The sequence below is a fragment of the Esox lucius genome, chromosome 14 (assembly GCF_011004845.1).
Source record: "Esox lucius isolate fEsoLuc1 chromosome 14, fEsoLuc1.pri, whole genome shotgun sequence".
Classification (NCBI taxonomy): Eukaryota; Metazoa; Chordata; class Actinopteri; order Esociformes; family Esocidae; genus Esox; species Esox lucius.
The window spans coordinates 26290998-26431111 of record NC_047582.1 but is presented as its reverse complement, the minus strand read 5'-3'; the positions used below and the strand labels follow the sequence as shown (position 1 = coordinate 26431111).

Sequence of the window (140114 nt, the reverse complement as noted above, 5' to 3'; positions counted from 1 at the left end):
AGAGTATTGAAATGCTGGGGTACTGGTATGCGGGTATGTTAGAGTACTGGTGTACTAGAGTATTGAAATGCTGGGGTACTGGTATGCGGGTATGTTAGAGTACTGGTGTACTAGAGTATTGAAATGCTGGGGTACTGGTATGCGGGTATGTTAGAGTACTGGTTTACTAGAGTATTGAAATGCTGAAGTAATTGTGCACTACTTCAGTTTACCAAAGTGCTCTGGAATTACAACAGGACAACAAATAACCAGTTTACCACAGGAAAGATTCATAGGGCACAACCTCAAGTCCTTACCCTATAACACCAGTGGAGGGAGTTCAGATCTCTTCTGCAGGCATGTCATACAGATAACCCTAACCCACATATTTTCCACAAATACACACACACAAACACACCCATATCCTTGTATTTATAGCCATAACCCTAAATCTAACCCATTATGCCTGAACCTGAATGCAACCCCCATTCTAGCACCAAACCCAATTGTAAGTTTGATCCCAAAACCAATCTCTAAGCCAAAGAAATGTCTCCCTGGGGGACCAGCAAAAGGTCCTAATAAGGAAAGATGTTTTATGTTTTACTGAAATCCTAATTTGATCTGTAAAACGAAACACACAGACGTTTGCCAAAGCTATGGAGTAAACTGAGCCATTTGGTTGTTTAGCAGCCCATCCAAATATAAATTTCATCAAATTCTTTGTCTTTCAGGCTTGTTCTCCCTCACATCCTCTCATGCCCCTCTCTCTAGATTTCCCTTGAGAACACAGACACACAGACAGGAATCTTTTTGGGGAAAAAGTACAAGGCCAAAAAGTAAATAAATTTGGCTTACTGCATCTGTCCTTCTCTCCTCTTCCAGTCATTCTCTGTTGAACTCAAAAGGTTATTAAAAATAAAGAATTCTGTTTCACCCTATCTCATGGCTGTCTGTTCTTTCCTTTCATTAATCTGTATGGACAGAGGACACGTCTCAGATTCATTGGTCAGAGACATGGTTCAGACACTGGTCAGAGACATGGCTTAAAGTAACTGGTCACAGACACGTTGCGGAGTCATGGTCAGAGACCCTGGTCAGAGTCCCTGGTCAGAGTCACTGGTCAGAGTCCTTGATCAGAGTCACTGGTCATAGTCACTGGTCGGATGATCGTTTGTAGAAAAACTCCTACTTATAAACAGCAAATAATTGACTGATTGACACATTACCACCCACACCTTTGTGCCATTTGAAGGTCAACAGCAGTAATAATGATGTCGTCAGCAATGATAATGATCTATTTTTCTGTTGCCTCTGTCCACAGTCATAAGTCAGTGGATTCCTAGCCTCGGATTTAACATCCCAAAAGTGATAATTGCCTCCTTTATCTTTACACGGTTTCCAGTGACACCACATGCGATTCGCTAACGCTCACAATAGGAACAAAAACATCCCAGCGTGTGACAGGAAAGGGGAAAAAAGCAGTGTGGGGGCGGGGCTTGGACAGGAAGTCAAGAGGACCTTCAGAAGTAGTAGCAGGAAAGTACTTCAGATGAGAGAGTGGAGAGGGAAGAAGACAGGAAGGAGCTGCAACACCAGACTTGGGCTTTAAAGACAAATATTAAGTTTTTTGTGGGCCGATATTTGCACAGCCCTGAGGGAGTGAGAGTAAAAAGAGATAATCAGAGAGCAAATGCAGTAATATGTTAATATCAATATATAAAAGTGAGGGCGAAAGGAGAAAAATATGGAACTGTTTTCCATTGCATTGGGAGTAACTCAGTGTTACAAGTCAGAATGTAAACATCCACGAATTCCCCTATTCTATATTTATACTCATCAGGAAGTGACTTCATACCCAACATCCTCTTTCTGCCCAGGCTTGCGCTCTCAGGCGGGTAAGAATTCCCCAGAAAAATAATTCACATTGTGAACAGGGAATCGGTTGAGATTGGGGTTTACATTTTTATTCTGGGGGTTTACTTTTCTTTGTTGATCGAATGTTAGGTAATGTTTCCTCCTGAGTCATAATGGTGTTCATAAAAACATGGTTCAATCTATCTACTTGTTGTACAAAGAGAGAAGCCAAGAGAGAGTTCTGGGCTTGAAAATTGTTATTCAAACGCTGGAACTTCATTGGTCACATCTCGGGGTCTAGACGTCTTTACTCACATACGTTATATAAAGTAGCCTATATTTAGCTACTGGGGGTGTCCAGAGAAACTCACCCAGCTCCCAGTGGAACGAACAGGCCTCTGCCACGGTCCCATCCCGGAGTGGCAGGCCTGCCATGTAGTTGAGATCCAACTCTGCCTCATCTACAGCACAGACACTTGTTCTTTGTTATGGCCTCTCGCCTGTGTTCCTGATCACTTCTGACTTCTGTTGTATTTTCATTGTTTATTCAAGGTCCCTGTCCTCCCTGCACTGGTGTCCTGCCTAATACCTGCAACCTTACAGCCACTCCCACTCAGTCCATAAATTCAACATTAACATCAGGAAGAATGTTAAGGTTGGGTGACAACCAAAGCAGCTTTAAACTCGCACTCCTATGTAGGCACGTGTAACGCATCCCGGGACTGGAGAATGACTCCAATCAGTGTTTTTTGTGTACAAGTTTGCAGTAGTAAGAACAACTTTGCCACTTCCCAAATATTGACATTGTGACTTGATCATTCTGCTGACCTCACAACCTGTTCATATTGTTAATAATTGATTTAGAAATGTAGTTCTTTTGTAACATCACAATTTGGCACTAGGTTTTAGAACATCATGTCAACAAAGCTGAAACTGAGACAGAGGGAGGGAAATAACTGAGAGTGAACGGCAAGGAGACCAAAACTAGAACGTTCATGGATAATTTGCTGGTAGTAGTGAAAAATAACAAAAAAAACACCCGTAGTTTTTTTGATGGTATATTATATTACATTATACTAACCATGTTACTGTTTTTCTGTAAAATGCCTAATCAACTTTCAACTACAGTATAAATGTTTTAAAAGAGTAACTAGCCAATTCCAGCTAATCATCTCATTGGTTTATAAATTGGATAGAATATGAATAATTATTTCATGTAAACTTGTTTTTTTGTGTGGATAAGTGCTTGACCTGACGTCCCAGCGACCTTAAGAGGAAACCCCATGTTGACTATCGTCCATTTCAAGGTGGCAGCTGAGACAAATAAAGGATATTTTTCCAGATCAACACACAGACAGAGCGCACACACACGCACCTGTTCCAACACTCACAAGGATGTTTCCCTTTCAAAGAGCGAGAGCCAGTCACAGAGGAGCAAAAACAAACATAAGTATTTTAGGTACCCGTCGGGTATCCCAAAGTCCTGCCTGGGGTGCATTTTGGGACACTGAGCGAAACAGCCGACTGTGCACAGACACAAAGAAGATACTGTGAATGATAACAGAGATTGTCCAGTTGCGAGACTATTTTGATAGTGTGTGTGCATGTGACTGAGTGTTACTGTGAGAGAACAAGATCACCTGGGGGGTCTGTTCAGGAGTCAGGGCCATCTGGGAAACCCCACGGTGACAGGGGTCTTGGGAGCAACCTGCTTGGGTTGGGAAGAGGAAGGATAAGGGAGGACGCCCAAAATAAATGAATGAGCCGAAACGGCAGGAGTTGGAGAGAAACCAATAAACACAGGACTGGCCTTCTATCCACCTGCTCCACAGCCCACTGACCCTTCACTCTAAACCCCAAGCAGACTGCAGACTTACCCTAATCATTAAAACACATCTAAACTGTTAAAATCCACCGGAAACAGGTTTGGATTCATTTCAATGGAGTCTCTTACCGAAGGCATTTATTAAAACCACATGCCGTGTCAACTGCTACACTAGCATTCTCACTCTTCTAGACGCAGAGCAGACTGTAAAGAACGGCAAGCAAACCTTCATGCGTTTGAGTCTCCACATTATACACACCGAGGCAGGAACCCAGAGGCATGTGTCCACTGGCGTACTGAAGGGTACTCATGAAGACTGAGGAAGAGGTCGCCGACACCATCAGTTATCAGGGCACCAAGCTGCAGCAAAGACAGTTTCAGCAGTCTCCTCTGAGTGCATTGTCCGGGGGCGGCCACTCACTCATTCACACAAACACTAGTCATTGATTAGGCTGTAATCCGAGCGCAAGACTACAAAGTGAGCAGGGATAACGCACACACACACGCACAGACACACACTGGATTGATTGAGCAGTGAATGAGACCCAGCACATTGGAGTCTTCTCTGTTAACACCCCCCCCCCCTCACCGATGTTATCAGTGGGGAGACGCCCCCCCTTCCTTCAACTCCCCCATCTTTCCTCAGGATCTGCTCCCAGAAGGACCGCTGGGACACTTGGGTCATTTTAAACAGTAACATTTTTACAAAAACCTGGAGGACATCCATGAACGGCTCTGTGCCAGGACGGTGACTAAACCCAGGCCCTAAACCGTAGAGGCCGCCAGTGTCCAACTGGAGAGTGTCCCGGTGCAGCGGCCCAGCAGGCTACGGTAAAGGCAGGAGTTGATCCTAGCTAACCCCGCTGTGTCCTGTGGAGCAGCTCTGCATGAGACCTGGTGCATTTCTGAGTCTCATGATAAATCCCTACGCTCAAACCACTGACAGCCTCTCATACATGACAAATGGGTCTGCAGAGGCCTGTGAAAAGAGGTTGGGGGTTGATCCCGCTATACTCAACTGGCCTGCGCCTAGACAGCAGCACCGGGGAAGGGGGGGGGCTGGGGTCACTAACCTCCCGACATTAGCACTCTTTAAGTCCTGCCCTCTCTGTCAGGGAGTGAGCGCGACATGCCTTTACATACACTCAGCCGACTGGGGAGCCAATGTCTGGGGTGAGACGGACTGCCCCAGGGCACGTTCTGGAAGGAGAGAAAGAACAAGAAAAAGAAAGGGAATGGGCTGTCAGCACTCCAGCATTCTCCTTCAACGTGTGAGGTGTGTTTGGACCATATAGATTACAGCCCCCCCAACGCTAGAGATGACAAAGGAGAGAAGAAGCAGGCGAGAGGATGAAACATGGCTGATGAACAGCATGAAGCCTATATCTTTGGGTATAAGAAAGGAAACCCAATCAGCAGGCTTGTTTTGCAGCCCTGAAATCAACCCAAACCAGGCCCAGGTTTGTGGAGAATGAAGAACGGCTTTTGTTTGACCAAAGTCCTTTCAGAAAATAAACAACCTGTAGTTTTGATAGGGATGTTCGCAGGACTCCTGCAGTCTGTACTGTCTGTCTCACCATCTTGTTCCTCTCCCTTTTTCTGCTCTCTCTCCGGTTCCTCCATGTTCTGTTGTGTTCCCTGCAGAACCTCCACACCAGTGGACCGCAGACAGGTCACAGTACATGTTCTCGGTCTATTAAGTGTCCCTTTACGTCTCCAGTCCAAATGTATCGCTCCTAATCCCTCTCTTTCCCCCTCTCTCCCTCCATTTCTGTCCCCCCCCCACCCCTATCGCTCTCTGCCGCCCTCCCCCTCCATCGGTCAATCTCTCCTACATGTGAATAATGTATTATTGTAGCGTTAGCGCTGGGAAGCAGTAATAACCACGAGCCGGAAGATCTGCTTCTGGAGATCCAGTCAGTGCAGTCTAAATAACCTTTCCTGTATCCCACCCTTTATATCTACCGCTCTAATATAGCCCAATAAGTCATCAGAGCCACACCCGAGTCAGACAGTACCATTCCAAACCTCCCAGCAAATGATTACCGCTCTATGTTGTTTACAGGGTCAACATTCCGGTTGGGGAAAGAGAGACATTGTTCAACAGTACAATCTAAAGCGTGTAATCCACATTAACTGTATATTAACCACACAGAGGCCAACTGACTGACACAGTCACTGCCACACAAAAAAACTGTTCAGGTGCATCATTGCAGCCAGGTGTTTGAATCCTGGTCATGGCATACCGACAACACCCAGGGGTCTAGCAGAGTAGCAAAAACTGAGTGAATGCTTGATGAGTATCAGAACGGATTTGTGAGAAGTGCTACGCACTAAACATCTTTCAGTGTGGTCACAAGAAGACATGGACCTAATGGAAATGAGAGGGGAGAAATGTGGGTGAAATATGAAGAGAAAAATGGATATTAGCTATACGGTCATTATTTGTAAGCAGAACATTGCAGCTTACATCATGTTGAACATGAGCTCCTTCTGTCCAGGGACTTTCATTATTGGGAGTTCGGATGGAAGAAATAACAGCATTTACTACATATTTTCTCCTCAGGAGAATTTCAGTGACAATGATTTTGAATGAGTTGGAACATTCTTCAGGTGTAAATGAGTGTGACAACATCAACAGTGAAATGGAACAGCCAGTCTTATTTAAGGCCTACGTCACATTAGTGTGTAGCTGAAGCTGAAAGAGCCTCATTGACCCGTTGTTGTGTTGCAGACATTACATCCTTTACCTGTTGCTGCCTATGCCATTCCTGCCTGTAGATCCTTCAGCAACATGTCAAATTATCTACAGGTCACAGGTCACAGCAGTTTCAAATTGGTTCAAACCCAAAGCAGAACACATTTTCTCCATGTATCCATATTCTTCTCATCAGGAGTACATGAACCTTAACTTGAATCTACTGCAGCAGGAAACATACATAAGTCAGTTGGGGTTAGACAGACAGACAGGGTCGACAATTACAACCAGTCTGTCTTGAGTTACTGGTTGAAGATGGGTTGAGGGATGGTAGAGAGCTTGCATGAGGATAACTTCCATCTTCTGACTGGCAAGGGGTGTGACCTGATCTGTGAACAGAAAAACGGGCACTCTTCTTTTTATTCTACTCTTAGATCTGGTCGTGTCAGATCCTCCTAAATTTGGGAGCCGTTGTTACTGCTGTAATAGCATCGCCACACTTTCTGTCTGTTTATACAGTTGTTACCAAGGTATTACTGATCAAACATGCACGCAAATTTGGTAACCAAATATATCTTCTAGATTAGGCAGAAGCGGCAATTTCAGCAGCAATTTAGCATTAGAGTTCCTTTGCTTCTTTCTGGGGGCTAACCAGGGACTCTGGGGTCCTAACCTGGACCTGGCTACAGAAAACAGCCTGATCCGTTCAATGTCAGGGTTTGCCTGGTCTGATGCAGTCAGTTTTAATAGGGTGCAGAGTCTGATGTTTGAGAATTATGTATGTTTCCATGCTTGTTTTACATGGTTATATTTGAGTCATAGAAGTCCTGCGTAGCTCAGCCGGTGAAGCTTGGCATTTGCAAACAACAAGGCTCTGCTAATGTTTCTTTTGTGGCATTACAGGGGGTAGGGATGTGCTCATTGTTAACTGGCCATAATGACTTGATGGCGTGATTTGAAATGTGGCCAGTACAAACTACGCTCAGTGTCAAGGGATGTTTTGTGACCGCAGTGATTCAGTACAGCAGGCTAACACCCTACTATCTGGTTGGTCCGTCTGAGTCTGGCTCTGTGTCGGTCAGTGTGTTTGGTTTGGTTGCTGGGTGGGTGTTAGGGTGTGGTGGCCGGCTGCAGGGAGTCCCGTCTGCAGGGTCACGATAAATGCGGAGGCTAGGAGGGGGGAGGATAGGAAGTCCTCTAACATCACTTCCTGTCTTTGTTGCAACGGCTATATTTTCAAGGCTTGGAATGTAAATCCTGTCACGAGGTGAAGGAATTCAAAACAAGCTCATTAACCCCTACATCGGGGGGTGGGTGTGTGGGGCTGGAAGTGAGAGTATATGTGTGTTTTTCTGTCTGCGTTGTGTGAAAGCGTGTGTTTGTGGTGTTTGTGCTCATCTGTGTGCACGGGCAAGTGTGTGTGTGTGTGTGTGTGTGGGTGGGGGGGTGTGTATGCGCTTATGTATGTGTGTGTGTGTGTGTGTGAGTGTGTGTGCGTGAGGGAGGGAGGGAGAAAGAATGGGAATTGGAATGGTCTGGTACCACACCCACTCCGCATCCTGTACCAGGGCCTTCTGTCCTAGTGTCTCAGGCCAGTAGGGCACTGAAGCACGCCTAGGCCCACAGTCCCACAGCACACCAATATAAACACTCACTGCCCCTAGAAGGAAGCGTGTGAGTGTGTGTGTAAACAGAAGACATAACCAGATTTACACCATCACTAGGGCCGACACACACACTAACACTGGCCTACTGTTTATTATGTTTTGAAAGCACACAAAGACAGACCAACGTTTACTTACAGTGTTTTACTGAGACAACAACCACATTTTTTCTCTCTAAGAGATTTAACTTTTAAACTACATTGCATTATAATTAAACCATCTTACATTTCATGGCGTTGTGCTGATACTGGTGAGCAGTATGGACCACACACACTACTCTCCTACTGTATGATTAGGGGTTCTGAGGAAGGGTTTGTCTCCCTTGGGCGACCAGGGAGATACCAGGCCAAGGCTTGATGGAGGACAGATTCCAGATAGACCTCAAACCAAAACCCTAATGACTCCAGGAAACTACTGTCTGTCAGCTGCTTTAAAGTTTGGGATTTGAGGTGGGATATTTGGAAAGACCTTTTCCAAGTTCTGTTCACACGGTGTTGGAATGTGCCTGTAAAGTATGTGAATTTACACAGCTTCTACTGAATTGTACTTGAAATTTGTGGTTTAGATGTATTTTCAAAGTGCATTTGATTGGGTGTGCGTGTGCGTGTGTGTGTGTGTGCGTGTGTGCGTGTGTGTGTGTGTGTGTGTGTGTGCGTGCGTGTGCGTGTGTGTGTGTGTGTGTGTGTGTGCGTGTGTGTGTGTGGGGGGGGGCTGATATAGTAGGTGCTTAGACCCATGTTTTCTATGGGATTAATTGTCCCTCAGGTGGAAGGCCCCATATGGAAAAGCATGTTGAATTTAACAACTGCTTGGCTGGCGGCTTGTTGTTTGTACCTGTAGGGGTTAATCAGCCTAACTTAGTTTTATTAGCCAGTGTCTGGTTGTTCAGGTGTCTGTTAACAGCCTGTCAGTCACACACTGTGGCTGCAGAAGGACCAGGCTGCTAATGTCTTTGACATGTTTAAGAGAGAGCCTCTGACCATAAACAGACAGACTAGCTCCAGGACAAGTCAGGGACAAGGTCACTACAAAGGCTATTTGTCAGGCTTGTTTTCCAATACTTTCTGCTACTGGGTACACAGGCAGGTCCTCAACTTTAACAGCCCTCAGTAACTGACTCTGGGTTCTAAGGGCCTGTGTCAGATAAGTGTTTTCCACTCCACAAATTGCAGCGTGGCAGTCTGAAATGGGTCGCAATTTACTACCGTTTAACCCTATACAATATTTTTAAACAAGGCCTGCAGCGTGTGGCTCAGACGTGTGTACAGGGAAACAGATGACCAGGGATCGCATCGCTCTGGTTGAAACGTGTGCACTAGGTAGTGTTCCGTTTCTTATGCACCCCGTGACCTGCATCCACAGTCCTCCCTGCAGAACCCCTGACATGGAGATGGGAGAAAGTCGGTCAAAGTAGAAATAATGTCTTTTTTTAAACGGCTCCAGACGTCTGAGACATCCAACGCGTCTGAGGCCCCTTTGCGCGTCGCCTGTCAGCTAAGTCGTTCGGTTTATTGAATTCCAGTGCAAACTGTCAAGTTGAATTTTCCTGAAGATTTGTTTCACATTTAGAGTAAACGGTGGACTGGGTCCTGTAGATTTAAAGTAAGTCTCCTAGATTTAAACTGTTGCCCAGGAGTCGGTTAGTTTCTGACTGTGGTTTGAAGTTAATCTCCACCAGTCTTCTGAGGATGTGTATGAACACTGAACAAAAATATAAATGCAACAAGCAAAGATTTGACTAAGTTACAGTTCATAATGTCAGTTGAAATGCAGTCATTAGGGACAAAGGTCTGCACAAAAGCATATGAGTCTTTTATTTCAGCTTATGAAACATGGTACCAATACTACCTGTTGGTTTATTCTTTTTTTGTACGAATGTACAGGAGGACATGCTGGATCAGAGCATTTCTGAAATGGCCAAGCTTGTGTGGTGCTCCTGGTCAGAAATTGTCCGTGAGGGCAATGAAGGCTATCCCATCTGGTCCAAACCGACAGAATTTATGGGTTAATGGTGATCACAGGAGGAATGTGTCCCAACACACAGTACATCTTACACTGTTACGTATGGGGCTGCGTAGCCATAAACCGGTCAGAGTGCCCATGATGACCCCTGTCCACCATCAAAAGCACCTACAATGGGCATACGAGTGCGGAGCTGGACCTTGGAGCAGTGGAAGAAGGTCACCTGGTCCAGTGAGTGCCGTTTTCTTTTACATCATGTGGACAGCCTTGAATGTATGCACCGTTACCTGGGAAATAATGGCACCAAGATGCATTGTGGGAAGGTGAAAATGAGTTCAATGTGCTGCCCTGGCCTCCAAATTCCCCAGGTGGAGCCGCTGTGGATCAGATTTGTTGGTCCAGAACATCCCTCAGATGGATGTGGGATGTTCTATACCAACAAGTCCTTGCAGCTTACAGGACATGAAGGATCTGCTGCTAATGTCTTGGTGCCAGATTCCACAGGACACCTTCAGGAGTCTTGCAGAGTCAATGCCTCAGCGGGTCCGCGCTGTTTTGGTGGCACGCGGAGGACCAACAGCATATTAGGCAGGTAGTCATAATGTTTTGGCTCATCAGTGTACATGTCACCTTTAAAAGAGGTCTAATAGTTAGCACTTTGAAGTTAGAGTTTTCAAACATGAGGCAACTAACAGAGTTCCAAAGAGGCCAGATAAAAAAAGCTAAATGATTCAATGTGTCAGGGGGAACAGTCTCATAAATCATGACAGCACATGCCAAACATGGACAAATGGCAGAGAAACGCATGTCAAAGCTGAATGACAGGGTTCGACGGACTCTAAACTGGATAGTTGCTCAATGCCCCCAAAGCACAGCCACGAAAATTACCACACAACTGAATGAGCACCTCTGTGACCCAGTCTCCACAAAAACAGTATATTATAAACTTCACAAAGGTGGAATTTATGTTAGGTCTCCCATTCAGAAAACATTTGTATCCAAGACCAATGCACCAAGATGCATAACTTGGTGTAAGGAGCACAAAACCTGGACCCCTAATCAATGGGAAAAAGTGCTATGGTCTGATGAGCTATCAATCACGCCATTACCTATATCCAGACTGGTTTAGGGCTGGTGAAAGCCAAAGGATGACATCAGCCTACGATGTCTGCTGCATACTGTTAAACATGGTGGGGGACCATAACTGTATGGGCAGCCGTCTGGTGGGAGTCATTGGGTCCGATGATTGCTCAACATTGTCGTATAATGGAAGAGGAATATTTTACCGGCCTAGGGGCACCTTATGGTGTAAACACTTTTGCCTAATGATGTTCCACTATTCCACCATGAAAATGCCATACAAACTGCTAGACTTATTCAAAAGTGGTATGGAAGGGTCACTGCAAATCATCACTAAGTTATTCTGAGGGATCACCTTAATCCTATGGTGAAACACTCCTATCCTGATGGGAGTGGTCTCCTCCAGGTTGACAATGTCCCAATCCACCGTGTACAAGGGGTCACTGAATGGTTTGGTGAGTATGGAAATGATGTGAATCATATGCTATGTCCTTCACAGTAAACGGACCTCAGGTCAATTGAACGCCTATATGGGAGATTTTGGAAAGATGCATTAGACAGCGATCTCCACCACCATCAACAAAAATACAACTGGGGTAATAACTGTTGGAAGAATGGTGTTTCGTCCCTCCAGTAGAGTGGGGGCCCAACACTTTACTGAGACACTTTATGTTGTTTTTTTCCTTGAATTTTTCACAAGTCTGTATGTATGTATGCCCAACTGAGTGTGTGGGGGTGGAAATATTAATGTATATCATTAGCATCATGCTGCCAAATAGCTAATTATATGTTTGTGTGATTACAAGCTGATCACAGACCTGTGCATAACGATAACTGCATCCAGAGCATGTTACCGGCCCAATCAGAAGCTGCCCCGGAAGCCTAACAAAAAAGCCGATCCCAGGCCAGCGCAGAGAAGCTGGAAATAAAATAGCCCCCATCTGCAACTGGCAGATTCCATTCCTCAGCGAGTCCCGTCGTCTCCTCAGTCAGAAGAGACGCAGCACTGCAAGGCACGTGGCTGAAGTCTAATAAACCTCTCATCACGAGCAGCAACCCCACTGCTTCTCTGACAGCCAGTCCTGAGTTTACAACACACTCCCCTGACGGCTCCATTAAATACAGTTCAGTTAAGCCTCTGGCTTCAATGCTAACATTAGTCTGAGTGGAGTGGAGTGTAGTGTCCCTTCAGTCAATCGGAAACCTCTGGGGTGTGTCGATGGGCACTTTCATACATGCAACATTAATGGCACGGAAAGATTGTTTTAAAAAATCTGTATGAAATAAATAAGTTGGGTATTGTGATATTTCAACATGTTATGTCTATTATTTTGCTTATGATTCAAGGCAACAAAACCAAAGTCACACATTTCTCAAATGACACATTTATTTCTCAAAGAATAAAGTGTAAAAATGATTTTATTTGTCCAAACTCCCTTTGTAAGGAAAACACACACACACACAACATCAACAGTGTGCAAGATAATACTGATGACAAGCCTCTCCTGAAGTTGGACCTGCCACTGGATAGCCGACAAAAATGTTGTACATCTCTATGCAACTTTATACCCTGCTGAGATGCATCAGTGTCCTGTAAGAAATGTATGTATGTATGTGCAAAAACTGTACAAGAAATCACAGTTGATCTGAACTAGAGAGATAATGTATAACTATTGTGGTGTAAATGTTCACACTCACACAGCTTGCTTCATGAAACAAATCTAGGAAAAGTTCTGGCTCAAATTCAAGATGACCGCCCCCGTTCCTCTAGCCTTCTGAGCAGAGAATTTGATTACCATTATAAATAAGCTGACCTATAAATCCGTCCAACCATTTCAAGCCAATGAATTAGCAATTGCATAAAAGTCATGACCAGGCAGATGGAAACAGAATATTTTGGTACGATTAAAGAAATGTGGACAGACACTTTGTACATCGAACATTTTGGGATCTGTAAAATTAATTACACAAATAAATGTGATGGAAGCACCTTTACACACAAATGTTTATACAACAGCCATAGTAATAAAGTAAACTTGTCATGCAATGATTTACAGAGTCCTCCATAAGCACTGGAACATTAAAGAATTAAAAATTGCTATTTTTGATATACACTCAAGGCATATGAAAATACAATAAAAAGATGGATATGATGCAAAAGTACAGATTGTCAACCTTTATTTCTGTTGGTTTTAACACATATACACCAATCAGCCATAACATCATGACCACAGACAGGTGAAGTAAATAACACTGATAATCTCGTTATCATGGCACCTGTCAGTGGGTGGGATATATTAGGCAGCAAGTGAACATTCTGTCCTCAAAGTTGATGTGTCAGAAGCAGAAAAAATAGGCAAGTATAAGGATCTGAGCGACTTTGACAAAAAGCCAAACTGTGATGGCTACACACCTGGGTCAGATAATCTCCAAAACCGCAGCCTTATGGGGTGTTCCCGGTCTGCAGTGGTCAGTACCTATCAAAAGTGGTCCAAGGAAGGAAAAGGAAGGAAACGGCGACAGGGTCATGGGCAGCAAATGGGGGACCTACACAATATTAGGCAGGTGGTCATAATGTTATGGTTGATCGGTGTATGTTACAACTAAATCTCTACTAAAAATCTATTAAAAATAACAACACTGTCAGAGTTCCATCCCTCCATTTTGTGTGACATTAAATCAGGACATTGATGTGACGTTCCTTTTTTTAGCCCTGATGAACTCCTAGGATGCTTTGGCAGTGTGTTTTAGGTCATTGTCTTGTGGCACTGCGAAGCAGTGCCTTTCCTTGTACATTGGTAGCCAAGATGCTTCTGTACACTTTGGAATGAATTATTCTGCTCTCATAATTTGTTACATCATCAATAAAGATGAGTGAGCCTGTTCCAGAGTCAGCCGTGCATGCCCTTGCCATGACACTGTCTTTCTGGGTTTTTTTTGGGGTTCTGATCAGAGGTTTGCCTGAAGTGTGGCCTTGGTAATTCTACTGCTGAAGTGAAATGGGTATTTTATGTGTTCATTGAAAAAGGCATCATCACACACAGCTTTAAATCTACAACAACCTCTGGCAGGAAAATGACAATTTTAAAATATTTGCATGAAAAACTGTCAAAAACATAGCTTCTGTCACAGGTTTTTGATGGAACAGTTTAAGTGGAATTTAATCTTTCCCTGGCCTTCAATAATAACTTGTGACATGGACAGTTGTCCATGGCAACAAGGGGAAGAAATCTGAAGATGATGGGAGACCATAAAAAGGCATGTTTCAAACAAGTTGCTCACAATCTAAATATGCAGAGAGCCATAGTCTAAATTTGGCAAGGCTATTTTCAAGTACTAATTTTGTAGGGGACCTAAGCACGGAGGGTAAAACCAACATGATAATGCTGATCCACAGTGACCAACTATATCCTACTTCTGAACAAGTTAACTAGTTTCCCTCACCCTTCCTAGAAGACCAGAGAGAGGAAGTGAGGTGGATAAAAGACAATACATCTACAAGGGCAATTCAGAATTGAAAGATGTTACGTACGCTCCAAAACGCTGTTATCATTCACAGCATCCACAAAGTGACATGGGTTGATGACTGCATGATGTAATTGGAAAGGGTTGTTGGTAAAAAGCGAGGTTTGAGGCCTTGGACACAGGATGTCCTGTTTGGCATGACTGAATGGAAATCATGTCATTGCTGTGGTAGTGGTGGAGAGGTATGTAGCACAGGGCGAGGGGGTGAAGTGTGTGTGTGTTTGTGTGCAGTATGTGTGTAGTGTCCCAGAGATACATTTCCAACCATCTTTCTTTCTTCTTTCTCATCCTCTCCTCTGTCTTATCTCAGCAGCACAGGGTCATGGATTAGTATGCAGGATGTGTGGTCGTGTTACGTGTGTCAGCATAAGTGTACAGGGACAATATGGGAATCTCTCAGGGCCTCCCTTACACGTTCTACAAACCGTCCACAGCACCCAGTCCAGCCAGATATTGACAGACAAACACAGACAAAAGGACAGACAGAATGACATCTTCACATTAAAGTGGCAGCTTTTTGAAAGCATTAGTTCTGTAAAATTGAGCTCATTCTGCTAACTTCGCGTGTGTCCCCAAATTCTTGCATTACGGCTGAGGACAGTCCAACTGTCTTAGCATTGGCCAGAGACTGCAAACACAGCATAGATCAGCAACTGAGATAAGGATAGGCTGCCTGTGTTTTTATTTAAGAGACGGAGAGAGATGCAGAGAGGGAGGGGGAGTTGGTAGAAAGACACTTGGGTTTGTTATTTTCTATTAATGCTCTATTTATCCATTGATGTTTTGAAGGGCAAATATCAGAGTGAAAGCCTGCAGACACAGACGTGACAAAGACAGACTGGGGCCAAATTCTGTAAACATGCTGGTGATGTCATCCATACTCGGGGACGGAGAGGGAGGAGTTGGCTGTCGCAGAGTCGTCAGGAAGAAATACCTGACATCTCCCATGAGAGTAAACACACACTAGTGACACACACGCCCAGATACACACACACTCTAAGTAAACACACTCATACACACTCAACACACGCAGACAACAAACATGAGGCAGCATTGTGATGGGAACCAAGGTGACCTGTAAAGTAAAATAAATTATTGAACTGAAATTATTAAGAACAGCATTTGAACTAAAGATCTTAAATTATAAAACAAAAATGGAATAAAAAAAGGTTGGTACTATAGCTTCAACATTCTCTGACAGTATTAGCTGCACTGGTTGGTCACAAGAAGCAAATGCCCATATGGGATAGTGTTGATTATATTGCAGAAAAGAAAAAGAAATATATCGACCTGCCTGACACTAACAACCCTGCTGAACACTTGACCAGTCTGACCTCATACACCAACACTGCTGATCACTTGACCAGTCTGACCTCATACACCAACCCTGCTGAACACTTGACCAGTCTGACCTCATACACCAACCCTGCTGATCACTAGACCAGTCTGACCTCATACACCAACCCTGCTGAACACTTGACCAGTCTGACCTCATACACCAACTCTGCTGATCACTAGACCAGTCTGACCTCATACACCAACCCTGCTGAACACTAGACCAGTCTGACCCCATACACCAACCCTGCTGAACACTTGACCAGTCTGACCTCATACACTAACACTGCTGAACACTTGACCAGTCTGACCTCATACACCAACCCTGCTGATCACTTGACCAGTCTGACCTTATACACCAACCCTGCTGAACACTTGACCAGTCTGACCCCATACACCAACCCTGCTGATCACTTGACCAGTCTGACCTTATACACCAACCCTGCTGAACACTTGACCAGTCTGACCCCATACACCAACACTGCTGAACACTAGACCAGTCTGACCCCATACACCAACCCTGCTGAACACTTGACCAGTCTGACCTCATACACCAACCCTGCTGATCACTAGACCAGTCTGACCTCATACACCAACCCTGCTGATCACTTGACCAGTCTGACCTTATACACCAAACATGCTGAACACTTGACCAGTCTGACCTCATACACCAACTCTGCTGATCACTAGACCAGTCTGACCTCATACACCAACCCTGCTGAACACTAGACCAGTCTGACCCCATACACCAAACATGCTGAACACTTGACCAGTCTGACCTAATACACCAACTCTGCTGATCACTAGACCAGTCTGACCTCATAAACCAACCCTGCTGAACACTAGACCAGTCTGACCCCATACACCAACCCTGCTGAACACTTGACCAGTCTGACCTCATACACCAACCCTGCTGAACACTTGACCAGTCTGACCTCATACACCAACCCTGCTGATCACTTGACCAGTCTGACCTCATACACCAACCCTGCTGAACACTTGACCAGTCTGACCTCATACACCAACCCTGCTGAACACTTGACCAGTCTGACCTCATACACCAATCCTGCTGATCACTAGACCAGTCTGACCCCATACACCAACCCTGCTGAACACTTGACCAGTCTGACCTCATACACCAACCCTGCTGAACACTTGACCAGTCTGACCTCATACACCAACCCTGCTGATCACTTGACCAGTCTGACCTTATACACCAACCCTGCTGAACACTTGACCAGTCTGACCTCATACACCAACCCTCCTGAACACTTGACCAGTCTGACCTCATACACCAACCCTGCTGATCACTTGACCAGTCTGACCTTATACACCAACCCTGCTGAACACTTGACCAGTCTGACCTCATACACCAACCCTGCTGAACACTTGACCAGTCTGACCTTATACACCAACCCTGCTGAACACTTGACCAGTCTGACCCCAATTTCCCTCCCCGGTGTCATGTGACACTGTCTTTGGGAAATAGACGTATGAGTGCGGCCAGCATTGCTGCTGAGGTTGAAGGGGTGGGGGGTCAGTCTGTCAGTTCTCAGACCATACGCTGCACACTGCATCCAATTGGTCTGCATGGCTGTCATCCCAGATGGAAGCCTCTTCTAAAGACGATGCACAAGAAATCCCGCAAACAGTTTGCTGAAGACAAGCAGACTAAGGACATGGATTACTGGAACAATGTCCTGTGGTCTGATGAGACCAAGATAAACTTATTTGGTTCAGATGGTGTCAAGCGTGTGTGGTGGCAACCAGGTGAGGAGTGGAAGAGGACTCCAGTGGCAACCCGTGAAGCTCTGGTGAACTCCATGCCCAAGAGGGTTAAAGCAGTGCTGGAAAATAATGGTGGCCACACAAAATATTGACACTTTGGGCCCAATTTAGACATTGTCGCTCAGGGGTGTACTCACTGTTGTCGCCAGCGGTTTAGACATTAATGGCTGTGTTGTGTTATTTTGAGGGGACAACAAATTTACACTGTTATACAAGCTGTACACTCACTACTTTACATTGTAGCAAAGTGTCATTTTTTCAGTGTTAAGATATAATCAAATATTTACAAAAATGTGAGGGGTGAACTCACTTTTGTGAGATTCTGTATGTGCACACTCTGTGAAATTATATTATAGAATATGATTTTACTAGTGGTCCAGCTGCTGGTCCAGAACTACTGATCATGTGTTCTCCTTGTCCAGAACTACCGATATTGTGTTCTCCTTGTCCAGAACTACTGTAATTGTGTTCTCCTTGTCCAGAACTACTGGTATTATGTTCTCCTTGACCAGTACTACTGATATTGTTTTCTGCTCGTTGAGAACTACTGAACATGTCTTCTGCTGGTCCAGAACTACTGATACTGCATTCTGCTGGTCCAAAACTACTGATATAGTGTTCTGCTCGTCCAGAACTACTGATATTCTGTTCTCCTGGTCCATAACTAGTGATCCTGTGTTCTGTTTGTCCAGAACTAGTGATTCTGTGTTCTGTTGGTTCAGAACTGCTGAAACTGAAACTACTGAGACAACCAAATTTAGCAGCTTGCAAGAAAACCGCAGAAACATGGCAACCTCTTAAAAATATATTTTTCATCGAATTTGGAAAATTAGGAATCTAGAAATAGCGTGAGAAGTAAGCCAGCTGAAAATTGGAAAGGAAATTGTAGCAATTCAGAAAGTTAGGGGGGTGTGGAGTTAAATCTGGGAACAGAAACACATACACACCCTGGATCAATGCACACTGATTTATGATCAAGAGGTCAAAAGAACTTCAGGGAAATCAATTAGACAAATAAAGTATATTCAGTAGTTATTTTCATTAAATAAACTAAGTCCACCCTTTACAACCAGCCAATACACATTTTAAAATACTGTGTGTAGTGGGCTGTTGAACTACTTCACTCAATTTTGGTGCAATGATCAAAATATACCTAGCTGTTATCCAATAATGTGTTTTTCTGTTTAGAAATTCTAAATAAACTTAAAATATATTATGATATCAATGTACAATCAAGAACTATAACCTTGTTGAGAACGATCCAGACCTATTGACTGTTATACAATGTCTTAATCGCTTTCTCTCTCCTACTCCCTCTCCCCTCCCTTTCTCCTCCTCCAACTTCCTCTCTCCCCCACTCTTTCCGTCTCCCTCCTTGCTATATCATCGACCCTCTCTATACTGTATGTCCATCCCAGCCCCACTATACTTTCTATATTGACTGAACTAAAGGACTGGTCAGGAGGAGGACTGATCACCCCTCCAAGCCTGGTTCCTCTCTAGGTTTCTTCCTAAACTTTGGCCCATTTTAGGGAGTTTTTCCTAGCCACTGTGCTTTAACACTGTTGTTGCTTGCTCCTTGGGGTTTCAGGCTGGGTGTTTTGTAAAAGCACTTTGTGACAACTGCTGATGTACAAAGGGCTTTACAAATACATTTGATTGATTTGATTGACTGACTAAAGTATCACTCTTCTGTTGGGACAATTAGTTAATGTTGTGTGGAACACTTTAGACCATAGCATGGGCACAATGACCCTTCTCTCAAACCCTCTGCTGGGTCAGTGATTCTGCCCTTCAGCCAAATCTGTCAGGACCCCTTTGACGCATGTCCGCTTCCTGCACAAGTGAGATTTTTATTGTTCCAAGGGACCTGACACTGGAATCTCACTGCTACAGCCATTTCCTTCTTCCTCTTTAGCAGGAAGTACTGCTTTGCTTCAGCTTTTTTTTTGTCTCAGCAATCAGCATCTTTTTCTGGGCCAGATCTTCAACAAGGCATTGACTGGGCTATACAAAACGTGCCTAGTTTCAAAGGAAGAAAATAATTCCTTGAACTTTTCCTTGACAGAATGTTCTGAGTGTGTGTTGGTGTGTATGGTACGACTGTGACCCTTGGCCGTGGTTGGTTTCTTTGTAATCACAGAAAAAACTGTGTGTTAATGGAGCGTCACACCGCTAGTCCACAACCTCCAAATCACCAAGCAGTCAAACTTACAGCCGGAATAAACACATGCCTAACTCAGAAAGTTGGGTCTTTTCACTTAGCCACTATTTTACTCTATAACTATTTTCTATTATATGTATATACTTTCAACTCAAGAGGTATTGGAACACTTCATGAAATTTAAGTATGTAAACATACAAAAGTATGTAAACTAAATAAATAAAATAAAAAAGTGTCATAGTCTGGGCTCAAATATAAGGGGCATCTGTACACTTTTATTTCAGTAATAAACAATCATTTCACAAACACATTTTTTGAGTAGTAAAATGTTTTATGCAAAACATAGGTTTAAAAAATATTGGCACCCTTAAAGAATTGTATTTAATAATCTAAAAGTTTCAGAAGTCACAATTGCAAATTTGCCAAGATGCATGTGCATATTGGCCCCAGGCATGGTGAGGAAGATGGCGATGGAATGTCTTGCCAACTTACAATCACTCCTAGTTGAAGATCCTTCTAAAAGTGTGCGCCAGCCTTGTCAGATTTTACAGGAATGGGCTCAGTGCTGTTATCCACTCCAAGAGAGACTTCACAAAATATTGACTGTAGGGTGCCAATAATTTTGAAACCTATATTTTTTATAAAAATATCAAACCATTTATTTAAATGTTTTGTGTTTGAGAAATTGTGTTGGAATAAAAGTATGCAGCACCCCCCCATGTTTGAGCCCAAGATATGATTCAGTTTTTGTGTTGTGTTCATTTTCTCCATTCACTTTTGCTCCATTTCACTAAGGGTGTCAATGCGTCTTGAGTTGACTGCATGTGTATGGATATAGATAGCATGGAGGGGAGAGTTTTGCTGAAAGAGCAGTGGCCGGTATTGGCACCTATGCTGTAGTACATGTGCCCTGGAGACAATGGCTTGGACTGCTGGACCACTCTTTGGTGGTTCTGTAATGTGTATGTACACCAATATGTAATTATTACCAAAGATAAACATTACAACCGAATGTTAACTTCTCAACAATTTTTTTTTTTTTTTAAACCTTTGATGTAAAGAATAAAAAAGCATGCAACTATAGAATTCCGCATACAGGATTTCTGAAAGAGTCATTCAAATGCATGGTTTTTACTTTCTCCTCAATGGCGAGGTATGTAGCTGGGGTGTAGCCACGGTCTCTGTTCAGTTCTCCTACTGTAGTTAGTGTACGACTCGACAAGGTGACTGATGAAGAACGTGTTGGACACTGTTCTGGTCAAACCTATTCTCAAAAGCTTTAGCCACTTTTGAATATGCATTTCATAAACAGTGAGTAATTGTTTAGAGTACTTCAGTGCCACCAATTGTGTGTTTATGAGAGAGAGATAGAAAGATAAAAAGAGAGAGAAAGAGAGAGACAGAGAGAGAGAGATGTGTTTGCAGTCATTTGGCCCACTAACCATGACAAATGAAGGCTGCATGTCAACCTGACTAATCATAAATCAAAGAGACATGTGTGCCCTGTCTTTTAACATGAGCTGACAAATGTCTTAGTTCTACTTCTGAACAAAATTAAACCAACAACAAATCATTATACTGCTTAGGTACACATTCACTTAAACGATCAACTGAACAAAAGGTTAGGGTTTAGGCTCTGGCTTCGAGGTCCAGAGTTTAGTTAGATTACTTTAGAGTTTCAATGTTAGACAAAACTAAAGGAAACATTGAGAACAGGCATATGCATTGGTTGCCATAACATGTTTACTACGACTGTGTTTAAAGGAATAGGTTAATGTTAAAGCAGCCTACACATTTTTTTAATTTTTGCATGTTAAATTATGATTCAATCTTTTTCAATTGAAAATGTATTTCCCTTCCAAACTCCTTACTGTAGGCAATAATGTGGACAGAACAAAGTTTCAAAAAGTGATTCACAAAGCGGTTTGAGCAGGATGGAGAGTGTTTGTGTAGTAGAAAGGTTTTATCAGCGCGAAACACTCACAGGAATTCCGGTTTGGGGATTGTCCATCCAATTCCTGCTTTCCACAGGAAGCTCTGCATAAAAAGCAACTGAATAACGCCCAAAGGCATTTCATTTCTCGCCAGTCGATTCACGGGAGCGTCTACAAATTAACGTCGAGATTTTATTTTAATAAAAACAGTGGGGATAAGCTTATAAGAAATGTTAACAATGGACGACTCTTCCAAACCGGCTGCTAAGAGGTACGGGTTGGTTCCCATGGGAGCCTCCGCTCAACGCGCGTGCAGAGACGCACCACCAAATGACCTTATACTGAGGGGGTAAGAAAGGTTAATTATTTCGTTTATCCTAAAAATGATTTTTTTTTACGTTTACCAGTAGGCTATAGGCCTACCTATGTTCTATATTTCGAATGTGTTGAAAAGTTGACCCATGAGCCATTTTCTAGGTCTACTGCCACCAGTCCAAGAAAATCAAGGCCGAATTAGATTCAATATTGCACATGCACAGCTAAACATAAACCTCTTGCAAAGACGCCACATCAATTGGATCGGTTCAGCGCAATCCGGCCACCGCCAACCATGACCATGGGCGCGAAACAGAATAGGCCCTGCACCGGCCTTCTCTATTGATTCTAGTAATAACACGTGGCTACTCGTTACAATTCCGAAGCTGCCATCCATTCACATGATCCACATGGGCAAAATTACTTTTTTGCATTCCTCACGGTTGTTTGTCTTATTATTATCGGACTGCCTCCATAAAGCCTATATTTTCTATCGACCTTGGCTTTATACAATCTCCACAGTGAAGCATTTTGGGAATATTTTATTCCTCATAAATACTAATCTGTTATGCTCATTTAAATAGAAATAGACCAAATACGTCGCGGGTGTGTCACAGTGGCAGTATTTGAGGGATGGATAACTTTGGGAAAATACCTTGATGCTTTAGGTGATATGCCTACGTGATTCATTCAATGCACTCTTTAAGTATTATGCGAATATTTTTTACGGTAAATATATATATATTTGTTTTCTAGCTGACATCTGAGAATGACATAGGCTTTAGCAACTATTACATTCCACATTATATTTGATCCCACCTTTCAACAAAATATATTTTGTCAGAAAGTATTACTAATTTCCCCAGGTAAGCTGGCCATATGAGCTGACAATAGACTCATGCATGTTTTCATGGGGATTTTGCCATAAGGAGCTATAGCCTTCAGCGTTTTCAAGAGTCCTTTCTTATTGTAACGAAACTATAGTTTACTCGCTATTGTCCGTGTTAGCGCGCAATAGCCTACAATGAATTCTGATGACGTAACGTGGAGGGTACCCCTTCGTCTCCAACAACATTCCCTGGACACCCATGGCTAGAGCTGTAGGAGCTTCAGCCGCGGGTACCCCATCCGCACTCTGACAGTTGGTAGGCTAGGCTTGTAGGCAACTCACCGAAACAAAACCTGCATGTGGACTGATAGAGAATTATTAGGCTATAGCCTATGCAAAACAACTCACATGGGATGTTTAATACAGGAAGTGGAACATAAAAGGCATCATTTTCTTTTTTACAAAAAGGTATGATAATTTCACATTTTGGACTCGGAGAGTATGTTTTGGCTACTTGGCTGTATATGAAACATCTCTAAATTAAACTGTGAAGGATATCGCCACAGTACAACAAGGAGCATAGAGGAATTACTGTCCTACTTTCATTCAGTTTCAGCGTATATTGCGCAAATGTATTCTATGTATGCCGCTTGCAGTCTTATCACTTTTAGATTTTCTTTGTGACTTATTAACATATTCAGTAACGTTTACACATGGTTTATACTGAGAATAACTGGATATTTCGTTAATTCCCTAACGTTGTTCAATATGTGTGTGTGTTTGTGTGCGTGTGCGTGCGTGTTTTGCCTGTTTTTTAGAAAGAGAGATGGAAAGATAATATTTGCCTCAGAAGCGTGTTTGTGTTGTGATTAATTGTAAAATACTGCCGTCTGTTGGTCACTGGAAGAAATGTGAACGTGTGTCTGGTGACAACTTTATTACCACGACGATGCATTGACTAGGCCAGAGTAATGAGGGACATGTCCCATGATCCGGACTGTCTTGGCACATATGCAATGGCATGGATATACCAGTCTCATTACCAGCAATGTAAATATTATAATTTCTCAGCTAGCTCAATATTTAGCCAAGTTAAGAGAACTTGATTAAGCCATTCATCAGCCCAGGTGTAGCTGTTCTGTTTATTTGGCTTGGCAGGATCTGATTTGAGTAGTGTGTTTGCATTTGGCGAGAGTTCTGATTGAATACCAGTGTGCCCTGAGGATCATTCTTCTATAGGATCTTTTTTAAATTTTTCAATGAATCTGTAATTGGCCGTGGCTGCCTTCCCCTCTCTATCTTCCCCTGGGGAGGAACCCTCAGACAGAAGCCGCCTGTCCTTCCACATACCCAACCCTCAATAACCCATCCATCGTCACAACCCTGTGATCTTGGCCTGTTTTGTTGAATGCTGATTTCACTGAAGCCATTAGAGAGGTCTTCCACTATACCCAGGGCTTCACAGACACAATGGACAGACACGCTCCCAAGGTCTCCGCAACCACCATAATCACCAGCCTCTCTCTCTGTCAGCATAGACCTCTGTGCCTGGATGGGGTGACCGGTAAACCTTAAAGAACACATATTGGAGCCTGGGGTAAAGCGAGAGCTGCTGCCTGTAGGGCCATATTGTGCTTTGTCTCCTGTGTATGTATGGTCAGTATCGTGTTGTGCCTAGTGTGTCGGGAGGGTGGACCAAGACATCGGCTGCCTTCTTGTCTCAAGCTGTTTCTCTAAACCCGGATCACGTCTGTAGAAAAATATTGTATGGAAGCAACAGTGAGGTAGGTTCAATTATGTGTTGATGTCAGCTGTATCTCACCCAATAATCTGTATCTCACCCAATAACATTTTATTTCCTGTTGGAGAATTTGGCTGTTGGCTGCGGAGGTCAGTCTCATAGCCCTACATTCAACTAGAATCTAATCCTCAGTGCCATCAGTACTTCACAGCTGCCTGTGACGTTCTCAGATCACATTAGATACTTAGACAGCGATGCAGCAGTTCACAATAAGGGCTTCATGGCTACTTCAGAGGTGCACTCCATCTACTCTAAAGTTAACAAAGATCCAAAGTCCGGCACTAAGTTTGGATGCAGGCTAATTCTGTTTCCTGTCAAGCTGGCTGCTTGTCCAGTAAGCCCCAGGCTAAGTGCATCTCTTCTGGGTCACATTTGTGTAATGCCAGAGGCTACATGAGAACAGGCAGGAGTTACCTCCTGCTATAGCTCCACATGGAGGGTGTTGATTATGTGCTAGTCCTTCATTCTCGTAAGAGGCAGGTCACTGTGAGGTCACCCTGGCCTCGCGCACTATCTGTGTGTGTTTCCCAGATTAGAGTGTTTGTGGGTTAATAGATATAGAGATGTACTGGGTGGTCAGGTGTTTAAAATAGAAACCCCTGAAGCAGAACACTCTTGGGACTTTTTGGCTCCATTCTGCATGCCGAGTAGCATCCTATTCCGTACATAGCACACTACCTTTGACCACCAGGGCTCTGACTGGCTGACGTGGCTGGCAGCTCACCCGGCCCATGCATACTGGCCAAGGATCAGGTGGCACCCTTAGCATGGATTTCCTTGGCTCCTTAGAGGAAGACATGTCACAATCTTCAACTCTCCCTACAGTGTTGGGAGTTGCTGCAATGAGAATGGGGTTGTAGGTATTGGGGAGGGGACAAAGTAGGAGTGGTTACAGTAACTAACTGTGTTCTCAGTAGAGAGGGTACAGTAACTAACTGTGTTCTCAGTAGAGGGGGTACAGTAACTAACTGTGTTCTCAGTAGAAGGGGTACAGTAACTAACTGTGTTCTCAGTAGAGGGGGTACAGTAACTAACTGTTCTGAGTAGAGGGGGTACAGTAACTAACTGTGTTCTCAGTAGAGGGGGTACAGTAACTAACTGTTCTGAGTAGAAGGGGTACAGTAACTAACTGTGTTCTCAGTAGAGGGGGTACAGTAACTAACTGTTCTGAGTAGAGGGGGTACAGTAACTAACTGTGTTCTCAGTAGAGGGGGTACAGTAACTAACTGTGTTCTCAGTAGAAGGGGTACAGTAACTAACTGTGTTCTCAGTAGAGGGGGTACAGTAACTAACTGTGTTCTCAGTAGAAGGGGTACAGTAACTAACTGTGTTCTCAGTAGAAGGGGTACAGTAACTAACTGTGTTCTCAGTAGAGGAGGTACAGTAACTAACTGTGTTCTCAGTAGAGGGGGTACAGTAACTAACTGTGTTCTCAGTAGAGGGGGTACAGTAACTAACTCTTCTGAGTAGAAGGGGTACAGTAACTAACTGTGTTCTCAGTAGAGAGGGTACAGTAACTAACTGTGTTCTCAGTAGAAGGGGTACAGTAACTAACTGTGTTCTCAGTAGAAGGGGTACAGTAACTAACTGTGTTCTCAGTAGAAGGGGTACAGTAACTAACTGTGTTCTCAGTAGAAGGGGTACAGTAACTAACTGTGTTCTCAGTAGAGGGGGTACAGTAACTAACTGTGTTCTCAGTAGAGGGGGTACAGTAACTAACTGTGTTCTCAGTAGAGGTGGTACAGTAACTAACTGTGTTCTCAGTAGAAGGGGTACAGTAACTAACTGTGTTCTCAGTAGAGGGGGTACAGTAACTAACTGTGTTCTCAGTAGAGGTGGTACAGTAACTAACTGTGTTCTCAGTAGAGGGGGTACAGTAACTAACTGTGTTCTCAGTAGAGGTGGTACAGTAACTAACTGTTCTCAGTAGAAGGGGTACTCCAACCAGGGAGGCACACTGTAGCACTTTGATGTAACATTATACATCAAAAAATAGGTTGGCTATGGTAAGCTTTTCAAGGTGAGGGGCTCTGTTGTTCATTCAAAGAGCAGTGGTGGAAGGAGACTGGAGGCAACAAAAAAACGGCAGAGAGGGTTACCTAGCTGTGTATCATGACTTTTTCGAATCCAGTAAACCTTAGGAGTTATTTGCCGTCAAGTGAAATAAGCGTCAGTACTGGTATGTTAATCACTGCCACATTTTTTATAGTACAGTTTAAAACGTCGTACTGTTCCTCGAAGGCTCTGATTCTACCACTCTTTCTCTCTCTCTTCCTGCATGGGTACCTCCCACGGTGCTCCACTCCAGATCTAAACCCATTCCATTACCATGTTCTAATGTTGTAACCAAGCCAGCTCCTCACTACCATATTAAACCTCAGAGTATTATAGAAGTATGCGTATCAGCTGTTTTAACTTAGACGTTTTATGCATGTTGCTCTCTGCTCTATTTCACACCACCACCCCACAACTCGATTTGAGGTTTTAAGTCAAGCCGCGAGTCTGCCAGTTATCAATGTGCTCAACCTGTCCCGTGAAAACGAATGGTTTAGGGTTTATGGGTTGAGGCCGGTCGAAACGCTGTGTCGAACGCTGTCTAAATGTTCTCCGTCCAGACCCTTCCACTGCAGCGTGATGGTCTTTTCTGCTTTCTAACCCTGGTCGACTCGGGGGGGAAACTGTTGAGGAAGGGAGGAGGAGACGGTGTGGGAGGTTTTCACTGACACAACACAGCTGACGCTATCACAGCCTTCAAGTTCTCACCGAGAGTCTTCAAGTGCCCCCTACGCTCCCAGGACGAGATGTCCGACAGAACGGTGTGGGGAGTGAAACCTATAACATCAGATCTGACAGTGGACTAAGATAGTGCGGTCTCTGATGGGAGAACTTATTTTATGGTTTACATGGTTTCTCTATGTTACTGGGTGGGGTTCAAAGCCCGGTTTTGTGCATCACATGTGGAGTGGGAATGTCAGACGGAAATGCGTGAAATGAGCGAAAAAGAAGTCTCCACTTTCTGACACCTGACCTTTGTGTTCTGTCTCCGTGTGTCCTTACAGGTAGCTGGCATCTTTGTCCTGGAGGAACAAAGCAAGGGGCTCTAACGTCATAGGGAGCCACAGCCTTTATCCCGCCTTTCCTCCTCGTTTTCCTTTCTGACTGAAACTTACCGACAGAGAGAGAGAGAGAGGGTAAGGGAAAGAGCGAGGCGACGTGTGAAAGAAGGGGGAGACATGTACCAAACACTTCTCCTCTCCTCATCTCTCCTCATCCTCCATGTGACGGCCAGTCCACAGTTCCACGGTCACCACGGGTAACCGCTCTCTATTCCACTTCCTGTGTTTGTCGTTGGCTGTTACCTATTGGTTAGGTCTTTGGGGCAGCTCAGCTACATGGCCCTGAGTAAATGCGTACTGACCGGTCAAAGGACCATTTAGCGTTTGCGTCTGTGACTCGTATGGACCACTGAGGTTCAAACCGCATGTCTGGGAATATTACAGCTATGTCAACACTAAGGAGACGCAGGTTCTAGCTTTGAGATTTGAGCAAAGACCAAAACAAACTAGAACCCTCATGAGAGGTCAAAGGGCAATATAAGGTTAGGGGTGACTCAACTCTGACATGCTCAGTGGCCAATGCTCAGTTGGCCAATCAGCATCAATTACATGCCTGTTAACTACCACTTGCACATATTGAGACCTGAAGGTCATGTCTTGACAAGTCAGGGTTAAGACACTTAATGGACTGTTTCATTTCTTGACTGGTAAAGAGATGCCATACCCAGGTTGAAACTCGGTCTCAACCTGTTCCCAGACACAGCACATTGTATAGGTCAATGCTTTGCAGGCAATAGACAGTGAGTGTTGTAATTTCATGTTCTAAACCACAAAGAGCCCTACCAGCTACTTCACTTCACAGAGTTAATTATAGAAAATAAGAATGAAATTGATTTTAACGACTTGCTGAGCAAGCTGTTAAACCTAACACCTATTTAACAACAAAGACTGCCATAATTGAATAATATATGCCGTTTAGTTGATACTTCAACTGTCATTCATAAACAAAATGCTCACAAGAGTGATCCCAGGATTTGAAACCACAGTTCACATATGAGTACCCCTCTTGTCTCTTTCTGTGTGTGTGTGTGGGTTCTCACCTGTGTCCCCTACTTGTTTGTCTGTTGCAGAAGGAGGGTGTGTGGCAGAGAGGTCCGTCACAGCAGTGTTGCCGTGACGACAGAGTCATTTGTCCAGCCTGTTCATAAACCCTACATCACCCTGTGTCAGGGACACCGCCTCTGTAGCACCTACAAGTAAGAGAATCATCTATTGGCTGTCACTGCAAATGCCCCCCCCCCCCCCCTCATCGAACCATGTCAATCACATCACACAGACCTTATCAATCCCCATTTAACTCTTCCCAAACGACCAAACTGCTCAACTGGTACTTTATTTATTAACAAAGGTCCCCAGCTGGACCATATTAAGCACATTCTCTGCAGATCGGCCTCAGCCAACTTCATTCGTTGCATTCATCTGAGACAGAAAACCTTATGGTGTGTTTATGTATTGTTTCTTTGTAATTTGGGCTACGGTTTGGAGGAGAACCCTTTCTGATATGTTTTGACTCAGAGTTGATGAGGAGACGCACTGGCCCTGTCCTCTATCTGATTCTCTCTGTCTCTTTTTCTCACTTTAAACGCAGAAGTGGGTCATGTCAGAATGTACATATTTTGGTGAAATCTAAATATCAAGCATTTTGTGTAACTACGGGAAATGAACAGCCAGCCCACAGAGACCACTGCTGTGTTTATCTTGGACAACCTCTCCCCCTGTGCTTACGCACTCTCGCTATCATTCATTCCCTCCTTCATCTCTATCCTCAATTTCCATTTCCCCTTGTTCTCTCTCTCTCTCGCTTTTTCAAATGTTCTCTCGTTTTCTGTCTTTCAGCAGTTATGTGGGCATGGCAGTAGACTCCTCTTAGCCAAAAACTGGAACGATAAACTTTCTTTCCCACCATGAGACTAATATGATTGATTAATTCATTTGAGGTCATAAGGCTATTTTTCTCCTTTTCTCTCATTCTGCCCTCCCCTTAAATCTCTCTCTCTCTAATGTCTGCCTGGCTGGCTGAGGACAATGCCAGGAAACATTTTCAGTGGATTTCAGTAAGACAGCAGAATCCAGAAATGGTTTGGTGTCAACCACGGCATCCTCCGTCCCTGTCACGCGTGCTTGGTACCCAGTGTTCCACGGTTTATCCAAATATTCCTGTGAATTCAAATGACTTCTTCTACATTCTTCTTTGCTTGCATGGAGAAGAGCTCAGCAGTCAGACGATTTCAACTGAATTTGACCAAATGCTACTTTACAGCGTAACAGACAGTAGACACCATCCCAACCTACAGTAGCTAGCTTGTCCTCAGTACTGACCCTATCCAATCCCTCCTCTCTGTTTTGTCCTCAGTACAGACCCTGTCCAATCCCTCCTCTCTGTTTTGTCCTCAGTACAAACCCTGTCCAATCCCTCCTCTCTGTTTTGTCCTCAGTACAGACCCTGTCCAATCCCTCCTCTCTGTTTTGTCCTCAGTACAGACCCTGTCCAATCCCTCCTCTCTGTTTTGTCCTCAGTACAAACCCTGTCCAATCCCTCCTCTCTGTTTTGTCCTCAGTACAGACCCGGTCCAATCCCTCCTCTCTGATCTGTCCTCAGTACAGACCCTGTCCAATCCCTCCTCTCTGATCTGTCCTCAGTACAGACCCTGTCCAATCCCTCCTCTCTGTTTTGTCCTCAGTACAGACCCTGTCCAATCCCTCCTCTCTGTTTTGTCCTCAGTACAGACCCTGTCCAATCCCTCCTCTCTGTTTTGTCCTCAGTACAGACCCTGTCCAATCCCTCCTCTCTGTTTTGTCCTCAGTACAGACCCTGTCCAATCCCTCCTCTCTGTTGTGTCCTCAGAACAGTATACAGGGTTGCGTACCGTCAGGTGACCAGAGCGTCACCAGTCTCTCACACTTACCCAGAATGCTGCCCAGGCTGGCAAAGACTCCACTCCCACAACTGTAACCATGGTAATTTAGACTTACATCACATTCTTAGCATGTGTGTTTGGCATGTGCAGTAACAGAAAATGTTTTGTACATATAAGGTGTGTGTTTGTGTTAGGGTGGCTGTGTGTGTGAGTGTGTGTTTCTCATTCTCATGTTCCTCGGTCCTCCCCAGCAGTGTGTGGCCAGTCCTGTGTGAACGGAGGCACATGTTTAACACCTAACCACTGTGCCTGTCCTCTGGGCTGGATGGGACGCCACTGCGAAACGGGTACATACACACACGCACGCGCACATACACACATGCGCACACACTTATACGCGTGCGCACACACAAACACGTGCACACCCACACAGTAAATTGTAAGTTTTAATTGTAAGTTTGACCCTAAAACTAAACCCTGAGCCAGAAAATGACTTTTGAAATGTGGGGACATGAAAAATGTCCCCACAAGTCACATTGTTCAGGTTTTAGTATAGTTATGGGGACAAAATGTCCTGACAAGTCACAAAAACAAACACACACACCCGCACACACCCGCACACACACACACACACTTAAGCTTGTACACTCAAGTAGGGCTGCCCAATTTGGATAAAATATGGAATCAAAATATCTTTGGAACCGAAAATTCTAAGTTTGGGATTAAAATATTGCACGTCGCACATCAATCATAATCTGACTAACCCTGCCGCCCTACACTCATAACCATTATCTTTAAAGCCATTATCTCTGTCCCCCTGTGTCATTCTCTCAGATATGGACGAGTGCAGCGAGCGGCAGCCCTGCGGCCATCGGTGTGTGAACGTGCCAGGAAGCTACCGCTGTGCGTGTCGGGAGGGCTACCGGCTCACCGGAGACAGACACTCCTGTGAAAACCTGCCTCCTCCAGCTCCTCCTGCACCTCCTACCCGCACCAGCCAGGCGGAAGCAAAAGATAACCGAACCTCCTCCACCTTTCCAGGTACACCTGTCTCCTTGAGAGTGTCGTTGTGTCAGCATGGTCCAGCCAGGCCTTCTGTGGGATTGACGAAGAGGTCCGACCGGGCCGTGTCCAGCCTCGCGGTCCATTATTACTTTTGGTACGCGCTATGCCAAACTCAACTCGTACCGTGAGTAATAATGCACTGCGACTGGTACAGACTGCAAAATGGTCCGCACGCGGTCAGAAACCATCAACGCGTGGTTTGTCTGTCACATGACCCTGAAGCACCACACTGATAACCAGGATGAAAACCGAGACAACTAGACGGAACAGGAAAGGATCCGTATGCGTTGAGAAGACGGCAGTGACCTGAACCAGGCTGATATTTAATGTTTAATTATAGGTGGATATTTAATTCATAGTTTTCGTCCTTACCTTTAAACTGAAGGAAAACGTCCCACAATAACAAATGTTGTTCCTTCAGTACCGAACTTTCACACGTTATATTTTTTCTAACCGGCTGCGTGTCACCTGAGGAAAATAAAAGTTCACATAGATGTGCTGTTTATGGCGTAACTTAGCAACAGGCTAAAACTCCCCCTTGTGTGGAATCTGGACAGAGCCCAAGGAAATTCCCATTCATCTCTCTTTAGTAGGATAGTTAAGTGCAGTTTGGTGAACATTCCTTCTCTAAAGATTATGTTAACTACACCTCTTCTGTCTGTCTACTCTAGATAGATCAGGGATTAAATCGATAGATTGCAGTATTCATTTTGGATGATATTATATTGATATTGGACTCAATCTGTTAAATAAAAAAAACATTTCTGCACCACTACCAAAACCTTATTATTTTCCTCTGATCGTTTGTTCTCCGTTCTTCTTAAAACGTTTTTTCCAGATGTAGTGAAGTGTACATGATAAATTGACACTCATTGGTGAAACACAAAGACATAAAAACATGCAGTACTGCACAAATAGTATGAGAGGTGGCGTCGCCAAAACCAATGGTCTCCTCTGTAACCTCCCTGTGTTGCCGTCTGTCTATCCAGAGGAAAGGGTTATGACCAAATTCACACAATATGGATCTCCTCAGCCAAATTGAGACACACTACCCCCCCCCCCCCCCAGGGAGAAGGTTGTGAGGAGGTTGTGAACAGGGAGAAGGTTGTGAGGATGGAGGAATGAGGGTTAGAGGGATCTCTTGCCTAATCAGCAGAAAGAGAAAAACAGCCGGGGAAAAACACATGGCAGATATGTGCGCTCAGTGAAAGTGACGCGGGGGTTGCACGGGGTTGGGGGGGGGGGGCGGTTATGTGCAAGCTCACCGCACGGTTTTGTTCTCATGGCCAGGAAAGTGTATGGCCAGCAGCCACGGGATCAGCGTAAGCGACAGAATCGTCTTGATTAAATTTCTTATTATATCCATGGCGTCGCATCTTGATGAAGATCAGCGAGACAAACGTAAATAAATGCTCTGATCAGACAGTAACAACTGCTCCCCCCCTCCCATTTCTTGAGGCTTTTGTTCTTTCGACTTCGCTCTCATTCCAACTCTATCAACCTCATCTGCTGGGGGTCATCGCTCTGCTTCAGCTCTCCTCCACTCCCCCTCTCCCTCTCTTGTCTAAATAATCCACATCTGGGAGGGATTGAGCTGTTCTCAGTCTGGCTTTAGATTCAGGAATAGTTGCAGGGTTCATACCCCAGCGCTCAACCCTTAGCTCTGGGGACCTGTCGTGGGGGACTTAGGGACGCTTGGTGGCTGGTCTTTCTCAGGCCGACCCAACTTACCACTCCTGGTGCTGTAATTGATACAGAACCACACAAGTTTAGAGAAGGCATGATGGACTGTGTGTCTATTCGTAGTGGCCTCTCTGTCAGTTATTTTGTGTCTGTCGCCATATCCCCAAGCCCTTCTGTAGGCTGGTTTAGAGTTTTCCCACCATCTTCAACCCCAATTCCCCAGCCAGTTTGTATTTCATTGGTTTTCTTCCTGGTTATTTCATAGCTATTAAACTGAGATCCCCAGTCTGGTTATGAATCACTCACAGATGTTGGAGCCATTATCTATATCAAAGAGGGAGTCTGTCTTTAGAAGAACTCTTAATGTGTCATACTCACTAAGGTTAACCACCTCTGCACATCCTTCAGCAGAATAATACCTGCCTTTTAATAATAAATGCACTTTCAACTCTGTGTTCAGTTGCAGTGTGTCTTAGATACGTGTGGTCGACAATATGTGTGTATTTGTCTACAGGTGGAGGGTTTGGGCTGGCTGAGAACATCACAGAGGAGGTACAGAGCCTGAAGAACCGAGTTGAGCTGCTAGAGCAGGTAGGACTGTACGCCAATCCTTTACTATTACCCACACACACACAGACAGAAATACACACACACACACACACACATACACACTCCAGCATATGTTCCCCTCTCTTTTCTAAACCTCTTTACCTAACCCTGTCACGTCTCCAGAAGCTCCAGTTGGTCCTGGCCCCCGTCAACAGTCTGTTCCCCATGTCGCTGGACGAGGGCGTGTCTGAGAAGACAAGCTTTCTGTCTCACTCCTTCCAGCAGCTGGACCGCATAGACTCTCTCAGTGAACAGATTGGCTTCCTCGAGGAACGTCTTGGGACCTGTGAGTGGACACACCCCTCTGGTTGAACAGACCAAATATACTGGTTTGTTTGAAATGTTTTTCATAAACACAAACACCGATCAGCCATAACTTTATGACTGCTGACAGGTGAAGTAAATAACACTGATAATCTTGTTATCATGGCACCTGTCAGTGGGTGGGATATATTATGCAGCAAGTGAACATTATGCCCTCAAAGTTGATGTGTTTATAAGCAGGAAAATGGGCAAGCGTAAGGATCTGAGCAACCAAATTGTGATGGCTAGACAACTGCAGCCTTGTGGAGTGTTCCTGGTCTGCAGTGGTCAAAACTGGTCCAAGGAAGGAAAAGCGGTGAACCGGCGACAGGGTCATGGGTGTTCAAAGCATATTGATGCATGCAGGGAGCGGAGGCTGGCCCATGTGGTCCGATCCAACAGATGAGCTACAAAAGGTTAATGCTGGTACTGATAGAAAGGTGTCAGAACACAGAGTGCATCGCAGTTTGTTGTGTATTGCGCAGCATAGCCGCAGACCTGTCAGGGTGCCCATGCTGACACCTGTCCACTGCCGAAAGCACCAACAATGGGCACGTGAGCATCAGAACTGGACCACAGAGCAATGGAAGGAGGTGGTTTGGTCTGATGAATCACGTTTTCTTTTACATCATGTGGATGGCCCGGGTGTGTGTGCATCGCTTATCTGGAGAACACATGGCACCAGGATGCACTATGGGAAGGAGGCAAGCCGGCAGAGGCAGTGTGATGCTTTGGGCAACGTCCTGCTGGGAAACCTTGGGTCCTGCCATTCATGTGGATGTTACTTTGACACATACCACCTACCTCAGCATTGTTGCACACCATGTGCACCCTTTCATAGCAACGGTACTCCCTGATGGCATTGGCCTCTTTCAGCAGGATAATGCGCCATGACACAAAGCAAAAATGGTTCAGGAATGGTTTGAGGAACACAACAATGAGTTCAAGGTGTTGACTTGGCCTCCAAATTCCTCAGATCTCAATCCAGTCGAGCATCTGTGGGATGTGCTGGACAAAAAAATCTGATCCGTGGAGGCCCTACCTCACAACTGACAGGACTTGAAGGATCTGCTGCTAACGTCTTGGTGCCAGATACCACAGCACAGCTTCAGAGGTCTAGTGGAGTCCATGCCTCGATGGGTCAGGGCTGTTTTGGCGGCAAAAGGGGGACCTACACAATATTAGGCAGGTGGTCATAAAGTTATGGCTGATCGGTGTAAATCAGACAGAGAATGATCCAGAAATCAGGTGTTTTACTGTTTTTTTTATGTTTAATGATTATACCCGAAGACAGAAAGGACCTTAAAAAGGAGGGATTTGGTTGACTATAGATAGTAACATTGATTTGTCTTCTGCTCTGTCTTTTTTGTCATTGCAATAGGTTCCTGCCAGGAGAATTAGACACAGAACAGGACTCGGTGACCCTCTTCACACAAGTCTGAATCCATAAAATAATGACAGTAGAAATGGAATGGAGGTCCTGGCACAACAATAAGAGAAAAGGAAGTACAGTTGCAGAACTGAGGCCTATTCAGGGTATTTCTGTTTTTTTTGTTGATCCAGAGTTTCCCATCCATTAACTCTGGCTCAACAATGGGCAACCTGTTGTGTTGTACCTATTACTAATCCATACAACCAAGCCAAGTAGGTTTCCCATAGATACCTGACAGGACCACAGAGAGCAGTAGTAAGGCTTCTGCACATGACAAGGTTACAGGGGCCTCATTCTCCCATTACCGTATTAATGGAACATCTACCTGAGAGTCATAGGTCAAAAAGCCATTAAGACACTAAAATGTCTGGCTTCTGTGTTTTACATTCAAATCAGTGCAACTGGGTCTACTGTTGTAAGGCACGTATGGCCGTCTGTATTTATCTATTTAAGTTATAATTCCATGTACTTATTTTATAGAGCAATTAGATAGTTGGCTTTTAATTGTTTACTTAATTTTGTAACTTTTTCTAATAAAATGGTATCATAAAAAATGTCAAGTGGATTTAGTGTGTTCTATACAGTGCTCCATGTGCTGTCTAATACATACCGATGTTTCTGTGCAATCAAAGAATTCTGCATCATCGATATTAAGTGGGTCCTACAAAGGGCTTCAACGTTGTTGTCGAACACAACACTGACAGGACAAAATGCAAATGGAAGCTCACACAAATTGCTTTGTTGAAATGTATACAATGTTTCTATGAGTTATTTTTCTTGATAAATATACCACACAAAGTCAACATGAAAAGTGCTTTATTAATATTTTGTATACTTAAAAGACACTATTGAATCTGTATCTCTAAAGCGTTACAGATATGAAATGTAAAGGTAATTTCAGACTGAGCCCACCTATGGAGCATTTACCATGAATTCAGATTCCACTAAGCCTTGCGTACAGTGCCTTTAAATCCCAATCATTCTTTAACGCTGAACTACCACAATACAGATTGAACAAAGCCCTCAATCTTTCTCCAATATCATATCATTTTGTAAACAGCCAGATCAATAAACCAGGCCCTGCCAACAAGTGTCAAAGCCTGTTTACTTAAGTTATTGTGGTCATCATTTGCCTTGTTTGTATCTGGCGCTAACAGGCATATTTTGTCCAGATCTTATGCACATTCTGATTGTGTCCATATTGTAGTTGTTGCATCTATTTATGGTAACATTTGTTCCTGCATTTGTTTCTCCCTAAATGCATATGATTTGACAGATATTTCTGAAATAATATTTAAGACTAATATTGATTCTATAACTTAAAGATTTTTTTTAAAGGATATCTGTCTTCACTTTTAGGAGCAAAGCACGAAGCATGTGATCAACATTAGATCACAATGAGTCATTGAATAGTCCACCTTTCAGAAATATGGACATAATCAAAATGTGGACAACATCACCTTAGAATCTGTTATGAACAAGACTACTGATGCTTTTAGCTGACACAAGAAAGTTCAGCTACAAAGCGTCTATGAAAATATAATAATAAAACAATGAATAAAAGGCTAACTATTGACCATTGTCTAATACCAATAACAGTTAATATTTGGTTGAAACAATTTTGGTAGAATGTTTAATTAACCATCAATCCTCTTTGTTGTAACATAAAAAAAACAACAACAACACCATGGCATTTGAAGATAAGCAACAAACAAAAAAACAAGGGCTAATTTTAAAGAAACACTTCTATGAACAAAATCTAAAGTCACAGATTCATTTAATAAATTTTGACTGATTTCGCGCATGTATTTTCATTACATTGCGGTACTGACCTTCAAGAACTAAAGGATGAGTAAAGCCCAAACCTGAAGTCAATTTACTCCAGTGACCAAATAAGCCTCGAGTCCAGCAGATGCCCCCAAAGCTACTTCAGCTACTTGACTAAGAAGCAGTTTTGTATTAAGGTTTATCACCAGACAAAACATTTACGTTTTCCCTACTACATGAGCTATTCAGCAAGGTTAGAGTCATAAATTCCATTTAAACTTAGTCAAATCAGGAAATGAACAGCAAACAATTATCTGTGAATTGAGGATAGTTAAAGAGTTAAAAAATACCTCTATTTTCTGAATTTACAGAATTATAAAGGAATTGATTGATCCAACCCTACTTCTCAAAAAGACTGGGCGCACAATACATTTAATTTTATTCAGTAGATAAGCTAATTCAACATTTATTTCCACCTTTATCTTAAATAAATAAATGTAATCTCTGTCAGAAAACAACTGTATGCAAGACAACATCCAATTGTTTGCACTAAATTTTGAGAAAGAAATAGCTAAATGCAGTTAGTGGTACACAAATAATTCTGAACGCTGAAATACATTCTGAGAATGAAGATTCTAACGGGCAAAGAGCTGCAAACAGTAAAGTCAGTGAATATCAAACATTTCAACATCTGGATACAAATACGAATAAGCAGTGTTGCCTTAAATAAAAAGTATTTTTACAGTAATCCATGCCATCAGTCTATTAATGACAAAATATAAAACCTCTCAAATCACCACCATCCTACTTTGAACATCAGGCTAATATTTCTCACAATGCAAAACCTTTCAGACAGTTCCTCAATAGTCAGAGGCCTAAAATGAACACCATCTATAAAAACTACCTTTTATTTCTGTTTTGTGTATCACAATTGGTCAGAAAACCATCATGCCATACTTCTAGACAGTATTCAAACCTGATCGCTTTCTCCACATTTTGTGGTGTTATAGACGGAATTCATAACAGATGAATTTTTTTGACATCCATGTACCCCATAATGAACAAGAGACGATTTAGAAATGTGTGCCAATTTATTCAAATAAAAGTATCTCATGTACCCAAGTATTCAGACCCTTTGCCATGACATAAGAAATTGAGCTCCAGTGCATGCTGGGTCCTTTGATAATCCTTGATGAGTCCTAAAGCTTGAATAAAGCCCATTTGTAGGAAATTCAAATGACTGGAAATTATTTAGAAAGGCACACATCTGTCTATATAAAGTCCCACACTTCAGAGTGCATGTCAGAGCAAAAACCAAGCCAAGAAGTCCAAAGAACTCTTCATAGACCTCTAAGTTGAATTGTGCCAAGTGATAGAGCTGGGGAAGACAAAAAAATTATAATTTTAAAGCAATGAACACTCCCAGGAACACAGTAGGCATCATCATTGTGAACGAAAAAAGATTCCCTGGTTAGATGAGATCAAATTCTAACTATTATTCCTGACTGCCAAGCGCAATATCTGGTGAAAACAAGGTACAGCTCATCACCAGGCCAATACCATTCTTATTGTGAAACATGATGGTGGGAGCATCATGCTATGAGGACGCTTCTCAGCGACTGGGAGACTAGTCAGGGTTGTAGTGAAGGATGAATAGAGCAACATATAGAAAGACACTTTAAGAAAATCTATCCCAGAGCAAACAGGACCTCAGACTGGGACAAAGATATATCTTTCAGCATAACACCAAGAACCCAAAACACACAGCCAAGACAATGTTAGTGGCTTTGGGACAAGTCTGTGAATGTTCTTGTTTGGCCCAGCGAAAGCCTAGACTTGAACTCGATTGAACATCTTTGTGGAAACCTGAAGATTGCAGTTCACCGATGCCCCATATGCAATCAGACAAAGCAGACAATCTGCAGGGAACAGTTGGAGAGAAATCCCAAACTCAGGTGTGCAAAGCTGGTAGAGGCATTACCAAGAACACTAAAAGCTGTGACCTCTGCCAAAAGACGCTTCTAAAAAGTACTAAAGAATGGGTCTGAATCCTTATGTACATGAGAAATCATTTATTTTATTTTCAACAAAACAGAACATATCTCCAAAAATTTGTATTCACTTTCTCATTAGGTGAAACTGAATGTAGACTGCCAAACCTTTTTTAATTATAAATTCAGTCTAACAAAATGAAATGTGGAGAAAGTGAAGGGGTATGAATATTTTCCGAAGCCACTTGTATTTCCATCTTATGTATATACAGTACCCGTCAAAATTTTTTACACACCTACCCTAAACATTTGATAGGTACTGTATGTATAAATATTCCTTTCCTCCTACCCATTTAGCTACAGTGTGAAGCACCTGGTTCTCCGGTATTAAATTAAGAACCACACTGACAGCAGCATTCCTAGTTACCAGGTAACAATAAGAAACATTTGGCCTAACAGAAGATGCCTTAAACTTAGCAAAGACATACATTTTTACTGTTTTGTTAAGACGGAACATGTTTCTACAGCAATTTCTCATTTCCTGTAAAAGCTACGGGACAAACGTTCAGGCTATATGTTACTCCTTAACAACAGGCTATAATCATCAGGGTTACCAAAACAAAGGTTTTTGGGTTTCAGTTGATATAGACTTTCAACCCTATTTCACCTTATTGTGATTTTTGGTGTAGGCTGGAACCAGGAGGGTTTGTTAGATTTTTTTTTTAAATAAGTGAAGACAGACTTGGAAAAAATAGAACTTAATCACATCAAATTAGGTTAGAGATGTCAAGCCTGCTCGCTACTATCCTGATGCCATCTGTCCTGGAGTGTAGCGAGGACCAGTAAAAAAACTATTTCATTGGAAACCGTAAAACCGCTCAATCACAAAAAAATCACTTGTGGTCACCCTTTAACCATTTTCACTGTTCCATTTAAAACACTTCCGTCATTACAACACTTTGTAACGTAACAGTTACATCACGGTCACTCTCCCCCGTGTCATGATTTAAACAGTAGCACACTTTGACATGGTACAACAAGAATCCTGCACTTTGGAACAGTTATGCATGAACAGTTGGACAATGCACTTCATGAAATCACCTTTGACACTTTTTAAATAGGTTCATGCACAGATCTTTGAGAAGACAGAAAAGTACAATTTCTCAATTTTTAAACAACCAAAACAAACAAGACCATATGATGAAGGAAATATAATGCAAAATATAGAACACAGCTGAACAAAAACAACACTTCTCTTTGCAATGTTACATGCAGGTTATTTCTTAGGCCGTTGGATAACGAAGAAAGAACAAAAACAAATCTGTCTAGTAACGCGACAATGCACAAAGTCCACTTAAGTCCAAGAATTCTTTGATGGTGATTCTCGTCTTTGTGGTTATTTGTTTCTTTGTATATTTGTTGTATCCCTCATCATTTGGAGTGGCACAGACTATTGTGATCACATGGTTGTGTATGTTATGTATGTAAAGATGTGTTATATTCCACCCTCTAGCTCCCCTTAAGAGCACCTGATCCACACCCATTGTTCCTCCTTTCCTTCAGAGACAAAAGTCTGGAATGCACAACAGAACTGGGAGGAAACACTGGGGTAGGGTAGGGGATACTGTTGTGCATGTTTAAGCAGTGTGGTTGGATTGTGAGGTTTTGGATAAGGGATTGTGTGTATGTGGGTGTGTGTGTGTGCGCGTGCTTGAGTGTTCATGTATTTTAAGCAGGGTGGTTGTGTGTTTCTTTGAGTGCATTACGAAAAAAGGTAAGGCAACACCAGAGGAACGTATAAAAATATAAATATAGGCAACGTTTATGAAAAATTAAAACAGAATTTCCTGGAAGGGGTAAAATGCGAAAGCCCAATGACTGACGGACAAATACAGAATCAAAAGCAATGATAAAGATACAGCCTCTTATAAAAACAGACTTAAAAAAAAAAACTCAAAAGAAAAGGTGGACAACAGAGCTATCCCAAAGGCATGCATGACGAACGCACATCCATACTGTTCAGTTTGGTTTGGCTTGATGTCCGTCACTCCACTCATAACCTGCAGAACCAACCGGGTCGCTGCAATGAGAGGTCAGGACCGCAGGCCACTATCCTAGACTGGGACCAGGAACCAACCAGAACCAACAGACAACAGAGACAAGTTTATGTAAGAGCTGCTCTGTCCTGGTAGGCAGGTGGGAGAGAACTGGGACGATGCGGAGGAGAGCAGACAGGGAAAGGGTTTGAGGTCTGAAGACAGAGGGTAGTGGACGAGTAGGAGGCGCTGATGTTCAGTGGTGCGATAAGGGGCTGTTGCTCTGGCTATGGGGGGCGGAGCCCGAGATGTCAAGGAAGACGGAGCGCATGAGGTCATAGGACATGTCGGAGAGGTAGGCGATGTCATCAGAGGTCATGCCCTTCGTCTCGATCTTTGGAAGGATCTTTAGCGTGATGGTCCCTAGTTTGGAGTACAGAGTCGTCAGCATAAAGCCGTTGCGTTCACATGACAGCCAAATCATTTTTGTAAACAACATCGTGTACAATTAATGTCAGAAGTACAAATTAGAAACATCAGTGATCTGTACCCGAGTTGAACTGCTTTTCTTTCCGTAGGTAGAAGTTACTGTAGGAGGAGAACACAATGGGAATGATGGGAGCCTGGAAAAGAGAGAGGGGTGAGAGAAAGAAAGAGGACAGAGAAGGAGGGAGGGTGGATGAAGAAAGGGAACAGAGAGATGGTAAAGGAGAGAGGAAACAGAACGGGAGTTACCATGACAGTTGGTTCCACATCCGATTCAAGCCCTAGGTACCAAAATACCAAAATACCAGTCCATTTTTTTCCAAGATAAGAAAACAACAAATATCTTCTACATTTCAAAGATTTTTTTTTTCTCCTTCAGGCAAGTGAAAATTGAAACAAGATGAACAGAGCACTCAGACAGGCATGGCTGACTCAGTTACACACATCCATGGGTCTCACACACTCACACACTGTTTAGAGTGGACCCCCCTGCAGGCCCGACAGAGGCCTGAGAGATGTGCTAGATAACATGAAGCAGTGTGACTGTTACCCGGGCACCTGCCTCTCTCTCTGAAGCCTACTCACTCTACACACTGATACACCTCTAAAAACACAACCTTCCAACACGGAGGGCTGAGACATACAAACATACTGTACCAAAAAATAAAATAATCACACACACTAAGACACCTTATTACCTGGAGTGAAACAGTTGCGCTCTGCAAAGCTGGATTTATCTGGCCCGGTTTTATGTAACCTTGTTATTTAATTCATCCCAGCTCTCTCCTTCTCTCTCTCTCGGTCTCTACTTCCCCTCCTCTTACTGACTGGAGCTGAGAGATGAGCTCAAAACCTCAGTACAGACATACAGCAGTCTTTGGACTAGCAGAGAAAGAGAGGCTATAGCTGTTACTTCAGGGCCAGGCTTTCAAACCACTAAACTCCCTTACCTCTGTGTTTGTCTGTTACATCAGAAACCCTGTCTGTTTAACTCTCTCTCTGTTACACCAGAAACCCTGTCTGTTTAACTCTCTCTCTGTTACATCAGAAACCCTGTCGGTTTAACTCTCTCTGTTACATCAGAAACCCTGTCTGTTTAACTCTCTCTGTTACATCAGAAACCCAGTCTGTTTAACTCTCTCTGTTACATCAGAAACCCTGTCTGTTTAACTCTCTCTGTTACATCAGAAACCCAGTCTGTTTAACTCTCTCTGTTACATCAGAAACCCTGTCTGTTTAACTCTCTCTCTGTTACATCAGAAACCCTGTCTGTTTAACTGTCTCTCTGTTACATCAGAAACCCAGTCTGTTTAACTCTCTCTGTTACATCAGAAACCCAGTCTGTTTAACTCTCTCTGTTACATCAGAAACCCTTTCTGTTTAATTCTCTGTTACATCAGAAAACTTCTCTGTCTGTCGGTCTCTCTCTCTCTCTCTCTGTTACCTCAGAAACCCTGTCTATATGTTTGTCCGATCCTCTCTGGGTCTCTCACAAAATTGCTCCCCCTTGTGACCACTATAAAAATCGAGGAGACACACAAACACTCAGCTCACTTGTGCCTGCACTGCCAGGTGAAAGGCACCCTTTTTGAAGGGCAGTAGATCGCCACTCTGGTTCCGCGTTCCCTCAGGGAACACCCACAGACGGATCTACAGGGACAAAGGTCAAAAGTAAGAGGTGAGGCCCATGTGGAAGTAAGGACACATGTCAATATCAGTGGTGCAAATTGAAAACAGGTATTAAAACTATTAACGGGTTAAAGACGCTCACAAGGACGTTAAGCACAACACGGTTGAAATAATCACTATGAATTGGAGGCTGTTACAAATGAAATGGATAGAAATGGATACAATTGGATGATGTACATAAACCATGTGGACCCATTAAGGCTTGTGAACACCAATTTTTTAACTATTGGCTAAAAAACTCTTAAGGACACATTCACATTACATGACATTTTGGCTCAGGAACGGAATAAATTGGTTGTTCAAATCCTGACATAATTATTAACAGACTGGCTTCAGCTAGGAACGAATCAGGCCACAGAGAGCAACAACAGGTGTACCATCGTCTTATTGAATCACCTGGTCATCCAGCATGGTCTTTGCAGCGTCGGCCATGACACTCTTGGCGTCGCTGGTCTTCTTGCGGTTGATGAAGACGATGCCGCCCAGCCAGCTCACAATGCCCACGGTGCCAGCGTACACCAGCTCCTTCTTGGCCACCATGGAGCAGCGATCTGGGAGGACCTCCATTACACCTGGGGGTTGTAGAGGCCTCGTTGGTACATGGGTTACAGGCCCATGGGAGAGGACCAGCAGATGTCTGTTGAACGCAACACTGTGGCTGTCCCTGTTTTACAGTTTTAACAGAGGCCTAGCAGACTAACGTGGCTCTTTCTTACAGTTCTCCTGTACCGCGCCAGCTGATAGGAGGAAAAGGCATCCCAAAACAGTTAACATGGGGGGGGGGGGGGGGGGGGCACTGAAATAGCCCAAAACATTGTAATGGTCTGTAACCGTGTGATGTCATTTTAACGTTGTTTGAATACATCTGAAAACCTATGACAATATAAAACCTAAACTGTCAGTTAAGCTGATTTAAAATATATTGTTTCCTTCTTTGGGTTTTTGAGTGCCCCTAGGTTTTCTGCTTTTTTCTCAGTACAAGCAAACAATGACAGTATAAACCACAGCTAAACATGGAGGGCAGTTCAACTGCATGTATCTGCTCGCAGCGTGGGGGTTTGTGTGTCATATTGGCTCATATCCTGGGGAAACATATCATGGAGTATATTAGAGATACTGTTCTGTTGTTTTTAAATTACATCTAAATATCACTGACAAGAAGGAACATTTCACACATTATCATATTTATCTGGATTAAAGGTTTAGACAAACTAGGCGCGGTGTTCTCCCATGAACTTTCACCTGTAGGCTATCTAATCTCACACTGGCCACGTGAAGGCCCGGCTAGTAAAACACATTATGTCATCTCTCTGTTTGAGGTAGATTAAGCTATCCAGTGTTTCACATTGGACTGGTCTAGTATTTGGTACTGGGTCAGGTCACAATGACCTGTGTTGAGTGGTCTGAGGCCAATATAATCAGTAGGGTGCTGATCATTTCAACTTCTCTGATCGGCAACATCAACATGTGCCTGACTGGATGTTTGTTTCGGTGAGCAGGGGCCCAGCCAACTGGCGTGGTGTGTGATGCACCCTGGGATACAGTAGACTAACGTGGCTTTTGATTCATGTTCACCTACTGTAACAAAGAGGAAGTTGGGCAACACACCTGGCATCAAGCAAACACAGCAGAAACAAGATGTCACGATCCACTTATCCCTCCCTCCAGACAGTGGCTGGTCTAGTTTCATGCATAGTGATTGCTATGGTGTCAGGAGTGTGTGATATGGTGTACTACAATGAATTGTTTCATGAGATGTATAAAAACCCAACATCGCAGACTAATATATTTTTTACACTGAGGTTAAGGGATTCTCCTCATTCCAATCAAATAGAAATATTATATTTACAGTTACAGAATGGATCCGGAATTCCTGTGTGATTGATAAGCTAATGCGTCCCACGTAGACCTAACTAATCAATAATGTCATTCATTGCATGCTATTGATGTTGTCGATAGTTTTAGCAGCCCTAGTTAGTCCTATAGATTAACCTGATGAATGATCACCAAAATCTAGGCTACGCTTGGGTCAAAAAGTCCCATTCTAGTTGAACAGGGATTGTGGGAACCTGCAAGCTCAATCGTGTTTGTTGGCCAATTAATTGCACTCTTCTCCAAACATGTAGGTGTTTGTGAATAATTCCTGGTTGAGAGAACTGTGCGATAAAAGGCCAAATGGCTTGGTGAGGTGTGCTTCAGAGGAAACGTTTTGATTTGACTCTCTGAAGACTGCTGGGATTTGCGGCAAAGTGGGAACTTTATCAGTGCCCTTGTGTCATTATACCAAGAATAAACTTGATTCACAAGAAATGTTATGGCACCCATCAAGAATCAAACACCATACACTCATCTACATGAAAACATGCTTTTCCATTTCACTTTAATTAAATTAATTTGATTTGAACTTAACATGTATATAGGAATGATTGTGGGTGATCAAGGTGCTATCATGATGGAATCTTTGGGCTATATATAAAATTGGATTGAGCTTTCCATTAATGATAACAGACTGTATATCAGCAGCAATTAGACTCCTGTTGTGTGTTCTCATCTTTAATGAATCACCCTTCTCTTTCTCTACAGTCACTCTCATTCTCTAGATCTCTTTCTCTGTCTTTCTCTTCATTGTCTATCACAATATCCTAGCTCACTTTTTGACTCCCTCCCTCCCACCCTCCCTCTCTTTGCTATCCCTCTCTCTCTCTCTCTCTCTCTCTCTCTCGCCTGCTGCCTGTTTCCTGGCATACAGCCTGCTCACATCACTTCCTGACCACCTAGAAACAAACACAAAGACCTTGTCATCCGTGAAAACACAATGAGACCAAATTGGCAACCTCACAACAGAGATTAAGCTGACTGACACACACACACACACACACACACAGCTTAAATTCATGAAAGACACAGCAATGCCTCTCCTTGTTGGTTCTGCATTGATGAGCCAGGTAAAACCAGCCAACCACCACATGGACACTTTAAGGCTGGTGCTGTATGTTTTTGAGGACATATGCATGCATGTAACAAGAGAGCAACCACTATCAACTGACATTGGCCTGGGGCAAAAACGTATTGCTTGTTATTTATCTGTCTGTTTACATACCAGTCGTATTTATGGCATCAAACCAAGTGAGGCTAATTAAGCTAGCTAGCTAACATCCCAGAAGCTAATGAAGAATAACCTACATGACTTCTAATATTATTAGCTAATAAGCAAGCCTGACAGTCTTCCTTTGGTACTGTAGCCTCTCCTAATTTCATCAGTTCTGTCATGAATCTTCAACTGGTTAATCAGATTTCTCCTATTAATAACCTGCCACACAGAGGCCCTGTCATGATTGTAGACAGGTCATGTGATACAAAACAATTTCCTGACTTGCAATTGGACAACACCTAGCAACATACGTGGCCATCGTGAAAAGCAAGAGTGACAGATGTATAGATTATACAACTAAAAGAGGAAGCGCGACATTTACAATCTGCATTGAAATTTTTTTTCGCTATTTTATTTTAGACCTTTAGGTCCTTAACAGGGAAGAAAAACTGACATTTCTCTTTGCACTTTTGTCCCATCTCTAGTGTACGGACATGGCCTCACCCAGTACATCCAGGGAGCTCTGGTGGTTGGATATGATGACGTACGGTCCCTCAGTCTGCAGGTGTTCCAAGCCAATCACAGCGAACCTCAGACCCAGAAAGTACTTCACGTGGCGAACCAGAGCACGGATCACCCTGGTGACGCGGGAAGGAAGGAATACAACAAAATGTTTCATTTAACAGAAATCGTATTTGAAAAGCAATTTTCGGTGTCAAACAGTGTCAGCTTATAACCAGAACATCATGGAGCCTCAGGTTGTGACCCAGAACACAAATTCTGCAGGGTTGGTGGAATCCAGCGCAGCCCACTGCCTACCAACTAACAGTAATGAGTAGGGCTAGATACATACAATCAATTAAAACTATTGGTAGGTAGTGTACTCAGTCTGTGCAAACTGTATGCTTTCAAACATGGCTAATATCCCAATCAAAAGAGGTTGGGAGAAATACACCATGTAGGCCAAACGTTGGAACCAACCAGCTGTACTCAAACAGTAAACTAAAACCTTCGGCAAAGTCCATAAGGCAGACATGGGTTTTAAAAAGGTCCAGTCGGGTCACACGACCGGCCCATTGAAATTGCCAAGCTCCTCCAAAGAAATTGTTCTAGATATGGGTGATTATGGGTAGAAACTGAGATTTAGGTTCGGGTGTGTTCAGACTATTTGGGGAGGGTTGTGCACTAGCCAAGACATATCAAAGAAGACGATAGATTGTGTTGTGTAAACTTGCAGATATCGATAACTCGAGAAGCCACTTTCCATGGGAGTGTGTGCCACATTTGACAAAGGCCCCCCAGAGTTTTGCAAGCATGAAGACAATTATGCCGGAACTGTATCAAGTCTCTGTGCACGCACATATCACTAGATTTCTCCAGCCACAATCCTGTGTGGTGCGTCTGGAACACGTCGCGTAAATGATTATGAAAACCAAGGTGAGACTATCTAGCATTTTATTCTGTCTCTCAATGTAAACAGGTGTCAATGAGCTCCAATATGCTGCACTCTTATTTTATCTTCTGAACCAAAGATTTGCGGGCAAGGTGGGACGTTTCGGGTAGACGATCATGTGATCGGTGTACCTTACACAAAACAAACAATACAAGAGAAGTGTGTTTTATTTTACTCTGAACTCGATAGTAGGCCTGGCCTAACTCACTAGACCAGAAGCCTACTGACAGATCACACCCTTACTATTTGGTTATGATTATTTGCCCCGTGTTGGCACGGAGCACAATGCTTCACTGACATTTGAGGAAGACAGACCATCTGCCGTGAATACTGGTTTCTGGTTGGACAATTTGCATCACATGCCATGCAGACAACAGCAACAGCTACAACACCGCGTCCTGCTGGTGTCATCCACCAGTATATACAATGACACGGTCATACTGTCGCTGCAGACAGTGGTTTGGTTCTGTCAGTTCGGTCTCTTTCGGGTGGTTGGAAACACCACAGCCATTATTGTAGCTCAACTCCACATACATTTCATTGCATTCCCATTAGGTACTCAAAGTATTGCCAGCCATTCAGGACTTGACGGCTGTCTTAGATTTCGGAACAGAGGTAACCGATAAGTTACGTCATGAACAGTAAGCTGGGGGAAGGGGGGGGGTAGTGCAGACAGATAAGCCACCAGGCAGAGCGAGTCAGACTCTGCATTCAAAAGCTGTATCACTTACAATTTATTGGCTTGCAATGTCTTGCTACCGCATGAAAACAGGGCCTACCGTCAATTAGCCGAATATTCCATGGCTGACGAGTCAGTGCGGACAGGCTGAACCATAAGCATGTTTTGGGAATCTGTATCTTACAAAGACCTCTCCAAAACTAAAGCTGGCCTCTTTCTCTCGGCTATTGAACAGGACTATATAACCTATTGTCTTGTTAAGCTACAACAAATAACGTTGTGTGATTACAGCAATGACCCAAACATTAAGAAAAAAAATGTGAGGATTATTTCTGAATGTCAATTAATGCATTTGAAGTTTGTATTCCGGGTTGCTTTGCCTATTATTGCGTTATTGGGTTATGTTGCGCTATTGAGCAAAACGTATCCAAATAACAACACCCAAATACTGCAAATACACCCAACAAGTTTGTGGTTACAAGGTTAATGTTCCCAAGACATGAAAATTATTTGGACCTAAATGTCAATATTTTCCATGCTATAATACACAGGACCATGACATTAACATTTTCGTGTCTAGTGCATTGTCACAATATAAACCGCATGCATTGAAATACTGCATGTTATGACACAATGCGGCCCTGCTTATTTGGAGCTATTGGTCATAGATAAAGCGCACAAGGGACGAACAGTATAGCTGAGTACAGAAGAGGAAATAACATCACCCGTTATCAACACTTGGCCTGTCTTACTACATCACCATCATTATGTTCTCCTTTAGCAGGAACAATTGACACATAGAACATGCACCACAAACACCAGGAGAAACCGGAGTCGTTTTAAATTGTATTGCTAATGCTTTATCGGTTTTGTCACGGGGTTTACCGTGTTAATAGTATGTCAATTTAGTACTTCACACAATAAAAACCTTTATCAGCACTTAGTGCTGCCCATTATGAAATGTTAGATGGGAAAACGTCTGCCAATGACTCCATTTAGGCAGTGAGACAGAAACTGGTTTACAGAACAGTGAGATGGTTTTGATAATAGCAGTGAGCCAATTAAAACATAACATTTGGCACACTTGAGGTGTGTGCTTCAGAATGCATCGACAAACATCAAGCACAACATGGTGGACAGAGGGCTGGTCATGGCAGATGCAGCAGATGCAGATGCAACTCCCTAACAGTGACTGCTCTCTGACAGACCGTCTTCATAACGAGAACACAATCAAGTCTCTGCATCAATATGATGTTAGCAAGCAAGCCAGTTCATTCATATAGCACAAGTCATGCATTTAAGCAACTCAATGTGCTTTCCAAAGAAAAAGAAAAATGGAAAAATGCAATAGGAAAAAAAACAGCATTTACACAGAGGTAATTCCTCTGAAAGCACCAGAACATGCATTATAGAAAGATAATTTGGGGTAAAACGTTAGGATGAAAGAGGGCCAAGGACAAGTCCTCCTGTCTACCGTTACCCTGTCCTTCCTCTATGTGCTGGCCATCACTATGTGGGATTGTAAGATGCCATCAACACTACGTAAAGCCTGCGAAGAGGCGTAGAGAAACATGGAAAAACTAGTAGCAGTAATAGTAGCGCCCGCCTGTTAAAAGCACAATCTTTAAATGGCAATAAAAGATAAGCCCTGACTATCTTCTGACTGCATCACGGTGATAAAAGGACACTCTGTGCAAAGGTATTGGATTGTGCAAGGCCTCCGTGGAAGGACGAACCCTTTTGACTGCTGTGCAGCACTGATGTAAAGACAGAAACAATCTCAATATAAACAATTCTAACATATTTCAACAGTTGTCAACCTATAGCGGTGATCAGCGTGTCAGTTTCAAGCTGAACGTCGCTGTATTACTGTTTCCATAAAAGCCTAATGGGAACACTTGACAAACAATAAGGCCAAAACCAGCAATGCTGACCGTGTCTTTTACTAGCAATACTGACAAAGCCTTCACAAAGTATTTAAACAAGCAGACTGTTTATTCACTATGAGGTATTTGGAAGAGATAAAGATGATGAAGAAATCCAGTTAGTGGGATGAAAGCTCAGAATTGGCCTTTGTGCAAAATGTTCATTGAGTAAAACAAGGACGACCACAAATCCATCCCAAAGCATTATTTCAGCTCACGCAGAAAAAAGGTCCCTAAGTTCCAGTCCATCTGACTCATCCGAGGTTTGTTTGGACAAGGCCAAAGTTGGCATGGATACAGGGGCAGGCTGACTAGAGAGGGGGATCTGACTCCATTCAGGAGGAGAGGAGCACATGAGACTAGAGGAGGTTGACATAACCCAGACAGAAGGGTTGACAGCTCATTACAATACACTACAGAGCACATGTCAAAGGTCAATCACACACAGACAGGTTCGTTTACATCATACGACATTCCCACTGACCAACATAAGAGATGGTAAACACATCTGCCTGTGTCCAAATAGCTAGTAGCCTGTTTTCAGGGTTCATAGACATGACAATCAAATTCAAGGACTCTCAAGTACTTTTAGCAAGCAAGCAAGTTTATGTATATAGCACAATTTGAAGCAATTCAATGTGCTTTACAAAGAAAAATATATGAAAACAATAACATAAAAACAAATACTCAAATGAAAATATCAAAGCAAATGAATACATCATAATAATAAAAAACTACAATAAGAAAACATTTAAAGATGAAAAGTGGGAAGCTATAAGGCTAACGATTAAAAGAGGGATGCTATAAGGCTAAACAGTGTGGTTAAGTTTAAGTGCTCAGTCATAGGTATGTGATAAGTGTTTAAGATAAGTGTTTTTAACCTAGATATAAAAATGGGTATGTTTTAGTAAGATTTTCTTTTTTTTCAAGGACATCCCCTGAACTAAGTAATGTCACTGTAGCCTATAATTTTGATTAATTTTAAACAATTCATATCAGCAGAATAAAGTGTTCTATCTAAAATATCATATCACTGCGGGCCGAGCACAGATATTCACACTGGTATTGAACTTCTTAATTGTTTTTTTGTATCCGCCAACAAAAACAATCCATTAATTCAGTTAAAAAGGACAGTCCAATTAAAAAGAGAACTGCATCAGAAAAACAACAGTCTGACCCATGTCTCTACCATAAGCTGGAGACAAATTACTATAATTTTGAAGTTACAGAGTTAAAAGAATGTCATTGTCATCACCGCTTCCATCAAAGTGGTAACCGCTTAGTGGAATTCCGCATGCGCTCACGCTGGAGCAAAAATGCACTGACTGAATGACACCGAAGTAAATCAAAACTGTTTCGCGCAAAGGTCTGCTTCAATGAGTTGACACATTAACATATAATATTGGTTTCGTGCTCTGTTACCTCTGAAATTGTGTAATATATTTAGGTAAAAAGTGGATTCAATCTACAGTTTCCTATGTGTCAGACCGTGTCTTTAACCACTACTCTAATCAGCAGGTGTTGTTGCATGTGATGTAAAGGCCTGTGTAGAGATGCAGCGTCTGTTTACTTCTGCATTGTCAAATCAATTAGTTGAAACTCCAGGGTTCTCAAAACTAGTTCCCCGCATTACCTAAAATCCAAACCAACAACAAGTATGACAGGGTTGCCACAATACATTAAATGTGTTAAATAAAAATGAGATTACTGCAGATGGCTAGCTAATAACTATACAGTAATGAAAACAATAACTCCAAACCTTCCATGAGCTATGTGAACTACGCTATGTAATTAATTAGAAATCAAGAGGAAACGTGTTCGTTGTCAGTGCAGTTCGTCCATCGCAATATAACAGTTTTACTTTGGGCCTAGAGTTTAATCTCCATTTTGTCTGTACAGCAGTGTTTCTCAACCCTGCTCTTGGATGCCCAATCTCTGTTTTAGATCTCTCCCTGCCCTAACATACCTGATGTAGCTCATGAACGACTTGATAATAAGCTCATCATTTGAATCAGGTCTGACAGAGCAGGGAGATAGCTAAAACATGGAGGACAGGGGGGCGCCCAGGAGCAGGGTTGAGAAACACTGCTCAACAGTCTTTCAGAGACTGCTAAACAATCACTAACAAAATCCTAGAAATGCTATTAGCCATGTGATTGTGATCAACACACCAGTGCTGCTTTCACCAGGTCCTGTCCAAGACAACCAGGACAGGACATGGAACCTAACCTATACGCCTGCAAAGACAGTTTAGCAAGTGAGTGATATGGGACTGTAGACCAGGGCAGGGAGGGGCAGTCACATATAGAGAGCCTGCCATTTCAAGGCATTCCTAGTTCCCATTTTTTACCAGTTTGGGAGCAGGCAGAGGACTGTGACAGGCTGTGCCGTCTTTCCATGTTACATTGGTGAAGTCTTTCTAATACAGCCCCCACCCACTCTGTTTCTCACTGGGTCTGTGTGGACCTCTACATGTCTGCCTCAGTATGCCGTGCATTGTGACTGCTGTTAGCATTACTATTTAACTAACAAGGCAGCACACGGTTGGTGGAGGAGATGGATTTCTAGAGGACCTTTCAGAATGGATAATAACCTGTCAGTAAGACAATCAGTGGGGACATTCTATCAGACCCACACTCCTGTCTATTATTACGGGATACAGTCACTTACTGTGTGTCCAACCAGCCATGTCTCTCTTACCACAGTCCAATGCACACTGGCACAGGTGTAGATTAATACCACCAAGAGGGATGGAAGTTGACCCAGTATTACAACACAAAAAAGCATTCCTGCATTGCCTCCCTAAGGGAGACGGACATTTACAAATCACTGAAAACATATTGTCCATGTTCTAAATTCAGTACATGTTGATTCATTCCTTCATAATAAAACATTTAATTACATTTTAGTGACAGGATTGTGTGATTACAACATCACAAGTGTTATAAGTTCTTACTAAGGGTTTCAGGACATCAACCTAAACTTTTGAAATCAGGCAAGGAAGGTATAAGAGCAAGACTACTTTTAACTAGCCATTTCCAATTATATTAATCCAAATGATGAAAGGAAACATCTTCATGCCTGGTTCTTATTTTAACTTGAAACCGTGACCCAGTTTATCATTGGTTTACAAATATAAATAGGGAGAGGGGCAGATACACATATCAGCATGTACATCAGATAATTTTTTCTATATAACAATGTCAATATAATTGTACTTTGTATGTCACCTGATAAAAGCAAGTGGTGTTTGCGTAATTATGTTCTAGTATTTTTATATAGCTAGTTCTACTTTTTTATTTTATTAGTCTGAATATGGGTTTGTGTTCAGCACTTGTCCATCACTGACCAAATGTCTGTATTTTCCCTTTGTAACATGTTGATTGCAAACTTGTTTAGTTCAAAATCACACAATTTAAATCTCACATTTTTTTGCCATCATCTAGAGAATCACAAAGCATATCGAAACCCGAGTAACATTATAGTGGAAATATCGTATCTTCAATTATCTGCTAATTCCAATGCTTATTAACATCTCCGTGCAAAAATCGGAAACGCCTGTTGGGTACATGCTTTCAAAATATGTTTTCCGGCTATGAAAATGTCGGGCCCCTGCCCGAGGCCATGTCTAGATGCGAGATAGGGTTAACGTTAGCAAGCTAACACAACATTAGCCGCCTGGTACAGTAAAGAACGTTACTAACATCTGGCAACGCATTGCGCTAACTTGCTAGCTAAACGTTAGCGTTCTTACAAACCGCTGGATTGATATCTGTCACATGTCGTTACAAAATGCACCTAACAGGTGAACAAATATCAAAATGCTTTTTGATGAAGTACCTAGGTTACAGACATATACTTTAGGCTAGATTGATGTTAGCTATACAGTAGTTGCATTCGTTCAGAAGCCAGCTAGCAATATTCCATTCATATAAACAAACGTTAGTTAGCAAGGCACGGCTCGCGCTGTAGTGAATCCTAGAACTCACCTCATGTTTTCAATGTCTCTGCCACCGCTTTTGAGAATACTAACTGGAATCGCGAATGCAGCCAAAAGCATCATATATGCCACGTAGAAATACTTTTTGAAATAAAAAACAAAGGTACTGCTGGTCCATAGCAAAGGTGGAACCAACAGCAGTAGAAACACCCAGAACGCATCCATACTGACTGCTCCACGGATAGGCTAGTGCCAGCAAAAGGGTCTCTGATGATGTTGGCTAACGACAGCTAACGCTAGTGTGAAAGCGTGAGCGGCACTATGGTATTGACATTACAACACCCTCAAACAACATCTGTGCATCTTCGATGAATCACACTTTTTTCTCTAAATAACAATTTCAAATGTGCACAAAAAATAAACGACAGTTTACAGTCGATGATGATGATGATGAAAGTTAACAAAATGTACTGGTTCCGAATGTACACTTACATGCCGATGGCATGAACTTCGATATGTTCTTCTATTTCCGGTTTCGCTCACATAATAGTTCCTAGTATCTATTTGATACTGTCAAGTAATATGATGATCGCAGGTTATGACAGCTCTGCCCAAAACAAAGAGTAACAGTTGCCTGAAGTGAGGGTGAAGTAGAAGAGGAAGCTTAATTGTACTGGAAGCTTAATTACCTACAAATATATATATATATATATATATATATATATATATATATATATATATATATATATATATATATATATATATATATATATTTGTATTCCTTTTTTAATACTCATTACAGGTTTAGTGCAGGTACCCTGCCATTCAGCTAATATAGCTAATGTCATACATTTTCTGGAATAAAGAAATTTGGTTAATGTTGTTTTGATATGCATCTAGGTGATTTTCTAAACAACCATCATTCATTTCAATACCTACACATACAAGTAGATATTCCAAAGCAAAAAACAAACAGGACACCTTAAAGGGGCACTATGTAGAATTCTGCCTCTAAACAATAACCTTTACCAAACATGGTCAGCAGTAGGATTACCTAGTCCAGGACTGTTTCGGTTGGGAAGGATAGTACTGTGAAACTAGCCATGACTATTTATTAATCCAGCAAGGTGTGACTTAATGGTTTGAAGTATTCAAAAGAAAACGCAGCAGCAAGATGAACGGAAAATACCTGCATTTTTAGATGTGATGTTTGCTATGCAGATATCTGTCAAACACAACAAAAGCCTTTTAAATTTTGTGCCAAAGCTTAACTAGATTTCTGCATTTTTGACCCAGAAGAGATTGCTTATCAGGTTCATAAATCAAGATGTAGAGGAGACACTGTGGTGGATTAAGACTACAGATATAACATGATTAGTTGTGATAATCCGGGAGTGTAATCTAGCCCTGCTCAGCCCCTCAGGTTTCAAACTGTGTATCTGCTGTATAGACACGTTGTTATACCACAGCTATATAACTAATCCTTGAGTGACTGCAGTGATCCTACTAAAATAAAGGGATTTATTCATTCAACATCATTATGTTGTAGCTTCAGGATTGATCTCACTTTATCACTACAGGATCTAGAAAAACCCAGGCACCTCCAAATGTTCTCTGTCATTTTGTAATTTTCAGGTATTCATGAATACATGGTGCTTTGTCTCTCTCTACTGGTGATCAGATCCTGTAACCATTTGAAGTTGTTTGAAGTCACTTCAGCTGTTTACAATAACAAGTGAGTAAGTCACTGGACTTCTGCCACTCAAATAGCCTACTTAGTCCCACTGTTTACGTCTACACATAGCCATCATGTCGATTTCCTTGATGTGTGTACAGGTATCTTTGGGTCAAATTTAACCAGTCACATGACCATAACCAGCTGTGTCATTTAATAGGGGGCAACAGCATTAAATAGTCTAACCAAGGGTTTCCCCAGAGATCCGTATTACTATTACCAGTAGCAAAGACCAGTATGAAACTATACTGTACTGTCACTTCAAATGTATATCTAGCTATCGCTTAACTATAGTACATTGCCATGAAAGAAGTTACACCCCCTAGCCATAATTTCCTCCCTGACAGGAGGGAATTTTGACTCCACTGTGCTAGTCAGACGATGATCACATTCCAACTTAAATCCAATTAAATAGAATTCTACTCAACATTAATATAGGCATCTTCAGGTTATTGGGTTTCAGAACCAAATACACTATATGAACTAGTACTCATAACTTTGATTGTAACCAGGTTTTTTTTAATATACGGTATATATGTTCACTGGAGACAATAGCTTAGAACGCTGGACCACCAGTCATCACAGTGTCCATTCATTTTCACTAAGTTTTGATTATTGATTCAGTGAATTACACTCAGAGGGGTAGGAGTTAAATAACAAGGCACAAGAGGGTGTATTATAGATCCAAATACCATGACTGGGAGCTGTTCTTAAACATGACACAACCCAGTGTACCTGGCTACAGCAGTTAGTCGTGATACATTAGCAATTAGCATGGCCCCACCCCCCCATCCTTGGGAAAACTATGATTTGTCCCCCCCAATATATAAATATAAATAGAACTATGTAATTTTAATTATAGTAATAAGACGCAATGAAATAACAGGTGCGGATTATAGACACTTAATTGCAAAACCCTGCCCTTTGCCTCACAGTGGTTTGATTCACTGCCCCCCAGCCCTCAGCAGTGGCACATAATGCAGGTACAGTGTGCATGTGGGAATCTGACAGTCTGTCGTTGGTGGTTGACTTACAGTAAGTACAGTATCTCAAAAAGTGAGTACACCCCTCACATTTTTGTAAATATTTGATTATATCCGTTCATGTGACAACACTGAAGAAATTACACTTTGCTACAATGTAAAGTAGTGAGTGTACATCTTGTATAACAGTGTAAATTTGCTGTCCCCTCAAAATAACACAACACACAGCCATTAATGTCTAAACCGCTTGCAACAAAAGTGAGTACACCCCTAAGTGAAAATTTCCAAATCGGGCCCAAATTGTCAATATTTTGTGTGGCCACCATCATTTTCCAGCACTGCCTTAACCCTCTTGGTCATAGAATTCACCAGAGCTTCACAGCTTCACAGTCCTCTTCCACTCCTCCATGACGAAATCACAGAGCTGGTGGATGTTAGAGACCACCTTCTGTTTGAGGATACCCCACAGATGCTCAATAGAGTTTAGGTCTGGAGACATGCTTGGCCAGTCCATCAACTTTACCCTCAGCTTCTTCCCAGTGCCGGCAGCACTCATGCAGCCCCAGACCATGACACTTCCACCACTATGCTTGACTGTAGGCAAGACACACTTGTCTTTGTACACCTCACCTGGTTCCCGCCACACACGCTTGATACCATCTGAACCAAGTAAGTTTATCTGGATCTCATCAGACCACAGGACATGGTTCCAGTAATCCATGTCCTTAGTCTGCTTGTCTTCAGCAAACTGTTTGCGGGCTTTCTTGTGCATCATCTTTAGAAGAAGCTTCCTTGTGGGACAAAAGCCATGCAGACCAATTTGATGCAGTATGCGGCGTATGGTCTGAGCACTGACAAGCTGACCCCCCACCCCATCAACCTCTGCAGCAATGCTGGCTGCACTCATCTATTTCCCAAAGGCACTCATCTATTTTCCAAAGACAACCTCTGGATATGATGCTGAGCATGTGCACTCAACTTCTTTGGTCGACCATGGCGAGGCCTGTTCTGAGTGGAGCCTGTCCTGTTAAATAGCTGTATGGTCTTGGCCACTGTGCTGCAGCTCAGTTTCAGGGTCTTGGTAATCTTCTTATAGCCTAGGCCATCTTTATGTAGGGCAACAATTCTTTTTTTCAGATCCTCAGAGAGTTCTTTGCCATGAGGTGCCATGTTGAACTTCCAGTGACCAGTATGAGGGAGTGTGTGAGCAATGACACCAAATTTAACACACCTGCTCTCCATTCACACCTGAGACCTTGGAAAACTAACGAGTCAAATCATACCAGGGAGGGAAAATGGCTAATAGGGCCCAATTTGGACTTTTCCACTTAGGGGTGTACTCACTTTTGATGTATGTTGGTAGGGTTCACACACTATCTGAATTTGTAGAGCTACAGTAGCAAGCAAACCGATGGTGCAAACTAAAGTAGTATTACAGCACTACTTTTGGTTTCCCCCTTAAAAATTGCTCTTGAGAAAACTTAATATAATTGTCCCCTCCAAACTTGATATCAGATTTTCACCCCTGTGACTAGGCCAATTGCAACATTTATCTCCCTGAATTGTCATTGTCAAATATTGGTCTCATACAAAAACCAAGTGAGAGCCACTGCTTTAAAATGAGTCTTAACTTAACAAAACTTTCAGAAATATTAGCTGCTATAGGTGTCTTCGTTGAGGTGAAGGGGTACTTTCGGTGAATATATCAATGCTTTTAGATTAACTTAATTGATTAATTTATATACATTTTAAGCCACCTAAGGAACAATGCTTCTATGCGCGCTGTCTAATTATAGATATGTACTATATGTACTCTGTCTAATTATAAATGAAAATCTAACTGGCCATAAAAAAGGTAAAGGTAAGACTGAGTGATACACACTCTTGCCCAATCTCACTGTCTTTCTCTCTCCTCATGTCATATGGGCATCAAAGATGAGAGAAAGATGAGATAAAGATGAGATAAAGATGAGAGAAAGATGAGAGAAAGATGAAAGAAAGATGAAAGAAAGAAAAAGCCCATTGTTGTCAATGGAGAGTGACTTGTTCACTGTGAACTTCATGCAACCCTCCTCTGATGTGCGACAGACAGTGAGCACTTTCTATACCAGCAATCTTATTTAGCACTCATGTTTATTTACAGAAAGCATTATCAGGAGCCATTAGGACACATCTCTAATATAGTCACTGAGAGGACTCAACATTTGACCAAATAAATATGCACATGAATAATACTGAGGGAGACTGAAAGGTGGACAAATGAATATAAAACTGGTTATTAAGAATGTTATTCAGTGAAACAGATCAACCGTGTGTGTGTGTGTGTGTGTGCGTTAAACTTAAAGGAGCAAGGGTATCGATTTATGTCGGAGGTCTAAAAGATGAGCTGAGACCGTACCCTTTTAATATAGAGTTCTCTGAATCGCTGCGGCCATCAGGGTTTGTTCGGGTTTCGTTGGTGGAGTCAGACCGAGTAACACATCCTATTCATCAAGGCTATTCTGTAGCCTACGTTATGTATTAGCCTGTTTGTTGAACCCGAGGAGGATTTTTCAGTCGACATCGCTGTCACAATTAATGGCGACAAGGCAACAGGAAACGTGTCCTCAAAATGTCAATCTGCGTGATCTAATCGGAGTTCCTTCAGTTCTTATTTTTCGTCATGGACGATCTTGGTTCTTTTCTGCAAAACGAATCGCTTTTTGGGTGAACTACGATTATGCCCGGTGTCGCTGACCTGACTCAGCGATGCTTTGGACTCTTGGATTTTGTCTTTCATTTTCACATGAGCTTCTGCATATGCACATTTTAAACGTTAAAAAGCACTATACGCAATGCTATGGAGTTTAATGGGGTAATGATGTCAGATTATTGAGCTCAGATGGTAGATGCTGTCCCATGGATGTGACTCGACTGGAATACGTTTCAGGGATTTATTACAGGCCGTGCTCGTCTTCCCAACGGAATCATTCGTGATGCCCCGAGGTTTACGGAGACTCGTGCACCTAGTGCTTTTTTGCCCATTATCGAAGGGCCTGCAGGTGGGACTGAGATGTTACTGTTTCTTTTTCATTTTATTTCGAATTATTTGACTGACTGTAGACATTTCACAGTAAATGGCGTTAATTAGAAACAACACCTTAAACCCGTTTATTGATTTATTTTGTCTGGATAAACAGTTTATTTGCTTTGTGGACACAGGTCTTATTTAATATCAAAGCTGAGAATATTTAAAGGATATGCATTTACGTTTTACTCATCGCACATTATCCAGAGCAATCTCTCCGGCATTCGTGTTTTTAAAAAATGTATTTTAGAGATTGATTGCAAGCATCTTATTTAGCTCGATGTGGTGACCTGTATAATGTCTTGGTCTGTACACTGCAGTAAATACAGGTCCCAAGAGCTCATTAACTTGCAATTTTTCTGCTGGCCAAATCAGGGTTGTGATTTGCAATGCTGGTACTTGTCTAAATCACCATGGATGAAAGTGTTAACAAAAGGACCATGTTTGTCTTCCTCACCACTGTTCAGAGTCGTCTCCCGGCTTTAAAGGTAAAGTACCTGCTGCTGGTCTGGTTGGGGATTTTGGTGGCCAGTTGGGTCCTCTACATGCAGTATGCTTCCTACTCAGAACTCTGCAGAGGCCATGTCTGCCACATGGTTATTGTAAGTATGAACACAAACAGGAAAACACAAACATAGGCTATGTGAGTGACATATACAGTTGTGCTCAAAAGTTTCCATACCCTTGGAGAATTGGTAATATATGTACCATTTGTAAAGAAAACATGAGTGAGCAGTCAAAACATGTCTTTTATTTCTTATGGGATTCACATTCAACTGTTGGTCATAACAGAATGGCACAATTATAAAACAAAACACGGGCAGTGGGTTAGACTGCTTGACCACACAGGCCACTGAATGTAGGTTTTACATTTCGATTTTGACTTCTCCCCACAAACGCTTGTCTGGTCCATCAACTCTGCCTCGCACGCCTTCATGGACGCTTTGCCGTGTTGTGCCTGTAGTTTTGAAACCTCTCTGGTGAGACTGTATGAACATTAGTTCCTGTTGCAGTTTGTTATGTGACAATGCATTTCCTGTTTCCTTGCCGACTTGTTTGCTTCAGTGTGACCACTACAGGAGAGGCATTATCTCAGGATCATCCTGCAAAGCCCTGTGTGAGGAGAGGAGTCTGACCTTGCAGCGATGCATGTCCACATCCTCTACACACCAGGTAGATAACATACACGCACACACACACACAGAGGTTCCTACCACGAGACAATCACCCGACACACCTGACTGGCTAGCTGTGATTTAAAGGCAGTCATAATATATGTCTAGCTCTATGAGATTAAACACACACACACACAACACTAACATAAAACACACACATTACACTACTACGGAGTTGTATTTCAACACTATTGATAACTTGTAATTGCCCATGCTTCCAGGTGTATAGTGGTCTTTGGAAGGAGAGGCCTGTTGTGATAAAGTGTGGCCTGGAAGAGTCTCTGAAGGGAGATGGGGCTCCCGACTCTTTACTGAGGCAGGAAATGACCCTATTTGACAAGCCCACTCGCGGGACCTCCATGGATGAGTTCAGAGAGATGCTGCACAGCTTCCTCAAGGTCTGGCTGCTGGTTTAACTTCCTTTCAGAGCTAGATTAGATAGAGGGACGTATTCTTTTTCCTGACAATGTCAGGCAGTAGAAACAGGATTGCAGACAAACACTTTACAATATAAAACAATCACATGACAAGTTACATTTATAATAATGAGAAATGTTTTTACTATAATTTACATTATAAGCTCACATTTATATACAGGTGCTGGTCATACAATTAGAATATCATCAAAAAGTTGATTTATTTCAGTAATTCCATTCAAAAAGTGAAACTTGTATAATGTATATACTCATTCCACACAGACTGATATATTTCAAGTGTTTATTTCTTTTAATTTTGATGATTATAACTGAAAACTACTGAAAACCCTGAGGCATTCCCAGGCCAGTGTCGAACTATAATCTCTCCACCTAGTCCTGGGCCTACCCCGAGGTCTCCTTCCAGCTGGACGTGCCTGGAACACCTCCCTAGGAATACGTCCTGGGGGCATCCTTACCAGATGCCCGAACCACCTCAACTGGCTCCCTTTGATGCAAAGGAGCAGCGGCTCTACTCCGAGTTCCTCACGGATGGCTGAGCTTCTCACCCTATCCCTAAGGGAGAAGCCAGGCACCCTTCTGAGAAAACCCATTTCAGCCGCTTGTACTCGTGATCTTGTTCTTTCGGTCATGACCCAGCCTTCATGACCATAGGTGAGGGTAGGAAGGAAAATGGACCGGTATATCGAGAGCTTTGCCTTCCGGCTCAGCTCTCTTTTTGTCACAATGGTGCGGTAAAGTGAATGCAATACCGCCCCCGCTGCTCCGATTCTCCGGCCAATCTCCCGCTCCATTGTCCCCTCACTCGCGAACAAGACCCCGAGATACTTGAACTCCTTTACTTGGGGTAACACCTCATTCCCTACACGGAGGAGGCACTCCATCGGTTTCCTGCTGAGAACCATGGCCTCAGATTTAAAGGTGCTAATCCTCATCCCAACCGCTTCGCACTCGGCTGCGAACCGGTCCAGTGAGTGCTGAAGGTCACAGACCGATGATGTCATCAGGACCACATCATCCACAAAAAACAGTGCCACACTCCAATCAGCTAATTAACTTTTAGTTGCAAAGGCCTTTAAATGGTCTCAGTCTAGTTCTGTAGGCAACACAATCATGGGGAAGACTGCTGACTTGACAGCTGTCCAAAAGACGACCATTGACACCTTGCACAAGGAGGGCAAGACACAAAAGGTCATAGCTAAAGAGGCTGGCTGTTCACAGAGCTCTGTGTCCAAGTACATTAATAGAGAGGCGAAAGGAAGGAAAAGATGTGGTAGAAAAAAGTGTACAAGCAATAGGGATAACCGCACCCTGGAGAGGATTGTGAAACAAAACCCATTCAAAAATGTGGGGGAGATTCACAAAGAGTGGACTGCAGCTGGAGTCAGTGCTTCAAGAACCACCACGCACAGACGTATGCAAGACATGGGTTTCAGCTGTCGCATTCCTTGTGTCAAGCCACTCTTGAACAAGACACAGCGTCAGAAGCGTCTCGCCTGGGCTAAAGACAAAAAGGACTGGACTGCTGCTGAGTTATGTTCTCTGATGAAAGTAAATTTGCATTTCCTTTGGAAATCAAGGTCCCAGAGTCTGGAGGAAGAGAGGAGAGGCACATAATCCACATTGCTTGAAGTCCAGTGTAAAGTTTCCACAGTCAGTGATGGTTTGGGGTGCCATGTCATCTGCTGGTGTTGGTCCACTGTGTTTTCTGAGGTCCAAGGTCAATGCAGCCGTCTACCAGGAAGTTTTAGAGCACTTCATGCTTCCTGCTGCTGACCAGCTTTATGGAGATGCAGATTTCATTTTCCAACAGGACTTGGTACCTGCACACAGTGCCAAAGCTACCAGTACCTGGTTTAAGGACCATGGTATCCCTGTTTTTAATTGGCCATCAAACTCACCTGACCTTAACCTTATAGAAAATCTATGGGGTATATGCCAGACCCAACAATGCAAAAGAGCTGAAGGCCACTATCAGAGCAACCTGGGCTCTCATAACACCTGAGCAGTGCCAGTATTAAGTAATATTCAAATTTTCGGAGATACGGAATTTGGGATTTTCATTAGTTGTCAGTTATAAATCATCACAATTAAAAGAAACAAACATTTGAAATATATCAGTCTGTGTGTAATGAATGAATATAATATACAAGTTTCACTTTTTAAATGGAATTACTGAAATAAATCAACTTTTTGATGATATTCTAATTTTATGACCAGCACCTATAATAGGAAAGTGTGGGGAGGGATCATTGGAAATTCATTTGACCTTGTAGTGGGTACAGTATATTGCATCAGGCACTAAAAGAACAAAAGTGCAGGTCTTCTGTACTGTAGATACGCCTACATAGTCTGTGCTGGAAAGCAACATAAAAGCGAGGCAGAGTGACCTTATTATCCGTGTGCTTCTGGCTCCTCGGAAAGAGAGAGAGAAAACGGGTTTGTGAGGAGGGGGAAGAGGTAGAGTGTTGGAAGAGACAACGCGGTAGGGCGAAGTGAGAGAGAGCAAGCAGGAAACTAGGGGTAGAAGCCCTGTTCCAAATATAGCCGAAGAGAAGGAGCTAAAGACACGGTCATTGTCATCACAATTGCTCACTTGTAAGACATAATAGAGATGCAAGTGGATATTCACCACAGTGCTGCTCCCTGACGGTGATCTAATGAGAGCAGCATGGAAGAAATCTAGCACATTTCAATCATCCCACTGTCTATTGACATGTGATCAGCGTCCTGTGACTTAGTCACATCTTTTCAGTGAAAGAAAACATAAACACCAGTATGCTAGGTTTCAGCATCACTGTCCCCTGGAAAAAGTGTTTTCACTCCCACATATTCCCCTCTCTCTGCCCTACCTTTCAGTCTACCCTGGGGGAGCAGCCCTCTCTAACCACCCTGGTCGGGCGCGTCATCACCCTGGCCGACGTGAACAAGGACGGCAAAGTGTCCCTGGCCGAGGCGAAGTCGGTGTGGGCGCTCCTCCAGATCAATGAGTTCCTGTTGATGGTGGCCCTGCAGGAGAAGGAGCACACGCCCAAACTGTTGGGCTTCTGCGGGGATCTGTACGTGACGGAGCGCGTGGGCCACAGGTCAGGATTGTAGTCAACTTCATTGCCATGCGACACATTCCATTAGGTATTACTCTAGGTGCGGAAGCCCTCTGAACAATTAGCCCAATCATAAGTGTTTTCATTCATGCCTTCGTTTTTTTTCTCAAATGCACATCTGGTGGCTAAATGTATTTTTTATTTTTATTTTATTTAACACATTGAATCCACAGCTCCCTGTACAGACTGGAGATCCCCAGCTACCTGCAGGCGTTAGTTCCGGAGGCCCTGAGCTCCAGTCTGAATCAATGGCTGGCCCCTGCGTGGCCCCGGAGAGCTCGAATCACCATTGGACTGCTTGAGTTTGTGGAGGAGGTTAATATGTCTCAGTAATCCCTTTTAAGAAACCCTGTCCGCAGCTCTGTGCATACACTCAGAGCATAAAGCCGAGAAAAAGAACAATTCGAGATGAAATGCAGTCGTTGGGATTTAGCATGATCTTTACTCACAATATGCATCTAAACAGTGTCACCTATATCAACAGGTGTTTCACGGGGCCTATGGGAGCTTCCTGCTGTGTGACGCCAGCTCGCGCCATGTGGGCTACAACGTCAAGTATGACTGCAAAATGGCCGACCTGCGTAGCGTGGCATCGGAGGCGGCCATCCGCACATTCCTGCGCGGGCGTCGCTGTGAAACCAACGCGGACTGCACCTTTGGGCGCGACTGCACGGCCACGTGTGACCGGCTGGTGAAGCAGTGCAACACCGAGGTGGTCCAGCCCAACCTGGCAAAGGTGTGTGTGCTTCTACAGGACTACCTGCTGTTTGGCGCACCCCCAGACCTCCGTGCAGACCTGGAGAAGCAGCTCCGTACCTGCGTGACGCTCAGCGGCCTGGCCAGCCAGATGGAGGTTCACCACTCACTGGTCCTCAACAACCTGAAGACCCTGCTGTGGAAGACCATCTCGAACACACAGTACTCCTGAGAACCACAGAGACACCGGCACCTGGCAGTAGGCCCAAGACATTCATTAGGCACTAAACAATAGAACACTGAAACAGGGATGGACTTGTGCGAACACAAACTACGTTTTAAGTGTTACCAAAAAAGGTGTTTGCTACATTATGCCCTGTTAGCTATTTCCATGGAGTGACTGTTCCTCTCCAGGCCATAACTTAAGCATGTCTGAACTCTACCCTAATAATTTACCCTAAACATACTTGTACTCAATGCAGACTGACTGCTGAGGATGTTACCTCTTACCCTACCTTACATTGTGGGTCAGTCACTGAACTAGCAAATTGCCATCAGATAACATTTAAAATGCAGGCCTCTTAATAGATTTTGGGATGAGGAAAACCGACACTCAGGGCCTTGCCTGTGTATTGTCATTTCTATTCAGTAATTAACAAATTTACAAACTAATCAGGGAACTGCCATGTAGTGCTCTGAGGATCTGTTGGGCGTGATGGTAACAGTATGTTTGAAAAGCATGTCCTGTGACCACGGTCCGCTCCCAGGGAAGCTTGAACGAGTGGCGATGCTGTCCTCATGGAGAATTGTGGGTAGACTAACAGTCGGGTCAGAGCCAGGACAAAGACTAAGCCAAACAGTGGCCATTTCTTTTAAAAGCAACATTGAAGTGGAACCCTTAAGGCGGTTCTGATGCCATGGCTGCGTAGAACATCCCTTTAGATCTCGTTCGACTAGATCCATGTTCACCACATTACCATCCATCTCAGTCACTAAGCCCTGGTAATGTGGTTAGCTAGTGTATAATTCTAACGAATGCACAATTAAGCTGCTGTCTTTAGTGTATGTACTGTCTACTTCAGTGTGAGAGTGACCATGTTAAGGCCTATGAAAAGATGCTATTTAACAAATAAATCAAGCGAGATAAGAGTGAATTTTACTTAAAGTGAAACGAGGTACTTGCATTTATTAAACAAAATAGTACAGTGAAATTGGCTGCACAAACACTAAAACATAGTAATGTAAATTAAACTATTTAACCTTCTGACAGCACATTAGTGTCTTAAGTAGAGCATGTCCCCACACTGCAGTATCTTAAACAATTAGCAACGTTAAAAATGCATTAGAAGGTGAGTAAACAAGGCTGCTGTCATTCAAATTGATCTTCGTTATGTAACCACACCGGGAGTGTAGCCTACACGGTTGGGACTTCATCCTGCTTCTGAAACGGGGCAGAACCATGGTCTCTTAAGCCCTTCTGTCATCTGTCAAAGTAAAAGAAAATGTAATTACTTCCAGCAATTATTCAAAACTAATGAAACAAACTGAGTCAACTTGGCCTAATGATAATTTCCAGTTAGTAGTCAAATTTGTTTTGGGACTGCACAACAGCTGTGGATAAGAGTACTTCCTAAATAAATGAAATGTTAACTAGGTCATTATGGGTAACGGCATGAAACATCCACCTGTGTTTGCAGTGGTGAGAATAACTGGCTATTTGTTTTCCCAAAATAAAATATTTCACAGTTGTGCCAGCCTAAAACACAGCTGCTCTGGTCATTCACTTCTACATCTCAAGAACAGTGAAATAAGTAACCAACAGGCATGTCACCGTTACACCAATAATTCTTCACATCCAACAATTGGTATTTCATCCCATCAAACTAAAAACAGCACAATAAAACAAACACCTGGCCATGCGGTCAGCTTGACATAATGTCACGTGTAGCCAGTTTAGTACCACCCCCATCCAGCCAGCGGCTCCAAACACCTTCTGTACTGAGACCATTTGTCTGAGGTTTTAAAGGCCTATACAGATGTTACATGTCGAGCCATGATCACCCCAAGCCCCCACTGTTCTGGGTCCTTGGTGTAAACATGACCCTTTCACTCTCCGCCCCTCATGACACAGGTTCAACACGTACAGTCGGACTGCAACGCCTCGAGGGGCAGATTGGTAGGAGAACTTTCTACTTGTAGGCCGGTTTCCCCGGAGGACAGCCTCACCATGGCATGATGCTCCAGGTTACCCCCTACGACCAGGTAGCCCTGCTGCACGCCGACGGTCCATCTGAGAACATACAGAAGATGGTTAAACAACAAGTACAGTGAAGACAGTCATTGAAACAACGCCAGTTACAAAGATCAGAACTCTGCTTGGCTAACAGGCAATGATTAATGACAGCTGTCTCAAGGGGTCAGAAACGTCAAGATTTAGTCACATTCCATAAGTTGACACGTTTAGTATTACTGGCAGCATACAAAGCATTCATATTCAGGTGTCTCGCCATATAGGTCTCAGATAATTTGGTTGAGGATATCCATCACACGTTCAGCGTGGTGCATGATTTCTCATCACAGACCCATGTCATGTAGACTGAATTAACCCGGCTGCCTACTGCTTACCATTAGGTGGGGAAGGCCATCCATCCATCCGACAAGGAGCCATCCCTTCTTTTATTCATATGCTTAGACAGTGGGACCCCAATCAGATTTGAGTGGAATCCAATACCTTGCTGATCACTTCGCAAAGGGAGCGCTATAAAGAAACCATTAAAAAGGTGTAACGAGTTAGAGACCAGTCATCATCTACTCCAATTAGATTTCATAAATGTTGCTCTTGTCGAGCCATGATCACCCCAAGCCCCCACTGTTCTGGGTCCTTGGTGTAAACATGACCCTTTCACTCTCCGCCCCTCATGACACAGGTTCAACACGTACAGTCGGACTGCAACGCCTCGAGGGGCAGATTGGTAGAACATTCTACATGTAGGCAGGTTTCCCCGGAGGACAGCCTCACCATGGCATGATGCTCCAGGTTACCCCCTACGACCAGGTAGCCCTGCTGCACGCCGACGGTCCATCTGAGAACATACAGAAGATGGTTAAACAACAAGTACAGTGAAGACAGTCATTGAAACAACGCCAGTTACAAAGATCAGAACTCTGCTTGGCTAACAGGCAATGATTAATGACAGCTGTCTCAAGGGGTCAGAAACGTCAAGATTTAGTCACATTCCATAAGTTGACACGTTTAGTATTACTGGCAGCATACAAAGCATTCATATTCAGGTGTCTCGCCAAATAGGTCTCAGATAATTTGGTTGAGGATATCCATCACACGTTCAGCGTGGTGCATGATTTCTCATCACAGACCCATGTCATGTAGACTGAATTAACCCGGCTGCCTACTGCTTACCATTAGGTGGGGAAGGCCATCCATCCATCCGACAAGGAGCCATCCCTTCTTTTATTCATATGCTTAGACAGTGGGACCCCAATCAGATTTGAGTGGAATCCAATACCTTGCTGATCACTTCGCAAAGGGAGCGCTATAAAGAAACCATTAAAAAGGTGTAACGAGTTAGAGACCAGTCATCATCTACTCCAATTAGATTTCATAAATGTTGCTCTTGTCGAGCCATGATCACCCCAAGCCCCCACTGTTCTGGGTCCTTGGTGTAAACATGACCCTTTCACTCTCCGCCCCTCATGACACAGGTTCAACACGTACAGTCGGACTGCAACGCCTCGAGGGGCAGATTGGTAGAACATTCTACATGTAGGCAGGTTTCCCCGGAGGACAGCCTCACCATGGCATGATGCTCCAGGTTACCCCCCTACGACAAGGTAGCCCTGCTGCACGCCGACGGTCCATCTGAGAACATACAGAAGATGGTTAAACAACAAGTACAGTGAAGACAGTCATTGAAACACAACGCCAGTTACACAGCACCATTTGTTAACATGTTAGATAGAAACTAGCCTTTATCTGGCCCGGTTCCATACTCGCTGCCCACTGAACAGGACAAGCGAGCCATCGTGGGTCAGTTTCTGTCTGCCCGCTTAATGCAAAACAGTGACATTGGAGTCAGTTATGTCTCAAGGGGCAAGAAACACCAAGAGATACTATTAGAATTTTTTTCCCAAAAGACAAACAAGACATTTAATACTACTACAGTCAAAATAGAAAGCAATCAAAACAGCCAAAAGAACACTGATATTCAAGTGTCTGGCTACACTGGTCCCAGATAATTTGGTAGTGGATATCGCATGATTTCATCCAAGAACTCATTTAAAAGGCTGCCTGTTGCTTACCATCAAAAGTTCCTGCCATTCTTCAAGAAAGGCAGCCATCATCCTTCTTCCATTCATCACTTCATGGGGCACCAGATTACAGTGGTATCAAATATTCTCCAACAAAGACAAAAGTGGGAAAACTAGAGAGAGAAAATTAGAGCTATTAGCTAAGATCTGTCAATTTACTGTTATTTAATTGCATAAAACGTCACATCAGAGCTAAGATCACTTGGAACAGTTCTGGGTCATTGGGAGCACATATGGCCCAATCATGTCACCCCTTAACAGACAGGTTTAACAGTCAGACAGCAAGCCCTGGAGAAGCTGCTTGGCAGGAAACCAAACAGTAATAGTGTACAAATAGCGAACTACAAGAAATGGAACCAATGTGGCCTTTTGTATTATCACCAAGGGTTGTTCATTACACCACCCACTTCTCCGCTCCTTACCGTTAAAACTAGTCTTAATTAAAACCCCTCCTTAACAGATGAATCGCCATATAAATCTAGTTTAACCAGAAGATCTCTCGCTGGCACTGAAACGCCATGGCTTTTAGGTTAATCGCCGTGTGCCGTGGTTTCGCACCTACGTTACCTCATGTTGCTTATGCTAAGAACGTGTTACAACTATTAGTAGTGCTTCGATAGATATATCAATAGCATTAATTCTTAATACAACGCAATTAAACTTTATTACAGCAGGCTGTCACAGGATGAGGAATTATATGGGAAAAAATAAAAGAACCAACTGTCTGTACAGTAACAAACGTTCCACGAGGTTGTAACACGCATTCGATCACAGTTAGTGGGAAAAAATATAAAATGAAAATGGCTACAACGCATCAAACACCCAACATTAAAACACCCTCAATATATTTAAAATAAACGCATCACGTGCATTAAAAGTCTTTGCGCAAAGAGAACTGAAACAAATAACACAGCACACTCACCCCCGAATCTATCTTAGTGAGAGAACGAATGTGGGGGGAGGTGCTTATTTATATGGATAAGATACGGAAACTCAGAGGGACCATTTCAAATATCCACGTACAAATCCGCTGGTGATCCACTACCAGCTATAACGATATGCTGTTCTTTAAACAATTTGGACACTTAATTATCCACAGCGAGTCACAATTACAATTTAATTATTTTCCTATCCGGGACCACAACCCTGGCGTTGTAAGCCTTCTTTTCAGACATGGTCACTGTTTAAAGGTTCCTGTTATGAGGTTGTTATACAACACGTTTTTACGAGTACGTGATAAGGATGTTAGAATTGGGATTTCTGAACTTTTTTCCACTTGTCGGTTTTGACAGCACACATACAATCTCATCTATATTTATTTGGACAGTTCTCGTGGTAATATACGTTTTTATTCGAGTGTATTTGCGTACATACTAGTTTAAAATATGAACACTTAAACAATCACCCTATTTCCGTGGAACATTACTATTGCGACACATTAATATCCACATGAAGATAAGGCCTGAACTGCAATAGTCAGTCATTTGTTATGGGATCGTTCTGCCTTAAATCTCATCTCCAGTAAATTAAAATAATATTCAATTGCATTTAAATCTGGTGATTGACTTGGCCAGTCAAGAACATTCTACTGTTTGACCCTGAAAAACTCAGCATGCACATTTATCACTCCCTTTTAACTGTATGTAGGGCAACGTTTCTGCAAACTGTAACTAGCTTCTGTATTTCTGTTGAAGTCTTTCGCAAATGGTAGTGTCTGACACACAAACCTACGCCCTGGAATGTTCCTGAGGCTTTTATGAACGCTGAGGTCAGCGCAAATGCTTTTAAATTTGTGAATGTTTCAAACAGGGGTTTTTGGTAAGCTTATGTTTTTGGTGGTTCCTTATTTTTCATTCACACTTTATTCCTCATTTTGACTGACACAGAGGACACCAAAGCCTAAACCAAGACATGTACAGCTCTTTTATGCATTCACAAAGGATGTGACGGAACAAACTTGACCTAACCAGAAGAATCTGTCGAAACAAATTGTCCAACTACATTTGGTGCTAGGACATTTATATATAGTATGTATTAACTGCTGTTAATTATATTTTGTGAAACCAATATATACACAAGTACCCAAAATTAAAAGCTGAAAAACTATACTTGCATTTAAGTTTGAGTATACAGCCTAAACAAGCTGTATTAGCCAGGTATTACAATTCCTGGAAACGCTTGAAGGTGGAAACGCACAGAAGAGATGACTGACCACACACAGTTCAAAAAGTTTACTTGATAAGTAGTATGAGTGCATTTGCATCATCTGATACAGAAAAAAATTAATGTGACCAGAAAATGAGAAGATGAGTAAGCTTTCTCTAAAGATACAGCTAGACTCACTTTGCATTGCAACATAGCCATTTATTTAAACATTTATATTAAATTTGACATTTATGTTTACACATTGCTTTATTTAAAAAATACTTCCCTTCTATTGTCCTCCTTCAGAAAGTGAGAGACTACACTATAGTTTATGCTGACATAGTCTTAAATGGTATCACAGGTGGAAAATGAGAGACAGTGAAGAACTGCTGAAGAAACATGATAAAGGACACATTCCATTTGCAGAGAATTGTTTCTTGAAAATAGTTGATGAAAACATTGTTTTAAATTGTAAAATGTGTTTTCAATCAGTATAAACAGTAACAATAAGTGCAAAATATTCATATTAACGTTAAAATAAATGGCTAATTTGCATTGAAAACGATATATCTAGAGTCTAGACAAATAGCAACAACTGTACAAATACATAAAATCTGTGAGAAAATAATGCATTTTCCCAGGACTAAATCAGGTGCAAGGCCTTTATTCATTCCGCCTGGTTTCCTCTTACAAGGAGCTCGCTGTGGGGGCTGTTGCTGACTGGCCGTGCAGCAGCTCCATCTGTCGTCTCTTATCCTTGGCCCTGTTGACGACGGTCTTGAACAGGCGGCAGTACAGCTCCATGGCGGCCGGCGTGTCGTCATTCCCAGGCACCGGGTAGGTCACCAGGCTGGGGTTGCAGTTAGAGTCCACCACCCCCACCGTGGGTATGTTCATTTTGGCCGCGTCGCGGATCCCCACATGCTGCTGGAAGACGTTGTTGAGCGTTGAGAGGAAGACAATTAGGTCAGGCAGGCGGACCCCTGGGCCATACTGGATGGGGGCGTTGGTTAGCAGGCCGCCCTGCCAGTAGCGCGCGTGGGCATATTCTCCGCAGTCCCGTGCCATGCTTTCTACCAAGTGGCCAAACTGGCGGCGGCGGGAAATGAATAGGATGATACCACCGCGGTAGGCTATATGGGCAGTGAAGTTTAGGGCACTTTGTAGGTGCTCCACTGTCTGGTCCAGGTCAATAATATCTTGGTCGAGACGACAGCCAAACAGGTAGGGCTCCATCAGCCTACGGAAGAGATAACAGGTGATATTATGCTTCAGTTCATACCGACAGTGCCTGAAGAAATTTAAGCAAATACCCTGCTCTATTTCTTTCTAGCACACTGACCATTAGTTCTTCTGAAAACTCCTTGGTGCTTACAGTGAGGGAAATATTTGTTCCCCTACTGATTTTGTGTTTGCCCACTGACAAAAAAATTATCAGTCTATAATTTAAATTGATTTGCATTTTAATGAGTGAAATAAGAGTTTGACCCCTCTGCAAAACATGACTTAGTACTTGTGGCAAAAACCTTGTTGGTGAGGGCTGATGTTTCCTGTAGCTGGCCACCAGGTTTGTACAAAACTCAGGAGGGATTTTGTCCTACTTCTCTTTGCAGATCTTCCCCAAGTCATTAATGTTTCGAGGCTGACGTTTGGAAACTTGAACATTCAGCTCCCTCCTCAGATTTTCTATGGGATTTAGGTCTGGGGACTGGCTAGGCCACTCCAGGACCTTAATGTGCTTCTTCTTGAGCCACTCCTTTGTTGCCTTGGCCGTGTGTTTTGGGTCATTGTCATACTGGAATACCCATCCAAGACCCATTTTCAATGCCCTGGCTGAGGGAAGGAGGTTCTCACACAAGATTTGACGGTACATGACCCCGTCCATCGTCCCTTTGATGCGGTGAAGTTGCCCTGTCCCCTTAGCAGAAAAACACCCCCAAAACATAATGTTTCCACCTCCATGTTTGACGGTGGGGATGGTGTTCTGTGAGTCATAGGCAGCATTCCTCCTCCTCCAAACATAGTGAGTTGAGTTGATGCCAAATAGCTTTCTTGGTGACTATGGTCCCAGCTGCCTTGAGATCATTGATAAGATCCTCCTGTGTAGTTCTGGGTAGATTCCTCACTGATCTCATGATCATTGTAACTCCACGAGGTGAGATCTTGCATGGAGCCCCAGACTGACGGAGATAAACAGGTGTTTTGTGTTTCTTCCATTTTTGAATAATCGCACCAACTGTTTGGTTGCTTGGCGATGGTCTTGTAGCCCATTCCAGCCTTGTGTAGGACAGCAATCTTGTCCCAGATATCCTTGGACAGCTCTTTGGTCTTGGCCATGGTGGAGAGTTTGGAATCTGATTGATTGCTTCTGTGGAAAGTTGTCTTTTATACAGGTAACAAGCTGAGATAGGGGCACTCCCTTTAAGCGTGTGCTCCTAATCTCAGCTCGTAACCTGTATAAAAGACACCTGGGAGCCAGAAATCTCTGATTGAGAGGGGATCAAATACGAACTCATTAAAATGCAAATCAATTGAAAACATTTTTGACATGTTTTCTGGATTTATTTATTGTTATTCTGTCTCTCACTGTTCAAATAAACCTACCATTAAAATGATAGACTGATAATTTCTTTGGCAGTGGGCAAACGTACCAAATCAGCAGGGGATCAAATACTTTTTTCCCCCTCACTGTATGCTTGACCATTTGCTAAAAAATGCAGAAAAGGGAACTTAAAAATACTTTTAAATTAACCCTGAAATCATGTAAATAACTACGATGTGGCTGTTGAACATGGTGTGTGAGTCTGGCGTCACAAAACTACAGTGCTCAAAGAGCAGTATACAAACAGCAGACAAAATGCCAGATGGCCTGTTCCATATATTCCACAGCCTACATGGTAATCTGAAGAGATGCTTCCTGAAGCACCTCCCACAAGTTGGATTGGCTTGACGGGCACTTCTTAGGTACCATACGATCAAAGTGCTCCCACAACAGCTCCATTACAGACAGAATATCAGCCTCCTGCTTCTTCCCTATATAGTTCTTGCATAGTTTGGAGCTGTGCTTTGGGTAATTATCCTGTTGCAGGAGGAAATTGCCTCGAATCAAACACTGTACAAAGGGTATGGCATGGAGTTGCAAAATGGAGCCATAACCTTTCTTCTTAAGAGATCCCTTTTAACCTGTACAAATCTCCCCCTGACCATCACATGGTCAAGCACTCCTTCAGCATCTTTTCATTTGGTCGGCGTCTCACGAACGTTCTTCTTTGTGATCCAAACACATCAAACTTAGATTTGTTTGTCCATAAAACCCCTCCCCCAATCTTCTATCTTAGTGTTCTCTTTTTATTGGCCAGTCGGAGATAAGGCTTTTTCTTTGCAACTCTGCCTAGAAGTCCAGCATCCAGGAGTCGCCCCTTCAATACTGACATTGAGATTGGTGCTTTGCGGGTACTATTTAATGATGCTGCCAGCTGAGGGCCTGTTAGGTGTCTGTTTCCTGAACTAGATACTCTAAATATATTTGTCTTTTTGTCAGTTGGGCATTGGGGCCTCCCACTCCACTTTCTATTCTGGTTACAGACAGTTTGCGCTGTTCTGTGAAGGAAGTAGTACACAGCGTTTTACGAGATATTCAGTTTCTTGGCAATTTATCGCAAGGAATAGCCTTCATTTCTGAGAACAAGACTAGACTGACGTGTTTCAGAAGAATTGTTTTTGTTTCTGGCCATTTTCAGCCTGTAATTGAACCCACAAACGCTGATGCTCCGGATACTCAACTAGTCTAAAGGCCGGTTTAATTGCTTCTTTAATCCACACAATAGTATTTGACTTTTAAAATGATTACCAAATGGATTAGTAAACACAATGTGCCATTGGAACACGAGTGATAGTTGCAGATAATGGGCCTCTGTACACCTATGCCGATAATACATTGAACATCTGCTGTTTCCAGCTACAATAGTAATTTACAACATTAACAATGTCTACACTCACTGTATATCTGATCAATTTGATATGCAAGTTTATACTTTGTGTCTGTATCCTTTGTGAGTATTTATTGGCGATGTATATCAGGCTTTGCAATTAAATGTGCACTAAGAAATTAATGATGTACAAAAACAATTTAAAAGCAATATGCGACAAAAAACGGTCAGATTAATTATGAAAATCAAAAATCCACCCAACCTGTGTCGGCATCCTTTCTTGTGTCCAAGGTGCACTCTGGCATCGAATAGGTCTTGCAATGAAAACAGTTCTGACAAGCGGAAGAAATCTGGCGTTTGAAGAGGTATGTTTAGGATCTTGTCAGTGACATCTAGAAAAAGAGGTTCATTATTTGTGATTGTACAAAAGCTTTAAGAATTCATGTCATGCTAAGTATCCATATCTACAACCGTAGCAATATAGCTAACTGTACGGGTCAATGACTATTGCTTACCTGTTTTTTCAGTTATCAAGGGGGCTGTATTGACTGCCGCAGCAGCAGTCGCATAGAACTGTCCACTTAAGGAATATCCGGCCGTAACAAGCCGGGGCTGACGGAGCCGGCACAAACCTACAAGAACCCCACCTGCAGTTAGTTATTGTTTAATCGTATGGGTGCTTGCTACTGGCTTTAGCAACAATACATTGAACATTACATATTCACGTTGGATAAGACCATACTACTGCTAACAAGCTAGCTGGCATTTGTTATATGCTTCCTGTCGGCGTGACAAAACGAGCTGTTTTTATAGTCTGGCAAGGTAGAACAAAAGGCGAAAACCTGTAACATTTAATAATCAATAACAATCACAAATATTACTGGACTGTGAAAAATAAAAAATAAATACCTTTTGTAAGAACTCTGGTTGCCATGCTTGCTCTGGTTCTGTCCCCTCCCACTGAAGGTCAAAGAAAAATGCAACTAGGTAGTTGTAGTCCATTATTAGTTTCGTGCGCGTTAGAACCGATTAGAACAAGCGTAAATTATTTGCTGTGGAATACAACTCCCATGACCAGGAAGCAAGTTAAACGTTTATTCGAAAACTATGACATTCTAATACATAAGGAATTTACATTCCACTCCAATTGTTCTGGATCTCTGGATAACCTAACTGTTTTTTCAATTGTAAAGAAATTATACCACAGAAATATGAATATGATACAGAAGTTACACAAAAAAGGTAGTGAAATAGAAACAGAATTTGAATATTAAGAATCCATCATCAAAATATTATACAAATAATACAAACATTGTTGAATCAAAAACAACAACAAAGAGATTTTGGCATTTCAAGTTTAACATAACTAACAGACAAATAGTCAAACAGTAGAACAATTATTCCTTTTCAATGAGAAATCTTGAAAAATCTTCTAAAACAACTGCTGTGCTTTGCTTTCAGTAGATTCATTTATCCTGCTAAGAAAAAAATAATCATTACCTTCTAATAAGGGCAGTGCATGTATCTCCACATTGTACTATTGTATCATCAAGTACATTTGACAGGCAATAAATACCTGGAAAACGGTAGAAATTTAAGCTTTCTCTTAACAGTTTTCTCCGTCCTGGTGTTCTGAAAAAGAGAATCCAAAATAATTAATTGCCACAAACCCCAATTTATCACAAACCTATTCCAGATCTGAACCCCCTTCAGCCCAAAGGCACATTGCCAATACACTGCCCAATATACTCTGAGCACCCCAAGTCAAATCCTTATTGGCATCTGTTGGGTAGGGATCGTAACTCCAATCCACCAAATCTTGTCCCGGCTTCTTGGAGATCTGGAATAGTTTTATTCATTAAACGGTTTGATTAAGGTTTGTATAGTCTGGCAAGGCGATACCAAGAAATATTGTCACGGCCCCTCTGAGATCTGGATACGTTTTTATAAAATTGTCTGAATGGAGTGTATATGCCCATTACTAACATTTCTATTGAATGTTACATTTCAAGAAACCTCCCATACATGCCCATTGAAGGTGTGGTAAGAGTTGTGTTCGACAATTCTTTCTGTGCCATTTACTTAAATGTTTGCAAAATAAGCTACATACTGCTGTAGAAAATCAATCAATCAGCCTTGATCAATCAGCACACTGGTCCTGTTCCCTTAAATCTAGCGTAAATGAGGATATACGTATACCTTGGTCAATTCATTTCTTCACAGATGCCTAGAGTTACAAAGTATACAGCAAAATACATATTTTTGTTTATCCCTATTGTCATGATTCGTCATTGAGGCCCTGCTTTATTGCAGAAACTCCAAGCTGACTCTGTACAGTTGATGTTGAGGTATGTTTCCCCCAAAGCAAATCCAATGCTGCTCTGGTTCTTATCACGATGCTCGCTCAACCAGGAGGTTTTGACCAGAGTCCCTATCTGCTGGAGCGGAAACAATATCCATGTGACTCAAGTCACTTGATGGAATTACTGAAATCAAATGTCTAGTATCGAACTCAAACTAACAAGCTAACCAACTACTAACCATGCTGCTCCAAGCAAAAGCAAATGTCGATTTGGCAGCTAATTAGCCTCCTTACTAGTGCATTACTTGAATAGACCAGGTCCAAACATGACAAAAACATACTTTAGGAGTACTGAGACTGCTTTGCCACACAGCAGTAGGTGCTAGAGACAGAACTTCACCTGTATCAAAGCCTACATAAGTGTATCATTTTTTAAATATAAATTACCATTGATTGTGTAACCACTCCATTAAACAATCAAGTTCAGATTGGTCAGTAAGCATATATGACACGTCAAAAGTGTCATTTGACATGTGTTTTGACATTCAAGAGACGAAAAATGGCATTCCATAGCCTAGTGAAGAACCTTTAGGCATTTGATTTGATTAACTGAGGCGTTACATATTTTACACAGGCCCCTGGTAAAACAAGTTCGCCAGGCCTAGCGTGGCATGGGATCATATGGGTAGTGTGCTTATCTATCCCCAGGTGTCACTGTACCATTGGCAGCTTCCCAGCATCTGTATTACACATCCATCTGAACCTCCTGCGTCTCTCCTCTGTGTTCAGTGCTATGTATGGGCTGAGGGTGATACCAGGGTCAATGGAGCTGGACAGGGACCTGAGGCGAGGCAGAACAGGGAAGGAAGCATCAGTGGATGTTTATGACAACCAGGGTTGGACAACTGGCGGTCTGCAGGCTTTATCGCCCCTCACACCACCGTCACCCTCAAATTACTTTTGTGTTATAATAGTAAAGTACACAATTTACAAATTTGGTTGTGCATTTAGTTGCATAAGCCATTAGTATGTCAGCTGAAACAATGGCAAATTAATGTAGCTTTGGCAACCATTGGTCTAAAACTAGTAATCATGATTCCCATTGATTCTGTTAGTGATTTGCTAAATATTTTTTTTTTTCTTCTTTTTTATCTTGAACCCTTTGAAAATTAGTAGGGTAGCAGGAAAAAAGACTTGCGAGCCACCGTAGCCCCTTACGATGAATTTAGATTTAGTTTTGTATTATTTCAATAGAAATCTAGAAAATGTGTTTTCATATGCAGACAAATAAATGCATGTACACTCATAGTAAAAATCTAAAACTTAAACATTGCATTAACATTTAAGTCATTTAGCATTTAACAACACACATACAATAGCTGTTTATATATTTAGATAAGAAATGCACAGCTGTCTTTGAAATTCACTCTTTATTACACAGTTGCACTTTAAAGATACAGTGAAAGTTTCTTTCCTCTGACCGGGAAAAGGGGGGAAAATTTCAATTTTTGCAAAATATTTATGAAAACTGGCGATGCACAGCATGTTCAGTAAATGTCTTTTTTTCTCCTTTTTTATAAACAAAAATAAATAACATTCTTCTCACACAAGAAAATTCAAGAAAACTACAAGAACCAAAAAAACTAACAAAACCAAGTGAGCAAAGAAAAAAAACAACAACCACCAAATTGCAAGTAATGAAATTCTGAAGAGCCTTGATTTTGTTGTGTGCTTGTGAGACGGAAATCCACCACTGATATGGGCAATGTGCCTATGTTTATAAAGAGCCAAATCTCTTCAGGATAGGCTGCCAAAATGTGTATACTTTTATCAGACACAAGACAGAGCAAATATACAAAAAGCATGTGTAAAAACAGCAAATGACTGGGATTAGTTGCTTTCACAATTTTAACTGCTGCCGACAGAACAAACAGAAATATATGTTATGACAGGGATAAACTGCCTTGTTACATGAATATGATATGATACTTTTTTGTTTACATGCGTTTGTGTCAGTAAATGGGGAAGGACTGTATTAGAACGCAAGGGACGATTTTGGCCGATGGACGAATCACAAGGAGGATAAGGAAACAGACACAGAGGACTCTTAGGCAAGCTGAATACAGAGTTTGAAGTATTTGCATGATAAAGTAAATTCAACCATCCATTCATGGAGCCACAAAACACATCTACCTCACGGCTTGGTGTTAGAATTATGTCTCAGTTGTTCAGTATTCGACCCAATATGTTATGGTATGCACACTCATACTGCATACATGTAGTATTTTGGCATTGCCGACACCTACAGACTTGACCAGAACATGTTGACAGGGCCGCATTGTAGCGTTTATTTTCAAATGTCAGTGAGACATTGGTGAGACAAAAATAGCCATCATAGTTCCTGAAAGTAAGAACCGCACATACAGCTGTGCATTGGGTGGTACGACAAACATTTATAAACTCAGCTTGTTTCAGGGCGCTGGCTGATATTGCTTTTAGGGGTTTCATTGGTAAGAACAGGTCTGATGTGTTCTAAGAACACGAATGAAAAATGAAATGTTTTAGTCTTAAATTCTCAATGACTTGCGTTATAGCATTTAAATAGATGTATAAATGTACAAATATATAAAAAGAAGCTTTGTACTCTGCTTATTTTGTGTAGCAACAACAAACAATCCCTTGGAACCTACCAATGTACTTGCATTTACATGATATCCACTAGGAAGGAGAGCACAGTCAACAGGCTAACTAAGACCTAAAGAGTTCAAATCAAATGGATGTGATGCTGCTATCTGTCCCCACAAACAAGAGAAAAGAAAAGCCTTTACTTACAAAGAGGGAAAGCCCTGCTTCTTCTCTGGGCTCGTCCTCTCATCTGACTCGCTGATATCTGTCTCATCTACACACTCCTCTTCCCGTCTTCCTATCTGCTCTCCTCCTCTTTCCTCTGTCATCCTGCTCCCCCTTTCCCTCTCACTTTCCCTTCCCCTCTCTCCTGCGGCCAAATCTCGCCTCCTGTCCTCCTTTCCCTCGCTCCCTTTCTCCTCCCTGCTTCTGACCTGTACGTGATTGGTCTTGTTCGTGGACAGCTCAACGTACGTCGTCCGGTCCTTGGCCACGTGTACCACGCTGCTCTCCGCCAGTCCCGGGGCCAGGGTCGGGGACGAACCCCAGCGGTGGCCCGAACCGGACGCGTGGCCATGGAGGAAGTACCTTCCTGAAGGCCCCGTCGCCGTAGGTCTCCGGGTCAAGCTGGGGAAAGGGGAGCTGAAAACAGCGGCTGACGTGGACGTGGTCTCGAAGGATGAGGGGCGGTGGAAAGGAACCAGTGGGGTTCTGAGGCTACGCCCTGTCCTGACAGGTGGACAGGTGGAGACAGGCGTGTCGGCTCTAGATGCAGTCTCAGCGCTCCTCCTATGGTCGAAGAGGCCGGTGGGCACACCACACTGATATGCTGGGGTCCTGGCTGTCTTTTCTCCCAAACTAGGGGAGCTGTACTGGAATGGGTTCCGCTTATGGATCTTCTCTTTTGTCTGAGTGGTAGGGATGGCTTGGCCCTTGCTCTGCTCTGAGTCAGTTCTAGGCAAAGAGGTGCCGGGGCTTGGAAATGACTTGTGGTCATGACCCCTTGCCATCTCTGAGCTGGCACTCTGGTGGGCATCGCTGCTTCCTGATCCCGAACTGGATCTCCTCCTCTTTTCTGCCCTGGCAGCCCCTGACCCAGTGCCATTGGTGGGCTCCATAGCGGGAGGGTAGGAGCTTGGGGTGAGGGGTAAAACGAGACACGACCCCCTGGCGGTGTCTGGGGTGGTGGGGTTTCCTTGATTTGCAGGGGTTGTGTTCGGAAAGACTCCCCTGCCTAGAATTCTTCTCTGCTCAGGACTAGTCTGGCGAGGCGGCTCAGAGAATTGAGTAACATCCATTCTTGAAATTTCAGCCAGCTGATTTTCCGATTTGATGCATCTCTCCATGACAGGGACTGTAGTCTTGCCACTCCCATTCCCAACGTCCTGTCCGTCAGCCGTTTTTACAGCGGAAGTAGAAACCTTAGCCTTCTCCGCAAGGAACTTTCTGATCTCCTGCTCAATGCTGTCATCACTGTCCACTGAACTGCTGTCTTCTTTTATCTGAACAACAACTGGGCTACCCTCTGTTGACAGCCCTTCTACATCTCGGTTTACTTCAGCTCTGTCTGTCTCATTTGCCTGGTTTAGGGATTCTTTCTTCTTGTTGCTTTGTGGGTGACTTGACACATTCTTACTAATTCTCCCTTTCTTTTTTTTATCGTTTCTGCTCTCGGTAGAGGGACTAGTAGGGGTGACTTTAAGGCTGGTTTTCAAAAGGCTGATGGGCTTAGGCTCTGTTTTGAGGCTCCTTAATGCTGACGGCGGTTTCTTGTCTCTAGTCTTCTTCTTCAACTTCTTCTTGGTCTTGAGCAGGTCTTTTATTGCTGTGTCCAGGTCTTCGTCGCTGTCCAGTGAGCTACTCTTGTCTCCGGTCTGTTCTCTCCTCCTCTCCGAGGCTCTGGCCAATTGAGGGGTGTTTTTCAGGCAGGAGGCGGACAAGCTCGACAGTCCGTCATGCTCGGTGGAGGGCTTTGGATCGGCCTCTTTCATTTTGAGATCAGTTTCTCCTTCCTCGTTGGAAACCTTTCTGCCGTTGTCTTCCTCTTTGCGCTTTCTTTTCTGAGTCAAAGACAGTCTGATAGTTTTCTTTTGGGCCGGACTCAGTTTGGGGTGTTTTTTTGGTTCGGTCACTATGTTAGTTCCATCCGGACTTGTACCAACAGCTGAGTCAGTACCAGGGGACTGTTTGTGCATTTGGGCCTTCTGCTCGAGAAACTTCCGGATTTCCTGTTCAATCCCATCCTCGCTGTCAATGGAGCTTTCATCCTCACTTTTCCGCTCATCATCTGGGCAGTTCCCAGAGATGAGAAGAGAAGTGGTGGTGGTTGGCTCTGTGGTACTGCTGTTGATACTGAGAAGGCCAGCAGCTGCGTTAGGGTTGAAGGTGTCTGGCATTTTAATGACAGCTTTGGAGATGTCCAGTATGGCCTCAGCACACATCAGCTCAGCTGTGGTGGTAATAGTGTTGACCTTCAGGGTGGCTGGGCCTGGGGTGGCACCCAGCTCCTGCTCTTTCTGTTGCAGGGGCTCCACTTTGGTGGACAGGAGGCTGTTCCCCTTGGGGCTGCTAGCTGGCAATCTGTTTTTGATAAGGGAGAGCGAGGAACCAGGAGTCTGAGAGGGTAGAGAGGATGTCTCTGGTTTTTTCTTTTTCTTTTTAGACAGTTTGTGTTTTTTCACTGCCCCTGCCTGATTGTTTGCGTTCTCAGGACAGTGTTGAGCAGTTGCCCCCCTGCTCACTTGCTTTTGCTTGGGTAGAGATAGAGAGAGCTTGGTTACACTCTTCTCTTTCTGCTTTTCCAGCTGGTAACGGCGAATAGCTTCTTCTATTCCGTCATCGCTGCTGCTGCTAGAGTCTGCTTCCTCTTTGAGGTGGCGAAGGGGTTTGGTGGACTGTCTGCCTCCTCCTTCATGTCTATCTTTCCTCTTCTCCTGCTGGTAGCGCTGAATGGCCTCCTCAATGCCGTCATCACTGCTGCTGCTACTGTCACTGTCAGACAAGTGTTCCTCCAGCTTCATTGATTTCTCTGACTTGCTGTTCAGTACAGGTCCCTTCAGTTTGTCAGAGAGCAGGTACACATTAGAGGGGCCTCTCTTCTTTTCAAAAGAGGCCAATTTTTTTACCACCACTGCTTTGCTTGTATCCATTTTCTTGAAGGGATTCTCTTTGCAAGTGGGTGTCTTGCTTTTTACATGTTTTTTCATGGTTGGTGGTACAGTGTTTTGAGTATATGTTTTCACACTTCTTGGGACCTGGTTGCTGGCAGTTAAAACCTTATTGCTGTCAGAATGTTGTTTAGGAGGTTCTGGAACGGCTAGAGGAGCCTCCCTCCGGGGCGTCTTAGGCGGCTGTAGTACATTACCAGCTGCCTCCGGCTCAGCCTTGCGTTTGTGGTCGTCCTTTTCCTTCAGGTACTCCTGTATTGCCTCTTCAATGCCATCGCTTGAGTCATCACTGTCAGCACTTGGGCTCTCTGAATCAACATTAGAGGAAACTTCTGGCAGTGCCAGCAAGATATCAGAGTGAGTGGGAGGAGGAGGTCCTCTGAATTTGGAACTAGGACCTGTCACCAAAGGAGGTCCCCTTCGGGCCTTGAAACCTTGGCCCTGGGAACTCCGGGCTCCAGCCTCCTGCCCCGGTTGTCCTGATAGTACCTGGTTCAACTCCATCTCGTCGCCCATGTCAAGTGAGGACTGGGTGCTCCTTAAGCTCTCTATGATCATCTGGACTTTCTCTGGGATGGGTGTTCCAGTGGTGGACAAGTCGCTGTCAGAGTCATTGAAGCACAGGGGTAGACCGCTAAAGCCTCTGGGCGGACCACCGCACGAGGACCTCCATTCTGAGTGAATAGCCGCAACTGGAGGCACATTCATCAAGTACATTATAGTGTGGTGATGGGGTGGGTGGGAGCATGGGAACTGCTTCTGACCACACTCACATCTTTACACCTGAAACCAAGAGAGAAACCAGTTACAGATTTGTATTCCTGTTATACACCATGCAGGGTTCTTTATGATTAAGGATTCGATATTTAGAGGCCTAGCCATCATTTCGTTTATTTGGTTATGGAACTAGAAATGTTTATTCAGAAAAATTTATTATTTCATTCAACCAAGTAGAGGTACATATTGTTGATGCTTTTGATAGCTACCTTGCAATACCTCACGTATAACTCAACATTTTTGTGAGTTGAAGACATAACTGGGTGATATGTACAAAAACACCGGTCACAATAAATTGCCTAAATTGACAGGAAAACATTACATACGGTGGATATAAAAAGTCTACACACCCTGTTAAAATGCCAGGTTTATGTGATTTTAAAGAATGAGACAAAGATAAATCATGTTAGAACTTTTTTCCACTTTGAATGTAATCTATACTGTGAACAATTCAGTTGAAAAACAAACTGAAATCTTCGAGGGGGAAAAATGAAAAATAAAACCTTATTGCAGAATTAATCAAGATATTTGATACACATTGTGAAGAGGATGCATTACAGTAACAAAATACAGTTCATTGGCCACATAATCTACATCTCACTCTAAAAAATACTCATTGAAAAACGGTTATTTGCCTTGACGCGGGGAATCCGGAAGCGATGAAGGGGGATCAATCGTGTGGAGGGATTCTGTGTGTAAGAATGTTCTATGATCTCAACGTGTTCTTCAAATCACTGTGCCTTTATCCTCAATGTGAGGGTTGGAAATCATGAGTGTTAATAATCTTGACTACTACCTTCTATAGAAAAGAATGTTCTCTGAGCAACTGTATTAGCATAAAATAATAATTCCCAAATGTTCACCCCATTGTAGCTACAACAATGCAGAACGTGCCTACGCCTAAAATGACAAAATCTGCCAGAAAATGTATTTCTTATAATTAATTTATCACCACAACCAATTAGGTTATTCTACCGATAGACTACGTCATGCGCGAATGCACTATATCAAACTAGCAGGTGTAAAGGAGCGGTCATGTGTAGCGCGATACTTAAACCCGCCGTGGTGCCTCCACTGTCTGTCAACCCCAGGATAGTCATAAACAACGTAGCCGACTTCCCTGGCTGCAATATCCCGCTGAGGAAGAACAGAGGGCCGCAAACCTGTTTAGGACTATATAGTGCATTCACGCACTGTTTCATCAAATAGAATAACACACACAAAAAAAACATCGTGTGATCACGAATAAAACGTGCATAACCGAGTTAAGTACGCTACACGTAGTTATAGTAAGAATGTATAAACTCCAAATAGACGACAGTTCATGTCCAAATTGTGGTAGCCGTCATGAACATGCATTAGCCTGAGAACGACTTTTTAACGCTGGACCCTAAAATAATTGTGTTCCTAACCAAAAAAAAAAACTGTAAACATACCACTTTACCCGTATTAACACATCAACACCATCTGCATAAGGGTTATACTTGAGGAACACTTAATTTCCAACAAAATTGTGCCCGTATGTCGAGGGCATTGTCTCCGAACCTCAATGCCCCGGTTGTCGCATAGCCACCCTCCGCAGTTAACGTATCCCTCTAGCGGCTCGGGCTGCACTGATGCCCGGTGTGTATCACTAGGAGACACCGCAGACCAACCATATTCCTCCGCTACACGGCCAGTTCTTTTTCAAACCCTCTCTTCACGTTGGCACCGTATCAAAGGACACAGGTAATTCGACAATACTTTTCACAATAACTGTATTAATTGAAAAGTATAACACAGGCGGGATGAGGAGAGCTCATTGAGCATATTCGGTGACTTCAGAAATATACTGGCGGGCCTCCTGCACAACCGGCATTTTTCTGCGAAGAAAACCTTTGTATTGTGCACTTCAGCACCCTCGAAATATTCCCGTATAAGTGTAGGCAGATGATATCGTCACATTGACGTATCTTGTTAAACTTACCTGATTAGGGTTGAATCGCTCGTACACGTTAATTTATTTCCCCCCTGTTTCGCTGGTTTCCCTAGCTAATTCGATTTCAGTATCCACACACAGCATCAGCGATTACGCGCAAACCGTGCACACGGCCTCCAGCACCCCTTCCTCTCCACCTCCACCAGGGTCTTTATTAAAGAAACAGTATCACAGCATCCCACCGAAGCTATGGTAAAGTTGACCTCAACCGACTTAGAGGTTCGTCAGATGTGCAGCTACAATACTTTTATATGATTCCTATATTCTTGATATGGACGGTCAGACATTATGCTCAGAGGCCTTATTGAAATATAACGGCTGATGTCGTTACACATAATATGCATTTTTAAACACACAACTTTACATTTGACAAAATTATGCATCCTGTTCATGGTTTTTGCAATAATGAAACCTTAAATGTGGAAAGTACATTAACACATTTCAAGTTGCAAGCAAATTATCAATAGTAAGAGTTTCTTTTATTCACAGAAATGTCTATTCTAACAAATACCGTATGTTTCAAATGTAACAAGACGCTGCAAGTTCAAACATTATACATCAATTGGAGCTTAACATTATAATAGTAGCCTAAAAGAAAGGAATGTGAAGTCTTTGAGGTGTATACAGGTCATGTAGAATATTTACACCCCACTGAACTTCAGCATTTTGTTGTTTTACACACACACATATTTATTATTGTAAATTCTATATTAAAAACACAAAATTGAAATATCATAAATGGATGACCTACTTTTCATAGCAATAATAAAAGACTTGTCTGTTGACCAAGACTGGTCTGTTGTGGATGTGACAGCTTTCACAAACACTCAAAATGGGAGGATGACAATAATTAATGCATTACTCAAGAAAACTCACATGAAATCCTGTCAGAAGCATGCAAAAAATAAATAACAATAATGAGATTCGCTATGTAGCCATGTGGCAAAAAGTGGTCTGGGAAATCCAACATGGCACATCACAAAACACATACTTCCATCACTGAAGTTCTCCTTTCAACATGACAATGAACAGAAGCACATGGCTATTGGAGCACAAATGAAAAACAAGGTAAATGTTATTGAGTGGCCCAGTCAGAGCCCTAACCTAAATCCCAAAATGTGTGACATGACTTGAAGATTGCATTACATGGACGTTCCCCAAGGATCTTAAAAGAGGTTGAACAGTTTTGTAAAGAAGAACATTAACATACTGCCTAATCTAGGCACCTTAGGTTCTGCAAAAAAAAAAAAGAAGAGAAACACGTGTTATTGTATGCTATAGTCCACGCCTGTACTGTTGGTTCAGTGTGTTGCATCGTCTCTAACTGTAGTTATTTCAATTACCACTAGATGGTGCTGCAATCAAACACAAAACATACATTCTCTCATCTACTCCCAGCTCCGCACATGTTGCTCTCCTCATATCTCCTCCTTTGGAACCAATTCCGTGCTTGGCATCACTACCTTCAGACTTTTCAATCAACACCTATTCTTCTCATTTCCTTCTCAACAGCCTCTTCTCACTCTTCCCATCTTTGCTATTCTGTCATCTATTTCTAGTCTTTCTCCTCCCTATCAACTCCCCGAGCTCTATCCTGAGCAGTTTAATATCAGGTTGATGCTGATACTCTGTAATAAACATTTTTTTTTTTTATTTAATACTGTGTTTGTCTATGTGGTTATCACAGTCAGACATTGGCTGTGAGGTTAATCTACGCCAGGAACGTCTTTACATGCATATATTCCGCAACGTGATTTTTCGTCCCCTAAGGGGGTGGGGTGGGGAGGGGGGGGGGGGTCACCACGCTATGAGAGTGCTTCCTACCTTTAATATTTTCCAAACAGCTCTTAAACAAAACGGCCATTTTCTAAATGAACTGGCCCCAAAGAGTGGAAATGTCATCGTCCACACTAACAATAACAACAAAAAGAAAAATGACATTTTGGTACAGCACTGGAAAGCATATGGATTAATGTAGTAGTAAAAACAAACAGAAGGAAACTTCTGGGAAAGGCCATGACAAAACGGTAATTCAAACTGGCACAACCGGAGGTAATGACGACTAAGCTACCTTGTGTTCCGCTTCCCAATGAGTCTTCACCCCGTCCTCCTGTTCCCAGCCCTCTCTCGTCCCTCGCCCCGCCCATTGAGCGGCAACCTAAAAGAGTGAACACAGCAACCTGTGGGCCCAGGTGTGAGTAATTGGGGAGTGAACGGAGTCCCTATCCCCTGGGGAGTGTGCTGTCTTGCGGTCTTCTTCCGGCTAGTCACTGAACGCTCACTTTACACTATGACCAAAAGTATCTGGACACGCCACAGTTCAGATATTTCAGCCAGATACATCACAGGTGCATAAAATCTGGGACACAGCCATGCAATCTCTGTAGACAAGCATTGCCAGTACAATGGGTAATGACTTTAAACGTGGCATGGTCAGAGGATGTCACCTTTGCCACAAGTCTGTGAAGTTTCTGTCCTACTAGATCTGCCCAGGCCAACAGTGGGTGCTATAATTGTGAAGGGGAAGCTTCTAGGTGCAACAACAGCCCAGCCATGAAGTGGTACTGTAGACCGTGTGCACTTACTGAGCGGGGACGCTCTTTCATGCTCCGTGTCCTTCAGACGGCATGTCACATGTCTTTTACTCAAGAGTGGCTTCCGTCTAACCACACCACCCTAAAGGCCTGATTGATGGAGCGCTGCAGGAATGGTTGTCTTTCTCACTGTTTCTTCCATCTCTGCAAAGAAACTCTGAAGCTTTGTTTGAGTGTCGGTTGCGTTCTTTGTCAGATCCTTGACCCATTTTTGCCCTTTCTGCCCGACCACCTCCAAGAAGTGTCGGGCGGTCGTAAACCTCTGTCATTTCATAATGATGGAGCCCACTCTTCTCCCGGGAACTTTCAATGCATTAGAATTTATTTTTGTAACCTTGCCAATATCTATATATTTTGACATCATTGACATATGCTTTGACAGCTATAATGTAATTAGGTGGATGCTTGGATGCTCATATGGACATGTGTCAAAGTGGTGATACACAACCTTTCCTTCTTTATGCCATATATTGTATACCTGGTTTACCATCGAGTTGTCTGAGAAAAGGACACACAGGATTTTACAAATACCAATTTGCAGTCTGTGATGCCACAACACTTCAGTATAAAAAAAGGTCTGGAAAATAAAAGCTGTTCCTCTCACTTGCCTTCAGCTCTACCATTTTAGAACACTGTCACCTCAAAAGGGAGAACATTTGAGCCGAAACCTCACCAGTGTTAGTCTCACATTGTAATGGAACCTGCCTAAACCTGCTTTTCCAATAAACATTCTCGCTGTGGGTGTTCAGCCACACTTTTACAGCACTACAACCAGTGGCCAGCTGTAACGATATGCGGTCTGTTGCTGGAGCAAGGAACCAGGTTGCAGGCAGAGATAGTCAGTGTAGTTCTATTTCATAACAAGAAACAAACACACACCGAGCACAACAAACACAGGAACGCAAAAGGCTGTCTAAAGCAGCAAAAACAACTTTACATAAAGGTTCTGATAAACTTACATACGCCAGCAAACACAACAAGAACAATGATCCACACTGTGGGGAGCAGAGGGGAAACATTTAAACACATACAAACGATATCAATTGGGGCCTGGTGTGAAAGATTGAAAACATGTGACAGTCCGGGATGTGTTCGTGAGTGCTGGGAAACTGAGAATGTATGGCACGGTGGCGCTGCTGCTCACCGCACCATGACACCGGCATTTGTGGAATGCATCTTTATTTGGGTTACCTTGTAATGCATTCACGGAAGGTCTCCGACACTCACTGTTTTCACACTGAATGCAATGTACAAGTATGAAGGGGTTGACACATCTTGTCCTACTGAATGTCATGCACTGACATCGCATCAATCCTGTGACATTTACATTTTTCAATTGAATTTTATGTATTGACATAAGCATGACTTAGATTCCATGTTAAGGAGTATGGGCTGTTTGTACTGAATGACACGTTTCCGCCAAATGTTCAAGTGTATTTCTTTAACTTGAAGCCCCAAGGCAGCAGTTTTTGTTTCGACATAAAATGATTTGTGGGTAACAATTCTGATTTCAACTATTGCCAAAACTCAGTGAGGAATCAATTAAATCGGCATGAGCTATAGTCTATAAAAGGACACAGCCCAAACACCTGGCATGTTTTTCTATCCAACTTAATACAGTAATTGCATTACCCAAGTGTTCTTTATAAAAGTTAGAATAAACTTAGTACTTCAGTGCACCAAAAGCTCTCTGCTGGCATTTCATCTTAGTACAAGGTATATTCTACTTGTGTGTTGTAGTTCAAGCTATATCAGTCACATTTGTTTGTTGACAAGAAAGAAATGCTACCAGTCATGAGTCATGAAATTTGGCACTGAATCCTGGTCCGTTCAGCCATGATGCTCAATGCGTTCTGACGGATTAGAGTAGCTGTAGCTGTACAGTGGATTCCTTCAGGACAGTCACCTTTGAATGAAAGATAAAAACATAGGTCAGATGTGAAACATAGCCTTACTTAGCCACCCCTTACAGGTACACGCACACCCAGCCTCACACGCAGCCTCACACGCAGCCGCACACGCAGCCTCACACGCAGCCTCACACGCAGCCGCACACGCAGCCGCACACGCAGCCGCACACGCACGCACTTCTCACATCTCCAGTGCTTAACCCAACATTTGCAGAGCCAGTACTCAGCTCCAGCGAAGTCCTCATTAGTCCAGCACAGCGGAAATAGAATCATGAAAAGTGTAATTTGTAAAGAGTAAAGGGTGAAGAGGCTAACTGAAGGTCTTCCGTGGAGGTTTTAGACCCAAAGGAAGCTCTGCAAACTGTCGCTCTCACTTGGTCATCTGACCCCGTAATCTACACGTTCACGTAAAGCGATAGGAGGAGATCCGGCAGGTAACAAAAACAGTAATGACATAGATGACTGTAGACAGTAAAATACAAAAACACGATCACTTTGGGTAGCCGATAGATGGTGCGTGGAGTCAACTACATGTTAGGAACAACAACTAAATTCTTCAGTCCTCTGGGACTAGATTTAGCCCTGGTAAAGACTACAAGCTCTGGAAAAATCAACCTACATTCTAACTCCATAACCAACTGTTATCCTGCTATTCAAAGCTATTCACATGACGTGGGCAATGCAAAGGGACCAATGGACAGGCCTTGCCTTCCACGATCGCCCACATGTCTCTTGGGTGACAACTCCGATACGCGAAGGACCGATGAAACAGAGTTCAGAATATTTAATCTCGGTATTGTATTATGTTCTTGAAAACCGTGAAATTGAGCCAGATGAGTTCAAGGAATGGATCCATGTAAAAACGCAGTAGTCAGACATCATGTCAGCTGAGTGGCCGAAGGATTGTCTGGGTGTTATGCATTTTATATATGGTCGAGGTTCTGATTTCAATTAACTGTATATGATCAATTATTTTGCTGGCTAAAATATTTGAATCAGATTACAAATACATTTCGGGAGAAAGTGGATTTTGGAAGTCGCATTGGCATTTCATTCAGTACTGAACAAGGGATCTGCCAAAACCATATATTCCATACATTTCTATTGTCAAATATCCCTTATTTGTGCTACACGTGTTTGTTGTTGTTGCCCATTAGGTGGATGTACAGGGATATGTATATGATTGCTTTGTGTTCAAAATAGAGAAAAAGGATATTAACTGATCTGTTTAATCAGTTAATATCAGCTTTTTGGTTCTCAGATTTGGCCAAAACCCAGTTAAGATGTGCCTGTCAATATAGAAAAGAACCAGATGTGTAGAACCAGCGCTAATAAAAAAAAAAATCACTTGGCATATGACTTCACAACTGATAGCATAGTTAGCTTGGGCTCCGAGGCTTGAGCCTCAAGCCAGATGACAATTTAAGTCAAATTAGCATTTTCCTCTGCTGTGGCCGAAAAGAAGAGGTTGTGAGATGTCAATTGATACATGCTAATAACTGAATAGGCTTTTCTGTTTCATTGTTGTGAATAATCTGCCTGCTGCTGGAGAAAGAGCAGGGGGCTTACCTAGGCTAGGAGAGACACAGGTAATGAGAACACAGGGGAGGGAGGAGAGAGGTGGTGTGTGGGAGAGGGGAAGTGGGGCAGGGTAGGGGGAGTTGGAAGGCTGGGGAATAGGAGGAGTTTGTAGAAGGCAGAGAGAGGGAGATGAGGGAGAGAGGGAGTGGGGGAGGGGAGCGAGAGGGGAGAGGGGAGGTGGGGGTGAGAGGGGGAGGGGCAAAACAGAGAGGGATGATGTCAGAAGGAGGATGGAAAGAGGGAAAGAGATGTACAGTATATTTGAGGGAAAGAGCCTGGGGAGGATGGGGGAGGATTTAAATACTGTAAGGAGGGAGCAGGAGAGAGGTGATATGAGAAGGAAGGAGAGTCAAGGTCATCATGGAGAATGGGAGGAAACCCCTGGTGGAGATGTCAAAGTTCAGTTGGAACCAGGTCCCTGATGTGCTCCAGTCTTTCAATGTATCTTGCTGGTTAAAACTAGCACTTTTATAGAAAAACTGATTAATTCGCACTGTCCCTGTCAAAACATTTTATACAAATAAATGAGTATTAGGAGGATTGTTTATAATGAGAGAATAAGAACAGTCCCCAGGTTGGCACATCTCAGTATGTAAGTAGGTAACACACCCAAACCACTGCAGTGTGGTGTTAGTATGACGCCATTACAGTAATATTCACAACAATAGCATACCACTAATATTAATGAATGAAGGATTAATTAAGTGTGAATGACAATAATTGATGATAAAATGCTTGCTGCTGTGGATTTGTCATCTTTTGTTGACAAGGGCGTCCTTGAAGGGGCTTAATGGTTGTTAGTGAGTGAATTAATTAGTTCACATATCCAGCAAAAAGAACATGCATCTATTTTCCCCTCTGGTGGACAAATGACTTTATTGTAGGTCACTCAGACACAGATGTGAGAATGGCTGATTTTGCAAAGTTCTGTTTATTTGGCCAAAGTTTGCAAAACACTCACTCACACACACACACGCACACACACAGACTGAAACCCACACGTCTGTCTTTACCTGAGACCTAACCTTGACAAAGAAATCCATGTTACATTTTCTAGCGCTAAACCTAACCCTAAACTAAACCTAACCCTAACCTTTATACCTAAACTTAACCTTGCATTCATAAACCTAAAAATTAACACTAATTCTAACACTATGCCTGATTGTCCTTACAACCAGCCATTTTCTAGCTTAGGTGTTTGGTTAAGGGAAAAACCTACAATGTCATGTCAGATAAAAGGAGAGGTGACAACAACTACTAAGAACCCCACATTTTGTGTATGTGGGTCACCCCAGTGTGTGTGTGTGTGTGTGTGTGTGTGTGTGTGTATCAGTCCACATTGTGTGTATCACATCAGAGTGTGTAGGTGCATCTCCCTCCACTGTGTGTACCATAGCTTTCTGCTTGCTGGTCCTTCAGCTCCTCTCTTTTGCTCCACAGTGTAATATTGATTGTAGTAGAAAATCTATTTAATATCTCTCTCAGCAGGTTGGCTACCGTGGCCAACTGCCCTTGACAACCCTGTTGGATGTATTTTAATAGAATGCTAAAGAAAGATTCCCCCTGAAACACTACGCTCCAGAGGGAACATTTAGTTAATGGGTTTAGTCAGAAAAATTCACAGAGTATTAATGTGTGTATTGAAAACGGCATGCCAATAACTTAAATAACAGGATCTCTACTCAGAGCTTGAGCCTACTGTATATTGCATAGCTCCAAGCCAGAAAGGTATCTCAAAACCCCTTTAAGAGGGATGTGAATCATAACATAATCACCCATAAACACATACAGAATGCTATTATCAGATACACAACCGTAAGATTTTTAAAATGAATGGTGAGAACATTTTAAGGTGGTCTTAATACTCGGAGCTCCGTAAAACAGTTGTCTCTCTTCCCACTGGAATTGGGTCTGTTTTCAAACCCCCAAAACAGTGTTCCCAAAGGGACTTTGTCCATCATCTGTCCCCCACGTGTTCTTGGCAACCCTTCTCCCCAGGGGTGCAGCTGTAACATCTTACCTCATTAGGGAGAGAGGATGACATCATCAGCGGTCATTTTCCTGTCCCAGAGGGTTCTGTGGTTCTCTGCACCTATGGTTATTTTTGTGGAACATCTGAAAACACTGGAGCTTAAAAAAGGTCTTTAGGGGATGCTGTTCCCTCTTAACAGCTGTGGAAGAGGAGAAATGAAGAGACATCTGTTGTCAAAAGTTTGGCTGTAAACTACAGCATCTACTAGTATCTGAAGTTATGAAAAAAGGAAAAAGGAAAAGTCAGCTTACAGAGCACAATGCCTTTGGAAAGCATTCAGACCCCTTCACTTTTTTCCATGTTGTGTTTTGTCATTTTTGTCTGTATCAATCTACATTCAATATCATGTGTCTTTTGACCATACTTAAGATGCGCTAGAACCTGATTGGTGTCCACCTATGGCAAATTTGGCACACATTTCTAAAAACGTGGGGTTTTGAGTGTAGATTGATGACATATAATACATTTAGTCTGTAACACAACAAAATGAGAATGAAAAGAAGGGTCTGAATTCTTTCCAGTGTTTGAAATGTATAGTTTATTGTAGTACAAGCAGTAGTATTTGTAGTAAGAGTTGTTGTAGTTAACACCAGGTTTGTTAAGAGGAAAATCCATATATTGTACTACACATGCAGGAAATTTCTAAACTGGCAGTTCTAAATTGTGCCACACTGGACCGTGCTCTTAACACTCACAATGTCAGCCTGAGGTCTTCGTTACACAACAACAACAAAACCATCATGATCTATCCTATGGGGACGTGTTGATGCATTTTCTTCAAGCATCCTCCCACCGCCTCTCCCCAGGGTTCTGGTGGGAGTACTGGGGAAAGATGGAGGCTTGGAAGAATCCATGATTATGAGTATACTGTCCACAACAGATTCCTTAGTAGGCCTACAATTTAATCATTAGTCAAATGGAATATGCTAATATGACAGCCAAATTCAACAATACCAGTTGCTATAAACAGCTGGTCAAACAAGATTTTTGGGGGGATTTGACATCGTTAGCACCACTTCTGCTGTCTACAGGGCTAAGTTAATCTCTTCAGGCTCTTGATTTTTTTTGCCCCTGACAGAAATTACCCAACAAAACGCTCAAATGACAGCTCCTTTCTCTTTTTCGTGTTTTCCATTAGTTCAAGATCATCTGTACGTCATGTTGGAGGCACCGGAGATTCTTTCCTTCACCCCCTGCTCTCATATGTGTGATTTTGAATTCTATGCTGTCAGGGTCACCTGTCCATTCAAGCTTAACATAGTTGTCACCTGCTGTCCGTCAGGTGTTCTTGGAGGCTTACTCAATTTACTTGACACCTTGATAATTACATTTTTTGACGATGGCTCATAAATCATATTGCTGGATGACTTTAAACTCCAGAATGCCGCCTTCAATGAATTTATTTCCACCCCTTTCTTTCCACTCCTCCTCTTTACACCTCATCTAGTCTCCTCAAACTCACAAGACAGGCAATGCACTTGACCTTATCTAAACTACAGATGCAGTCTCTCAACTAATCTCCCCCCCTAGGTCTGATCATGACTTTTATAAAGATACATTTTTTTTGGTTTCCATTCCACTGGTTTCCAACCCACAGGTTTCCAACACACTGGTTTCCATCCCACTGGTTTCCAACCCACTGGTTTCCAACCCACTTTTTTCCAACCCACTTATCAATATTTTCTCACCCCTCCTTCTCAATGTTCTAATCCCACCCACAGAGCCAGTACCAAGATGGTTATGCGCCATTGCGATATTTGTTGTCTCTCCCCTACTGCTCTCTATTATTCTAATCATCTCTCCCATCTCCTCAATCCTTTTCCCTTTTGTCTTCTGCCGTATCCATTTTACTCTCCTCCCTCTCCACATCCTGTTACTCACTGCACCTTGTCCTTCCCAGCTAGCGCTCTCCTCCTGCTACCTAACTAAGAGACTAACTACGAGCTCACAGAACATGGCAGCGGGCAGCTAAATTGACGTGAACAATTTGCTGTCCACACTGTCCAGCTGTCTCCCCTCTGTTCTGTATCCTCCTAGATCTATCCATTGTGTTTGACACTGTGAAACATCTTCTCCACTATCTCAGGGCTTGGCGTACAGTATGTTGCTGTACACTCTTGGATTGCATCCTACCTAGCAGGCCTCTCCTACCAGGTGATGTGGAGAGTCTGTCCTGCTGCCTCTCACTACTGGTCTCCCCAGGGCTCGATCCTAGGCTCTTACCTCTTTTCTCTGTACACTAAGTCCCATTCTAACCAATTCCCCCCTTCTGACACCAATGTGTGCCTGTCTGACATCTCTGCTTGGATGTCAGACCATCACATCCAGCTCAACCTCTCTTCCTCTGGGGAAGGCCTGTCCAGTCTAAGACTGTTCCGCTGTAGCTGACAATTCCACTATTCCGCTTTCCGGAGTGCAAAGAAGCTTGGTGTGACTATAGACAACACCAAGTTGTTCTCCAGAAACATGAAGTGGTTCACTCCAGCAGGTTAATACTCTGGAGCATTTGTAGTGGATTACCTCAGATAGGAAGCAGTGCATGTAGTACTCCAGGTACTACTCCAATGTGTTATCCAAATACCACTCCAGGTACTAATCCAAATACTACTCCAGGAACTAATCCAAATACTACTCCAGGTACTAATCCAAGTACTACCCCAGGTACTACTCCAGCAACTAATCAAGGCACTACTCCAGCAACTAATCAAGGTACTAATCCAGCAACTAATCCAGGTACTAATCCAAATACTACTCCAGGTACTAATCCAAGTACTACCCTAGGCACTACTCCAGCAACTAATCAAGGTACTAATCCAGCAACTAATCCAGTTACTAATCCAGCAAATAATCCAGGTACTAATCCAGTAACTAATCCAGGTACAAATCCAGCAACTAATCCAGGTACTGCTTCAGTTACTAATCCAAGTACTACTCCACGTACTTATCCAGGCACTAATCCAGGTGTCCACACGTCTGGACTCATGCAACTAACTGTTTGAAGGGCTGAAACGTATCCAGGTCGAGGCCAGTCTAATGTTGAACTCTCCTTAATTCTCATTCATTTACAACAGATCATCTGCTCACTCCTATGTGCATAAATATTGAAGCATATTTTTCATTTGCAACATGAAGAAACAGAATTACATGCATGCTAATGGATGGTCAAAAATAGTATTTCACAATTACACTGGGATTTCTGGATGGCTGTTTTCAGAGTAGTCCCTTCAGAAAGGTTATTGAACGGGAATGGTTTTGCTGCTGATGCCAATTTGACTTCTAAGTATATTACAATGTGTCAAATGTATCTCTCTGCCTCATCAATCAATCAATCAAATGTATTTATAAAGCCCCTTTTACATCAGCGGCTGTCATAAAGTGCTTATACAGAACACCCTACCTTCAACCCCAAGGAGCAAACAACAGTAGTGTTGAATTTCAGTGGCTAGGAAAAACTCCCTAAGAAGGCCGAATATTAGGAAGAAATCTAGAGAAGACTCAGGCTCAGAGGGGTGACCAGTCCTCTTCTGGCTGTGCCGGGTGAACATTTTAAGAGTACAAATTGTAATAATAAAAAAATGCACGTGGGCTCAGTCCCGAGTCTATTAAAACGTAGTCCAGGTTGGAAGCATGACCAGATGGACAAGGACAGGGACAACATGGGGGAGGGGGAAGTGTCAGCAGGGACAGGGACAGCAACGTGTCTTTCAAGCCAGGTGCTCCTCAGGTGTGGGCCAGGACCTCATGTCCTCCCTAAGTTTAAAACAGCCGGAGTCAGGGAAAATGTAGAAAATGCATTCCTTAAATCTACAAGGATTTATAGTGGAGAAGGAGAACTGACCTTGCTCCCCCAGCCCAATAATATAGCAGCATAAGACCTCGGGGCTGAGACAGGGGGCACCGGTGACACTCAGCAACTTTGTGTATATACTGACACAATGAATACATTCATTTTCATAATGAACGCCATGGCGCCCTGTGAATTTGACCCAGTTTTCTGGCAAAACAGTGAACAACACTGCATCTCACTAGTTGGCAGCTCGCATTTGAACTGCACTGTCAGTTAGCTGTCACGTGTCTAATCAGTGTTCTCAACGTATGTCCAATCGGAAACAGCTCAACCTTAACAAAAAGTCCCACCCCCTCTATTACAAATGTTTTTTTTGGGCAAATCTAGTCCTCCATATCTACACGGAAACAAGCAGACGTGCACAACCTGAACAGAATCAGCCCCAGGTTATCCTGATAACTCCTGATCACATTGATTTCACTCACCTTCACTGACCTCTTCTGCTCCTGACTACAGTGGCAACTTAACCGTCCGCACTGGTCTCCAAAACTCGGGCTGGTGTTGCTTTTAGCTGTCACTCCAAGCTTGATGTTCACCTTTGTTTCCAGTAAGCAGGACAGATTTCCTCTGTGGCGCAAACCTGAATGAAAGACAAAGGGATTCCGTGTTGTGCCTTACTCAAACCGCATCTAATCGCTCCAGCCGATCCCCACGAGCCGTGCTCGGTGTGTTTCGATCTCTGCATCCCTTTCTCTCACAGGAATGGGAAAAGATGTTCTGATTTGCCTCCCGTTAAGCTTGTTGTCCCCTAATGGGCCTTGGATGCATGTGGGTTTTGGTGCAGTGTCTCATGGGGCTTACCTCCTTTTTTCTGACTCACATTCCGGAACTCACTCTGTGGGACTCCATTGGGCATTGCAGTCAATGGACAGTAAATCGCACTGGGGACTCCTGTGATGTGGGCTTTATTGTTGCAACTGTCCAGTGCTGGTTCTGGCTGGTGACTCCAGCGAGACTTCCCACCCGGCCCGCCTCATTCACCAGCAGTTGTTCTGGCTCTGATAGTAGAACCCCAACCCTCCATTCACACCCATTTTCACTCATACATTTGCATTTGTGGACAAGTAATGGACAAACAGAAGGAGGGCCTGAATAAGTGTGATCAGGTGGGAGTTAGGGCCTTTCATCCTGGGGGCTGGCTCCATACCTGTGTGGCTTGGTAACTCCTTGAAAGGTGGGACTGAATCTTCTGGTGGTGTGCGTGCGTAGTGTGCATGTGTGGTGTGTATGCGTGGTGTGCATGTGTTGTGTGCGTGCGTGGTTTGCGTGTGTGCGTGTCCTTCTAGATTTTCTTGTGACTTTGTTTGTTCCAAAGGTTCCTGGAAATAACTATTGGTGTGCCAATGGGACTGATTCTTGTTTTCACTATTTAAATGAACAGCATCTTTGTGCATGTTATTTCCCCATTCCTGTCCAGGTTATTTTGGAGTGCCAATTAACTTTTAATTGTAATGCAGAATGTATTTTCTGAACTGAAAGTGATATTTGTGTATATAAAATAAACAAATATCTTGTTTTCCAAATGAGCTGACAATTTAGCTGACAATGTATGCATACTAAGTCCTTCTCAGACACATTTCTTATTTATCTAAGGTAGATTATCAAATGTCTGCTTACCGATATAAAGCTATGCTCTGGTAGATAATTCACACTGGTAACTTTTACTTTGCCTATTATTCTTTTCAGTTCTCAAATTGAAACCACTCTGTATCTCTCTGTATTGCTCATGCCAACATGTATATAATTGCATGAAATATGTTGTTCAATTGCCAGATTTTGTCCAATGGCAAAATGTGTCAAAGGGAATGAAAAATATCCATTATTTTCAACCTTTCATAGCGGCACCACGAATCCTTGATAATTTCCCCATTTTGATTGACATCTTGAGGTCAATATTACATTTCAGAAGTCAGTAAGAATATCAACCCTCTGTTGGTTGCGACATTTTACACCCAGCCATGGTCCAATACTACCTTTACCAGGGTATATAAATGGCAGGATTAACATCGATAGGCGCTTATGGATGATCCTGCAGAATTCTTGGCAGCTGGTAAGAAAATGTTTATCTAGTCGATGTGACTTTTACCCAGAAGAAGCCCGTGGGGTTCAGAGCTGAGATCAAAGTGAGAGGTTTTCTATAAAGTATGCATGCTGCATGAGCGAAGGGCCAAGGTTGAGGGACTGTGTGTGTGGTTTGGAGGGGGACAGGACTTTGAGAATGTGATGCGTGTGTGCATTTGTTTCTGAGTGTTTGTGCTTACCTTCCCGTGTGTGTGTGTGTGTGTGTGTGTGTGTTTAACCTCCCCTAATCTGAGCTATGCTGTGACACTGCTTTAAAAGGGCTTTTTGGGCGGCACTTAGCAAAATCCTGAGAGCCTAGTGCTTCTGTCATCCACCATTGGCCACTGGAACTAAAATATAACACCACTTCTTTCAGACCTCAAACGGCACTTCCAGCAAGGATTTTACCAAGAAGAGAAAGATCCCAACCTGACCTGACTGGAACCATCTACCTGTAGTTTTCACTTTCTACTTGACCAGGTAGTGGCACACAGTAACTGAACCAAATAGCATTTCAGCGTGTCAGAGCACTCCCACTCCCACATAGACTATATCATGCACTTGTTATTACACACGTTCATTTTTTTACTCCTCCTACCATGTTTCATTCTTCACTCCAGAACCCCAAGCGCCTGTCTCCGCCTCATTGAACCGCTGAAATAAAACCTTGCAGTGATTTGAACTAACCTTCCAAATGTATATTATAAAGGCTTACAATCCTCTCTGTCTGTCTGATGTAACTGATGTTGCCATTGCACCAGCAGGACACAGTCCCTATGCAGTGATTTGGAGCAAAAACAATCTTTGTGTGATGATATAGGCTAACTAGCATGACACTAGCTGGGGTTCCTGAAAGAACACTACCACTCGCAGTGTCTATCTGCCTCCAGCTTAGCCAACATTTGCAATGATGATGAAAGCATAGTCAATCGCTTGTTTCACTTTGTGCCTGTTTCGCTTGCATTTGATAAGATGCCTAGATGGCTGCATTAACACCCCACTTGAGTCTGAAAGAAAAACTGTGAAAAAACTGGTTTTAACTTCACATGCCCTGCTAATATCTATTTGATGATGAGAAAATAACACTGTTTTTGTTTGTTTGATAGCTGCATCTAACTCAACAGCAAGAAAATCACGAAACCACTGGATTTCCTCTTTGTATTTTGATACTGCTTTTTGAAATAACGCTACAGGAGAAAAGAGACAAGCATCTTTGTATGAACATGTCGATAATGAATATTATTTCATTTGTACTGAGCAGAAATATAAACACAGAGTACATTAGCGTTTAGTGACTTTGAATGAAGAAATCACATGTCGAAGCTAAAGCAAAACGTTTCCAACCAAGGTAAATCTGGGTTTAACAACGGGAAATGCACTTGAATCTACAAGGAAAGAGCAATGGTTGCAAGAATTCTAATGACTTTATGCATTTCAGTAGAACTCATATGAAAGAGATAGAGAGAGATGGAGGCAGGTACAAAGAGGAAGAATTCGAAGAAACGGGAGAGATGAAGAACAATTGGAATAGTGAGACCCAAACTGAAAAAGCTTTAATGTTGACAAATGTCTTCATATTACCACAACAAATAAGTTCAGTAGTTCAGAATTTGCACTTGGAAGGGGAATTAACTGCCTATTATATCTTTGTGTGTTGACTGCATAGCAGGGTGGGATGATCTACCCTAGTATACAAACTAATCTTCCGTGATCCATGTTTTTGGTGATTACAGTAGAAGAATAAGCTGTTTAAATGTCAGTCCATGATCATTTCTACACAGTTTTTATATGGTTTTATAATTAATTGAATTGAGTTGAATTGGATTTTTTTCCTGCAAAACATATCTTTTTCAAACATACACCCCAACCACCTGGGGGCTGACTTGACACCATGGCACTCTGAGTCTGGTCTATTGGCCATATGTTTGGCACCTTTGTTGTTCACTATTAAATTAAGTCTCACTGAGCCACAACGGATCCAAAGAGAGCAACAACAGTCAATATTTACTTTGAGGTAACATCACAAACAGAACCCTATCATGTGATTGCATAGTAGCAGAATTTCTAGGGCCCTTTTCACCACTCCAGACTTAACATTTCTACTAGGACAGTTTTACTTTTCTGTGGAAAACATAGCTGTAGCTGCACCTTGCCACAGTTGCTAGGAGACTACTTGGCCTCAGGTATCTCGGATCTGCTTCATATTGATCTGGAGCCCTCTTGGACTTTACTGGGGGAATTAGAGCTACAAGTCAAAATGTTGGGTTGCAAAAAATGTTGTCAAAATGTTGAGTCCATAAAGGAAACTACAAGAAGATCTGTCAAATGTGAAGCTTCTATATGCTTATTTGAGGAGGGCTTCAAGGAACTGACCACAATGTATAATATGATTTGGCTTAAGTGTTAGAGGGAATGTAATGACTGTTAACAACATAACAGCCTCATGGGTATTACTCTGTCACCACATATTAAAATGTATCTTGGGAAATCAGTTATTATTTCATTCGAATAAACGTGCCTTTAATGAATGTCATTGAGCCTGGGTGACGACAGAATGTAGTTACAGATTCTCGCTATCCAATATGTAATGAATGTTTTGTAACACTATTAAAAGTCACCTCTTCATTACCACATAACTGCATTGGGGACCTCCACCATTACCTCCACAGGTAACACCAGGGTGGAATGGGCTTTGCTTATCAAGGTTTCAACACTTGCCCTTAAACTGGTGAGAATGATACTAGTGGCCCCATGTAGTTATATGAACCAGAGTCTGTAGGATTCTGTAATTAACAGGTGTCTTTCAAACGTGGATATTTAATTGCATATTATTTGCTTTAATCGTGTGATAGCAGAATCCCAGATTTTATTTTGCCATTTAGTTACACGGCAATACCTATGTACCTAAATACCTAAGTACTATGTTTTTAATACAATTATTTCTGTGTTAGTTATATACTGACTATGGTGGCTTAATATAAATTGCGTACACACATGCTTTCCTATTAAACATATATAGACATATTCACATGAGGGATACAAATTGATGGATAGATGGAGATTACCTAGAAGATGGAGAGACTAAAAGGACAAGCTCCAATCTGACAGGCAGGGATATTATGGAATATGTTCAGCTAGCAATGAGATTTTCCAGGTCTGTTGTTTCATATCAGTTCAGACCTCAGCCAGGCGGGGGCAGTAGTGTTCTGTCTCTTGGGTTACCCCATTGAATACTGTTTTACCAAGGCTTCTCTTCTGTCCCATCCTCTCTTCAATTCTCCCTTTTAGTTTATTTTCTTCTTTCTCTATCATTATGAATCTTCCTCAACTGTGAACAAAGAAGATGTAACCTCCCTCCATTCATTGCCCATAAAACGTATGACAGTTCATTTTGACCTCATGCGTAATGTTAAATAATGTATTTTCAAAAGTGTGGCAGTACTTTTAGGATTTCTAATTAGATCAGTGGAGCTCAAACACAAAAGCAGAACTAGTAAGACAAAGACTCAGTCAACAGGGGATTATGAAACAACAGCATGCGGTCCAATACCATGTTGTCTTCAGACTGGTTATGTCAACATAATAACACAGCGCTGCATTTGCCTGATGACAAATACTCAGGACAACCAAGGACATGACCCTGGGGTGACTCTGGAATGAGCTTCAGGGTTTGATTTGATTTGGAGAGGGGGCCTAGGCTGCTGGAGCCAGGAAGGAGGGGAGATGAGGGAAGGATCAGAAGGGGGAATCTTCTGTGACTTTCTGAAATGAGCTTTTGGAGAGAGCAATCTGGGTACACCTGAGAAGGGGGAACGAGAGGGGTGCAGAGTGATGGCATCACTGAAATGGATTCGTCGCATCTGGTGAGGGCGCTCACCTGAGATGAGGAGAGGGGAGACGGGAAGGTTGCAGAGCGAGAGAATCAGTAAAATGGATTTGTAGCGCTTGTGTAGATTAGCCGACACGACGGTCTGATCGATCCCAGAGTCCAACGCTCTGCAAAAAAAGGCCTTTGGTTCACTCATTAACAACCCTGGAATTGGAGGTACGATTGAAACCTGTGAAACATATCGTGCATCTATCTCCTTCTCTTTCTCTCTTTTACTGCAGGGCATTTTTTGGTTTTTAAAGGAAGATATCGCCTCCCCATGTTGTTTGATCTGCAGGCAGTTGCTGACTGAGGGCTCAGACAGGGCTTCGGTTTGACAGTGCTTGGTTCTAAAGCAGGTGGTGTTCAAGGCTGAGAACAGGTCTGCTTGGCACCTCATGTTTCCTCTGCTGCAGTGGGATTTGCTAGAGGAGACTTCTAGCAGAGGCACCATTTTGTGAGGTGAATAAACAGCTCTGAGCTAATGACCTATTCATTTTGTGGTGACAAGCAGAGGGAGTGTGTCCGGACCATGACCATCTGGGCTAGCTTGTGTTCTGTGTGGCCCGTTGGTGCTGCTTAAGGTGAAGGATTCCTATGGTGTGGTACGCCTGAAACAAACTGATCTGAGTCGCAGCTGATAAACAAAACAAAATAATAATAATAATAACTTTGGAGATCTTGTTTTATCTTGTTTGATGACAAAATGCACAAGGAATTTTTGTGGCCTGAATGTTGTCTGGTTATTTTTGTAATGGTGTATCTGTGTATCATGCATTCATGTCTACACTTATGGACTGGTTTCTCTAGACTATGTATACTGTATTAATTTGTCCATACACAAGCCCGTTTCCAACGAAGTTGGGATGCTGTGTAAAATGTAAATAAAAACAGAATGCAATAATGTGCAAACCATTTACACAGTATATACAATAGAAAATAGACAACATTTCAAATGCTGAAACTGAGATATTTTATTGTTTCTTGAAAAATATATGGCCACTTTGAATTTGATACCAACAACACATTTCAAAAAAGCTGGGACAGGGGCAACAAAAGACTGGAAAAGTTGTGAAAATCTGGTGGAACATCTCACAACTACTTAGGTTAATTGACAACAGGTCAGTAACATGACTGGGTATAAAAAGAGCATCCCAGAGATGATGAATTATTCAGAAGTAAAGATGTGAGGGGTTCACCACTCTGTGAAAGACTGCGCAGGCCAATCATTTAAGAATAATGTTTCTCAACGTAAAATTGCAAAGAGTATGGGGATCTCATCATCTAGGGTACATAAAATCATTAAAAGATTCAGAGAATCCAGAGAGAACTCACAAGGGATAAGGCCGAAAACCAATATTGGATGGCTGTGATCTTTGGGCCCTCAGGCTGCACTGCATTAAAAACAGACACGATTCTGTAGTGGACATCACTGCATGGGCTCAGGAACACTTCCCAAAAACCATTGTTTGTGAACACATTATGCCTCAGCTTCCACAAATGCAAGTTAAAACTCTACCATGCAAAGAAAAAGCCATATTTAAACAACATCCAGAAATTGAACTCAAGCTAAAATGGACAAGTTGCACATCGTATCGTAGCACCCCAATGACTACGCAGGATATTACCTCAAATGTTAGACACGACAGATTATTATCAAGAACTTACATGAAATCTTTCTAATTTTTACCTGAGAGGTCTGACAGATTTCTAAATCCATGAGTACCACTTGAAATAATAGTGATTCCAGGTTTGAAAAATCTTACTATACTCCCAGATTAAAATGATTCAGATTTATTTCTCCACCCTATCACGCCACCTCTGAAAATCTGTTCAACTAAAGATATGCAACCCCCTGAATGCCCTCACATTTCTTCTTGCTGGGAGAGACAGCAGACAGGCTCATCATAACCATGTGTCTGCCACAAGGACTTCAACGCCACAAAAAAAGTTTTGTTCTGACAGGATGACTCACGTCTCCCGCAGAGCTGTTTCGAAGTATCAAATCTAGGAAAAAAGTAACACCATTTTGCCTTCCATGTCTCTGGGTGGCATTTTTTGTGTACTTGTCTACATTTAGATTTGCTGAATAAGTATTAACTGTATTAAGTCTGTATTAAGTCTGAAACTAAATAATATCCTAGTGCCTGGCAACCTCAAAACATGTATGCTAAATTTCTCCCTGTAATACATACATACCTAGGTGAATGTGAGCCTAATCCCATTTCTCCATCTGGTGAGAAATCTGAGAACAGATTATTTAAGGTACAAAATGTTATGTTACATCCCAACTACTGTTCAATCTTTAAACATGGCAGCCTCAAAATATATTCTGTTAGCCCCATACTATTCTGAATTTTGTAGCATTGAATCCAGCACGATGGCCAAGACCATAAAACGGTTTAACAAGACAGCTTCCACTCAGAACAGGCCTCGCCATGGTCGACCAAAGAAGTTGAGTGCACGTGCTCAGCGTCATATCCAGAGGTTGTCTTTGGGAAATAGACGTATGAGTGCTGCCAGCGTTGCTGCAGAGGTTGAAGGGGTGGGGGGTCAGCCTGTCAATGCTCAGACCATACGCTGCATACTGCATCAAATTGGTCTGCATGGCTGTTGTCCCAGAAGGAGGCCTCACCTAAAGATGATGCACAAGAAAGCCTGCAAACAGTTTGCTGAAGACAAGCAGACTAAGGACATGGATTACTGGAACCATGTCCTGTGGTCTGATGAGACCAAGATAAACTTATTTCCACAACCCTTTGTTATTAGGCTGTGGATGGAACTAGAACAGATAAACTGTCCAGTACTTCTTTAAACCCACATGCTCTTCATTGGGTTGTATGTTTGTTGAATCAATCAATCAATTAGATGTATCTTATAAAGCCCTTTTTACATCAGCAGTTGTCACAAAGTGCTTTTACAGATCCTGAAATGCAAGCCAAATGAGCCCAAACTGAGGTGACACGGAGATGCCTCATTCCTATTTCGTTCTCCCCATGAGTGAGAGATTATCAACAACATTGGCTAGCTATGTTCCAGCTGTTCTCATGCCCACAGCATTAAACTAAATAAGACTGAAATAAACCCATGATGTATTAGTCTACAAGAATGCTTCCCATTACTTAACAACACATGAGCAATACTGAGCCCCTCTTGTGTTTATCTGAGGGCAGACAAAAGTATAAATAAATTAAGCAATAATTGTTTAAACAACACACCAACGAGCAAGTGATTAGGCAGTCATTGGCTACTCATGTTACCATATACAATAGATTAGGCAGAACCCCAGTCCAAAATAAATCACATTAGACAGCAATTGAGTAAGCACATTTGAATAGAAAATAGATGATATAGTCATATGCTAACCATGTTCCAGTAGAATATAGATTAGGTATTGGCTAACGACATCTAAGCTGTGCAAAACATATCTATGTCAACAAAAAAAAGTTGAAAAGATGTAAGCCATTTGCCCTGTAGTTTAAACTTTGAATACGTGTAAACATTTCATTCCACGCTCTTGGAAATGAGGCAAAACGCATCACTATAAGCAGGCATAGAACATTCAGAAATGTTTTGGCATATCTATTTGCTAGTAATGGAGTCAATGCTACAATGCAAGCCTACACTCAAAATCAATCATGTGTCCTCCAGGTCCCGAAATTACTCTGCCTGTACTGACCATTCAAACCAATGTGAACAAAGCACTACAAACATCCCCTCTCCACTACAAGGGAGCTATAACAGGGGAGGCAGTAGCCTAGAGTTCAAAAGTTTTGCGCCACTTAAAAGAAGGTTGCTAGTTTTAATCCCTGTGTCGACCCGGTGAAAAACCCTGACATTCTGTTCCCGAACAACAAAACAGTTAACTGTAACTGCCCCCAGGTTGTGGCTGTACATAAAATAAAATACAAAATAATAATATTGTAAGAACAACTGTAAAAAAGGCATATCCAAGCTAGCTACCATCCTTGAGAATTGCCTTCCCTGTGATGCTTTGATATACATGGGTTAACCGCATCCATGTCCTTGATGTTGTTGGATGTAGGATTTTGTCAGCACCTCAGGAGAACATGTCTGCTGTGAAAGAATGCCCAGTAGAGACAGGAAGAGAAAGATAAAGAGACAGTCAAAAAGCAGGTCTGGGACAGGCTAACACGTCTGGTAAACAGGTCGACTTCTATAGCCGGAGGCAGAAAAGCAGATGTATTTCCATCTACAGCATATAGCACTACAAATATTTTCCCCTTTGTACTATTAACACACAATCTATGGAGCCTTTTCTCTATGTAGCTTAGCATATGTACAGCAAAACCCCACTACAGTACTGTGAAACACTGTCTCAGTTTCATTTGTTCTTCAATACACTTGATCCTGCAGGGCTTTTCTGTTCAGACGAAATGCTCTCTACCCAAGCTGCTTCACCAAGGCTGTGATGTAATGCATTTCATCTTAAATGGTGTCTTTCTAAAAGAAAATACCGCACTCCGTGTCAACATTTCATGTACATATTAGGTTACACATTCCTGTTAAAATAATGGATTTTTCCAACATTTGTAGAACACTGAAATATGGTTGATGGTTCTAGCCCTTTGCGAGGGATGTGTAGGATGTAGGATGGACGGTTTTCCTCCCAGTGCTCTGGTTGGGTGCTGTCTGTGACATGGACATGGTGACGGGCATCAGCGGGCAACTGACGCTGATGTGACCTGGTGTGTTTGACCACTCCCCTTGACCCCACCTGGTCTCAGCTCAGAGAGCCACTCCGTATCACACCGAAGCGCTTCGCTGACATCGTACTGAAAGACCACGGTGATGCACAATAAAATGAAACTACAGGAGGTGCCGCTGCGAGGCGACAGGTTGGCCTAATGGTCAAAAGTTTCAGGTCAGTAAACGAACGCTTGCTGGTTTTAATCCCAGGGCCGGCAAATTGAAAAAGAGTAATTCTTCTTCAGACATGAATTCCCAGAGCCAGGTAGTTATCCCAAATTTCGCAGCGTTTGGTGTTAAAAACAGGTGCAGAGATGGTGAATGACTGTGGTTGAAGAGGCTGTTAGCCACAAGAACCCATCAAGTATTGTTTATTTAAGTTAATGTCTATCTCTTATATTTAGGCTCACAATGAAGTTACATCTGACTTCATTCGTATTTTGTGAAAAGGGGTCTGTAAAGAATTGTGCAAAATCTGCTGCTGTCAGTTTAGCTTCCATGTTGTTAGTTCTGCTTGACAAAATATGCAACATTTTGACGATAGCTTGATTTGAGGTTTATAAATGGCGTCAAAAAACTAAAATATGTAGTAACCAATCAAATAAAAAGCACTTAAATAAATAATCTACTTATGACCAATTTTCTGACATTTCTCCCTTTCACCTTCCTCGTTCCTCCTACTCGCTGCCCTCCGCTGCAGTCAATTTATACACTCTCCTCTTCTGCCTCCCTCCTTTCCTCAGGCTCGTCTGGCCTGGAGGGCCCCCCGATCCACAAATGAAGTGATGATTTGTTCTCTCCCGTCTCGACAAAGCTTCAGGTGACGCACACCCAAAAGTGTTTGTTGAGGCGCTGAATAATGGAAGGTAAACTGCGTGGAGATAAAGAAAGTCACACACTTCAAACAACGTAATGGACAACCAACAGTTTAGAGCTCCCTGGCTTCCTGAGGTTGAGCATAGCTCGCTCAGAGGAAGAGCTCTTCTTTTTCTCTCTTTCCACCCACTCTCTGCTCCTCAAGCCCTCTCCTCTCCCCAGATCCTGAGACAGACAGCACTGATGACTATGGTGACGCCCTGTATCCATTTATGCTCATCACACAATGTGTTGTGCACTGCAGAAGTACTATATTTGTCACAGTGTTGCACACACTGATGATGTAGCGGAAAAGGACACCCCACTGTACTCATTTGAGCCACAGAAAAGGGACTGAGAAGCACCACATGTATGTTTTGAATTGGAAAATAAATGTAATTGCACTCTTGAGTGTTAGCGTTTGGGCTCTGCTCTTTAAGGAGTATTTCACTACTAGAGCAAGCAACTACTATAAAGACTGTAAAATAATTAGAGATAGTGAGATGCTCAATTTTCTATATGAATAAAAGCAGAGATTGGCGAGGGCTCGAAAAATTTGATGGGCACAGCATGTAACATATGCTACAAAAACGGCACATTAACAAGGAAACCCAACACACAACTCTCACATGCCAACCATGTCCGTAAATGTGTCCACCGTTGTCAGTTTTGACTTTGTGTGGGCCTAAATAATTCTATATTTCTGCTTAATCTCAAGAAAAGCAGGACAGGTACTGGTATCCATTTCATCCATTAAACGTGTCACATGCCTCAGGGCTTTCCCCGTGTAACAGTCAACATTAAACTAGACTTTGAATGAGATGATATGCATAGGTATTTGGGCTACCCAAGTTCTACGCTCTGGCCAAATGCTAAACCATGCCCACTGATGTCGTACCCTGTCGTACCCTCAATCTGATTGGTCAGTGAAACCGATATGTTGCAGAAAAGCCTGTGGTCCAACAATAATTCTCATGGTCCAGACCATCCAAACCCTGTCCAACATGTAATCTGCCTCCAACCTGCATCCCCTCTGTCATTTCACTACTGTTTTCCTTACAGCGTCAAAAGCCCCCCAAAGATTAACATAAAAAGAGAAACTGAAGGTTTGGCGAAGACAGAACTCTCTTGGGTAAAGCTGTGATACTTTGATCAGAGATGATGTTTTCACAGTTGGATTCATTCAGACACACACACACACACACACACACATACAGTATCTCACAAAAGTAAGTACACCCCTCACATTTTTGCTAATATTTGATTGTATCTTTTCATGTGACAACACTGAAGAAATGACACTTTGCTACAATGTAACGTAGTGAATGTACAGCTTGTATAACAGTGTAAATTTGCTGTCCCCTCAAAATAACTCAACACACATTCATTAATGTCTAAACCGCTGGCAACAAAAGTGAGTACACCCCTAAGTGAAAATGTCCAAATTGGGCCCAATTAGCCATTTTCCATCCCCAGTGTCATGTGACTCGTTAGTTTTACAAGGTTTCAGGTGTGAATGGAGAGCAGGTGTGTTAAATTTGATGTCATCGCTCTCACACTCCCTCATACTGATCACTGGAAGTTCAACATGGCACCTCATGGCAAAGAACTCTCTGAGGATCTGAAAAAAGAATTGTTGCTCTACATAAAGAAGGCCTAGGCTATTAGAAGACTGCCAAGGACCTGAAACTGAGCTGCAGCACGGTGGCCAAGACCATACAGCGATTTAACAGGACAGGTTCCACTCAGAACAGGCCTCGCTATGGTCGACTAAAGAAGTTGAGTGCACATGCTCAGCGTAATATCCAGAGGTTGTCTTTGGGAAATAGACATATGAGATCAGCCAGCATTGCTGCTGAGGTTGAAGGGGTGGGGGGTCAGTCTGTAAGTGCTCAGACCATACGTTACATACTGCATCAAATTGGTCTGCATGGCTGTTGTCCCAGAAGGAAGCCTCTTCTAAAGATGATGCACAAGAAAGCCCGCAAACAGTTTGCTGAAGACAAGCAGACTAAGGACATGGATTACTGGAACCATGTCCTGTGGTCTGATGAGACCAAGATAAACGTATTTGGTTCAGATGGTGTCAAGCGTGTGTGGCGGCAACCAGGTGAGGAGTACAAAGACAAGTGTTTCTTGCCTACAGTCAAGCATGGTTGTTGGAGTGTCATGGTCTGGGGCTGCATGAGTGCTGCTGGCACTGGGGAGCTATAGTTCATTGAGGGAACCATGAATGCCAACATGTACTGTGACATATTGACGCCGAGCATGATCCCCTCCCTTCAGAGACTGGGCCTCAGGGCAGTATTCAAACATGATAACGACCCCAAACACACCTCCAAGACGACTACTGCCTTGCTAAATAAGCTGACGGTAAAAGTGATGGACAAGTATGTCTCCAGACCTAAACCCTATGGAGCATCTGTGGGGCATCCTCAAACAGAAGGTGGGGGAGTGCAAGATCTCTAATGTCCACCAGCTCTGTTATGTCGTCATGGAGGAATGGAAGAGGACTTGTGTGGCAACCTGTGAAGCTCTGGTGAACTCCATGCTCAAGAGTGTTAAGGCAGTTCTGGAAATTGATGGTGGCCTCACAAAATATTGACACTTTGGGCCCAATTTGGACATTTTCACTTAGGGGTGTACTCACTTTTGTTGCCAGCTGTTTAGACATTAATGGCTGTGTGTTGAGTTATTTTGAGGGGACAGCAAATTTACACTGTGTCATTTCTTCAGTGTTGTTACATTAACAGATGTACTCAAATATTAGCAAAAATTTGAGGGGTGTACTCTTGTCAGATACTGTATATAGCAAAGAAATAACTGCGCAGAGATTTAAGTTTGAGTCGTCATCTAAATGCCCACTCTGGATTCTGGGTGTTGGTGTCCTTTAGGACGAAACAACAACAAAAAAAGGACTGAGTTTAGACATTCTGCCTTCAGTCCATTGCCCATTGTTTCGTTCACCATCCAAGCCCAAACCCTGGTGTATACAGCGTTCACTTTAATAGTCTCTCAGTTGTCATATGAGTATGGTGTGTGTCAGTGTTCCCAAACTGATGTAAACAAGAGAGGACTCTGGAATGACTTCTCTCTCCCCTGTGGGCAGGCTGAGTGGAACTGAAAGAGGGCTGCTTCCTAAATGCCACTCTATTTACTGAATTGTTGTTGATGAGGGCGCATAGAAGCCAAAGTAGTGCACTACACGAGCAATAGGACACCATTTGGGATTTGTTTGAGGAGTCATGTTTGATTACCAGTATTCCATTAATTTACGGGCCTTGACACATAGAATTAAATCCCTGTGATACAAACAAAAACAGAGTAGACAGACGTTTCTGAATCTGAATGCAACACAGCGATTTGCCTCGAAACTTTGAAAACTAGAAACTAGTTTAATAATCACTCTTCATGGCCACTTGGCACACCCCACTTCCCTTTACTCACAGATAATGACAGGGATGTATATATTGTAATAGGTAACACGGGAAGAGAAAAAAACACGCTCACTGCAGCACAAACTCATTACTTGTCCCTGAAAACGAATTAATTTAAGTCACCTGGGGAGGTACTGGTTTTCATTGGTTAATACAACTCTATCTGTAAACTAATTGGCTGAGCTGGAGTGGGTCCATGTATCCATTACCTTATCATTACCATATTTATTTGAGACAAGGAGGCAGCTTTGAACCCCCTGCTACCTCCCATCCCATTTAGAAACCCAGGCTGACGACAGTCAGAGCCATGATACAACCCGAAACTCTGGGCCGAGTAGTTTAAGACCTTGTGACTCCACGGATGCAGGTAAATACAGGAGACACTCTGGGTTAAAATTTCACCCGCAGTGTTTTCTGGCAATAGACCGCAACCTTCTCCCTGCTCGGCCCCGAGCCGCCACAATCCCAGATCTTTCAGTACCCATGAAGGGTCTGGCCCGGGCCCCCTGCTACCCTGCGGGCCAGTCAGAGGGCAGCCAGTCCAGCTGGTACAGATGTGCAGCGGTCCTGCTGTGGTAATGGAAACATACGGGCAACCACTCCACTCTGTCCCTATTGGGCTCCGGGCCTCATCAAAGCTGCTCAGGGCTCGATGGCCTGTCATGCTGCATTGCCCTGCCCATTTGTCTGGCAGGCACTAAGGCCTGGGTGTACGTGTGTGCGAGGTCACTATGCCAACGGAACCGTTTCTCTATTCCTCTGTTTCCCTCTGTGTTCTACTTAGGTGGCCTATTTCGTTCGGCGAGCAAAAGGCTGCTTGGCTACGTGTTGTAAATGCACAAATGCGCATGTGATTGTACACACACACACACACACACACACAGTCGCATCAAACGCTGCTTTGTTTGAACCGAAAACTGCAGGCTGACTGTTGCTTTACGGGGACCCCCCATGACCCCCCTTCCCCCTCAATTCTACACCCCTGCATGAGTGTAATCCAAGAACGGCCCGGTTGTCATTGGCGTCATACTCAATTGTAGTAAACAACATGTGTGGAGAGTGACAGAGTCGGAGAGAGAACAAGGAAGTCAGAAAGAGCTACATAATGAAAATAATGTATGATCCATGAGGGTTCCCTTAAAAGCATAACAAACTGAGTCAAAACCCCACGTGGCACCACAACAATTTAGCAGTTTTTACGTGCCACTTCTTCTCCCGGTGATGAGCTGTCTGCCATCAGAAATAAGTCAGTTGTATTGACTCTTCTCAATTGGCATTTTCTACTTTTCCATTGAAATCCGTAAGACTAAAATGAGGTTATTGGGTTTCAACATGGCTTCCAATTGGTTTTAATATAATTTCACCATTCAACACAGCATCCCCAAGCTTAATTAGAAGCTAGCATGCTAATATCTTTTTATGCAACTTTGTATGGTATGGTATTGTATGGAATTCATTGGAAAAGATTTTTCTAAATATAATGCATTGTGGAAAAATATATATTGCATTGTTGTCCTGGAAGATTAACAGAAATACAATATATCCCATCTATAGATTAAATGTGATGTCTTTATATTTTTTCTTTATGTGCATAATTCTTGCATAAAAACTGATTCAAATATTCCTGAAAGGTTTAAGCCTTCAGGAAATCGTCAAACATGCTTATGTTTCCATTCTCGTAGTCATGGAGCATGTGTTTTTGTCTAAATTCTAAACATTCTAGAACATTTTTCAATAAATAGTTCCAAACTTGATTCCAAACTCAATCGTTTCTCTTCTCCTGTGATGGAGGATTTCATTCTAATGATAGGATGGGCTATGCAAAATACATCTGTCTCAGCCAAGATATATGAATGGGAATGAGAGCAAATCATCAAACAAACAAAAACAGTTTTCAGAGTCATTCTCAGCACAATGTAAGTGGGATGTAAAAGCATTTTGTTTGGTATTACATTGAATATTTCCTGCACATAAATTAATAAATGGTGTGGTAAACAAAAATAATATCATTAACTGAAACCTAATGAAGTACTTTGTACACCACTTAATGCTTCATTGGCGGTGATTATTTATGGAGGAAAGAGGAGGGAAAATGAAAGAAAAAGAGGAGGTAGAGAAAGAGGGAAGAGAACAGAAGAATAAGAGGCAGAGTGAGAAAAGGAAAGGAGCACAGAATGAAAAAGAAAGCCGGGGTGAATATGAAAGAAAGTGGCCCGAGTGGGTGAAACAGAGAGAAAAAGCTTTTCTATAAGCTCAACACTTAGCATAGCAGCATGTTGTTCCCAGGCCCACACCGTCATTGTTCCTCAGATCTACGTTGGAACACTGACAGCCCTTACAGCTTAATGGCGGACATTCTCCCCGTAAAAGGATTGGATGAGAGCAACTCCACAGTGAGTGACACGTGCAGTCCCATTAATTACCCTGTGATTGGTGTTATTAAGGCTGTTGGCACTGGTGGCAGTGGGGCGATGTATTCTCATAATCACAGTAATAGAACCAATCAATCAAGGCAGCAGGTGGTCTGGCAGATGAACAGTCGGCTAGTTACTGACAAGTCACAAGTTTGAATCCTTGAGCTCACAAGGTAAACCTGTTGGGCCCTTGAGCAAGGCACTTAACCCCTAGTTATTCTTATTATTGTGGGGAAAAAAAGGAAATATAAATACCACCGTTAACCTTGAGCACCCACGGACTCGCATGGTCTGTCTGGTAATACAGACATAATCAGGCTGAGAGTTTTAATTGAGCATGTCTGGTGTGCTAATTAGGCAGGGTTTGGGGACTATTCTGTGGTTTTCATCAGGCAAGCTCAATCATGCACTGCGATGTATTATCTGTAAAGACAGCAGTGGGAGGGGATGTCATTTGAGCTGAGAAATATGTGTTTGTCAAATGTTCATATTTTTAACTGTTTAGACAACGGAGGACTGGAGGGGGAGGAAAACCAAAATCAGGTTAATGCAACAGAGAGGGAGACAGGCTGAGTTGAGAGGCTTTGAAAGAGAGTTCTGAGAGTGGAGGTTGTCTTTTTCTGTCTTTTTCTTGTGTTGTTTGTTTCCACTTACCCAGAAAGTGAAAAGTATCTGCAACAGGCAGTTCATCTCATTCTCCTGGGAAGTGGGACAAAGGAAGAGGAGATAGAAGTGGACGCAGACAAAAAAATGAATGAAAAAAAGGATTTGACATGGCTTGAGGCAGAGCTTGACCTTCTTTGGCATTTCATACCCTTTGATCTTTATTTTCAGGCTGGGCCAATACCAGACATCAGGTATCTGTTGAGATTGTGGAGTAGACAACAATTAGAACAGAGATTGAAGCCTTGATTGTCACTTCTTTAATGTGGCTCATATGCCGATGCGATTCACTATACACCTGTCTAATCAAGTCATACTGAACTGGTTCATTATATTTACACCTGTCTAATTAAGTCACACTGAACTGGTTCATTATATTTACACCTGTCTAATCAAGTCATACTGAACTGGTTCATTATATTTACACCTGTCTAATCAAGTCATACTGAACTGGTTCATTATATTTACACCTGTCTAATTAAGTCACACTGAACTGGTTCATTATATTTACACCTGTCTAATCAAGTCATACTGAACTGGTTCATTATATTTACACCTGTCTAATTAAGTCATACTGAACTGGTTCATTATATTTACACCTGTCTAATCAAGTCATACTGAACTGGTTCATTATATTTACACCTGTGCTATTAAGTCATACTGAACTGGTTCATTATATTTACACCTGTCTAATCAAGTCACACTGAACTGGTTCATTATATTTATACCTGTCTAATCAAGTCATATTGAACTGGTTCATTATATTTACACCTGTCTAATCAAGTCACACTGAACTGGTTCATTATATCTACACCTCTCTAATCAAGTCATATTGAACTGGTTCATTATATCTACACCTCTCTAATCAAGTCACACTGAACTGGTTCATTATATTTACACCTGTCTAATCAAGTCACACTCAACTGGTTCATTATATTTATACCTGTCTAATCAAGTCACACTCAACTGTTTCAATATTAAACTACACCTAATCAGGTCCCACTGGATGTGTTCATTATATCTACACCTGTCTAATCTAGTTATACTGAACTGATTCATTACACTTATCTAGTCCGAATGGACTGGTTCATTACACTTATCTAGTCAGAAGGGACTGGTTCATTACACTTATCTAGTCAGAATGGACTGGTTCATTACACTTATCTAATCCGAATGGACTGATTCATTATATTTATCTAATCCGAATGGACTGGTTCATTATATTTAGCTAGAGTGGTGATAAGTACAGAGCCCATCCTATCATAAGTACAGAGAAGAGGGATTTTGACAGCAGACATCTTTTGCCTGCCAATGTCTTTGGTGTAGAATACAGTGACCATGTGTCCCAGGTCTCTTTGTAATGACTGAACAGCCGTCAGCTTTCCGTATGTCCTTCTGGTCTGACTCCAGGAGGAATTTGATTTGATCTGACTCCTGCTGGTGACATTTGAGAAGCACTGGCCCACCCAAAGTGTCTTTCCTTGCCAGTCCTGCATCTATTTTATCCAACACCTGATTGTTTTCCAAATAATTTATAAGGGGGTTTTATACGAAGGTCTCTTGAATAATAGATTAGCTCCATCTTTCTTTGGAAAAGTCAATTTTATGTTGATTTGTAAGAAATTGATTGAGGATGTTATAAAGGCCAGAATTGGAAAACATTACTTTAGTTAAATATGTTATACTAGGATTGACCATTGCTAAGGTAGTTGCAACTCTTCCTCAGGTCCAGAAATGAAATCCAACAAACACAACATAATAAAATACATAAGCACTATATTTAAGTTACAATACCAATATCTAGCAGTCGCTGCCAACCTCACATCCCACCCATATTTCTGATTCAAATCAAAACCATGTATCACTAAGACAATAGCATGAAATACACAAACATTATTAGAAGCAAAGCATTATATGTTAACGTATGTTGATTTCTACCTAATATTTCTAATGCTAATGTTTTCACTCCTTTTGATCAATTGCTACAGTAACAGACACGTGAGTGCCCTTTTCCAGGTCACGTTGTTTTGCTTTTCGCACTCTGTTTCTCTGATTGGGCGGTGAACCTCTGAGATGAAATGAATTAGTGATGTGGGGTTCAGACTGGTAGCTCTATTGGATGGCTTAGCATCCGGAGATTATACAGTAGATGTCTCAGGTTGAGAGCAAGACCACTGGGTCCTAGCATCACCCAGAAATAACTGTGAATGTGGTTGACCTCCCGTCAGAACGGGCGGTGCTGCACTGTGAGGAGAAACACAGTCAGTGCTCCACCGCAATACCACTGGCTGTTTCCCCTCACCCCTACACCCCCACTCTGACAGATTCTGGCTGTGTGGCCTCTCAACTGCAACGAACGGACATATAAACACAGAGATTCACACACACACACACACAGACACACACACACACACACTGACGGTTGTTTTTCAAGCTTATGGGGAACAGGTTTCACCCCAGATATCAATCCAGAAATTCATTTCTCGTGACAGAACTGGAATTCCAAGGATCGATACCGGTTCTAATTCTCTGAGTTAAGTCTTTGATAGGGATGACTTTGATAGGGATGTCTTTGATAGGGATGACTTTGATAGGGATGACTTTGTGGTCCGGAGTAAGCAACCCTGTTTCTGGAACACCGGTCATACAGGATTTTGATTGAACTGATCAATTAGTTCAGTTGGCTAATTCATTTATTCAGTGTCAACGTTCAACACACCTGATCGTCCAGGTAAAATCCAAATACTGCACCTTGGAGTGCACCAGGAAACGTGTTGACCCGCCTCGTTCTGGGTCACCAGGAAACGTGTTGACCCGCCTTGCTCTGGGTCACCAGGAAATGTGTTGACCCGCCTTGTTCTGGGTCACCAGGAAACATGTTGACCCGCCTTGTTCTGGGTCACCAGGAAACGTGTTGACCCGCCTTGTTCTGGGTCACCAGGAAATGTGTTGACCCACCTTGTTCTGGGTCACCAGGAAACGTGTTGACCCACCTTGTTCTGGGTCACCAGGAAACGTGTTGACCCGCCTTGTTCTAGGTCACCAGGAAACGTGTTGACCCACCTTGTTCTGGGTCACCAGGAAACATGTTGACCTGCCTTGTTCTGGGTGATACAAAAACATGCAAGTAGAGTTAATGTTATTAACAGACAATCAATGGTTATATGACATTTATTTGGTGTTTCTTTAATATTATTAAAGAAACACCAAATTAGCCTAAAAGTGAACAGTAATAAGTGTTCGTACATAAATGGACTTGGTGCAAAGGATTACCCTTGGAATGTCTGTCACACAGTTCCTGGAGGTCATTAAGCATTCATTTATAGAGTAACTATAAATAAAAACCAATAGAAGCGAAGACAATCTGTCTGTTTATGCACCTAAAGGTTTGAGCAGCTTCCACCTGATTCAAATTCATTTTTTCACAGACAGTGGGGAAAGGAACACGGCAGCCATTTGAATTGCTTGCACAACCGGGAATTATTCACCTGAACCTGTGCTCTTGGAAGAGGGAGCACTCTCTGGTCAAGAGCCATGGTCAAGCGTGCAGGTGATTGACCCTGGAGGAGCTAAAGTGCAACAATACAAGGCAACCCTGACCAACGCCCTAATCACCCGCCCCGGACACAGTTAGAAAAGATTTGCACCGCCCCTCTGCAGTAACCCGCGACCAGGATTTGAACTCCTGGCTGCAAAACTGTACAGTGATGCAGTGACTTACAACACTGCGCCACTCAGGAGACTCTCCTTGTAGACCCCCCCCCCCCACACTTCCCTCTCTCCTGGCTATAATGGGTAATTGCATTGGCTCGCCCTGGGGCTGTGCCTCTCTGATAGAACAGAGCCTCTCCATCTCTTTCTGTAATAGACTGACATAAACCAAATGAGTGGGGCTTACTTCTCCTGGTACCTCCATTATACACTGTAGTTCTTACTGCAGGAAACAAATTACACACACACAAACACACACTCACACCCAAACACACACAGACACATGTGTAGTAGGATCCCACAAGTTAATTGTGCTATAAAATAATGCAAGAATCCAACACACACACGTGTGGGAACCAGATACAAGAAATACGTATTCCTCTAAACGCTAAACCTTAACCTTAACCTCACTAACCCAACCATTATCCTTTATAAAAGTAGCCCCAATTTACTGTGCCCAGTTATATACCCAATTCTAGGTTTTACCTTAAACCTAACCCCTTCTGCTGAAAATGACAATTCTTAGTGACAACTTGCAGATTTTATAAGTTTTACCCTCTTGGTGGGGACACATATACAGATAGACCTTGATCACACACACACATACACACACACACACACGAGGCTCATTATTATCTCCTCCACTGTGAGATGTCCCCATTTTTTCACACAGAAAGAGAAATTTGAGTCTCTCTCTGTTCCTGTGGAGACAGATTCTGACCTAGATAAAGTGTGGCTGGTAAAATGGGAGGTCTCAAATTTGAGCTAGCAAGAGAAGCTGCAGGTGTGGCGTAGGTGTACAACAGATTTCCCTTGTCAAACATGCCTGTGACATCTTTCCACATACAACATCCAATGCTGAAACAGTCCAGGGTTTCATTACACCAACATTGCATGGAATGGGTATTATCATGGTGACACTGCATGCAAAGAGTGAGAGGGAATATCTTAAATATCTCTGAATGCTTCAGACTAACTAGAGTGGGAATGCTGAACCAAAATAGAGTTAATGAGAGAAACAAGTGTGAGAATACTCTGCCCAGGGGAGGGATGGCAAGGAAGAGGGAGAGATGGAGAGAAATTGAGCAAGATAGATGAGAAAGATTGCCAGTGGAAGAGTGTTGGGGGGTGGGGGATGAATTGAAAAGGAGGGGGAATAGCAAGGAGAGAGAGCTTGAATGGACACCAGGGAGAAGCTAAGGAGGTGCAGATGGAGGTGGTGTGTACAGTAATATAGAGACCTTTTGCGCCTTCAAACTGGGACAGGAAATGTAACATCAACTGTGCCCTCTAGATGAATTGACACCCTTGGGAAAGATGAGCAAACAAGGCCATGAAATAATGTCATTGTTTCTTTTATCAGTTTGATCTTTCACACAAAATGTGAGAGGAATTTAACCATTAATTGAGGCAACATTTTTCAAAGTAGAAACAAATTCCCCCATGATTGCTTGCTTGGTGTTACAAACAACAATTAGAAACAATAATGTAAGCTGATAAACAACTCTTACATTTGTTTTGCTCTTTACAAATAACTTTTTTTGGGAAAGGTTTGGAACAACATTCACATTCACATCCTTACATCAGGTCATCGTGAAACTTTCTCTGTAAAAACTTTCCTCATAGTAGTTTTTGACCTAAATTGGTTGCCCTCATTCACTGTCAGTTTCCTTTGTGAATATTGTGAGGTTCATAAGGCCATAGATGTGATAGATAAAAATGTATCAAATATTAGCTTCAGGAGCTTGCTCGTTCTCCACAGACACTAGTTCCTGGGTATATTCTTTGTGACTTCAACCACAAAAATATTAGATTTCTTGAATTTTATTTTATTATATAATTGATTTCTTGAAAAGTTGTACTGTATATCACTAATGGCAAAAAGGTTTTTGAATGGAAAGTGTAAGTATTCATCTACCATTTGTGATGAATCCTCATATAACTGCCCTCCCGCCACATACAAATGAACCGTTCTGCTACTCCTCCACAATGAAATCAGTACACAAATGAAAATGTATGCACATCTGTAAGTCCCTCTGGATAGCATGAGATATCTTGCACACCACTGGCTCAATTTTAATCAGATTGATGACGATAAATAATAAATGATGCATCTTACCATAGAGATCTGGCATTTCAAAAGGACACTGATTGGACTAAAACAAATTATTTAAAATGCCAACTTTGCAAGGTCAACCCCTCACCCAATTTGACTTAAAGTTATTAAAATTAGTACACAGATTCTTCTCTCCTGCCCCCAGAATGAATAAGGTCTGCCTTGATGGATTTACCCTAATGAATAATTTTGTGGACTTTGCACTGTATGATCAATATACACAGAACTTTGATTAATATGCACAAAACTTGTAATGCCTCATTTATGGACAAAGATTCCACTACAGAATGTCATTCAAATGAGTTCTAAAACAAAATGGCCACCATTGGAGATATTAAAGGAGTACGTTGTAAAAACTCAATACATGCAAGCACATTGATTTGGATCCTATGGCGAAACATACCAGGACCCAACAGAGAAGTACGCAGTGTGATCGGTATGGATCATGCAGGGGCGGTCAAACCACTTCGGGATGAATATATATTTTTCTCCCACAAATTACACAGGAACTGTCCTATTTCCGTTTTTAATGTGCTATGAATTGTTTGGTAAAACCACTTATCTACCACATCAATCATTTATTATCATGCCGACTTCGTGAGCACATTGAGCATGTTCCACTCTAAAACTAGGCCTTGTGTTTTAGAGTGGCGCATTCAGTACCTGCCTCCAACGGTGCTGGCTAAAATTTTATGTGGCCACTTCTGATTCATTACAAAAGGCATGTATCAGCTTGCAGTTGTCCATGGAAACTTTGTAGACAATAGCACGTGGACTGTAAGCGTTTTAACTGGGTGTGTACCCCTTGAGAGAGAGTTGAACCCTCTTTATTTCAATAAATATTGATTAGTCATTTAGTTGTTACTGCCAGCAAATTGTTCTGCTTTTAAAAGGTAGATTGTCCTATAATGGAAAAAGTGGTATTCTTGGTGTTGTAACAGGCAGGCAACTGAATAGGGTGTCATTTGGGATGTAGTCCCGTTATCCCTCCCCTTCACATTAAAAACAGAGCTAGGAAATGAAGAAAAATAGATGAAGAAAATTAAGAGAAAAGAAAACAAGAGGCAAAATGAAGGTGATGTGAAAAAATTTACCACTTATCTTTTATCAGAGCCCAGGGCAGGAAATGTTGAGCTGTTAGAGAAGTAAACCGTGAAACATGTAAGCTATTCCTTTATGGACTTCTGCTCAAATTCCTATACCTCTCTAAGCTTTTCAATCGTTCATCTATATGGCACACAGTAGTGCTGGCACAGACCCCTGGGCTTTTAACAAATTGCACTTTCTTCTTCAATGTCTAAAGTACTACTGGCTTCAATTACCTTAAGATCCATCAAGTGCAAGAATATGGAAAACTATTCTGTGTTTTTATGGATGTTCAGTCTTGGAGTTTTTCCCACCATCAAGACAAGAGAAGACAAACATCGGTCGGAAAAGACTTTTCTTACCATACTATATGTTTCTTTTTTAGTCTCTCTTCCCCCTCTCGCCCCCTCTTTGTCCACCTCGCTCTACAACTGTCTGTCATGTTGTCAAAGAGGAAACCTTGACCGTGACTCAAAGAGCTGAGTCAGATTTGGCCCTGGATTCAGTATTCATGGCCAACCACCCCTTCTGCCTCTCGCTACACCTCCATTCTGTTCTTCTGTCCCACTTTGAATTCTCTGTTGGTGCTGCTCCACCATAATACCAGTTATATAAATCGACTTAGGAAAAAACAGATAATGTTCTCCCCAGAGGGAATAGTAGTTTCAAACTTTGTTTGACTATGTTTGGGGGTTTTTGATTTATTTATACAGGTCCTGAGACCACATTGCAACGCTGTAAATATCTACAATGGACAATAATTATTTGCCCCACTTGTACATTTATACATTATTGATCTACACAACGATTCTGCAATGTCAGATTGAATACAGAATCCTACAAATGTTTACTAATGAAAAATGGTTATTTAAGTATTCATGCCCTTTGTTTAGTCAAGCCTAAATTAGACAAAACAGTAACGTGTCATAACAAATAAGATATGTTGCTATGCTACAACAGGGACATAATTTGAAAAGGACTACCCCTCGCTTGGTCTTCCATATGCAGCAACCTCTGTAAACCTCACTCAAGCACTGCATTTTAAACAATTACAAATTGGGCTTTTCGGAAAGTCTCATGAAGAAACCCAGCGATTAGTAACAAAGCAGACTTTAAGTATCTCTTTAAGCATGATCAAGTTAAAAATTATACTATGGGTGATGAATTAAACAACTGCAGGACAGGAAGGAAACTGCTCTGGAATTTCACTAGTAGACCATTGCTGACTTTAAAACAGAAACAAAGTAAAATGTCTGTGTGTCACATACTGTCGTTGCCAACGAGATCCAACGCCCTCTCTCCCTAATTTAAAGCATGGTCACCTGTTAGTAATAATTACCCTCACCTGGGTTCCTCATCACTGTCCCTATGTACGTTCCTTCTTCACACGTATTTCCTGTCTGTCTTGTTTGGTTTCCACGCTAGTGTAACAAGGTCCTTTTTGTTATGTTTGTTTCAGCTTCTGAATGCCTTAGTTGTTTTTATTAAAAGTCCTCCATTTCTCCCTGCACATGGAAAAAAACCTGATGAACTTACCGCAATGTAATATAATGTCGCCACGATAACAGGAAAACCTGCTTCAGTCTGCTTTAGACTTTGGGAGAGGAATTCACCTTTCAAGTGGACAATAACCAACAACAACAAGACTAAATCAATACCGGAGTGTTTTACCAAAAGAACATTAAATGCTCAAGTGTCAAAGTTACAGTTTTAATTGAAATCTGTTTTCAATTCGATTGCCAAACTTAACAGTTTACCATGATCCCTTATTCCTTGAAAGAGCCTGAAAAAGGATAGGCCTTAAATATTGAAGAATATAGGTGTGCCAAGCTTGTAGAGATTGCCTAAGTAAACTCACAGAAGGAAACACGGCCAAAGGCGTTTCTAATGTCTTAACTCAGGGAAGTGACAACTTACAGTAAGTTTTATACAGACTTGTAGTCTGATTTTTATCAGAGATACTTTTTTTTATAGTGTAAACAAGTGAAAATGTCAATGGTAAGTTACTATCCAACAGAGATGGGGACAAGTCACACATGGTCAAGTCCAAGCAAGTCTCAAGTCTTAACCATTAAGTCTCGAGTCAAGTCTCAAGTCACAGTTCAGATAAATCAAGCAAGTCAAGTCAAGTCAAGGGTTCACCCTAAGCAAGTCAAGTCGAGTTCTTATAAGTTTCAAGTCAAGTCACAGTACTAAAGAGATGAACACACACACACTGTCCTCTGTTTCTGACGTGCGCTTGGTGCGAAGCTCGATTTCAAAATCAAATAATTTTCTCCTCCGCGGTACAATTTTTTGGGGGGATCTTGAATCAGCCTGAAGGGGTTGTATTCGCAATAACAACCGCCTCGCTATACCTTATCCCGTTTATTACATGGCTACCTTCCAAATAAAACCAATAATTTGACACAAAATATTGATTACAAAAGGAATTTATTGATTTAAAAACGATTGTATTGCTTCCTCTAAAGAAAATAGTCCGTTGCGTCTCTGGTTAGAATCCTGCTGCGTCCATAGCAACGCGCTGTTTTTAATGGCAACGGTCTGTTATCAAGAAATAACACGCATTCTGCACTGGAATTCAGCCAATCCATGTAATAAGGTCTAATAATAACAACCTTATAAACTAATTATTGTGACTGAAAAACTGCCTAATATGTAATTACGCTGTAATTATTCTTGTCTATATGAGTAAAAAATTAAATGACGAATGAAATTTGACGTTGTTGCATATTTTGCATCTGGCAAATCTTTTTTTATTCACACGGTCCAGTTCAAAATCCTTGTATCCAAACGATACTATTTGTGGAGCTCGACTAACGTTACTGTCTGCCATGTTTGGCGCGGTTTGAATTGTGCAGCGTTAAAGGCACATACGCTGATTAGTGGTGCTGATGTCACAACATATAAAATAATTTTATTGCTGTTTGTTTATTATAAGTTCAAGTCATTGTCGAGTCTTCCACTTCAAGTCAAGTCAAGTCTCAAGTAACTTGTTCTAAAGTCAAAGTCAAGTCAAGACATTTTCATACTTTAATCAAGCAAGTCACAAGTCCTGAAAATTGTGACTTGAGTCAGACTCGAGTCAAGTCATGTGACTCGAGTCCCCCACCTCTGCTATCCAAGATAGCATGGGACAGTTTTCTAAAAGGAACAGCCTACCCCTACTGACTGCTATGGACGATTTCTCTCTCAATGTGTGGAGTGGAATGAGTGGTGCTGTAGAAAGTCTGGTATATACAGTATATATGTATATATGTATGTATTCAGTGGATATAAAAAGTCTACACACCCCTGTTAGAATGGCAGGTTCTAGTGATGTAAAAAAATTTGACATAGATAAATCATGTCAGAACTTTTTCCACTTATAATGTGACCTATAATGTGAACAATTCAATTGAAAAACAAACTGAAATCTTGGAGGGGGAAAAACTCACAAAACCTGGTTGCATAAGTGCGCACACCCTTAAACTAAGTACCTTTTATTTTATCACAGCACTCAGTCTTTTTGGATAGGAGTCTATTAGCATGGCACATCTTGACGTGGCAATATTTGCCCACTCTTCTTTGCAGAAGCGCTCCAAATCTGTCAGATTGCGACATTTCCTGTGCACAGCCCTCTTCAGATCATCCCACAGATGTTCAATTGGATTCAGCTCTGGGCTCTGGCTGGGCCATTACAAAACGTTAATCATCTTCTGGTGAAGCCATGCTTTTGTGGATTTGGATGTGTGCTTTGGGTCGTTGTTGTGCTGAAAGGTGAAATTCCTCTTCATCTTCAGCTTTCTAACAGACGCCTTAAGGTTTTTTGCCAAAACTGTTCATAATTCCCTCCACCCTGACTAAGGCCCCGGTTCCAGCTGAAGAAAAACAGCCCCAAAGCGTGATGCTGCCATCACCATGCTTCACTGTGGGAATGGTGTTCTTTGGGTGATGTGCAGTGTTGTTTCTGCGCCAAACATACCTTTTGGAATTATGGCCAAAAAGTACAACTTTGGTTTCATCAGACCATAACACATTTTCCCACGTGCTTTTGGGGGACTTGATGTTTGTTTTTGCAAATTTCAGCCATGCTTGGATGTTTTTCTTTGTAAGAAAGGGCTTCCATCTTCCCACCCTACTCCTTAGCCCATTCATATGAAGAATATGTGAGATTGTCACATGTAGCACACAGCCAGTACATGCCAGAAATTCCTGCAGTTCCTTTAATGTTGCTGTAAGCCTCTTGGAAGGCTAAAACATCTCATACTGGCACCTTACAAATTCTACTATCACCAGCAACGGCGAGTGCCATGTTAGGCACTCTCTGTGCCTAACAACTCACACAGTGAGTTTTTACAGCTTCCAGGTTAGAGGGCTAGCCAAAGCACAGTGCACGTGTTGTGTCTGATGGCATTCTTCTGTAGCAGGGAGAGTTCTCATTGCTAATGTGAAGACAGCATTGTATTTACAATGGAAGGAAATGTTATTCAAAATAAAAAGTTTTCACAATAACTTAAATTGTTGTCATTTGAAATAAGAAAATAACCATTTAAAGTATGAAAAGCAGAATATCTGACATCAGATGTTATGTTTGTATCATTGTAGTAAAATACATTTCAATTACACTGTAATGCAAATGTTTAAAAAAAAATCAGTCTGTGAACCCTAATCCACCATGTATGTGAAATACATCAGTTACATACAAGGTTCAACACAACATGATGCCTGAATCACTTACTATTCAAAAACACAAATACACAGAGCCAACACAGGGAAGACAATGTCTTTTAGAGGGAACGAGAAAAAGAGAGAGAGAGATATCATGTTTATCTGTGAGTGTGTTTGCTTGTGTGATTGTGTGTGTGTGAATATGAGTTAGTTTGGTCTTTAAGGAGCACTGGTGCCTTGTTGTGATGAATTATGCAGTGCTAAAATGAGCCCTATTCCCATTGTTCCCCTCTAAGAACTACAACACTCCACAACACAACACAACACAACAGAGAGGCCTTGAGAGCAGCGCTGGGCTGCCTGACTGCAGCTGGGTGGATGACAGATGCAGAAAGAAGAGGGGGGGGGGGCAAAGGGGGAAAGAGTGGATGTGTTGACATGGAAGAAGAGAAGGAGGGGAGAAGGAGGGGAGGGTGGGAAGATGCTTGCAGATAAGAGCTAGCAAGGCATTTCTCTGATGAGTGTTTTCAGACCAACACAACCCGAAATGTAGTGTTTGCTTCTTCTGCTGGAACGGGGTATTCACAGCGGGTGTGCTCTATAATGCATTCCTCTATATTTAGTAACTGTTGCATTTTACTAGTGGAACACTAGTCCACGTTAGCAAAACCAGAACATCTGATTTAGATTCCCAGGTAGCTGCTGACAGGCGTAGGAAATATGAGAAGTAGGAAATCAGCAGAGCTGGGCATACAACCGTTAATCCATCAATTGTTAATTAACTGGGTTAACATTAACATTTTCATTAACATTATCGGAGTAATTAACTTCTGTTACATTTAACCTCCGTTAACTCAAGTACACTAGCCCAAAAATGTCATAAATATACTTTTAGAACTCTCTAGAGTCTAAGCCAATTTTTGCCTCTGTCCGGAGTGGGGAACGAGACCAAATCCAATGCTTACTGTGCTGACTATTTAGATATTCAAAGTAAAAAATGTATTTCTCTGCAGTAAGATTGTGCACGTGTCTCAAGGCTTCAGTATGCAAGCAGCTATCTTTATGTTGTAAACATCATCTGTGACTGGCCAACAAGGAATGGTTCTTTAGTATCTGTGAAATGGATTGGCTATGAATATTTTATGATGGGGCCAGACCTTCCAAAAAATTTAGTCACTTCAATATCACTTTACATTGCCTCGCCATGACGATACCCCAAAAAAGCGCTTTTTTAAGTTTTTAGATCAATAAAATGTTTTTTTAAATAAAATGTTATGTAAACGTTTATCGTGAAAACAATTTTCAGGATTTAACTGATTAACGGTTATTGAAGTTAACCTTTTGGTTAACGACTTAATGGTTAACAAAGTTCACTTTTTGATTAACAGTGCTATGGAAATCAGTAAAATGTCACTGAATTGAAGGAAATGTACAGTAATTCAATACAATTGCATTACATGTACATAGCAGCACAGCACTTTCAAGTCCCATTGCTCCGGACAAATCAACCATTCATTCAAGATTCCATCTCTCCATTATAGTAATACAAAAATGTTTTGACTTCAGCAGCAGGACTACTAACCATTTAATTTCTCCTTCAGATGAATCAATACGTGAGCACAACGGAAGGTGTTTGTAATCAGGTGGAGACTGACTATGTGATCAGTATGAAATTGGATGTATTCCCTTGGCTGTGTTCTATCTGGTAGATGCCATATTGTATTCCCCAGCCTTGGTGCATTGTGTTTCTATGTGTGTGACACAGGTGGCTGGTGGACCTGTTATTGGGGAGGACAGGCTCTTTGTAATGACTGGAACCGAATAGAGGTAATATTGCCATTCCATTCACTCCTATGCCAGCTCTCCTCCCCCCACCAGCCTCTAGGGTTCCAGGCTTTAACATTTAGAAATTGTGAAATGCTTGTGCATTGGCTCCCAAGCAATGTGGTCGGCTTATTAAAGTGACTAACATCTGCCATAAAACAAAAGAGAAGTCCACACAAAGTTCTAATAGAAATGCCCAAATATTCCAAATGGACAAGTCGATAACCCAAATGGGAGTGTGTGTGTGTATATTCCAATCCAATGCACTCTAAAAGTCCAATAAAAAGGTCATCAAGTGGTAAGTGACCAGTGTTAAGCATCACTTAGGGGTGTACTCACTTTTGTTGCCAGGTGTTTAGACATTAATGAATGTGTGTTGAGTTATTTTGAGGGGACAGCAAATTTACACTGTTATACAAGCTGTACACTCACTACTTTACATTGTAGCAAAGTGTCATTTCTTCAAAGTGTTGTCACATGAACAGATATAATCAAATATTTACAAAAATGTGAGGGGTGTACTCACTTTTGTGAGATACTGTATGTCATGAGGTGCCTCAAGTCATTATCAGACTCCCCCTGTACTGTATCTACTCAGAACCCATAATGCTGTTATTAGAAAGACAGACAAATGAATATCAAATGGCTTCCTGGCTGTTTGCATTTGTCCACATGCAACAAGTGAACTTCATACAGGTAGGCCATTTGATTCTGCTTGTTCTGGACCTCAGAACAGAGAGATATTTGGTTAACACTGTCTGCTGATGACATTTACTTTATGCTAAGAATGCAATGTGTAAATCCCAGGTTATTTATGAATATTACGTTTTGAAAATGAATCGCCGTTGGCACTAATAATTGCTCAGAATAATGTTCTGTTCTCCTCAGTAAAACGTGTTTGTGTGCCGGTGTTCACGTTTTCCCACGTGCGCTTGCGGATCCCAGGGCTTTTTGCAAGCTTTTTACAATGTTGGTGGCTGTGGGTCAAAACATCCGATAACATAACTGCAGATTTACGCTTAAATAGCTACGGATATCTTGGTCTTTATTTACACTGATGTGAATACCTTTTTCCAGAAATTACCATTTATTTTGCCTTGGTAAATCTCGTGTAGTCGATTGAATTTGCCACAGGGACTCAAGTTCTAGAGAAATCTTAAGGACAATCAGAAGACACAGGATTAATCTGATTTCAATTTGGAGTGTAATGGCAAAGGGTCTGAATACTTATGTACAGTATTTCATTTTCATATACCTTGACATAGATTTGAGATTTTACTTTTGGTTGTCAATTTGGGATGTCATTTTGGGCTGTAGTGTGTAGATAGAAGGCAGTTTTTATTTAATGTATTTCTATTGCTTTGGCAGTGTAAAATTAATCTTTAGTCTCGCTAGCAATGGCTCAATTCTTATGACTTCTCCAAGTAATATGTTTGTAGATACTAGTAAGCCTGTTACTGGCTAATAACCTGTTAAAATGACCAGTGGCAAAAGCCATTCAGTTCATCTATGCTATTTATGCTGGAATGTAAATGTTGGTGGAAGGAAGAAACGTTAGTCAGTTTAACACAATACTAAATGGTGACTAGTGAAATATTCAAACTTGGCGTGACGTTAATGTGTGACAAAATGATCTGATGTCGAGATGCACTCACCATTTGCATACCTTATTGGCGTAGTGGTTGAAGACACAGCCTGTCACACAGCCTGCCCACAACGGCAACAATATTCTGCACTTCTAATCTTGGGCCATCAGAATTAGACTTGCTTGGTTCCGTTATTTTTTTCCTAGTTGTCTTCTGTTGTCTCTTAATGTGAAAGTAATCCCAAAGTACCTGAATGTAATCAGATGGCCTTAATGAGTTTGAGTAATCTGAAAGTTATGTCACTGTAACAGATTATATTTCTGAAACAGTACCCACATTTAACTGAAAGACGGGAAAATGCTTGCTTAGTTCCTAAACAAACATTGTTTCAACTAATTTAGCAGTGGCCAGTCAAAATTCCATAGTTTATGGTCCACAGCTGAGTATTTTCATATTGACATTCCTAAATATAAAATGTTGAGAATAAGAAGGGAGGGGCCGTCTGTGTGGTGAGAAGGCACAATGCTATACAAGCCTAACCACCACGCTTTGTAATGGAAAAGCTTCTGATCTCTTATCTCCAGTTAAAAACATTATAAAATAGCTTACATGAGCACAGCAGAAAACTACCAGTTGAAACAATTTTGCAGGTTCAGTCTGTGGAGCTCAAACCAGACAAGGAGAGGGAATATTCATGGATGCTGAAAGAAATTGTCTTGAATGAACTGCAATGCTTAGCAATTGGAATTATAGGCTATTCATTATATACATTGAATTCCAAAAGTATTTGGAAAGTGACCCTTTATTTAGACGTCTGTACTGCTGCATTTTTGGATTTGAAATGGAGACAGTGTACAGTATATGGTATTAAAGTGAAAACTGTTATTTTCAAAACATTTAGTTCATAAAAATTTAGAAATTAAATCATGCAAAAGGAGGACTGCAGAGATATTAGTTGAAAGGCATCATCTAGTAAAGATGACGCCAGGCGCATCGCCTACCTTGTTAGTGGAAGTGGACCAGGAGGCCAAAAGTGGAGAGGTGAAAATAAATGACACTGTGGTACCTTAACTTTTCTGTGAGTGAAACAACAAGAAACAAGTTGGTAAGGGTAATTTGATAGCAGCTTCAGTACTCCAGACAGTTCAATACACCCGGCGGTGTAGTGGGCCAGTCAGAACCAGGTCAGGCTCAAATTATATCCTCCAAAAAACACACCTAACATGTTGAAGCTTGAAGCTCTTGATCCAGTGACCTTATGGTGTTTTCTCTTCTGTCTTCTGAATGTTCAAAATCAGGTCCAACGTGTTTTTTCCCTAAACTGCTGGAGAGTTTGTTGACCTGGTACCTCTCTGCCAGGGCCTATCTCAGTGTTGTTTGACCTCGAGCCTAAACACGTCTGGGTTCTCATTATAGCTGATGAATAAGTGGAAGTTGAATGTGGCCACGCAGTCATGGGTGAACAGGGAGTGTAGGAGGGAAGGTGAGCATGTACACCTGGGGAGGCTGAGCATGTACTCCTGGGGAGGCTGAGCATGTACCCCTGGGGAGGCTGAGCATGTACTCCTGGGGAGGCTGAGCATGTACCCCTGGGGGCCCACGTGTTGAGGGTCATTGAAGTGTTGGTGGCATCCTTTGTGTCTCTATTGGAGCAATATATGATGTTGTCATTGACCATCCTCCTAGGTTAGACTTTCAGGTTTTAATTGTAATATGCACGGAGATGCAAATTGTGCAATTATATTTTTCCTTGCTAGTTCCCACTCAACAGTGCTGAACAAGAGGAATAGTAAGTAAACAATAAAATACAATAGCAGCAATGATGCGATAATGATAACGATTACACAGTTATTGGAGGTTGTATACATAATTATTTACACTGACTGAGTATGTATGGCTGTATGTTCAGCAGTCTGAAGTGGGTCAAAGCTATCTCATCGCCTTTCAGTATGAGATACTATGCTCCGGGTTAAAATTAAGTATACTGCTTATGTTGGCCACATTCTTCTCAAGTCTGACCCCTAGTCCCGTCACTCTTAGTTGTCCTCATACTGACTTTTGCCTCTGACTGCTTTGTAATGGTCATAGGTGGCCTGTTTGGACCTCAACCAGGTCTTCCAGCACTTTACAGTTGCTTTATGCATTGACACAAGAGTCTGTGGTGTGTTTGATGCGGAGGTGGTTTGGCTCTTATAAACAACACAGAGCCGTCTATTGATCTGAAACAGGCTGTTCAAGAGAATCCTCTAAATCCCTTTACCATACATTGTTATTGTGGAATCTCAGCATTAACAATTACAATGTGAATGTACGTTTCATTGGAAGTGGATGTGCCTAGATAATGAGAACAACAGAAACCTCTCTGTTTAGATTATCTCTCTGATAAACACAGGAACGTTTACCTTGACCATTTGGCATGGGGGTTACTTTCTTGGAAATCTGATCTTTGCTAGGTTGACACACACTTCAATGCATATATCAGCTTGTAACTAACATTACAGTGAGAAGATAATGAAACGTTCACCGAATGACATCTGTGCTGCAATTTTCCAATAAACTTGAGTGAACTTCTCCCTCGATTTGATACGGGTTCTACATTATTTGACCACTATACGTAACCGCCGATTTCTAACATTATTATTAAAGAAACGTTTCTCAAAAGGGACGTTTGAGTCCTGTTAGGAAGTGCTGCTCCACCCTGTTCCTGGGGAGCTACCAATTGTTTTCGAACTCAAATTTGGCAGACGCAGTAGATAGCTCGGTGGGGTCGGAGAGAGAACGCCCAGGACCGTAGATCACCAGGAACAGGGCGGGCAGCCATGCTGTTAGTAATCAGAACAACAACATGTTTTTGAAAACATGATCAGTTTGTAGATCAGTTTGTAAGACTTTAGAAAAGACTTTGAAAACAGAATGATAGCCGAAATGGAAAGAGAGTTAAGCTTTGGGATTTATGTAATCTTGAAACTAATTTTGTTCCCAACCAGCCTAGGAGCTTTTACTGGCAAGTCAATTAGTTTTAGGCTCATGTGCTCATATCGAGAAGCCTATTTGAGGTACAGGGAACAGTTACAAGCATTTGGGTCTGCATTAGCAGGGATTCCCAGTGATATGAGTGCAGCTGGTGTTTTATTCTTGAACGGGAATAACTCTCTTTTGGCAACACTGGATAGAACCTCAAATGCAGTCGCCGAATCCCGAGCTGCAAGAACACAGGAAATGCATTACCTTAAGATATGCCGTTCTGATGCTGGCCTACGGTGTGTCTCTTACTTTCTGTCACGCAAACATTTGGAATGTCACACCACGCAGATCAATGTTAGGTACACCTCTCCATGACACAACAGACACGTCGACACGCACACACGTTTACGCACACACACACACACGCACACGCGCAGACAAAACCTGAACATTCACGGGGTTCAAATAAACCCAACGCTGCTTACCTGCATGTCTTAGGGACCTTGTGTGTGCGTGTGTGAGAGTGAGCGCTCTGGTAAAAGAGAATTATACCCAGAGAGAGACACATGGAGTGAGGGATAAAGTTCTAACTTAGAGCCCAGCTCTAGTCTATTGTCTCCCTCTCTTCTCCTCAGTGTGGTTGTTAAATATGCATAGCCGTGTTTTCTCCCTGCAGGCGACTAACTCGGCAGCTGCTCACATTCTCCCTACTCCGACAGAACCAGCAGTAAGCCCAGATTAGGGAAACCTTTTGGCACAGTGCTGGTCTTTTGATTATGGCTGTGGCTGGGATCATGCCCTGCCTGACCTGTGATTGATAGGTTAACAGTTAATCTCTGTGTTTAGTCATATTAGGGAAATGGTCTCCCTTCCTCCATTGTTCCTCCTTTAGTTTTCATAGTTCCCCCTATCTGTTCTTCCTTTATGATCATTCTCTAGTTATAACTTTCACTTTGTCTCGTTCCTTCTTCTGCTCAACTTATTCTCCATATCTTTTGGCTCTACAACTCTCTCTCTCTCTCTCTCTCTCTCACTCTATCCCTCACTCTCTTTAGTCTTTGCAAGAAGAGGGAGTGGGTATGTTTCTGTTTACCATCATATGCTGACTCATGTCTATCATTCCTTCATTTGTGACATGTTATATATTTCGTTCCTAATCCCCAACACGCCCTCCACACACACACACACACACAAGTACACACACACTTACACAGTATTGAAGCAAATGCCTGTTTTCAATGCGTTTCTAGCCAGAAACAGATTACCATTTTATTTCTCTCAAATGTTTATTTCATGGTACCCTGTAGAATCAGTGGATAAATAAGTTATACATTTCATTATGAGCTCCTTCTTTTCAAATCTCCTTCCAGAAGCAGCCCTATTAGCTCATTTGTCTCTGATCTGGTTTTTATCCTAAATTACTGGATCCGACGTGATCATCTATCTATTTGTCCCAAATGATACCCTATTCACTATGCAGTGCCCTCTTTTTGACTGGGGCCCACAGGGGAGAGGGCTGCGTTTGCGACACACATTCATTCTTTGTTTGGTTCTCTGCATATTCTGTGCACTGTACGGAAATGAAAGCCTGGGATCAGCATCTGAGGGAATGTCTTGGTGATATTAAACAATGACTGTTAGGTTTTAAGGTGAGAGGAATTACGCTGGCTACATGACAGAATATACAGGACAGGCGGCCCTGCAGTGCTCAAAGACATGGGCTCCGTCCCAAATGGAACTCTCCATTCCACACAGAGAACGCTTCGTTTGACCAGGGTCCAGTAACACACTATTTAGGGAACAGGTTGCCATTTGCGAAGCAGACTAAGCTTGAGGCGGATTTTGTGTGAAATGTGAATGTCGTTATGGTAACTGCGTCATGGTTATTTAATGGCCCTTTAGCTGTCAGCGTTCCACCAGAGAAGAGACGGCGTCTGCGTTTCAAACGCCCCCCATGTAGACGGCGCAGCACATTGTGAACAGAGCCTCATTCGGGACACAGGTTGGTTTCTTTCTCACTGCTACTGAAATGGGAAAAGCCTCATGCTCTATCGCTGATATGTTGATATCTTGTGGTAGTTGAGCTATAGGTCATGGTCTGACCTACAGCACCCAATATTTTGATCAGATGGCTTCTAATATGAGTACATTTCCTCACACATTTTTTGCTTCCTTTTGATCACCCCAAGGTAATCCTGCTATTTGTACTTTAGAAATGATCCATTCAATATTATCATGAAATTGGTCTCCAATCTGACTTCACACAACTTGTGTGTCTCTGACTCATTCTGTGTGTGTGTGTGTGTCTGTTGTTGATTTGGGGTGCCAGAGGTCTGGTGGTGATGGTGCTGAGGTGGTGTTCTTGGCCACGCTCCCCCAGGCGCATCACACACACACACACACACACACACACACACACACACACACACACACACACACTGAGGGTCAGTTTGTACCGCCAGACATGTCACACACACACACACACACACACACACACACTGAGGGTCAGTTTGTACCCCCGGACTTGTCACACAGACACACACTGGCTGCCCACCCATATGGGCCCTCCAGCCCATCTGTCTCAGCATGCCCACTGCCAGTACCACTCATCCCTACTCATCCCTCCCCTGTTCCACGCTCCCTCCCCTCTTCCATCCATCTTTTCTTTTCTCCTAACTTCCTCTTTCCCTCTCTCCAATCTCCCTCACATCCTTTCTTCCATTCTCTTCCTGTCATCTTCTGGTCTTCATCCTATCTTCCTGTCCTCCACATCCCCTCTTCCTCATCTCCATGTCTTCTCTTTCTCTCACTCCCCACCCTCTTTACCTCTCCCATCCTCTCCTCGTCTCCTCTTCTAAGCCGGCCCTGTTCCTCTCTGTTCCAAATGGCATCCTATTCCCTCTATAGGTTACTACTTATTTAGTGCACTACTACATAAGCACTACTAAATAGGTAGTGTACATACGTAGTGCCCTATGTAGGGAATAGGTTGTCATTTGACATGTGGCACCAGTCACTTGGGCTCTATCCTTGTGAACAACGGGGATCTCTGTTTATCTCCCTAAAGACATGGTGCTGCTGACTGCCTACTGTCCTCTAGCCCAGACTGTCCCCCCCGTTCGCTCCAGTCGTGAGGCCAGATTCCAAGGTGAGAGATTTCCTAGCTGTTAGAGCATCTGACCAGTGAGCCAGGCCACGACCTGGGAATAAATGTCCGCGTGTCCCTAAGCTTGGCAGTTGCCTGGTGAAAGTTATTTTAAACGAGAACCAAAATGTCTGCATTCAAGGTGAGTAGACCGGTGTCAGAGACTGGTGATAGTACATGATTGTGCATGATTCAAAGTTGAAGGGAAAAACTGTGAAGTGAAATGTAGTGAATGGAGTTTTTTACCTCAATGTCAAAGGTTTTGTTTAGTACAGTCTCTTTTACCCCAAAACATGCTGTTGTGTGTGTGTGTGTGTGTGTGTGTGTGTGTGTGGTGTTCACTTACACGATTTGCATTATTATGATATCATTTTCTCGGTCTAAAAGCCTACCTGGGTCTGGTCCATGACAAGCCAGGTCTGTTGGGACACACAGCAAAAGCAACAAAGACAGAGCCAGAGCAAGAGAGAAAGACATGGAAAGAGGGAGACAGCAATAAGAGAGGGGGAAAAAGATACAGAGTGAGAGAGAGAGAGAGGAAGAAACTGTGCATGAGTCATAGTCACAACCTTAATGTAACAGAGCCCCAGAGAACGTTGGGTTATTAAAGTGTGAAGGTAACGCTATCTTCTCTGAGAGGGTTTAACCTTTTGGGTGTGATGCCGCCATCACAGAAAAGATATTTCAGTAAAACAAACAACAATGTTTGTAGAATGGGTTTGAAAAAGTCTGTGAAATCCGTCAGGGTTATTTTGAAGTGTGCGCGTTCTACATGTCCTTTGATCACGCATCGCTTTCTTGTGTAAATTGTAGACAGAGATAACTCCTGGAGGACTCCCGAAACAGAGGAGGTGAAGGATGGAGGCAGCGAGGAGAAGAAAGGGAACGTTATTGGTTAAGCGTGACCCTGTGTGCTCTGCTGGTGTGAGGTTCAATGCTATCCTTGATGTATGCATGTGTGTGTGTGTGTGTGTGTGTGTGTGTGGGAGGGGGGTGTTGGGGGGACTCTATTTGTATGATAATAGCTGCTTTGTCGTGTGTGTTTCTGCGTGTTCTAGTACATGTTGTGTTTTTGGCTTGTCTCTTCATCTCGCAGATTCCTTAGTGTGATTGGTGGCTCCAGATGGTCATGATATGAGCAAGGCTTAGTCATGGTAAAAACTGTCTGCCAACTCCCACCACAAATGACACACACACACACACACACACACACACACATACACAGACACACACATGAACACACACACAGGCACCCACACCCACTCATACACACACAGACATGCATACACTCGCAAGGCGCATCCTGAAATGAACCACACTTAGACAAAACTGTACATTGTACAAATCTTTGAGCTGGACATACACCGACAGAAATCCAACTATTTCAAAAACTTGGAATACAAATATTATGATCAAAGATTTTTGGTTTTAAGGAATGTTTGAATAATATGTCTCACAATTAGTTTGAATGAAGTAGATTTATAAAGCTACTTTCTACTTACTTTCTTAGGTCCTTCATTTATGAAGTAGGTTACTAAAACATATGAATTCTTACAAGACCCCCTACCAACATATTTTTTTTGTGTTGCAAGAGTGTCTGTGTGTGAGTGTGTGTGTGATTGTGTGTGTGATTGTGTGTATGCATGGACAGTAGATGTGTGTAAGACAGCTCATGCTCCGTTTTTTATGCACATCTCCGAACAAAAATCTAGATTTTAAAAGTAAGCAGATGTTTGGGATA

General features: G+C 42.5%; 5 protein-coding genes, 2 long non-coding RNA genes and 3 other non-coding genes across 18 annotated transcripts; 2 read left to right on the top strand and 8 right to left on the bottom strand.

Moving 5' to 3' along the window:
• Positions 1 to 21962: 21962 nt before the first annotated feature.
• On the top strand, positions 21963 to 36582 carry egfl7 (EGF-like-domain, multiple 7). 5 transcript variants are annotated; one of them, XM_010878290.5, is made up of 9 exons: positions 21963 to 22157; positions 27813 to 28066; positions 28940 to 29065; positions 30715 to 30827; positions 30982 to 31074; positions 31562 to 31768; positions 33990 to 34066; positions 34208 to 34413; positions 35769 to 36582. In XM_010878290.5, exons 2-8 carry the CDS (start codon positions 27987 to 27989, stop codon positions 34394 to 34396), a joined length of 885 nt encoding a protein of 294 aa, XP_010876592.2. In that variant the 5' UTR covers positions 21963 to 22157; positions 27813 to 27986; the 3' UTR covers positions 34397 to 34413; positions 35769 to 36582. The 5 variants fall into 5 exon arrangements, with proteins under 5 accessions (XP_010876592.2, XP_010876593.2, XP_010876590.2 ...); XM_010878291.5 differs by having other exon boundaries at positions 30979 to 31074; positions 34208 to 34370; XM_010878288.5 differs by having other exon boundaries at positions 30979 to 31074.
• Positions 36583 to 36618: 36 nt separating this feature from the next.
• agpat2 (1-acylglycerol-3-phosphate O-acyltransferase 2 (lysophosphatidic acid acyltransferase, beta)) lies at positions 36619 to 55362 on the bottom strand. Its single transcript, XM_010878292.4, has 6 exons — positions 54926 to 55362; positions 47384 to 47517; positions 44185 to 44360; positions 43654 to 43749; positions 42164 to 42236; positions 36619 to 42036 (listed from the first exon to the last, which is right to left on the bottom strand). The coding sequence occupies exons 1-6, from the start codon at positions 55099 to 55101 to the stop codon at positions 41870 to 41872; spliced, it is 822 nt and encodes a 273-aa protein (XP_010876594.1). The 5' UTR covers positions 55102 to 55362; the 3' UTR covers positions 36619 to 41869.
• Positions 55363 to 59972: 4610 nt separating this feature from the next.
• Positions 59973 to 67106, top strand: dipk1b (divergent protein kinase domain 1B). Its single transcript, XM_010878287.5, has 7 exons — positions 59973 to 60635; positions 61129 to 61263; positions 61727 to 61834; positions 62058 to 62234; positions 65130 to 65356; positions 65548 to 65689; positions 65859 to 67106. Exons 1-7 carry the CDS (start codon positions 60483 to 60485, stop codon positions 66300 to 66302), a joined length of 1386 nt encoding a protein of 461 aa, XP_010876589.2. The 5' UTR covers positions 59973 to 60482; the 3' UTR covers positions 66303 to 67106.
• Positions 67107 to 67220: 114 nt separating this feature from the next.
• LOC106024644 lies at positions 67221 to 71341 on the bottom strand. Of its 3 annotated transcripts, none has more exons than XR_004576765.1 (8): positions 71319 to 71341; positions 70388 to 70509; positions 69883 to 69947; positions 69489 to 69621; positions 69090 to 69153; positions 68696 to 68828; positions 68297 to 68360; positions 67221 to 67554 (listed from the first exon to the last, which is right to left on the bottom strand). It is a non-coding gene; the product is annotated as an uncharacterized LOC106024644 (long non-coding RNA). The 3 variants fall into 3 exon arrangements; XR_003782871.2 differs by lacking the exon at positions 71319 to 71341 and adding an exon at positions 70819 to 71308; XR_003782870.2 differs by lacking the exon at positions 71319 to 71341 and having other exon boundaries at positions 70388 to 71305.
• Positions 68113 to 68243, bottom strand: LOC114840910. Its single transcript, XR_003782902.1, has one exon. It is a non-coding gene; the product is annotated as a small nucleolar RNA SNORA17 (small nucleolar RNA).
• LOC114840911 lies at positions 68909 to 69039 on the bottom strand. Its single transcript, XR_003782903.1, has one exon. It is a non-coding gene; the product is annotated as a small nucleolar RNA SNORA17 (small nucleolar RNA).
• Positions 69702 to 69832, bottom strand: LOC114840912. The gene has a single exon (XR_003782904.1). It is a non-coding gene; the product is annotated as a small nucleolar RNA SNORA17 (small nucleolar RNA).
• A 1271-nt stretch (positions 71342 to 72612) lies between the features above and the next one.
• mrps2 (mitochondrial ribosomal protein S2) lies at positions 72613 to 77490 on the bottom strand. The gene is made up of 4 exons (XM_010878286.4): positions 77380 to 77490; positions 76986 to 77102; positions 76733 to 76862; positions 72613 to 73781 (listed from the first exon to the last, which is right to left on the bottom strand). Exons 1-4 carry the CDS (start codon positions 77402 to 77404, stop codon positions 73229 to 73231), a joined length of 825 nt encoding a protein of 274 aa, XP_010876588.1. The 5' UTR covers positions 77405 to 77490; the 3' UTR covers positions 72613 to 73228.
• A 61-nt stretch (positions 77491 to 77551) lies between these two features.
• On the bottom strand, positions 77552 to 87511 carry ppp1r26 (protein phosphatase 1, regulatory subunit 26). Of its 3 annotated transcripts, none has more exons than XM_020053556.3 (5): positions 87308 to 87510; positions 81605 to 85347; positions 79493 to 79613; positions 78047 to 78102; positions 77552 to 77948 (listed from the first exon to the last, which is right to left on the bottom strand). In XM_020053556.3, exons 2-5 carry the CDS (start codon positions 85279 to 85281, stop codon positions 77903 to 77905), a joined length of 3900 nt encoding a protein of 1299 aa, XP_019909115.2. In that variant the 5' UTR covers positions 85282 to 85347; positions 87308 to 87510; the 3' UTR covers positions 77552 to 77902. The 3 variants fall into 3 exon arrangements, with proteins under 3 accessions (XP_019909115.2, XP_012992678.2, XP_034152709.1); XM_013137224.4 differs by having other exon boundaries at positions 77552 to 77945; XM_034296818.1 differs by lacking the exons at positions 77552 to 77948; positions 78047 to 78102 and adding an exon at positions 78120 to 78310 and having other exon boundaries at positions 87308 to 87511.
• Positions 87512 to 87842: 331 nt separating this feature from the next.
• LOC109616591 lies at positions 87843 to 89686 on the bottom strand. Its single transcript, XR_002197784.2, has 3 exons — positions 89391 to 89686; positions 89144 to 89229; positions 87843 to 88553 (listed from the first exon to the last, which is right to left on the bottom strand). It is a non-coding gene; the product is annotated as an uncharacterized LOC109616591 (long non-coding RNA).
• Positions 89687 to 140114: the final 50428 nt, after the last annotated feature.

Excerpts from the sequence above, each read along its gene's own strand:
- egfl7 (XM_010878288.5), top strand. The coding sequence starts at position 27,987 with ATGTACCAAACACTTCTCCTCTCCTCATCTCTCCTCATCCTCCATGTG. Across the intron at positions 31,769-33,989 it reads AACCTCCTCCACCTTTCCAG|GTGGAGGGTTTGGGCTGGCT; the intron begins GTACACCTGTCT and ends ATTTGTCTACAG. Across the intron at positions 34,067-34,207 it reads GAGTTGAGCTGCTAGAGCAG|AAGCTCCAGTTGGTCCTGGC; the intron begins GTAGGACTGTAC and ends TCACGTCTCCAG.
- agpat2 (XM_010878292.4), bottom strand. The coding sequence starts at position 55,101 with ATGGATGCGTTCTGGGTGTTTCTACTGCTGTTGGTTCCACCTTTGCTA. Across the intron at positions 47,518-54,925 it reads AGAGACATTGAAAACATGAG|GGTGATCCGTGCTCTGGTTC; the intron begins GTGAGTTCTAGG and ends CCGCGTCACCAG. Across the intron at positions 43,750-44,184 it reads AGACCATGCTGGATGACCAG|ATCCGTCTGTGGGTGTTCCC; the intron begins GTGATTCAATAA and ends TTGTCCCTGTAG.
- dipk1b (XM_010878287.5), top strand. The coding sequence starts at position 60,483 with ATGCTGTCCCATGGATGTGACTCGACTGGAATACGTTTCAGGGATTTA. Across the intron at positions 60,636-61,128 it reads CATTATCGAAGGGCCTGCAG|AGTCGTCTCCCGGCTTTAAA; the intron begins GTGGGACTGAGA and ends ACCACTGTTCAG. Across the intron at positions 61,835-62,057 it reads CCACATCCTCTACACACCAG|GTGTATAGTGGTCTTTGGAA; the intron begins GTAGATAACATA and ends CCATGCTTCCAG.
- mrps2 (XM_010878286.4), bottom strand. The coding sequence starts at position 77,404 with ATGGCAACCAGAGTTCTTACAAAAG. Across the intron at positions 77,103-77,379 it reads AACCAGAGTTCTTACAAAAG|GTTTGTGCCGGCTCCGTCAG; the intron begins GTATTTATTTTT and ends GGGTTCTTGTAG. Across the intron at positions 76,863-76,985 it reads CTTGATAACTGAAAAAACAG|ATGTCACTGACAAGATCCTA; the intron begins GTAAGCAATAGT and ends CTCTTTTTCTAG.
- ppp1r26 (XM_034296818.1), bottom strand. The coding sequence starts at position 85,281 with ATGTACTTGATGAATGTGCCTCCAGTTGCGGCTATTCACTCAGAATGG. Across the intron at positions 79,614-81,604 it reads AAGCAGGGCTTTCCCTCTTT|GTCCCTGTCCAGCTCCATTG; the intron begins GTAAGTAAAGGC and ends GCCTCGCCTCAG. Across the intron at positions 78,311-79,492 it reads ATGCTGGGAAGCTGCCAATG|ATCTCCAAGAAGCCGGGACA; the intron begins GTACAGTGACAC and ends AAACTATTCCAG.